We start from the raw sequence: 144,179 nt of genomic DNA, 5'->3' as shown, positions 1-144,179 counted from the left end.
ATTGAAATTGAAATGTCGGAAACAGCATCAAATTTTAGAATAAGTTGAGATTTGTTCGAATTTGGTCACCTTTGGCACGAATTATGGCCTTCAAATGGCCAGTGAAACCGTCTCACGCTGCCCGACTGTTACTCAGCGGTATTTTGGCCCATTCCCAGCGAAGCGCTTGCTTGACACTTTGGTATTTTTTAGTGCCAACCTTGCTTTCCAAAATACTCCAGACACAATAGTGCAACGGATTGGTATCCAGAGATTTTGGTGGCCATTGTACGCTGGGAATGAAGCGAGGAATCTCATTTTGTAACCATTCTTGGGTGGTGCGTGCTGAATGCGATGGTGCGAGTCCTGTTGGAATGTTCAAGGTCTGCGGCCAAAATGTTTGTGTGCCCAAGGCCCTAATACACCCTCCAGAATATTTTCGCGATAATATTCGGCATTTATTCTGATGCCATGGTCGATTAATACAAGCGGAGAGCGACCATCGGCTGTTATGGCGGCCCACACCATCACCATGGCCGGCGCTTGAGTTCTGCTGGCCAACCGAAGGCGCACATTTTAAGCTGATCTCTTTGGCAAGTAAACACGATCTTTTTTTTTGTTTACAAACTTCTGGACAACGAATGTTTTCTCATCGGAGAATCCCAAATTCGGCAGTTCACCACTTTCGGCCAAGCGAAGCAACTCTTTAGCTCTTTTGAGTCTATTTTCTTTCCGATGCGGTATAAGTTCTTGCACTTTTTGGAAATTCAATGGCTTTATTCCGAGCTCATTTTTCAATATTTGCCGAATGGAATATTGCCATATGTTCAGCTCACGAGCCATTTTTCGACCACTACGACGCGAGTTTCGATCAAGTCGTTTCTTCACTTTTCGAACCATTTCTGCTGATGTTGCTGTTTTCTTCCATCCACTTCCTTGACGTCGGGCTACGCTACCAGTATCACGGTAACGAGCGATGGTGCGAGACACAAAATTTTTTCATCTCACCCTGTATATCTAACATCCGGATCTGTCAATACTCTCTATCTCTCTCTCTATCCTACTTAGCCATTCCCAAATACTCATTACTAAATATTAGGCCTCTCATACGGAGACAGGAAGCGAAAATACCTTTTGCTTCTCTTTTCTTACCCATTCCACTTGACAAGATGAAACTGAAAAGACATAGGCAGCATGTTGTATAACAACAATTTCATTTCGAATGCTTCTCAAGTTATTCTTGATCAGTAATCATTTTGAAAGCTCCTCTCATGTCCAAACATAAAACCAAAACACCACGCTTCACATTCTGATTTCAAATATTTTTTTTTTTTTAATTTCCCACAGATAATCATTGTTGCCTAGTGAGACCCAATTATTTTTCTACAAAAGAAATTTACAACCCGTCTCCAAAAACTCAAATTATCTCAAAAATATTCACTTAATCTGAGGTAAACACTTCAATCCCTTGGAACGAATACCAGCCAGGCCAGGCCATAACAACAAGAAACCAATTTCTCCAATGTCAATCCCTAAGACGTTATCGCACCGCCTCAGTTATAATTCTCTCGTTTCCTATAAAAATAACAAAAGGTATGAAATATAGCCCTCCATACCTACACATCATAAATTTAATTGGCAGCCGCACATACACAGCTACTTACATGTGTTTTGTAGGTATATAAGTCTTATCACGAAGTAGTGCCAATTAATGTCAAAAACTGATATGGAAAGACCACTAAAAATTTATAACGCCCATGATTAATATGAACAAGTTCCATTTGAAGTGTCATACCATATCTTGCTCCCTCTCTGAGTGGCTGATGGGTCTGTCACGAGACAGAGTTAAGGTAGATTGCCAGCCAGATTATACCATCTGAGGAGTCATTCACACTTAGTTGCAAATTAAACATGGTAATATTTTCTATGTCTATCAACAGGACTATAGTTCCAAAGTACCATCCGCCATGAAATGTGGCACCTGAAGGCAGAAACCTAAGCATCCAGGCTGCATTTATTTGGTAAATTTTCAATTTCAATTACATAATTTGAATCAGTTTACCAAAACAACTTCGGTAGATAGTCTTAATTTTATATTTCTCATTGTTATGTCAATAATTGTTCTCTCCCACTCACTCGCATTTATAATTACCGTCCCCTTTGTTGTTTATATGCATTCGTTTGATGTGAATGTGCTTTTGTTAAAATACTGTAGAACATCTTGGCTTTGGGATTCCCGAATCTTTCATTTATAGGTTAGGAGTTATAAATACGAGTGAGTAGAAGTCCAGCTAGTTGAGTTCAGTATTAAATTGTGACTTGTGAATATTCATTAGTAAGAATTACTCTACCTCTTTATTAATCAACTTTTACAAGTCACTATTTAATACTCAACTCGAAGAGCTGGGCTTCTACTCACTCGTATTTATAGTTCCACACCTATAAATGGACATTTCAAGAATATGAATTTTTTCAAGGGAAATAATAAACGTGGATTTTTTAAAAATTATTTTTCAAGGCAAATAATAAACGTGGATTTTTTAAAAAATTATTTTTCAACGAAAATAATAAACGTGGATTTTTTAAAAATTACTTTTCAAGGCAAATAATAAACGTGGATTTTTAAAAATTATTTTTCAATCCAAATAATAAACTTGGATTTTTAAGAATTATTTTTCAATCCAAATAATAAACGTGGATTTTTTTAAAATTACTTTTCAAGACAAATAATAAACGTGGATTTTTTAAAAATTATTTTTCAAGGCAAATAATAAACGTGGATTTTTTAAAAATTATTTTTCAAGGCAAATAATAAACGTGGATTTTTTAAAAATTATTTTTCAAGGCAAATAATAAACGTAGATTTTTTAAAAATTATTTTTCAAGGCAAATAATAAACGTGGATTTTTTAAAAATTATTTTTCAAGGCAAATAATAAACGTGGATTTTTTAAAAATTATTTTTCAAGGCAAATAATAAACGTGGATTTTTTAAAAATTATTTTTCAAGGCAAATAATAAACGTGGATTTTTTAAAAATTATTTTTCAAGGCAAATAATAAACGTGGATTTTTTAAAAATTATTTTTCAAGGCAAATAATAAACGTGGATTTTTTAAAAATTATTTTTCAAGGCAAATAATAAACGTGGATGTTTTAAAAATTATTTTTCAAGGCAAATAATAAACGTGGATGTTTTAAAAATTATTTTTCAAGGCAAATAATAAACGTGGATTTTTTAAAAATTATTTTTCAAGGCAAATAATAAACGTGGATTTTTTAAAAATTATTTTTGAAGGCAAATAATATACGTGGATTTTTTAAAAATTATTTTTCTAGGCAAATAATAAACGTGGATTTTTTAAAAATTATTTTTCTAGGCAAATAATAAACGTGGATTTTTTAAAAATTATTCTTCAAGCCAAATTATACGTGGATTTTTTTAAAAATTATTTTTCAAGGTAAATAATATACGTGGATTTTTTAAAAATTATTCTTCAAGGCAATTTATACGTGGATTTTTTTAGAAATTATTTTTCAAGGCAAATTATACGTGGATTTTTTTTAAAAATTATTTTTCAAGGCAAATTATACGTGGATTTTTTTAAAAATTATTCTTCAAGGCAAATTATACGTGGATTTTTTTAGAAATTATTTTTCAAGGCAAATTATACGTGGATTTTTCTAAAAATTATTTTTCAAGGCAAATTATACGTGGATTTTTTTTTAAATTATTTTTCAAGGCAAATTATACGTGGATTTTTTTAAAAATTATTTTTTAAGGCAAATTATACGTGGATTTTTTTAAAAAATATTTTTCAAGGAATGTAATAAACGTGAATTTTTTAAAAAGTTTTTTTAACATGATTTTTTAAAAAAATTGTTTTTCCAAACATTGTAAACATCATAATCTTTCTCCACTGCAAGTGTTTTAATTACTCTATTCAAACAAAAAATAGAGTTATTTAAACACTTGGACTTCACACCAAAAAGAATTGGCAAAACAAGCGGGTTTATTTTTATCGATTTTTTTACAAATGCGATAAAATGTTTAACCAAAACAACATCAATATAATGTTTTATTTTTCATACGCAAAGATAAAAATATTGAGATATATATCAGGTGTTATGCATTTGTTTGTTCAAAAAAAGTAATAAAAAGTCCCTGATAGCCTCACGAATTCCAGATATAACACGTGATCGCATTTTCAAAATATGATACGGTTCGAAAACTATCCTCTAAAATAAAAAGGGTTTTTTTTTGAAAGCTCTCTCTCCCTCTCTCTCTCTTTTGCTTTCAAACTTTGCTCAGACATTAATATTATTGCTATAATGTTTGGAATTAAAAAGGGGATATATCGGAACACATTACTTCCTGATTTTCGTTATTTATTAAGTGTTTTTTTTTTTGTCTCCATCAAATTTAGTAAAAATCGATTCAGAATTGGATATGCCTCCGATATATTAGTTCCCTCGGAAACCAAACTTTAACTATTCTAAAGCCAAATGTTGTTTCTACGGGACCTCTACTATATATGCATTTATGGTGTAGGGCGTCATATAGTCGGCCCCGCCCCACTTATGATTTTTCCTTACCGATTTATTATAATTTTTCTTTTCAGTTTTTTGTAAAGACGATTTGGACAACTTATAATGGAGCAATACACAACTGAACAATGTACCCAAATCGTTGAAATTTCCTATTCAAATCAACGGTTCCTTGTTGTTGAGTCAGCGTGCTCACCGTCGTCAATTTAATGTGCGGATCAACATTAAACCTCGTCTGATTACAACTTTTAGACAGCAAGGTTCAGTAAGGAACCTTCCTGTTTCTGGCAAACTACGAACTGTGTTTGACCATATTTTTTAATGGAATTTTCTGAAAATCTACACAAGGAGTTCTTCGAGACTACTTTACTCTCTGAAAAACAATTGTCTATATAGGTCCACGATATCGTATATCCTCCTCGAATTTTTTGAAATTTTTCTAAATTCTTCTGAATGGTGGAGAGTGTAAAATGTTCAGCCCGGCCGAACTTAGCTGTTTTTTTACTTGTTAATAACTAATCTAAGAGAGCGATGTTAGTTTACCAGGAATGTTGCATATTATAAGTGGTACCACAAAGAAACCATCGAGTGATGATGAGACATGGGGAAAGAAAGATGAGAAGTTGCTTGCGACAATAATTCTGAACGATTTGATCAGATTTGATACATCAAGACATGCAAGATTTCGGCAGACTTTGCGAGATGTACGTAGACCCAAAGCCAAGTAAGGAAAGTGACCTTATTCAAAAAGTTATTGGCCATGAGTATGGGTGAAGATGATGCCCATGCTCACCAGGAATGCGGCGATATTGTAAGCGGTTCCAAAAAGAAATCTTCGAGTGAAGATGAGACATGGGGTAAAGAAAGATGAGAAGGTGCTTGCGACAATAATTGTGAATGTTAATGCAAACAAGACATGCAAGACTTCGCAGGAGCGTGAAACACTTTGCGAGATGTATCTAGACGCAAAGACCCAGTAATGAAAGTCACCCTATTCGGTGAAAAGTCCAGCATTCCTGGTGAGCTGGCACAATATAAGAGGTTCCACAAAGAAACTCTTGAATGGCGATTAAGTCTAGATAAGGCGCTTGCGACAATAATTCTGAGGGTTATGGTAATTTCATACATCAAGAATTCGGAAGTGGTGTTGAACACTTTGCGAGATGTACACAGACCCAAAGACCCAGTTGGGAAAGCCACCATATTTAAACATTTAATGGACATGCGTATGGGTAAAGATGATTCAATAAAATACAATTTTTCAAGTTCGCGTCGCCAGTCGATGAGTTAGCTTAAACGGTATCAGTAACATTGCCGAAGACCCTATATATTTAAAATACACGAATTCCAAGGAACATTAATTTAAGAATTTCAAAAAAAAAAAAAAAAAAATGGAAGAGGGGAAAAATATGCTCTGTTCCAGAACCTATAAGAATCTATCAGTTTTGCAATTTTTTTTCGATTTCATGAAGCAAAAATCTGTTATCGTGTAAAAAGTTGTACATTCCTGCAGTTCTGGAACAAAGCAATAAGCTACTGGATTTTTCCTGTCCTGCACAGTGTTCTAGAAGTAGCATTGCCATGAATTTTGATTTAATATTCGCCTAACACTGAATTGCTAAAGCCAAACAAATAATGATTTAGACGATCATTTTTTTTGACTAGTAATTGTTGAATTTTTTGTGATTTAAATGTCAATGAACAATGAATGACCATATAAAGACGATTACTTTTTGACAGAGGAAATATAAATTCTAATGGAGGACAGTTTTTGATGACTTGTTGTTCTATAAAACGTAGTTTAGTTTGTTTTCCAGGTGTTTGGCAGAACAACTTAAACTTAATTAAAAATTCCCAACACACAATTTAGAATAAATCACAGTTTATAATAAAAAATAGTCATAACTAACTATTAAGGTTATCGCCATAGAAAAAAAAAAATATATTTTTCTGGAAGTTTTAAAGTGACTTGCTAAAAAAAAAACAAAAAATACTAACTACACACTTCGCCTAATCTATACATCCAGGTGACATATTTTCAGTTTTCATTTCAAATTTACGTAGCCCCCTTGATTGTGTCACAAAATATCCAGATAATGTCCAAGTGGATAATACTTTTTTTTGAAAGAAATCCAAATGAGTTTTGGTTATCTCTCCCTCTCTCTCTCTCTAGAAATACAAGACCCAAAATGGTATAGAAAATTTTCCCCGTTTGAGCCGTAATCAATCATTAATTTTTTGAAGTTATCAATGAAATGACATTTAATGAACATTATGCCTGACAAAATTGTGTTAACTTGCATTTTAATAACAATTAACAAATTGTTAACAGAGGGATAAGATTATCATAGGAATTTTATAACAACAACCGCGTGTCGACAAAAATTGCTGGGTCGAACACGACATTTGGTGATAACACAAATTAGGAAATCTACACGAAATGTCATGGAAAATTGAAATTAAATTGGAGTTTCATGAGGGGAACGGGCAACGATACTTGGTGAAAAATATTGAAAACAACAGCTCGAAAATTTAAAAAGTTGATGTTTTGTGCTCTGAATGAAGGAAAAGGACTCCAAGCTAGCTACGAAAATGACATGAAAAATTGAAGCGAAATCCGAGTTCCATGAGAGAAATTCAATATTTGGTGAATAAAAAATATTGAAAAAAAAAAACTCGAAAATTTAAACAAGTAAAAAGGCGGTAAGTTCGGCCAGGCCGAACTTTCAGTACCCTCCATCATTTGGAACGAATTAGAAAATTTTCAAAAAAAAATTAATTAATTAAAAATTCAGTGAAAAACTTTAAAATACCTAATATCGGAAGGTGCCGATATATGGGGAGATATACGATATTGTTGACCTATATATTGGGATACCGTTATATGGGGGCTATATGATATCGTGGGTCTATATAGATAATTATCTTTTAAGGAATAGAGTACTCACAAGGAACTCCTTGTGTGGATTTTCAGATAATTACATTGCAAAAAGTTGCTAAAATCAAAAAAATCCCGAATATCGAGGCGGTACCGTTATTGGGGGATATACGATATTGTGGACCCATATAGACAATTCTCTTTCAGGGGGTAAAGTACTCACAATGAACACCTTGTGTGGAATTTCATACAATTCTATTGAAAAATGGAAAAATGGAAATGACCTGCCTGCAGACAAAAGAGAGATCTGGGCAAAAATTATGTCCATTAAGATAGATTCGAATCTATCTAGCAAATACTCAAACCACTCAGCAATTAACAGAGTACTGTTAAAATTAACAGAGTGCTGTTAAAGTTAACAGAGTTAAAAAAAAAATGTTTTTTTAGCCAAAAATATAATTTTAATTGAAAACAAATATATTTAAGTAAAAATTATAAAACTTTATGAACTTTGTTATTATTTTCAACACAAAAATGCAACATTAAGTTATACGATAAAGGCCGAGAGAGTTATTTCTGTTGGCTAGGTTATATGCTCATTGATCCTTTAAGGATAATTCTGCCGGGACAACATGGGTATCGTTGGAAAGCTTATCGAGAGTACTCTCCATAGAAATAATAAAAAGATTCAAAAATATTCCCCGATGCCGCCGAATCCACCCATTTCTGAAATTATCCTGGGGTAAGGATAATTATTCCGGCCATTACTCCTACAAGGATAAAATCTGCCGGGACAACATGGGTATCGTTGGAAAGCTTATCGACAGTGCTCTCCATAGCAATAATAAAAATATTCAAAAATATTGCCCGATGCCGCCGAATCCACCCATTTCTGAAATTATCCTGGGGTAAGGATAATTATTCCGGCCATTACTCCTACAAGGATAAATTCTGCCGGGACAACATGGGTATCGTTGGAAAGCTTATCGAGAGTACTCTTCATAGAAATAATAAAAAGTTTCAAAAATATTGCCCGATGCCGACGAATCCACCCATTTCTGAAATTATCCTGGGGTAAGGATAATTATTCCGGCCATTTCTCCTACAAGGATAAATTCTGCCGGGACAACATGGGTACCATTGGAAGGCTTATCGAGAGTGCTCTCTATAGCAATAAAAAAAATATGAATAAATGCCAGAAAGTTATACTGTTGATTATCTAAAAAAGAGAAATTGACATCTACTTTAAAGCTGATAAATGCTCATGTCCGGCATATGTTTCATTTAATGACATTTGTGCTGTAAATGAATAACTGCATTATATTTTTATGCGTTAATACAAACATTTGTATGTAACTCATACACACAAATGACTCGATGGAATGTATGCACCGTTACTTTTCATGACGATTTTGTTTTGAGTCTCACATTCAATAACAAAAATGATCTTCTGTATGTTAACATATTGTTTGATTCAGATTTTATATTTAGATATTAGCATCGCAGTGGTGTGATGGCCGAGTTGGTTAAGGGCAACTGCTCGCATTTGTTAGGTTGGGAGTTCAAATCCGGAGGGCATCGTAGATCTTTATTTATTTATTTTTTTTTTTTTTTGAATGAAATATTTTTTAAGTAACAACAGTGGAATAAAAAAAATTATTCATTAAATAATTTATTAAATAATAGAAATAATAAAAACATTCAAAAATAGTGACCGATGCCGCCGAATCCACCCATTTCCGAAATTATCTTGAGGTAAGGATAATTATTCCGGCCATTACTCCTATAAGGATAGCTTATCGAGAGAACTCACCATTGGCTTTACCAAAAGAGATAGGAAGTTTCGTCCGATTTCAAGGTATACGATTATTTAATGAAAATCCATTTAAATACATAATTTAATTATACAGAATGCCGAAAACATTTTGTCTGGGAAATGGAGGTAAGTGGAAAGTGAATCAAATACTATAATACAACAAAAAAAAATATATATATATAAATTTGTTTGAAAAAAAAAAACTGCCCGACTAGGAATCGAAACTGAGTCCCCCGTGCCACAACCATCAAATGGGCCTGAAGGTTCCCGCCTACCGGTCAAGCTACAGCACAACGTGTGATTGGACTGAGGAATTCGTTATAAATGTGCTGTCTAGATTTTAGCAATAGTTTTACTTGTCGCTCTGCAGAAAAGAAAAAATAATTTAACTACGTTGTTGTATACTAAATGGATTGGTTTATTATAACGTATGCAGTATGCATGAAAGGGCAACAACTACATGAAAGGGCAACAATCTGTGTATGCCAACCAAATAACCTAGTTCATTTAGGTACAAAAACAATGCTATTACGGCTATGTTACATTTATACTCCCATTTCTATATCAGCAAAGTAGAAGAAAATAATTTAAGGGAGTACCAAATATTTAAAATAAAATATAAATAAATGCCAGAAAGTTATACTGTTGATTATCTAAAAAAGAGAAATTGACATCTACTTTAAAGCTGATAAATGCTCATGTCCGGCATATGTTTCATTTAATGACATTTGCGCTGTAAATGCATAACTGCATTATATTTTTATGCGTTAATACAAACATTTGTATGTAACTCATACACACAAATGACTCGATGGAATGTATGCACCGTTACTTTTCATGACGATTTTGTTTTGAGTCTCACATTCAATAACAAAAATGATCTTCTGTATGTTAACATATTGTTTGATTCAGATTTTATATTTAGATATTAGCATCGCAGTGGTGTGATGGCCGAGTTGGTTAAGGGCTACTGTTAGCACTTGTTGGGTTGGGAGTTCAATTCCGGATACCAGCGTAATTTTTTATTTTTTTGAATCAAATATTTTTTAAGTAATAAAAGTGGAATAAAAAATGTTTTCATTAAATAATTTATTAATTAGAAATATAAATTAGAATACGGATAATATCGTGAATGTGTTACAAAGTATACATTTTGTTAAGCATTAAATACAATTGGCCTAGCAATGTGTACCTATAATATTACTTTTCAAATTATATATTTTTAATTTTAAAATTTTTTCTAAGAAATAAAAAAAAATATTATTTTCACAATTTATATAGATTTTTACATTTTGATAAATAATATTCTCACAACCACGTTATAAATTTTCAATAAAAAAATACCGTGACCCGTATTTGAGCCCGCGGCACATGGTACTTTAAATACGAGCTCTTAATTTAACAGAATTTGAATATTACGCAAAACTTTACAAACCTACACACACTTTTGGTCAATCAGGAGGTCAAAAAAATTTTAGGAAGCGGAAGAAGTAAATATTTCATAACTCGATGGCAATCCTATAAAATGAACACATCAGTCAACCAAAAGCTATGATTGTCATTCATTTATAGGACTGCCACCATTAGAATTTTTGCTAGATTTCCGTTGCCGCACATTCTGGGCAAAGTGGCTACGAATTTTGCAAATGGTACATCAAAAATTGTAAGGAGAAACTTAAAAATTGTTCGAATTATGGAGTAAACGAGCATTACCCTTTCCGAAAGTTGCAAAAACTTTAAAGTGGAAGGTTTTAACGTGTACACAAATCTGTAATAATAACAAAGCCAAAATATCTGAAACTGAGCAAAATTAGTGTTTGCTTATTTTGGAAGTATATTTTATATTAATACATGTATGCAATTGATATACAACGTAGGTGCGTCAACCATCTTTTAAATTTAGTTAATGGTTTTTACATGGCCATTGGAAAAGATATCAGAACTAGATAATTGGCAACACTGTTGAACATTCACTCTCTATCTCTCTTTGTATACAACGTGAATTCTAATAATTCATTATATAAAGAGGTGAATAAAGACAATTTCAACATTTTCTGCATGATGTTCATCCTAAAAGATATTCTGCAACATTACATTCGTTGATGAAAGCTTGTTGCATGAAAAAATATTTCGAATGAAGCATTCAGTGAGTAAAGTTGTTAACAAGTGTCAAAGAACAATGGATAAAAAAAGATTCACAAAGAACCAATTTTTCCGCTTTTTTGGAAAAATTTATTATTTAAAGAAAAAAGAAGAAAATAACATTTCAATTGATGATTACCTATTATGGAAAAATAATGATTTATACGACGATTTTTTTGAAAAGGCCAATAAATTGAATTTAATTAAGACGGCGCGTAATTTTAGCAAGAGTAATGATCACAAAAAGAAATTATACGAATTGTTTAAATATACCGTAAGTTAAAACATTTAAAGTTTATATAATTGTAAAATAAATGAACGTATGGAGGGTGACACGTATATAATTTACTAGCTGAACCCGGTGCGCTTCGCTACCCCTTTTGATTTTATATGCATTCAAAATTTTATTTACGAATATATGTTGGATAAAGAAAAACAAATTTAAAAATTAAAAAAAATATTGCACTAATTTAATGCGTTAATAAACAAAATCATTACAAAAGCAGTAACATGACATGAATACACGAAGGGTTTGTCCTTTGGATTTATTTATTTCATAGCAAATACCAAGCGTGCAGGAAACTGCAATTTTTTTAAGTAGAGTGGCATTTCTATTGCAAGTAGTGAATTCGAGATAGCAACATACTTCGCCGTAATAAGCGTATTTCAAATAAATTGTTGTGTTGTTTTTTAGTGTTAGCCTAAGGCGTTGTGGGTCAATGGTTCTTATTAAAATCATATCCCAATCTGATTCGATTTAAATATAATTTAAAAAAAAAATTACTTTTACACCAAACTCCGCTACACCTTTCATATTTAATTGAAATTGGTGCGTCAAATATGTGAAATCGGCCGAGAATATATATATGGGAGCTATATCCAAATCTTAACTAATTTCCAATTAATTTATCACATTTATTATTATAACAAAATTCCGCCACACATTCTGAATTTCATTGGAATCGGTCATATATATCGTGTTTGGTGCATAATATGTATGAAATCGGCCGAAATATATATGTTAGCTATATCCAAACCTCAACTGATTTCAATATAATTTGGCAATTTTTGCTGGTGCCAGATTTTGTCTCTCTCGCTTTGGGTGCATCAAATATATGAAATCGGCTGAGTATATATATGGAGCTATAATCACATCTGAGCGTATTTGAATATAATTTGTCAAATGTGCATCAAATATGTGAAATCGGCGGATAATATATATGGGAGCTATATCCAAATCTGAACCGATTTTAATATAATTTGACTAATTTATTTTCTAATCAAAATCCCGTTACATATTCCAAAATTCTTGGAAATCGAACATACATATCGTGTATGGTGCATAAAATACTTGAAATCGGTCGAAAATATATATGAGAGCTATATCCAAATCTGAACAGATTTTAATATAATTTGACAAATGTATATTTGTTTTAATTTCCGCTACACATTTCAAATTTCATTGAAATTTGAGATACATAGCGTGTTTGGTGCATCAAATACATGAAATCGGTCGAAAATATATATGGGAGCTATATCCAAATCTGAACCGATTTCAATATAATTTGAAAAATTCATTTTTGCTCCCAAATCCGTTACTTTTTTTAAATTTCATTAAATTTGGACATACATATCTTGTTTGGTCCACCAATCACATATGGGAGCTATATCCAAATCTGAACCGATTTCAATATAATTTGACAAATTTATTTTCGGATCAAATCCCGTCACATATTCCAAATTTCATTGGAATCGAACATTCATATTGTGTTTGACGCATCAAATGAACGAAATCGGTCGAAAATATATATGGGAGCTATATCCAAATCTGAACCGATTACAATATAATTTAGCAAACTTATTTTTGTTCCAAATTCCGTTACACATTCCAAATTTGGAGACTGTATCTTTAACCGATCAATAGATATGTGCATATAAAATCTAAATTTTTGGGAGGTACCTCCGATTCTGATGCTATATCTCCAGTTCCAAGTGGAAATTCAAAAATTTATATAGCCTATGTTACTTTCAGGCGATGTTGCAGTATATATGGAAATTTTCAGAAAAATCTATTCAGCAGTTTTCGAGTCCATAAATTACAAACAAACAAACAAACAAACAAACAAACAAACGTACAAACATTTTCCTCTTTTATAGATATAGATATAGTATATGATGTCTTATTTTAATTAGAACTTTGAAATTCGTAACAGCAGTCTGTATTTAGGCTTTTTGTGTTGCAATGTATGCAACTAATTACCTACATTGAAAATGTACTTAGAATGGATGAGGTGGTGCGAATTCGATCAAATTTTATGATAGGCAACTGTACTCAAGGAAAGACAAATAACAATATTATAATATGTGTATCTGAGAAATAGTGTTGATCGTAAATACAGGAATTTTTTGTTTGGCAAATTTATTTGAAAATCAATCCATTCCGGACATTCATTTCGTAGTATTTATGTTTTGTATGTAAATTTATTTTTGTACTTTCCACCATACTTAGGTTGTCACTCCTCGAAATGCCCATGTTAGACCCAACAAAGTATATATATTCCTGATCAGCGTAAAATTCTAAGTCGATTTAGCGATGTCCGTCTGTCTGTTATAATCACGCTTTCTTTCGAACGAAGGTAGAATAATAAATTTTTTTTATAATGTGTATTTTGCTAGTGGGCAGGTTCAGGTAGTAAATGGACCATATCGATCCACATTTTTGGTATAGCATCTATTCAACGGTATCTCCCGATAATCGGTATTTTGATGATTTTAGCGACATTATTCACATTATTTTAATATTGACATTATTTTTAGTCTCGTATTTGATGTGTAATACAGCCACATTTGCCAAAATTGTCTGTGCTGTACCCACATAATATTATATTAGCGACATCATTCAATTTTTTTAATTAATTTTCGTATTTGAAGTTCGGACAATGCAGGTCCACCTCTTTGTTTAGCACTATATAACGGCTTCCAAATGGTGGAGGATAATAAAAGTTCGGCCGGGCCAGTAGTCCTCACTTTTAGAGTTTTTCCTTCTTCAATCTATCACCATTCTGATTGAAAGTTTTGAATCGTAGCAACGTTAATTTATTCAGATTTGAAATTTTAGTTTAGTTTTCTGAATAATAAAAACATTTTGAATCACTTTTTAATAAATTTGTAAAAAATGCAATTGTATTAAAATATAATTTTTTGTCAGTAGTAGGAACCACTTTCACATTGTCGACATGACATGTTTCAATAGTTGGCATAACATTTTTTGTATGCAAAAAAATAATATATTTAATACAAAAGATTAATTTTTACTTAATTTAATAAATAAATTTATGACCTTTTTTAAAGATATCAAAACTATGTCGGGCTATAACATAATTTCTCCTCAATTAGGTGGTAGAATGCAATCAGCAACCATTCTCGCCAAACCAATTTAACAATTTCAATTCGGTTAACTAGCACACAGTATTTCGAAATAACATCAAAGACCAAGATACGCAAATCTACGTTAAAAACAATGTTAGTAACAAGCTAAGTCATTTTGCTGTTAGCTACTGCATAGAATGATATTCCGTTGTTTTCCCTAAAAAAAGATGCACCACCACTGTCTTAAAAGTGGTGGTGTCTAAAAAGTGGTGGCATCAGCATCTTTAATGTAGATTCCTTGTGGTACACACACATACATAGGTACGATGCAAAAACTATCTGTTTCTATCAATTCACGGTGCCGTTAAAACAAACCAAACTTTTTCTATATTTGTTTTGTTAGCCATTGTTTAACAATGGACATCACTCTCCTATTATCCCACTCTCTCATTCGTGGTAAAATGTGCGTTTGTTGAGAGCAACAACAATGTTGAGTCAATATGAAGCAGTGTTGCCACCAAGGAAGCTGCAAATTACACACGGAGGGAGATAATATTACACATTTGGGGGAAAATTACACACATATCAACATTTTTTAATAAAAGTATTTTTTTAACAAAAATTACTATTTAGCAAAAAAAAAAAAAAAACGAACGTAAATTTTATTGTGCGTGTTTCCGAATTTTGTTTTACAATGTTTAAAGTGCTAAATATTCGATTACTTAAGTCCCCTATTGACTTATTACCCTCATATTACTCTCAATTACAGATATTAGTGTTTTTCAAAACGAAACTGGCAGATTTGCAATGTTTGCTGATCGCTAACAATGTCATGAATTCATCCCGGCGAAGAGAATTATCACTTAGCTTTTTGAAATGACGATTTTGGTGAAAAGCAAGCTTTTTAGGTGTCGACATTTTTGCAGTAAATGAGAGGATGAGGGATTATAAAAATACTAGCTAGCCCGGTCCGCGTTGCCGGCCCCTACTTTTAGTCTTTAATGCATATTTTTTAAAGCATTATAGAACCAGGATTTGAATTATGAAAGCGGCACAATTTTTGTTATAAGTAAAATAACTCCATAGTAATTTCTAAATAGAAATAAACTTTCATGGCAAAAATTATAATTGATAATCACCTACCGTCGGTTTTAGATATTTTGAATAGCCTGATCTTATTTTTCAGCCTTAGGCTATAATTGAGTGCTAAAAACCTATATGATATAGAACTTCTATAATAGCTCTATATGAAAACTCAGCTCAATTTTTTGTATTGTAAAGAGCTTACCAACATTTTCCATTCAAATTAACTGTAATTTGGACTTTGTATTTTCAATGTTAACAATACCGTGCTGGGCGGAATGAATTTAAAATAGTCAAAGATAATTGCTCTTTTACACCCAAAAAAAATTAATATTCGTGATTTTTCCATGTTTCTGCCACAATTTGATATTTCGGCGTTTATGGCATGTAGACTTTCATCCCACATATACGTTCCCAACCAACATTCTCTTGGGAGTTTCAAATTCAGTAGTATACCAAATTTTCTTTTCTGACCAAACATTGGTTAGGAAAGTGTATTTGTGGGAACTATACGGCAATTATTTGCCGATGTGGACAATTATCTGTAAGATGATTCTCTACCACAGAGTAGCCTAAATACAATTTTTTTATCCAAATCAATTGATGAATGTGGTCAAGACCAAGATGGACTTTACTCCGAAAATTGAAAATATTATGAGAAGAGGTTATTTCCACCATTAGAATCAAAGATGCCAAATAAAGGCCTAAAAAAAAAAAAAAAAAAATGTCGAAGACCCCGAACATAGCTTAAATTATATGAAGGTTATACTAAAACGTGATCATTTTTTGCGAGGATGGTTTCTCCTCAAATTACTGACTTTTGCTAAAATGATTATGAGTAAAATATGGTTAAAATATAAACTATACTTGAAATAGGGTTGTCCTCTTACCCTGGGGTCATATATCATAACCTTGAGTTCTCATTGGTCGGATTATTGTGATATGAAAGATGTAGGTCCACGTAGGTCACTCATTTCATTTTAGATATTATTCATTCAGATTTCAAGGCAATAAAAAATGTTCACTTCAATATAGTATGTCAAATTGAAAAAAAAAAAAAATCACAACACATTTTTTTTATTCATATTTTTATTGGATACCATTCCAAAATTGTATGAATTGTCAAGCTTTTCTTTAGTTATAAGCGTAGTACCTTGCATAACTTTATTTTATATTGTGAAAATAATTCTTTATTTTGTTTACAAAACATCGATTGAATTTAATATGATAATCCAATTTGAAAAAATTCGTACATTATATAAAATTGACAAAAAAAAAAAAAAAAAAAAAAAAAAACAAATTAAAAAAAGAAAATATCTTCAACTTGTTCAAAGATTTTTTGCAGGAAAAGTTTAAAGGTCCTTACGAAGTTTGTGAATAGGATGTAAAATTATTTTAAAATTCGATTCCATTGATTTTTTTTTCGATTTTTTTTTCCCGATTTGAAAATTTTTGCAATGAGATCTCTTTTTTCATGATTTTTGGTGTGACCGCGTTAAATTATTTCGATAACATATATTCCATTTTGCCACCACATAATTCAATGTAACCCTGCTTCAACTAAATAAATTTGTATTAATATTAGAATTCAAAAAACAAAAAAAAAAAAAAAATAATAAATAAATAAAATAAAAAACATTACAAATGTACATTCGACAAAAATAAGTTAAAATAAAAACATTCAAATTAAAACATTACGATTGTACATTTCAAAAGTCAAAATGAAAATGTTAATATATCACATTTTAAGCGATTTTTTTTTGAATATTATCTTTTTCGGAAAAGAGACAATTCTGAATTTGTAGGAATCTTTAAAATCAGATCAGCGGTTCTTGAGTTATAAGCGTAGTAACTAACACAACTTTCTTAATATATATATAGATTGGGATGTGTGAAATTTGAAGACAATCGGACTCTTACAAGAGTTGTATTATTCAAAATTTTGACCGTTTGTGGGGGAGGTACATGATGGAGTGGACCGATATTGTCCATTTTCGCACCTGACCTAGTATTAATGAAAATATTAGGATGTGCAAAGCTTGAGAAAAATCGGATTATCCTTTCTCTTTCTGTGCAGTAAATAATTTTCTTTGAAAATATTGACATTTTGTGCGGTAGGTACCAGAAGGAATGGACCGATATTGTCCATCTCCGAACTCGATCTAAGTTAGACCAAGTTTCGGATACTCCCTTCGAGAGTTATCTTGGGCACTAGTCAGACAGACAGACGGACGGACATCGCTAGATCGACCTCAAATGTCCTGAAACGGATTTGGTTCAAAGAGACATATGGTCTACAACCGTTATTACGATGAGGCGCGTTTTGACCGTATCAAACGATATATACTTTCTGTAGCCATATACCCATGTTGTCCCGGCAGAATTTATCCTTGTAGGAGTAATGGCCGGAATAATTATCCTTACTCCAGGATAATTTCAGAAATAGGTGGATTCGGCGGCATCGGGTAATATTTTTGAAACTTTTTATTATTTCTATGGAGAGTACTCTCGATAAGCTTTCCAACGATACCCATGTTGTCCCGGCAGAATTTATCCTTGTAGGAGTAATGGCCGGAATAATTATCCTTACCCCAGGATAATTTCAGAAATGGGTGGATTAGGCGGCATCGGGCAATATTTTTGAAACTTTTTATTATTTCTATGAAGAGTACTCTCGATAAGCTTTCCAACGATACCCATGTTGTCCCGGCAGAATTTATCCTTGTAGGAGTAATGGCCGGAATAATTATCCTTACCCCAGGATAATTTCAGAAATGGGTGGATTCGGCGGCATCGGGCAATATTTTTGAATATTTTTATTATTGCTATGGAAAGCACTGTCGATAAGCTTTCCAACGATACCCATGTTGTCCCGGCAGAATTTATCCTTGTAGGAGTAATGGCCGGAATAATTATCCTTACCCCAGGATAATTTCAGAAATAGGTGGATTCGGCGGCATCGGGTAATATTTTTGAATCTTTTTATTATTTCTATGGAGAGTACTCTCGATAAGCTTTCCAACGATACCCATGTTGTCCCGGCAGAATTTATCCTTGTAGGAGTAATGGCCGGAATAATTATCCTTACCCCAGGATAATTTCAGAAATGGGTGGATTAGGCGGCATCGGGCAATATTTTTGAAACTTTTTATTATTTCTATGAAGAGTACTCTCGATAAGCTTTCCAACGATACCCATGTTGTCCCGGCAGAATTTATCCTTGTAGGAGTAATGGCCGGAATAATTATCCTTACCCCAGGATAATTTCAGAAATGGGTGGATTCGTCGGCATCGGGCAATATTTTTGAATCTTTTTATTATTGCTATGGAGAGCGCTGTCGATAAGCTTTCCAACGATACCCATGTTGTCCCGGCAGAATTTATCCTTGTAGGAGTAATGGCCGGAATAATTATCCTTACCCCAGGATAATTTCAGAAATGGGTGGATTCGGAGGCATCGGGCAATATTTTTGAATCTTTTTATTATTGCTATGGAGAGCACTGTCGATAAGCTTTCCAACGATACCCATGTTGTCCCGGCAGAATTTATCCTTGTAGGAGTAATGGCCGGAATAATTATCCTTACCCCAGGATAATTTCAGAAATGGGTGGATTCGTCGGCATCGGGTAATATTTTTGAATCTTTTTATTATTGCTATGGAGAGCACTGTCGATAAGCTTTCCAACGATACCCATGTTGTCCCGGCAGAATTTATCCTTGTAGGATTAATGGCCGGAAAAATTATCCTTACTCCAGGATAATTTCAGAAATAGGTGGATTCGGCGGCATCGGGTAATATTTTTGAAACTTTTTATTATTTCTATGGAGAGTACTCTCGATAAGCTTTCCAACGATACCCATGTTGTCCCGGCAGAATTTATCCTTGTAGGAGTAATGGCCGGAATAATTATCCTTACCCCAGGATAATTTCAGAAATGGGTGGATTAGGCGGCATCGGGCAATATTTTTGAAACTTTTTATTATTTCTATGAAGAGTACTCTCGATAAGCTTTCCAACGATACCCATGTTGTCCCGGCAGAATTTATCCTTGTAGGAGTAATGGCCGGAATAATTATCCTTACCCCAGGATAATTTCAGAAATGGGTGGATTCGGCGGCATCGGGCAATATTTTTGAATATTTTTATTATTGCTATGGAGAGCACTGTCGATAAGCTTTCCAACGATACCCATGTTGTCCCGGCAGATTTTATCCTTGTAGGAGTAATGGCCGGAATAATTATCCTTACCCCAGGATAATTTCAGAAATGGGTGGATTCGGCGGCATCGGGCAATATTTTTGAAACTTTTTATTATTTCTATGGAGAGTACTCTCGATAAGCTTTCCAACGATACCCATGTTGTCCCGGCAGAATTTATCCTTGTAGGAGTAATGGCCGGAATAATTATCCTTACCCCAGGATAATTTCAGAAATGGGTGGATTCGGCGGCATCGGGGAATATTTTTGAATCTTTTTATTATTTCTATGGAGAGTACTCTCGATAAGCTTTTCAGCGGTATCCATGTTGTCCCGGCAGAATTATCCTTAAAGGATCAATGAGCATATAACCTAGCCAACAGAAATAACTCTCTCGGCCTTTATCGTATAACTTAATGTTGCATTTTTGTGTTGAAAATAATAACAAAGTTCATAAAGTTTTATAATTTTTACTTAAATATATTTGTTTTCAATTAAAATTATATTTTTGGCTAAAAAAACATTTTTTTTTTTAACTCTGTTAACTTTAACAGCTATTGTGTGTCAACAACAAAAAGGTCAAGGAATTGGAACAGAAACGATGAGTGAATATGGGTTCTTCAAATTATAGTATTGAGAGGTTGGATTAGACCAACAACAACTCATGGAGTTTCTCAATGAGAGCGGCATTAGTTCACTAGGAATGCTGGGATATTTTAAGTGGTACTACAAAGAAACCTTCCAGTAATGATGGGGCATGGCTAAAGAAAGATGAGAAGGCGCTTGCGACAATAATTCAAGAGATAAGATTATCATAGAAATCTTATAAGAACTTTCCTGCCGAAAAAAAGGTCGAACACGACATGAGGTAATAGCAGAAATTAGGAAATCTGCGCAGAATGTCATGAAAAAATAAAATAAAATCGGAGTTCCATGGGCGAAATCGGCAATGATATTTGGCGAATAAAAAATTTTGAAAAGACGAGGCCCTGCACCGACAATTTTCTGTCATAGGCTGTAGTACCCATTACGAATTGTAAATACCAAATTTGATACATTTCCGGTGAACAATGTCGCTAAAATCATCAAAATACCGAATATCGGAAGGTACCGTTATATGGGGGCTATACCAAAACATGGATCTACATGACCCTTTTTCAATACCAAAAGTTCTACAGACATAATACACATTTTAGTAAAATTTGATTTGAAATTTGTGATTTCCACAGACGGACGGACATCGCTAAGTCGACATAGAATTTTATACTGATCAAGAATATATGTATTTACTTTGTGGGGTCTAAAATATATATTTCGAGGTGTTACAAACGGAATGACAAACTTAATATACCCTCCATACTATGGTGGAGGGGTATAAAAATATTTATTGGAACAATATATATGTACCGGACGGAGATTCACAAAACGGTAAAATTCGGTTGAATATGAAAACAAATCTATTCAATTTGGGCTGATATTACATATATGGTGAGCAATAAGCGTAAAATCGGATAAAGATGTGTATTGAAGCTATATAAAAATCAGAACCGACCTCAGTAAAATTTGGCAGATGTATTTTCGAGCTGTATCTGATGCCCGGTATCAACTATCATTGTTGTGGAGTGTATATTAGGTATGTGAGGGACATAAAACCCCAAATCGGATGAAACACATTAATGGGAGCTATAGCTATATCTGAATCGATTTTCTCCAAATTTAATGTACTTCTTTCTAGACTGAATTCGGTCGGAACTTTTAAAATACAGTCCATGTGGGCTGATATTAGCCATTTAGTGCACAATTAACCCGATATCGGTTGACGATATATATGGAAGCTTTATCTAAATTTGAACCGATTCTCACCAATTTCAATAGGGTTTGCCTTTGGCCCAAACAAATCTTGTTTGGCATAATAAATGCGACTTTCAGTTTGTTCACAAAAATACATGGACAGAAGGGAGGGCGGACAGACGGACTGACATACATAAATCGACTCAAAAAGGGATTCTACGAAGATCTTCAAAAGTAACTATGTGTCTATCTTGCTTCCTTCCACATGTTACGAATAAATTCACAAAGACATAATACCCTTACCACTATGTGTTGTAGGGTATAAAAATCAGAAGAAAACCTAGCGCAGTTTCCGAATTTCAATCTTTAGTCTAGTCGAATACATTGAATTTAACGAATTAAAGGTAAACATTCACTTCAAAATCTCATCATTTTTTTCCAAATATTTGCTTTGACATTGATTGAAAAATGTTCATACAATAAAAAATATAGCATGCTATAATTTTGAATTCCCATAAGATTTTTCCAGAATTTTCATTACAGTAAAAAAAAATACTCACTTCTAACCATTAATAATTAGGCGATTAAAACAATAAAAATTAAAATGTCTTTCCCTTTTTTTAAAAAGGTTGTCCACAAAAAGAAGTTTTTGATTTGATTATCTCCAGAAATCAATAAACAATGTCACTCATTTATATTTTATGGTCAAAACATAGAATAAGAAGATTTAGTGCAGTTTTTGAATTATTTTGCAATTCAGTCGAATATATTGTATTTCACGAATTGGAGGTCAACATTTAGTTCAGAACTTCTCTTTTTTTGAAAGATTTCTTAATATTTTTCCTGATGTTCACAAAAATATTACATGCAACAAAAAATATAGCATGCTATAATTTTTTTCCTATATGAATTTTCCAGAATTTTCTTTCCAATCTAGAAACACCCCAACCAAACTAGCATCAATTAGGAACGAAAAGGAGATTAACACCAAAAAGACTAAAACGTCTTTCCCTTTCTTTCAAAAGTGGTCCTCAAAAGATGCCGTCGATTCCATTATCTAAAGAATTCAATAAAAAATACTAATTTCATGTGTTTGTGTGAGTATGTCCGTAAAGAATTGGTCTAGCATTTGTGTGTGTGTGAGGTAGTGATTCTGATGAGAACCAATCACACGCCATTGATTTAGCCAAAAAATCTTGTTGTTTTTTTTTGACTTTCAATAAATTTACATTTTACCTGTTGCTGTTATTTTTTATGAAGACAGGTTGGGAAATTCTTAGTGACAACAACAACACATACATTAAACTATTTGAGCGTGGGAAAGTGAAGAGGTCAAGAAATAGAAAACTATGAGTCATGAAAAATATTGAAGACATTTTATGGGAAAGTAAAACATTTTATCTTGAAAAGAAATTTTAGTCCTTAAAGGTACTGATCCTTGCCTAGAATTCCTAAAATTACTACGATGTTTATATATACTACGAAAATAATCTTAAAAGTTCTAAGTTCTTGGAAAAAAATCTTTAAAAATCCACGTATATTACTCAGACGACGCTTGGAAAATATTCTTGAAACAAATTTAAAAGTATCAGCTTGTTTTGACGACAAATAATAAACTATATGTTGACTTTCCTTATGATAATTCAATATGTTGATCCTTGATAGAGGAGATACCGAAGGCGTAGATCAATATAATCCACTTCGCATTGACATAACTCTGAAAAAATATTACGAACTGGCAGGTTTGAGCTACATCGACTACTATCTTCACTTTATATGGGATGGGATTTTTTTTGGAAAATTTTCAACTTGATGGGGGAAGTACTAGAAAGAATTAACCGACATATTCCATATTTACATTGGATGTATGGTTGATAGAAATATAGGGATCCACAAAGTTTGAAGCAAATCGATGATTTACTTTGAATGTAAAGAGAAGCTTAAAAATGGTTAACGCTTTGTGGGAGGGGTATCAGAGGAAGTTGGCCAATACCTCCCATATTCACGCCAGATCTTGTGTTGGTAGAAAAATTGGGATGTGTCAAGTTTGGCAAAATTGGATGTTCATTTTGGATTTTACGAAGGTTATGGTTATTCAAAATGTTGATCCCTTGTAAGGGAGGTATCAGAAGGAGTGGTTTAGACCTAGTTGGTAGAAATATTGGGATATACGGAATTTAAAGGCAATCGGATTTTGCCCCTATTATTAGGGTTATGATTATTTGAAATTTTGACCCTTTTTGAGGGAGATACTAAAGTGGTGAACCGATATTGTCCATTTTCGCATTTGACGTAGCACTAATACAAATATTGGGATTTGCAACGTTCGAATAAAATCGAATGTTCTTTTTATGAGTTACATTATTTTCTTTAACACTTTTGACGTTTTGTGAGGGAGATACCAGAAGGAGTGGACAGATATTTCCCATTTCCGAACTCAATCCAAGTTTGAAGTTATCGTGCGAACCAGCCAGACTGATAGACGGACGGACACTCCTAGGTCGACTTCAAATGTCCTGAAATTGATTTCGTCCAAAGACACCAGGTGTCTAAAATCATCAAATCACAGCAATTTTTGGCTGTATCAAATGATATGCACCCCCTGCAGCTCTATGACGGGTATAAAAATCACTCAAGTTCTTGAAAAAAAATATATTTTAAAAATTTACATTTATTGGATTTCTGGTCCTCTGAGGTGCAGTGATGAAATATTCTAAAAAATCCAATTAAGTCCTTGAAGATTATTCTTTAAAAATCCACGTCTCTTAGGCTGAGACTGCTTTAAAAAATATTCTTCTACAAATCCATGTGTATGGCTCTATTGGTCCTTGACGTTAATGGCTCAGATAGGCATTGAAATTTTTCTTCAAAAAATCCACGTTTGGTATTCTCTAGGTCCTTTAAAATTATTCTTAAAAATCCACGTCTGTTATTCTTTAGGTCCTTTAAAAATATTTTTCAAAATTCCACGTTTGGTATTATTCAGGTCCTTTAAAAATATTCTTTAAAATTCCACGTTTGGTATTATTCAGGACCTTTAAAAATATTTATTTAAAAATCCACTTTTGGTACTCTGATGGTCTTTGAGTAATATTCTTTAAAAAATCTACTCTCTATTGGTCCCTGAAAAATATTATTTAAAAAATCCTCTTAGTAAGCTGTTGATCCTTGAAAAATATACTTTAAAAAATCCACGTTTGGTCCTCTGATGGTCTTTAAAAAAGATTCTTTAAAAAATCGGTTTGGTCCTCGGCTGGTCCTTGAAAAATATTCTTAAAAAAATCCACGTTTGGTCCTATGATGGTCCTTGAAAAAGATTCTTTAAAAAATCCGTTTGGTCCTATGATTGTCCTCGAAAAGAATTTTTTAAAAAATCCGTTTGGTCCTCTGATGGTCCTTGAAAAATATTCTTTAAAAAATCCTGTTAGTAAGCTGTTGGTCCTTGAAAAATATTCTTTTAAAAATCCTCGTTTATTGAGCTGATTGTCCTTGAAAAATATTAGTTAAAAACTCTGTTTGGTCCTCTGATGGTCCTTGAAAAAGATTCTTTAAAAAATCCATTTGGTCCTCTGATGGTCCTTGAGGAATATTCCTTAAAAATCCACTTTTGGTACTCTGGTCCTTGAGGAATATTCTTTAAAAATCCACTTTTGGTACTCTGATGGTCCTTGAGAAATATTCTTTAAAAAATCCACTCTCTATTGGTCATTGAAAAATATTCTTTAAAAAATCCACGTTTATTGAGCTGTTGGTCCTTGAAAAATGTTCTTTAAAAAATCCTCGTTTATTGAGCTGATGGTCCTTGAAAAATATTCTTTTAAAAAATCCTCGTTTATTGAGCTGATGGTCCTTGAAAAATGTTTTTTTTTTTAGAATCGAAGTACCAAAGGTACTAAACTGTTCCATTTGCTTTATGTGTGTTGCCGTCATTTGCTATTACTATTTTTTTCCTCCTCAGGAGTTAGGATTTTTATTTGGAACCACTGTTCCAAATATATTTTCTTTTATATCTCCTGGATTAAGATATGATAATTTTTTATTAAATAGCACGTGAATGTCATAGTTGACACTTTCAATAAGAGTGTGTGTTATAATATTATAATGTAGCAGATTAACGTCATGCCCTAGGTAAATATTTTGAATATCAACAAATAATTCACAAAAAAAATCAACACCAAAAAAAAAAAATATATATCAATCAAACGCGGGGGCGTATAGAAGCGTTAAAAATGTAAATATATCACCGATACAAGGTACACACACATAAATCTAAATGGGGGGATGGGCTAGGCAGGCTCTATAATTTCGGTTACTGGTAGAACAGAGTTGTTAATTTCTAAAGTCCATATTTATTTAATTTATTATGCCCGAGGTAATGAACCATTTCGTGAATCAAATAAATGTTTATTGTCAACGAATCGTTTTTCGTTCTGTTTACCCTGCCGCAGTATTTGGACACCAATTCAACGATTTACGGCACATGTTTGTGGCGTTAAAAGGCATGATGCCGCTAAAATAAGATTTATAATGGCAAATAAACCGTGTTGAGGGTGGAGATTTGTTATCCAGCTAATATTTGCTTTTATTTTTAGAATATATGAATATATTATCCCCTAACCATAAAAACATCATGTGAATATGATGGCTTTATATCACAAATTTTCAAATTATATAGTATTCAATATTCATAAAACAAAACTATTTTTAGGTAGATATTGGAGTAAGAATGTGATAAAAGAACCATCAATGCCGTAGGTGTGGCGTTTTTTCAGGGATATTTAGACCAAAATTTGGCGACCTTCAAATGAGTTTTTAAAGAACATTTATTCGAGGACCAGCAGATTTTTTTAAGAATATATTTCCGGACCTATAACTTTTTTAAAGAATAGCTTTTAAGGACCCGAATTTTTTAATTTAATTTTATTTATTTTTTAAAGTATATTCTTTCAAGGACCCGAATTTCCATAAACGTGGATTTTTTAAAGAATATTCTTTCAAGGACCCGAATTTCCATAAACGTGGATTTTTTAAAGAATATTCTTTCAAGGACCCGAATTTCCATAAACGTGGATTTTTTAAAGAATATTTTTTTAAGGACCCGAATTTCCATAAACGTGGATTTTTTAAAGAATATTCTTTCAAGGACCCGAATTTCCATAAACGTGGATTTTTTAAAAAATATTTTTACAAGGACCCGAATTTCCATAAACGTGTATTTTTTAAAGAATATTCTTTCAAGGGCCCGAATTTCCATAAACGTGGATTTTCCATAAACGTGGACCAATAGAACCATCAAACGTGGATTTTTTAAAGAATATTCTTTCAAGGACCCGAATTTCCATAAACGTGGATTTTCCATAAACGTGGACCAATTGAACCATCAAACGTGGATTTTTTAAAGAATATTTTTTCAAGGACCCGAATTTCCATAAACGTGGATTTTTTAAAGAATATTTTTTCAAGGACCCGAATTTCCATAAACGTGGATTTTTTAAAGAATATTCTTTCAAGGACCCGAATTTCCATAAACGTGGATTTTTTAAAAAATATTTTTTCAACGACCCGAATTTCCATAAACGTGTATTTTTTAAAGAATATTCTTTCAAGGGCCCGAATTTCCATAAACGTGGATTTTCCATAAACGTGGACCAATAGAACCATCAAACGCGGATTTTTTAAAGAATATTCTTTCAAGGACCCGAATTTCCATAAACGTGGATTTTCCATAAACGTGGACCAATAGAACCATCAAACGTGGATTTTTTAAAGAATATTCTTTCAAGGACCCGAATTTCCATAAACGTGGATTTTCCATAAACGTGGACCAATAGAACCATCAAACGTGGATTTTTTAAAGAATATTCTTTCAAGGACCCGAATTTCCATAAACGTGGATTTTCCATAAACGTGGACCAATAGAACCATCAAACGTGGATTTTTTAAAGAATATTCTTTCAAGGACCCGAATTTCCATAAACGTGGATTTTTTAAAGAATATTTTTTCAAGGACCCGAATTTCCATAAACGTGGATTTTTTAAAGAATATTTTTTTAAGGACCCGAATTTCCATAAACGTGGATTTTTTAAAGAATATTCTTTCAAGGACCCGAATTTCCATAAACGTGGATTTTTTAAAAAATATTTTTACAAGGACCCGAATTTCCATAAACGTGGATTTTTTAAAGAATATTCTTTCAAGGACCCGAATTTCCATAAACGTGGATTTTTTAAAAAATATTTTTACAAGGACCCGAATTTCCATAAACGTGGATTTTTTAAAAAATATTTTTACAAGGACCCGAATTTCCATAAACGTGGATTTTCCATAAACGTGGACCAATAGAACCATCAAACGTGGATTTTTTAAAGAATATTCTTTCAAGGACCCGAATTTCCATAAACGTGGATTTTCCATAAACGTGGACCAATAGAACCATCAAACGTGGATTTTTTAAAGAATATTCTTTCAAGGACCCGAATTTCCATAAACGTGGATTTTCCATAAACGTGGACCAATTGAACCATCAAACGTGGATTTTTTAAAGAATATTTTTTCAAGGACCCGAATTTCCATAAACGTGGATTTTTTAAAGAATATTCTTTCAAGGACCCGAATTTCCATAAACGTGGATTTTTTAAAAAATATTTTTTCAACGACCCGAATTTCCATAAACGTGTATTTTTTAAAGAATATTCTTTCAAGGGCCCGAATTTCCATAAACGTGGATTTTCCATAAACGTGGACCAATAGAACCATCAAACGTGGATTTTTTAAAGAAAATATTTTGTCAAAGAACAAATAGAGCCATCAAACGTGGATTTTTTAAAGAAAATATTTTTTCAAGGACCAATAGAGCCATCAAACTTGGATGTTTTAAAGAAAATATTTTTTCAAGGACCAATAGAGCCATCAAACGTGGATTTTTTAAAGAGTAGTTTTCAAGGACCAATAGACCAATGAACGTGGATTTTTTAAAGAATATTTTTCAAGGACCAATAGAGCCATCAAACGTGGATTTTTAAAGAATATTTTTCAAGGACCAATAGAGCCATCAAACGTGGATTTTTTAAAGAATATTTTTCAAGGACCAACAGACCAATAAACGTTAATTTTTTAAAGAATATTTTTCAAGGACCAACAGACTTATAAACGTGGATTTTTTAAAGAATATTTTTCAATAAACATTGATTTTTTTAATAATATTTTTTAAGGATCATCAGAGCTATATTACGTGGATTTTGGATTTCCCAAGCAAACCAATAAATGAGAATTGTTTAAAAGTATTTTTCAATTTTTTCCTCTTCTCATGACTTTCTCTCACAACTATTGCAATGTGTTTCATCACGATCACATTGTGTTGTTTTGCGGAAATATCGCACATGACATGTGTCGGCCCCACCGCTATGATGAGGTTAATGAACTATATTTGCAATATTGATTGATATGTATGATTTGTTGGTCGCATTTGCAATGCTTCTCAGTTACACTACTGATCAGAATATTAATCTGGCGTTAAGTAATTTCAATGAACCGATTGCAATTTTGCTACGTTTTTGTTCAATAATCGAACTACACACATTTTTATGTCGTTTATAGAATGTGTGTGACGTATATATCTAAAGTACATACTCGATACAGGGCAAGCAAAAAAAAAAAAAAAATAAAAAATAACTGGTGGTATAAAAAAATATAACATTTTATTATCAGTCAGTCATGACTGACATACATACATACAGAAGGCACTTACATATAAACTTTATTTTACATGCCTATTAGTAGTAAATTATATATTCAATATATCTTGCTGTTGTTGCTGCAGCTGATCGTGGTGTTTGCTTTTTTGTTGTTGTTGTTGTTGTTAATGCCACTGACTTATAATTAATTTTTCCACTTGAATAAATTTGTTGCATGATTAAATGTTAAATAGTTCATAAGAACACAATATGCCAATGCAAGACAATAATGCACATTCTAAAATAGAATAAAATCAAGTTACAAAGTGCATGTTTGAGGACAAGAAAGAAAAATAGAAAAAAAAAAATAAATAATAAAATAATGTATTGGACAATAATTTTTAAAAAATACACATTCATTATTTGGCTGGAAAAATAGTTTTTAAAAAATCCATATTTATTATTTGGCTTGAAAAATAATTTTTAAAAAATCCACATTCATTATTTGGCTTGTAAAATAATTTTTAAAAAATCCACATTTATTATTTGGCTTGAAAAATAATTTTTAAAAAATCCACATTTATTATTTGGCTTGAAAAATAATTTAAAAAAATCCACATTTATTATTTGGCTTGAAAAATAATTTTTAAAAAATCCACATTCATTATTTGGCTGTAAAAATAGTTTTAAGAAAATCCATATTCATTATTTGGCTTGAAAAATAATTTTTAAAAAATCCACATTCATTATTTGGCTGTAAAAATAGTTTTTAAAAAATCCATATTCATTATTTGGCTTGAAAAATAATTTTTAAAAAATCCACATTTATTATTTGGCTTGAAAAATAATTTTTAAAAAATCCACATTCATTATTTGGCTGTAAAAATAGTTTTAAAAAAATCCATATTCATTATTTGGCTTGAAAAATAATTTAAAAAAATCCACATTTATTATTTGGCTTGAAAAATAATTTTTAAAAAATCCACATTCATTATTTGGCTGTAAAAATAGTTTTAAGAAAATCCATATTCATTATTTGGCTTGAAAAATAATTTTTAAAAAATCCACATTCATTATTTGGCTGTAAAAATAGTTTTTAAAAAATCCATATTCATTATTTGGCTTGAAAAATAATTTTTAAAAAATCCACATTTATTATTTGGCTTGAAAAATAATTTTTAAAAAATCCACATTCATTATTTGGCTTGAAAAATATTTTTTAAAAAATCCATATTCATTATTTGGCTTGAAAAATATTTTTTAAAAAATCCACGTTTATTATTTGGCTTGAAAAATAATTTTTAAAAAATCCACGTTTATTATTTTCGTTGAAAAATAATTTTTAAAAAATCCACGTTTATTATTTTTTTTGAAAAATAATTTTTAAAAAATCCACGTTTATTATTTTTTTTGAAAAATAATTTTTAAAAAATCCACGTTTATTATTTGGCTTGAAAAATAATTTTTAAAAAATCCACGTTTATTATTTTTGTTGAAAAATAATTTTTAAAAAATCCACGTTTATTATTTGGCTTTAAAAAATTTTTTTAAAAAAATCCACGTTTATTATTTGGCTTGAAAAATAATTTTTCAATTCAATATATTTTTAAAAAGTCCACGTTTATTTTTTTTTCGTTGAAAAATAATTTTTAAAAAATCCACGTTTATTTTTTTTTCGTTGAAAAATAATTTTTAAAAAATCCACGTTTATTTTTTTTTCGTTGAAAAATAATTTTTAAAAAATCCACGTTTATTTTTTTTTCGTTGAAAAATAATTTTTAAAAAATCCACGTTTATTTTTTTTTCGTTGAAAAATAATTTTTAAAAAATCCACGTTTATTTTTTTTTCGTTGAAAAATAATTTTTAAAAAATCCACGTTTATTTTTTTTTTCGTTGAAAAATAATTTTTAAAAAATCCACGTTTATTTTTTTTTCGTTGAAAAATAATTTTTAAAAAATCCACGTTTATTTTTTTTCGTTGAAAAATAATTTTTAAAAAATCCACGTTTATTTTTTTTTCGTTGAAAAATAATTTTTAAAAAATCCACGTTTATTTTTTTTTCGTTGAAAAATAATTTTTAAAAAATCCACGTTTATTTTTTTTTCGTTGAAAAATAATTTTTAAAAAATCCACGTTTATTTTTGTTTCGTTGAAAAATAATTTTTAAAAAATCCACGTTTATTTTTTTTTCGTTGAAAAATAATTTTTAAAAAATCCTCGTTTATTTTTTTTTTTCGTTGAAAAATAATTTTTAAAAAATCCACGTTTATTTTTTTTTCGTTGAAAAATAATTTTTGAAAAATCCACGTTTCTTAGTTTCCCTGAAAAATAATTTTTAAAAAATCCACGTTTCTTAGTTTCCCTGAAAAATAATTTTTAAAAAATCCACGTTTATTATTATTTGCGTTGAAAAATAATTTTTAAAAAATCCACGTTTATTATTATTTGCGTTGAAAAATAATTTTTAAAAAATCCACGTTTATTATTATTTGCGTTGAAAAATAATTTTTAAAAAATCCACGTTTATTATTATTTGCGTTGAAAAATAATTTTTAAAAAATCCACGTTTATTATTATTTGCGTTGAAAAATAATTTTTAAAAAATCCACGTTTATTATTATTTGCGTTGAAAAATAATTTTTAAAAAATCCACGTTTATTATTATTTGCGTTGAAAAATAATTTTTAAAAAATCCACGTTTATTATTATTTGCGTTGAAAAATAATTTTTAAAAAATCCACGTTTATTATTATTTGCGTTGAAAAATAATTTTTAAAAAATCCACGTTTATTATTATTTGCGTTGAAAAATAATTTTTAAAAAATCCACGTTTATTATTATTTGCGTTGAAAAATAATTTTTAAAAAATCCACGTTTATTATTATTTGCGTTGAAAAATAATTTTTAAAAAATCCACGTTTATTATTATTTGCGTTGAAAAATAATTTTTAAAAAATCCACGTTTATTATTATTTGCGTTGAAAAATAATTTTTAAAAAATCCACGTTTATTATTATTTGCGTTGAAAAATAATTTTTAAAAAATCCACGTTTATTATTATTTGCGTTGAAAAATATTTTTTAAAAAAACCACGTTTATTATTATTTGCGTTGAAAAATAATTTTTAAAAAATCCACGTTTATTATTATTTGCGTTGAAAAATAATTTTTAAAAAATCCACGTTTATTATTATTTGCGTTGAAAAATAATTTTTAAAAAATCCACGTTTATTATTATTTGCGTTGAAAAATAATTTTTAAAAAATCCACATTTATTATTATTTGCGTTGAAAAATAATTTTTAAAAAATCCACGTTTATTATTATTTGCGTTGAAAAATAATTTTTAAAAAATCCACGTTTATTATTATTTGCGTTGAAAAATAATTTTTAAAAAATCCACGTTTATTATTATTTGCGTTGAAAAATAATTTTTAAAAAATTCACGTTTATTATTTTCGTTGAAAAATATTTTTTAAAAAATCCACGTTTATTATTTGCTTTGAAAATGGGGCCTTCCAATCAAGTTTCTTAGAAATTTCACATGTGTGTGTTAAGTATCTATTCAACTATTATTAACCCATATAGATATCAGATACTTGAAATATCTAAAGCGAACCGAACGTCATACCAACTTCCGAGGGTTGCACAAAATACTTTATATTTAAGATGGAACCAACATTTTAAAGTTTTCCCATTTAAAATTCAGTAATCTCGAAGGTCCTCTTCGATGAAAGCAATCTGAAATATATTGCAAACGATTTGAGCCACTGTCCATATACATCGGTCCGTCCATGTATTTGTCCGGTGACAACATCTTTTCGATTACGCCGAGTGTTTATGTTTTTATTGGATGTGACACAAAATGTCAGCAACATGACAGAAAGGAAAGTGAGAAAAGTTGCATATGGTTGTGTGGTTTGTTTTTGTGCTTTTTTTGTTGGATTTCATCAAGAAGAGAACGATCCTCGAGAAAGTATTTGTTGTTGTTGTAGTTTATTACGTATTCATGTCAAAAACGGGGGATTTTTTCCGCAGTCATTAGACTTGACAGTTATGGTAAATTACGTTTCGGACGGAATATTTGTTTTGCGAAATATTTTGACAATGATTTTTTGTTTTGTTTCGGGATGGCCATTATTGATTGTTTGAATTGCGGGGATTTATTTGAGATGAAAAAGCAAATTTAAACAAAATATTAAATATTCATACATATATATGTGAACTTTAAATAATAATGCGAAATTAAAAGAGATGAAACCGAAAAGACAGGATATGCTAAAAGGATGTATTCATGGTTAGAGACTTTCCAAAAGTCCTGTATGCATAGAATTTTCTTTGAAAAATAATTTTTTAAATTTCATGTTAATGGCTCTGAGGGTACTTCAAAAATAATTTTCAAAAAATCCTCGTTTATGGCTCTGAGGATATTTGAAATGTAATTTTTAAAAAACCATCGTTTACGGCTCTGAGGATCCTTGAAAAATAATTTTTAAAAAATCCACGTTTATGGCTCTGAGTTCCCTTAAAAAATAATTTGTAAAAATTTACGTTTATGGCTCTGACGGTCTTTGAAACATAATTTTCAAAAAATCTACGTTTATGGTCCTAAAGGTCCATGAAAAATAATTTTTAAAAAATCCACGTTTATGAATCTGAAGGTCCTTGAAAAATAATTTTTAAAAAAATTCACGTCTATGGCTCTGAGGGTCTTTGAAAAATAAATTTTTAAAAAATCCACGTCTATGGCTCTGAGACCTTGAAAAATAATTGTTAAAAAATCCGCGTTTATGGCTCTGAGTTTCCTTAAAAAATAATTTTTAAAAAATCCATGCCTTTGGTCCTGAAAGTCCTTAAAAAATATTTTTTTAAAATCCACTTTTATGGCTCTGAAGGTCCTGAAAAATTATTGTTAAAAAATCCACATTTATGGCTCTGAGGTTCCTTTAAAAAATAATTGTTAAAAAATCCACGTTTATGGCTCCTGAAAGTCCTAAAAAATAATTTTTTAAAAATCCACTTTTATGGCTCTGAAGGTCCTGAAAAATTATTGTTAAACAAGTAAGCTAAGGCTTTAGTCGTGCGGGGCCGGCCATTTGATACCCTACAACACTACAATATGTTAGTAACATCCAAATCTATTTTGGAAAAAAAATCTGTTTTTGGTTCATTTGAATCCCTAAATATTTTGCGATCATCTCAAATGCAAAAAAATTCAATAGGCCCCTCTGTATCTCAAATTTAGACTCATCTATATGATTTGCTTGTATACGATATGCTGCTATATTCGTCAACGAAATCAGCATAAAAAACCAGAAGTTCGCCTTTTGTGTATTTCGGATATCGTCTGTAAGTAATGTTAGTATTTTTTTCACACGAAAGTACTGGTCCATTCTACCCGCGCACCTGAACTCTAACTTCATGTGATAATGGCTGCAAAATCAGGAAAATGTTTAGTTGTTGGCCAATTTCAACCCCTAAATATATTGCGGACATCTTTGAAAACAATAGGCCTAGCCCTTCTGAGCCTAACCCTACCATTGTGAAAATTTTCGTGAGGATCGGACGATAATTGCAATCTGTATATAGTAACCCCAACCTGTGTTGTAAGGTGAAAAAATATTATGTTTTGTAATATTTATATTTTCAATATAATAAGTCAAATTGAAAAAATCGCATGCGATAAAAAATATGAAAAAATAAAAAAATGTCACAAAATACTACAAAATCTATATTAACATCATCATTGATACCTTTTTATGCGATTTTCTTAGATTTTATTCCTTTATGTCAAGAGGGCATTCTGAATTGACAAAATTTGTCAAAATCGGTCCAGCCATTCTCGAGATATAAGCATTCTAACTAACATCCCCTTCCTTTGTATATACACATTGTATATATTTCGCTATATATATCCGATATATTTACTATCGGCATCTACGTAACGGTCAGAATTGACCTGTTCGTCTATTTGTGATTTCGCCGGGTTTAATGAAAAAATGGACTTTTATTTAACACAAATGTTGTGGCCTATTTCACCCACTAAATATTATCCGATGACCATCAAAATTGGAAGGCTTCTGCCCAGCCCTAAGCTCTAGCCCCATGCTAATTGATTGGTCTATAATTGCGACCTGTAGAGCAACTGCAAAATCAGGAATTTTTTCAGTTTTTGGTCCATTTCAACCCCTAAATATTATGCGATTGTCCCCAAAAGAAATAGGGTTCTATTCTGACCCTAGCCCCAACTCCATTCTAAATTTCGTGAAAATTGCGACCTGTAGCGTGATTACAAATTAACATGGACAGACGCACAGACGGACGGACGGACATACATAGCTAGATCGACTCAGCTCGGCGAGCTAGGAAGATCCATATATACTTTCCTATGTGGGAATCCAATATTTCGTGGTGTTACATAATTTGTGTCCCAATCAAACTTATAATACCCCCAACACATAGTGTTGTAGGGTATAAAAATCCACATTTATGGCTCTGAGGTTCCTTTAAAAAATAATTGTAAGTTTTTAAAAGTCCCTTGGACCTCCTTGGGGATATAGGAAGTTCTAGAAGACATTCGAGAGGTCTTGATCGTCTAGAAGACCTTAGAGAGGTCTTCTGCTTCTCAAATATCTCCGAGAGGTCTTCAGCATCTAGAAGACCTCCGAGTGGTCTCCTGGGTCTAAAGATCTGGGAGTGGTCCTTTGAGTCTAGAAGGTCTTCAAGAGGTCTTTTGAATCTAAAAGATCTTCTATTGGTCATCTGCGTCTAAAGATCACCAAGTGGTCTTCTGCGTCTAGAAGACTTTCGAGAGGATTTCAACATCTGGAAGACCTCCGAGATATCTTCACCTTCACCTTCTACATCTTGGAGGTATTTTAGAGGCCTTCAGCGTCTAAAATACCTTCAAGATGTCTTCAGCATCTAGAAGAGATTATCTCTATCCTCTAGACTTCCTAGAGATCTCCAAGTGTTTTTTTTGTCTAAAAGACCTCAGAGATGTCTTCAGCGTCTGGAGGATCTCCAAGAGGTCATCTCCGTATGAAAGAGGTCCTCACAGTCTAAATGAACTCCCCGAGATCTTCACTTTCTGGAAGACGTCTTAGATATCTTCATCGTTTAGAAGACCTTCAGCGTCTAAAATGCCTCCGAGAGGTCTTTAGCGTCTTAAAGACCTCGAAGAGGTCTCCCTGTCATCATGTTACCCTAGAGAACGTCTCCGTCTAGAAGACTTCCAAGACGTCATTTTCGTCTATAAGATTACCTACCTATAGGCAGGTCGGTCCAGAACACCTCCTAAAAATCATCTGCCTTTAGAAGAACTTTTAGAGGGTATCTCTCTTTGGAAGACCTCCTAGAGGCCATTTCCGCCTATAATACCTCCGAAAGGTCGTCTCCGTCTAGAAGTCACCTCCCTCAAGAAGAGTTGCTAGATCTAGTCTCCGTCTAAAAGACCCTCTGAAAGTCATTTCGCTCTAGTAGACCAACAAAAAGTCAACTCTGTCTAGTACATCGCCTAGAGGTCGCCTAAGTATGGAAAACCTTTTGGGTCTTCTAGAGAGAGTGCCCCTTAGATTCCTGGTAAACGTCTTCTGTGTCTGAATACCTTTATAAGGAATCCATAAAAACATTCCGGTCCATCTACTTGTAATGGGTATACTTCCCCCACTCGATATTTGTGTTTGAGCGTTTCGCAGTTATCCGACAACAATGTAAATAAAAGTAGAAGTTGAATGGAAAATTATTATGATGTATGGTTTGAAGCAGTTTTATCTGGTTAGCACAGTGTTGGAAATTTAATAAAACAAAATCAATGTCTTGGAACAAATAAATCGAAAACGACAGCAGTGGCAGAGATATTTCACCGCCAGAGAGTGGTGCCTATTTACGCAAAATATTATTTGTTTTAATATCGTTTCGGATGACTCTTTCAGGACACCGTCATCATCATCGGCAGGGAGTTTCTGTCAATGACATAAAAAATTTCCATTGGCCAATCATTGTTCCCTTGCCCGACTCTCTAACATCACCACCTATCGTCTTTATCTCCAACAACAATGGAAAATTATTGAGGCAGTTGCTGCAGACTTGTTGGTGCTTCTGGGTATGCGCAATTTATCCATCCATAGGAATTCCATAATGTTTTAGATGGTAGCTGGCTGGCTGTCTGTCCGGTGGTCTGTCCCCCAAGCATTGTTGCAATTGTCAATGTTTCAATTGAATTTGATTTAGGAAACTTGTTTTGATCGAAGGACACACGTTCGTTCGATGGTAACCAGCTATGTTGATTTGAAGTCCATGCTAGAGTTGCAACTTCCAAGATTTCAATGGTTTTTTGCAGCACCGCTTGCTTGCTTAGGCAAATTTGCAAAAAAAACTGAAATCCATTAGAAATGTCTTGTTCTGCCGTGGCCAGTTAAGTTATCACGACCTCTAGATGTGATGAAAATATATTTGCAGATAAAAAAACGAGGTGGCGTTTTTTATTGCTATCAGCTTATGCCGCTCTGATAAGGTGAAAACTTTGCAATCTAGTCTAGCTGCTCGTACTAACCTAGACCCGGTTTCGATTTCAACACTTCAACAGGTTTTTATGGTAACACTTGATCGGGCAAAAAAAATTTTCCATACCTTGAAATGGCCTAGCTCCAATAGACGGGGTTGATGGTTTTTTGCATGTCGGTAGTGGGTTAAGTTCAATATCGCCGTGGAGATTAACGGTGTGAATGTCATAGCAGAGGAGTCGGGGAGGGTGATGTGAATGGAAATTATTGATAATTTGATTGGGATAATCTAGTGAAAATCAGACTTGGATAGGATTATATTTTAATATGAAGGGTCTAAGGGGAAAAGTGGGTTGTGGGTGTAGTTCTCAACTTATAGACAATTTTCTAAGAAATAATCTAAGATTTTAGCTCTTTGACTAAAAATAAAAAAATAAAAAAAACACACCAAGATTCGATTTGAATTCACGAAGTCATTAACTGCTTCACTCGGAGACCTTTGAGGCATTGTGTACTTTTTAGGAAGAAATAAACATTTTTGGGGATATGGAGATATAGAAGCCAGAAGGAGAAGATAGGATTTATAGAGAGAACTGTAGTTATCAGGGTGGTCTACCTAGCTAGGGAATGCCTTTGTCAAACTTTGTATGTCTGAGAAGAAACTTAGAGTTTATGTGCTAACGTTTTATTCCGATTTTTTCCGAATATCGTCCGTATCTCTGTGAAATTTCGATAGAAATTTTGTTTGGCACATGTGACCGAATTCAACTTAGAAGCAAGTACTTATAATTTGTTGAAAATCGCCTTAGATATAGCTATAACTCCAAAATATATATGTTTCATCCAAGTTGGTGCTGTAGTCCCTCATATTTCCAATATGCACTCCAAAGCAATTATTTAATGGTACCAGAAATTTTATGAAGCTCAGAAATACCTCTGCCAAATGTTATCGAAATCGTTTCAGATTTGGATATAGCTCCGATATATCTTTATAACATTTCACGTTTATTGTGCACCAAACGGTTAATATCAGTCAAATCGAGTGGTTTTCAGCACGTACGATCAAATTTAGAATAGAAGCAAGTACTTTTAATTTTTTTGAAAATCGGTTCAGATTTGACTATAGCTTCCATATGTAAGTTTCATTCGATTTGGTTCTTAAGCGCCTCACTTTCGTAATACGCACTCTAAAACAATGAATTTTGACACGATATATATTGAGCTAAAGCTCCTTGACGAGTGGCTTAGAAATGACAGGAGTCTGAAGTTGGTTGCAGTTTTTCCATTTCACCCTGTAACTCAATATTAGTCCTCTCTGATTCCAAATTATAACTGCTCTAAAGCCATTATACACATTCAAAAAAGGTACATAGTTGGTATGATCGACTTTATACCACTTTATTTGTTGCGGGTAGCTCTACTAAAAATACATAGCGGTGCAGTGTATGATATGCTCGTCCCCGCCCAACTTTTGTCATTTCTTTACTGGTTCTCAATGTATCCTAGGCGTGCTGCGACGTAATTATTATATTTAAACCAATTTTCATGTCAAGTACCCTGTCTAAGCTCTTCATTAGAAAGAAGGAGAGGCTAATCGGTCTGGTGTCTTTGGGTAATGTCTGACTAGGTTTCGTGAAGACTTTGGGAATGTAGGTCACCGTTACCTCTTTCCACAGTATCACAACATAAGACAAGCCTTAAAAATCTCCTGCAATGAAGCCAACACCGACTTAGATGTATTTTACAACATTGCTGTTATAATGCCATCAGGACATGGAGACTAGAAGAATTGAAAGGTGTTGATCGCCCAGGTTACAGCGCTTTACTACAATATTAAAACAATTCACGATTATAGCAATTAGATTCCTTTTTATACCCTCCACCTTGGAAAGGAGGGTATATTAACTTTGTCATTCCGTTTGTAACATCCCTAAATATTCGTTTTAGACCCCATAAAGTATATATATTCATAATCAGCATAAAATTCTAAGTCGATTTAACGATGTCCGTCTGTCTGTCTGTCTGTCCGTCTGTCTGTTGAAATCACGATACAGCCCACATTATTTGACGTAGAGCTCCAAAATTTAGCAGAGCTATTTGCATTGTGTCTAGGATGGTTGGTATTGAAAATGAGATATATCGGTCCACGTTCTGGTATAGTCCCCATATAACGGTACCTCCCGATATTCGGTATTTTGATGATTTATGCCACATTTTTTCACGGATTTGTCTTAAAATTGGTATTTGTAGGTCATAGCGGGTCCCTGAGCGTGTGGCAAAACATTGCATGTATAGGTCCACGTTGTGGTATAGCCCCCATATAAAGGTACCTCCCGATATTTAGTATTTTAGTTTTTTTACCACATTTTTTCACGGATTTGTCTGAAAATCGGTATTTGTTGGTCATAATGGGTTCCAGCTCCGGTGGCGAAACATTGTAATTATAGGTCCACGTTTTGGTATAGCCCCCATATAACGGTACCTCCCCATAATCGGCATTTTAATGGTTTTTGCCACATTTCTTCTAATGTTTTTTTTACCCTAAGGGTAACATTTTTTACTTAATGTTTTTTTACTTGTTATCTTTTATCCCCGATTCCTTATAGTTCGGATACAATCAATAATTTTGTCAACAATTCTCAATCTATGTACATCAAGTATTTATAAATTTATATTCCCGAACCGGTTAACTTCTAAGAGAAATTACAATAAAATTCGACATAAATTCTATACTCAAATTTATTGTTTTAAAATTTTTGATTGCCTTTTGAATACTTTTAATTAAAAAATAATAATTATATGTCCCTCCCATAATTGTTCGATATATCTAGGATATTGACCGCATTTTTTTTCTCTCCAGTTATCTTATCAAATATCGGTCATGCAAAAATAGCTGTGTGTGCTCATACTTTGAGCAGCAATACAAGCTCGATGGCGGAATATAAAATGCAATGCCGAAGCGATAACAATCCTAAAAAAAGAAACAATCGAAAAAAAATAAATGTAATGAAAATTATTTATAAAATCGAAAGAATAATTTCTCCTAATTTGAGAGTTTTCCAACACAAATGAAAACTTATATGTTTAGTAATATATTTCCTAATCAAATCTATTTTCCGATTGTAATCCACACCTTTGATCGGAGATTGTAAAGTGTGTGATATCGATTAATAAATACCTTCCCAAAACCATTTTTGATAACAGCGAGAACATAAACTTTCACACTCAAAACTTTTATCGGCTCTCGTGTGCTGCTCGTGCCAGGGCCCAGTGCATTTGTCATCTTACGTCTGCCCGCTCTGTATATAACAGTTATCGTCCTTCAATGCGATGCCAAAGGTCATCGATTGCAATAGTTATCGTTCTTTTTTGTTTTTGCCAAATTGCCTTCGCTGGATAAAAGATAAGGCAGTTAAGGTGCAAAAAACGGTTTATTTCTTTATGGGTTCGAATAAAAAAAAGCGAATCAATTAAGAAATAACGCTGCAAGTCTGCTACACAACACCGATATGTGAGATAAGATTAAAAAAGGGGGAAAACGGAGAGAAATAAACCCTTAGCCATAAAGATGAAATAATTGTGCGTGTAATCAGTCTCTTTTGTTTTTGTACAAAAGTTTGTAAACTTGTTGTTGTTTTCTTTTTAATCTTAATTGAGTAATAAGTGTAAAACTTTATCATATCTTTGACAGATTATTAACTAGTAAAAGTAGATAGGCGAAGGCACACCCATTTCAATAAAACATTTAACTACAAACTTACATACATATGTACATATTTCATTGCAATACCAATACAAAGATATATTTTTAAATGGGAAAACCAATAAAATAAAACAATTAGTGATCGCAAATCCTAATTTTAGCTCTGCTGGTCCGTGAAAGAAATATGAAAAAAATCCATGTTTTTGACTCTTCTGGTACTTGACAAAATATTCTTTAGAATTTCCCAAACTTTAACTCGACCAATCCTTGCAAAAAACATTTTGTAGAAATCACCAACATAAGCTCTGATGATCCTTGAATCATCCAAGCTTTACCTTTGCTGTTGCTCAAAGAAATCCAACATTTTGGTTGTGCTGGTGCACAGATTTTGGCTTTGTTGGTCGCTGAAAAAAATACTTTGAAAATCCACGATTTTAACTTTATTGGTCCTTAAAAACTGTCGTTAAAAAATTATCGATTTAAGCTTTGACCGTCTTTGAAAAAAAAAAAAAATAATTTTAAAAATCAATCTCGTGTCTAATAAAAAATAAAAACTTAAAAAAAAACAAAATTTTAGTTCTGCGGTCCCTTTGAAATTCGTAAATAGTCCATAAATTAGCTCTGCACAATTCAAGTCTTGCTGGTCCTTCAGAAAAAAAATATTCATGAAATTCAAGATTTAGGTCTGCTGGTCATTGAAAAAATTCGAAAAAAAATCACGGATTGAGCTCAACTAGCGCATTACAAAAATGGATAAAAAATCATAATGTTTGCCTCTCTGGCTTTGATGTCCATTGGAAAAAAATCTTGAAAAAATCAAGGTTTGTAGCTCTGATGGTCATTAAAAAAAATTAAAAATCCACGTTTTTGGTTCTGATGATCCTTTGAAGAAATATTTAAAGAATCGAAAATTATAATTCTGATGGTTCCTTGAAAAGAAAAAATATGTAAAAAATTCAAGTTTATACTTCTGATGGTCCTTTGAAAAAATATTTTTTAAAAAATCAAAGTTTATGGTTCTGATGGTGCTTCGAAAAAAATATTTAAAAAATCCACGTTTATAGTTCTAATGGTGCTTTGAAAAAAAAATATTTAAAAAATCCACGTTTTTGGTTCTGATGATCCTTTGAAGAAATATTTAAAGAATCGAAAATTATAATTCTGATGATTCCTTGAAAAGAAAAAATATGTAAAAAATTCACGTTTATACTTCTGATGGTCCTTTGAAAAAATATTTTTTAAAAAATCCAAGTTTATGGTTCTGATGGTGCTTCGAAAAAAATATTTAAAAAATTCACGTTTATGGTTCTAATGGTGCTTTGAAAAAATATTTAAAAAATCCACGTTTATGGAAAATGTGGTCGGTGAAAATATTATTTAAAAAAATACACATTTATGGTTCTGATGTTCCTTTCAAAAAATATTATTTATGTCTCACCTGTACTTTTAAAAATATTCTTTAATAGGAATTAAAAATTAAAAATTTATAATAAAAAGTAAAAACTTAAAAAAAAAATTAGTTCTGCCGGTCCTTTTAAAATTCGTAAATAGTCCATGAATAAGCTCTGCACAATTCAAGTCTTGCTGGTCCTTCAGAAAAAAAATATTCTTGAAATTCAAGATTTAGGTCTGCTGGTCATTAAAAAAAAACGAAAAAATTAACAAATTGAGCTCATCTAGCGATTTACATAAATGGATAAAAAAATCCTAATGTTTGCCCCTCTGGCTTTGATGGCCATTGGAAAAAAATCTTGAAAAAATCAAGGTTTGTAGCTCTGTTGGTCATTGAAAAATCCTCCTAAAAATATCGATTTTAGCTCAACAAACTAGTATAAAAATTCATTCAGTTCTTCAAAAAAATCGTTAGAAGAATAAAAATTTAGGCCTGCTGGCCCTTGAAAAAAATATATACAAAAATGCATCCCATTTGGACTGATATTACATATATGGTGCACAATAACCGTGAAATCAGATATATATATGAAAGCTATATCCAAATCTGACCCGATCTAAAAAAAGGATATTTATGAACTGTATGAGATATCTGATAGCAAATAGCATTGTTGTGTAGTGCGTATAACGAATATCACTTTAATAATACCAAATATCACTCTTGTTGAGACTTAAACACCAAATCGAAGGAAACATATGTATGAGTGCCATATCGGACAACAAATTTTACATACTTGCTTCTAGGCTCAATTTTGCCGCGTGTGCCGAATTCCATCCTATTTGGAAGAATATTACACATATGTCGCACTAAAATATTGAAATCGAATAAAGATATATATGGGAGTTATATCTAAATTTGAACCGATTTTCACCAATTTCAATAGGGTTCGTCCTTGGGCCAAACAAATGTTTTGTGGAAAATTTCCTCTCAATCGGATAATAAATGCGACCTGGGTCGGACGGAAGATCTAGGATTAAAGACCAAAACAGATTTTTATTCGGAAGACCCTTACGAAGTCTGCGATAAATGGTTGACTCAAACTGGCCTTCAAAACATAGACTTCTTAACACATTCCGAATTATAGCTGCTGTTCTTTAAAAAGTCCCTCTTATGGACTTTATGTTCTTCTTGAGGATAATGATCTGAGCATTTGGTCCTTGCAAAAATATTTTCTAAAAATCTGGCATTATTTTCCACGGGCTTTCGAGCGAAAAAATTAAAAATCCTAGATCTCAGTTTCATTAGACCCTAAAAAACCATTCTTCAATAAAAAACAGTTTTGGCATTGTAGGTCTTAGAAAAAATACTCTTTAAAAATTAACATTTATGGATCTACTGGTCCTTGAAAAAGTATTAATTAAAAATGCATGATTACAGCACGGGTGGGTCCTTAGAAAATGCCTTTAAAACCCCTGTTCTGACCTAGCTTTTTTAAAGAACCCACAAGTTTGGCTCTATAGGTCTAGGAAATAATATTCTTCAAAAATCCAGGTTTATGACTCTGATTCTTATTCTTAAAAATTGGAGAAAATTGGAGGTAATTGAAAAATATTCTTCAAAAATTCCAAAAAAAATATATATTTTTTAGAAAAAGCCTTTGGGAAATGACGATTGTGACTCTGTTGGGTCTCCAAGTTATAGTTCTTAAAACGACAATATTAAGGCACAACTGGTTCCTAGGATTAACGATAGCGATTAACAAGCCACGGTTGTTGTGCTGATCCTTCTTCAAAAATTAAAAATAAAGCCCACGAGAATAGCTGTTTTGATCCTTTAAAAATGTTCAGGATGGTGATTTGCATCTTTCAACAGTCACGATAATAGCTCTGTTACACAAAAATAATTATTAACAAGTAAAACACAAATAAGTTCGACCGGGCCGAACTTTGAGTACCCTCCACCATTTGAAACGAATTTCGAAATATTCAAATAAATAACATTCGCTAAAAATTCTCTTCAAATCTTAAAAATACCGAATATAGCCGTTATACATATTGGGGTCTATACGAAGACGTGGACCAGCATAGGCAACTTTTGTCATAAGCCATTACAATATCCAATTACGAAGCTTGAAATGAAAATCCAGCGAATAATTTGTTAAAATCATCAAAAAAAACCGGATATAGGGAGGTACCGTTACATCGGGGTTATACGAAGACCTGGGCCTCCATAAAAAATTTTCTGTCACAGGCTGTAGTATCTATCAGGGGGGTATTAAAACAATTTCAATGAATATTGTACCTAATATCGTCAAAAAGCAGAATATAGGGAAATACTGATATATGGGGCCTATACGAAGACCTGGACCTGGATAGACAGTTTTCTGTCATAAACTGTAGTTCCCACTATGAACTCTAAATACGAAATTTGAAATGTCGCTAAAATCATAAAAATACCGAATATTGAGAGGTACCGTAATATGGAGGCTATACGAAGACGTGGGCCTGCATGTACAATTTTTTGTCGTAGGCTGTAGTATCCATTACGAATTCTAAATACGAAATTTTAAATAACTCCGAGGAAAAATGTCTCTAAAATCGTCAAAATATCGAATATCGGGTGTACCGCTATATGTGGGCGGACCTATATAGACATTTATCTTCCAGGTGATAAAGGGCTTAGAAAGAACTTCTAATATCGGGGGATTCGAACTTGACTGCATGCATACAAAAGAAACCACAATTATGGTTCTGCTGGTCCTTTGAAAAAATATTTAAAAAATTCACGTTCATTGTTCTGATGGTCCTTTGAAATAATATTTAAAAAATCCACTTTCATGATTCTGAAGGTCCTTTGAGAAAATATTAAAAAGTAAACGTTTATGGTTCTGCTGGTCCCTTGCAAAAAAATATTTTTAAAAAATTACAATTTTGTTTTTATTGGGGTTTTGAAAAAAAAAAATTAAACCACAGGTCATTAAAATATTCTATAAAATATTCACTTTTTTGTCTCACTTGTGCTTGAAGAAATATTCCTTATTCAGAAGTAAAAATTCCACTTTTTTTGTTTTTTTTTAAATAATAATAATAAATAATCATTACATATGCAATATTATTTCCCTCTAAATTACCAATATCTCCGATAAGCCGTTGATCATTTTTTTCTTTTTTTTTTTTTGTTTTTTATTCATTTTGAAATGTAAAAAATGTTAATTGTTGTACAATAACAGTATATGACAAAAACAAACTACTGTAATTACACTTAGATCATAGTCGGATCCAAATGCCATAATAATGACACAGCACAAACATACATACGAACTTTGTACAACGTTGAGGAGGAAATGTTTTCAAATAAATTTGAAAAAAAAAAAATCAAATTTAAAACTACTGGGTATCAGAAATAAAAAAAAATCATTCATACATAGATATCGGATTTTAGATAATATACAATTTGTTTTCAAGCTCTCCCATTACCCCTCCATTGAGCATTAAAACAAACAGAAGAACAAAAAACATAAAAACAATAACAAAATCTCAAATTTGTAAGTTCAATGTAATTGTTGTTGCCGCCGTTAAAAATGAAAATTTGTTTCAAAACTTTTTTTTTTTTTTGAAATGCACCAAACAGTATCACGCGGAAAGTTAAACGCATCGAAACAATGCAGCGGCGGAATAGCTAAACAGTTCTACTTACCAGCTTATCCGATGATGACGTTGGTGTTGAGACATCGGTCGATCCGAAATTGTGAGATCTGTAATAAAGTGTCGTTGTTTAAATAGCCGTTTAAAACAAAAGTAAAGAGATGTGAGAAAATAAGTGATCAAAACAAAAAGATGAAATAAACGAAAAAATGTATGCAAAAGCACGGAAAGGCATATGATGTTGATATACCACAACAATAATTATTTTTATTTACATTATTTTTATAAATTGTATTGAAAAACTTGCTCATACACTTTATAAATAAGAAATTATTAAATAGTAAATACGTTCGAAGAGGCTTTTCTTGTTGAGTGAAAACAGAATTATTGTAAGGCGATATTCATCACCAGACCACATGCCAAATAACCCAACAAACCAAAATGTCAGAGTACTAATAAAAGAGTAAAGGAGTGCGGATTTTTTTAAAAAAATATTTTTCAAGGGCCGTAACAACTATAACCCAAGATTTTTTAAAGATTTTGTTTCCAAGGACTAGCAGAACTTTAAGTGTGGATTTTTTTTTTGAGAAATTTTCAAGGATTCTCATAGTCATAACCCAGAATTTTTCAAAGAATATATTTTTAGGAACCATAAACGTGGGGTTTTAAAGATTATTTTTTCAAGGACCATCAGGGCCATAAACGTGGATTTTTTAAATATTTTTTGAAAGGACCATGAGAACTGTAAACGTGGATTTTTAGCGAATATTTTTTCAAGGACCTTCAGGGCCATAAACTTGGATTTTTTAAGGCATATTTTTCAGGGACCATCGGCGACATAAACGTGAATATTTTAAAGAATATTTTTCAAGGACCTTCAGGGCCATAAAGTTGGATTTTTTTTTTTCAAATAACCATCAGAACCATAAACGTGGAATTTTTAATATTTTTTTCAAAGAACCATCAGGGCCATAAAAGTGGATTTTTTAAAGAATATTTTTCAAGTACCTTCAGTGCCATAAACATGGATTTTTTAAGGGATATTATTCAAGGACCAGCAGGGCCATAAAGCTGGATTTTTTAAGGAATATTTTTTCAAGGATAATCAGGGCCGTAAACGTGGTTTTTTTAAAGAATAATTTTTCTAGGAAAACCAGAACCATAAACGTGGATTTTTTAAAGAATAATTTTTCTAGGACCACCAGAACCATAAACGAGGATTTTTTAAAGAATAATTTTTCTAGGACCACCAGAACCATAAACGTGGATTTTTTAAAGAATAATTTTTCTAGGACCACCAGAACCATAAACGTGGATTTTTTAAAGAATAATTTTTCTAGGACCACCAGAACCATAAACGTGGATTTTTTAAAGAATAATTTTTCTAGGACCACCAGAACCATAAACGTGGATTTTTTAAAGAATAATTTTTCTAGGACCACCAGAACCATAAACGTGGATTTTTTAAAGAATAATTTTTCTAGGACCACCAGAGCCATAAACGTGGATTTTTTAAAGAATAATTTTTCTAGGACCACCAGAACCATAAACGAGGATTTTTTAAAGAATAATTTTTCTAGGACCACCAGAACCATAAACGTGGATTTTTTAAAGAATAATTTTTCTAGGACCACCAGAACCATAAACGTGGATTTTTTAAAGAATATTTATTTCAAAGACCTTCAGAACCATAAACGTGGATTTTTTAAAGAATAATTTTTCTAGGACCACCAGAACCATAAACGTGGATTTTTTAAAGAATATTTATTTCAAAGACCTTCAGAACCATAAACGTGGATTTTTTAAAGAATAATTTTTCTAGGACCACCAGAACCATAAACGTGGATTTTTTAAAAAATAATTTTTCTAGGACCACCAGAACCATAAACGAGGATTTTTTAAAGAATAATTTTTCTAGGACCACCAGAACCATAAACGTGGATTTTTTAAAGAATAATTTTTCTAGGACCACCAGAACCATAAACTTGGATTTTTTAAAAAATAATTTTTCTAGGACCACCAGAACCATAAACGTGGATTTTTTAAAGAATAATTTTTCTAGGACCACCAGAACCATAAACGTGGATTTTTTAAAGAATAATTTTTCTAGGACCACCAGAACCATAAACGTGGATTTTTTAAAGAATAATTTTTCTAGGACCACCAGAACCATAAACGTGGATTTTTTAAAGAATAATTTTTCTAGGACCACCAGAACCATAAACGTGGATTTTTTAAAGAATAATTTTTCTAGGACCACCAGAACCATAAACGTGGATTTTTTAAAGAATAATTTTTCTAGGACCACCAGAACCATAAACGTGGATTTTTTAAATATTTTTTCAAGAAACCATCAGAACCATAAACGTGGATTTTTTAAATATTTTTTCAAGAAACCATCAGAACCATAAACGTGGATTTTTTAAATATTTTTTCAAGAAACCATCAGAACCATAAACGTGGATTTTTTAAATATTTTTTCAAGAAACCATCAGAACCATAAACGTGGATTTTTTAAATATTTTTTCAAGAAACCATCAGAACCATAAACGTGGATTTTTTAAATATTTTTTCAAGAAACCATCAGAACCATAAACGTGGATTTTTTAAATATTTTTTCAAGAAACCATCAGAACCATAAACGTGGATTTTTTAAATATTTTTTTAAGAAACCATCAGAACCATAAACGTGGATTTTTTAAATATTTTTTCAAGAAACCATCAGAACCATAAACGTGGATTTTTTAAATATTTTTTCAAGAAACCATCAGAACCATAAACGTGGATTTTTTAAATATTTTTTCAAGAAACCATCAGAACCATAAACGTGGATTTTTTAAATATTTTTTCAAGAAACCATCAGAACCATAAACGTGGATTTTTTAAATATTTTTTCAAGAAACCATCAGAACCATAAACGTGGATTTTTTAAATATTTTTTCAAGAAACCATCAGAACCATAAACGTGGATTTTTTAAATATTTTTTCAAGAAACCATCAGAACCATAAACGAGGATTTTTTAATGAATAATTTTTCTAGGACCACCAGAACCATAAACGTGGATTTTTTAAAGAATAATTTTTCTAGGACCACCAGAACCATAAACGAGGATTTTTTAAAGAATAACTTTTCTAGGACCACCAGAACCATAAACGAGGATTTTTTAAAGAATAATTTTCCTTGGATCATTAGATCCTAAACTGAATTTTTTGGAGATGTTAGAGTCATAAACGTCGATTTTTTAAAGAATGGTTTTTCAAGGAACATCAGAGCCTAAAACTGGGATTTTTTAGAGATCTGAGAGCCATAAAGGATGCTAGAGGGTGGATTAAAAAAAATAAGAGATCCAAAGCCATAAACGTGGATATTCTAAAAGGATCATCAGAGCTTAAAATTGAGATTTTTTAAAGAATAATTTTCAAGGAACATCAGTGCCTAAAACTGGAGCTTATTAGAGATCCTAGAGTAATAAACGTAAATTTTTTAAAGAATAATTTTTCAAGGATTATATAAGCCCTAAACTGGATTGTTAAAGAATATGTTTCAAGGACCATCAGAACCATAAACTTGGATCTGTTAAAAACTGTTTTCTTCAAAGGACCATCAGAGCCATAAACGTGTTTTTTTAAAGAAATATTTTCCCCAGGACCATCAGAACCATAAACGTGGATTTTTTAAATATTTTTTTCAAAGGACCATCAGAACCATAAACGTGGATTTTTTTTTATATTTTTTTCAAAGGACCATCACAACCATAAACTTGGTTTTTTTAAAGAATAATTTTCAAGGACATTAAGAGGCTTTAACTTGGATTTTTTAAAGAACAATTTTCAAGGACCATCAGTACTATAAAAGTGGATTTTTTAAAGAATAATTCCTCCTGACCAGTGGACGTTAATTTTTACAGAATATTTTTACAAGGACCTCCTGAACAATGAACGAAGATTCGGTAAATAACATTTTTTCAAGGACCTCCTGAGCAATGAATACCTCCTGAGTAAAGAATATTTTTACATGGACCTCGTGAGCAAGGGTCATCTGAACCTTAAATGTGAATCTTTTAAAGAATATTTTTATGGCCTATCTAAGCCATAAATGTAATTTTTTAAGAACAAAATTTTCATAGACAATAATAACTATTAATTTTGATTTTTTACGAAAATTTTCAAGGATTCTTAGAGTTACATGGACTTTTAAAACATATTTCGAAGACCATCAGAATTGGAAGCATAGTTTTTTTTAAAGTATATTTTCCTATTTTATCGGAGCCGTAAACGTTTTCCAAATTTTCAGAACTTTCGTAAATTTTTTAAAAATATGTCTTCAGCAGAACCATATATGTAAGATTTTTAAGGAATATTTTTATTAACTGAAGTTTTAAGTAAAAATTGGGGTTTTCTATCGAAAAATATTTCCATTGTTTTTAAAAACATTACAGTTTCCCCGCCACCTGCTAGAAAACGGGGAAAATAATTATAACAATTAAGTAACATAATGGTGTTTTAACTACGTTGTTGTCATTTGGATTAGCATCGATTATCGCAACAGAATTTTACTCGTATTTTATCTTTTCCATGAAAACCACCACCAGCAATAAACAAGTCATAAATTATATAGGGATTACGTGGTTTATGGTAGGGTACTTCAGTCTGTGTGTGTGCCAAACCAATAATATATAATAGAAAATAATTTAAAGAGGCAAATAAGCTCTTAATAAATATTTGTAAAAAAAAGTATCAGAACAGTTTTTAACACTGTACAACACTAAAAATCTGCAAAATTGGCTAATTCGACAAAATGAGGAATTGTTCTAATATAAGGGCTATTTTTTCTGAAAACAAAGTCTTTATAAGAATTACTACAAATTTGTTTATATATATATTTTTTTGATTTTATGATAGTTGGTTCCTTTTTAGCTACAAAAAAGCTAAGGCAATATATCATTTTAAAAATAACCCGGTTTCAAGTATGCTGAACGAAAATTGAAAATTAACAAGATCCATATCGATAGCACCTTAAAATGTTGCACAGTGTAATTTATTTTTTTGTGAAAGACCCTCATGTGTTTTGTTATCGTTGCTGACCTCTTAGAATAGAAATGCAGTTAAGACGCTTTTTTTACATCTGAAACGATTTGGTTAGCCACCAAAATATTTCACAGATAGCGAAAAAAATGGGAAAGGTACTTAAAACATTTCCAAATTCTTAATTTGAAACCATACCCATCACGAACTCCAAATACCACATTTCAAATAGTTTCGGTGAAAAGTTTTATACAAATCATAAACAAACCGAATATTTGGGACTATACCAAAACTTAGACCTATACAGACAGTTCTCCGTCTGCAAGGACACAAACATCCAATTTACAGCAAATATGGTTTAATATATTGACTAAAACAACCTAAACACCTTAAATTTACCAAATCATTACCACATTATTACGTTCGGACTCGTAGAGTTATTTCCAGAGACGAACGGACAGAAATGGCTAAATCGACATAAAATTGAACGCCGATAAAGAAGGGTGAGATGAAAAAACTGCAACCAAATTCAGACTACTGTCATTTCTAAGCCACTCGTCCGACAGCTTTTAAAATTATTCCAGTGATAGCTCATTATATTGTTTACAAGCGCACAAAAGCATTTTGGTCAGACTTTTCCAGAAAAAAAGTTATTCGTGATAGAATTCAAGCGTGATAGTGTGATTTCTTTATATTTGGCTGGAAAACCACAAGTGGCTACCGTTAGAGCAATCCAGCATTTAAATGTGAATAAATCTTTTGTGTCTCGTAGCATCGCTTGTTACCGTGATACTGCTTGCGTATCCCGAAGTCAAGGAGCGGACCGAAGCAACATCAGTCGAAATGGTTCGAAAAGTAAAGAAGCGACTTGATCGAAACCCGCTTCGCAGTGGCCGAAAAATGGCTTGTGAGCTGAACATATCGCAATACTCTATTCGGCAAATATTAAAAAATGAGCTCAGGGTAAAGCCATTGAAATTCCAAAAAAGTGCAAGAACTTAAACCGCAACAGAAAAAAAATAGATTCAAAAGAGCTTAGGAGTTGCTTCGCTTGGCCAAAAGTGGTGAACTGCCGAATTTGGTTTTCTCCGATGAGAAAACATTCGTTGTCCAGCAGTTTGTAAACAAACAAAATGATCGTGTTTACTTCCCAAAGAGGTCAGCTGAAAATGTGCACCTTCGATTGGCCACCAGAACTAAAGCGCCGGTCATGGTGATGGTGTGGGCCGCCATAACAGACAATGGTCGTTCTCCACTCGTATAAATCGACCGTGGCATCAGAATAAATTCCGAATATTATCTACAGAATATAATATTCCGGAGGGTGTATTAAAGCCTTGGACATACAATCATTTTGGCCGCAGACCTTGGACATTCCAACAGGACTCAGCACCATCGCACTCAGCATCCGTCATCCAAGAATGGTTACAAAATGAGGTTCCTCGCTTTATTGCAAGCGCACAATGGCCATCAAAATCTCCGGATACCAATCCGTTGGACTATTGTTTTTTAAAGCTAAAAATAAACGTGATTTTTTTTTTTTTAAATCCAAGCTAAATAATAAACGTGGATTTTTTAAAAATTATTTTTCGTGGCCAAATAATAAATGTGAATTTCTTAAAAATTATTTTTCTATGACAATAATTTTTTTAAAAATTATTTTTCAAGGGAAACAATAATCGTAATTTTTTTAAAAATTATTTTTAAACAAAAATAATAAACGTGGATTTTTTTAAATTATTTTTCAATGAAAATAATAAACGTAGATTATTTAAAAATTATTTTTCAACAAAAATAATAAACGTGGATTTTTTAAAAATTATTTTTCAATCAAAATAATAAACGTGGATTTTTTTAAATTATTTTTCAACAAAAATAATAAGCGTGGAATTTTTAAGAATTATTTTCCAACTAAAATAATAAATGTGGATTTTTCAAAAATTATTATCCATCTAAAATAATAAACGTGGATTTTTTAAAAATTATTTTTCAACGAAAATAATAAACGTGGATTTTTTTAAATTATTTTCCAACTAAAATAATAAACGCGGATCTTTTTAAATTATTTTCCAACTAAAATAATAAACGTGGATTTTTAAAAAAATATTTTTCAATCAAAATAATAAACGTGGATTTTTTAAAAATTATTTTTCAACAAACATAATAATAATGGATTTTTAAAAATTATTTTTCAACAAACATAATAATAATGGATTTTTTAAAAAATATTTTTCTACGAAAATAATAAACGTGGATTTTTTAAAAATTATTTTTCAATCAAAATAATAAACTTAGATTTTTTAAAAATTATTTTTCAACGAAAATAATAAACGTGGATTTTTTAAAAATTATTTTTCAACGAAAATAATAAACGTGGATTTTTTAAAAATAAATTTTTTTTGCCCAAATAATAAATAAATTTGATGCTATTTCCGATATTTTTTTGAAATGAAGTACGTAAATTAAATTTTACTCAAATGTATATTAGGTCTGCAGGACCTTTGGTATTGAAAATGGGTCATGTAGGTTCACGTTTTGGCGTAGACCCCATATAATGGTACTTCCCTATTGTTGGTATTTTGGTGATTTCAGAGACATTATTTACCAGAAATGTTTCAAATTTGGTATTTGAAGTTCGTAATGGATACTACAGCCTATAACAGATAATTTTCTGTGCAGTTCTATGTCTTCGTATAGCCCCCATATATACATTATTCACCGAATTTTTTTTAAGTTTAGCATTTGAATATTGTAATGGCTTATGACAAAAGTTGCCTATGCAAGTCCAAGTCGTCGTATAGACCCTAATATAATGGCTACATTCGGTATTTTAAAGATTTTAACAGAATTTTTAACGAATTTTATTATTATTTTTTTTTTAATTGCCAAATTCTTTCCAAATGGTGGAGGGTATTCAAAGTTCGGCCCGGACAAACTTACAGCTTTTTTACTTGTCCTTTAAACCTGTTCTCTAAAAATGTTTCCTTATCCATTCTACTACTTTTCCTTATCCAAAGTTCTGATTATAAATAAATTCTGTTTTAAATTCCAAACCATATCGAAAGTGGAAAACTAATTCTCTTTCAGTTTTTAGTCAATTTGTCTACAATTAGTAATATCAGTATTCAAAATTAGAAAAAAAACTAAGGTATGTTTTAGGTAATTTATGCCGATAACACTTGTCCCCCAAGACCATTAAGAACAGCCCGAGACCGTCGGCCATAAAAAACCACAACAACAACACCCTCAACACCCATAATCTTTTGTGTAACCCAAAAGGAATTTATCGGTATTTAAAAAATAAGAATGAATAAAAAAATATCGGCTAAAACAATAAAACTAATGGCCAACAAAATGTTACCTTTGGTTTTCTGGTCTCATTGATGGGAGTTGAAATTTTCTGTAATGATGTGTGTGTGTGTGTGAGGGAGAGAGTGAGAAAAAGGGAAAAATGTGAGGGTGATGTGAGTGATGTTAGCCGCCTTGTTAACCTTAACAGTAGATTTTAAAATCGAATCGAAAAGAAAAAAGAACAATTTTTATAATAGCCTGGGTGGATATGAATGAAGTTTTGTTAGTGTGTGTGTATATATGTGTGTGATGGATAACATTTAACCACTACATGGCCATAGTGTTTTATTTTACTTTACCACTTTTGGCTGAACCTGGCCATAACTACTCAAAAAAAAAAAAAAACAAACACACACACACAAAAACGACAGAGTAACAAAACCAACAACAACAACAAATAAACTCTGCTCAATATAAACTGTCATAAACCCAGCCAACCGACGACGACAACAACAACGGCGGCTGGCTAACCAAAAGCAAAGCAACCCAGCCAACTCAGACCAAGCGACCAACCAACCAACAAAACGAGTACCAACAATAAATACGGCGGGCCTTATCTCCATATATAAACTAAAGTCGCTTAAAAATTGATTCTCATTTGAAATTTAACGTTCGTAAGGCGCGAACGTGTTTTTTCGAAATCCACAGATCGTTGCGATCTAACGTTTAGCCAGTCGAGTTTCCAAAGAAAAAAAAATATCGGGAGAGAATTAGAAAAAACAAACTGTGTGAAAAATTCGTGTAATGTGTTCTCAAATATTTTCCGAGTGAAAAGAAATCAAAAGAAAATATAACGGGAAAAATTCACACGCCAAAGGACTTGAAACGAAAAATCACAAGAGAAAAAATATCGCATGCGATAAAAAAAAGTTGTGTTAAAACAGTGAGAGTGCCTTCTCGACCGTCTATAATTTTCGATTTTTGTTTTTCAAATCGCGCAAAAAATACAGGTACAAGGCGGAAGTGTTGTGAAAAAAGTCGTTCTTATTATCAGGAAATTGATTTTCCTGTCACCACAGAACCCCTCTTAAATTTTCTTAAGTGCAAATTTTATTGGAAATTAATTCAATCGGCAGCAGGCAATCCGTTTAAGCAGCTCCATCAAAATGACACAACAACCTGCTTGGGGCGTAAGCTTCTCAAAATGTAAGTGTAACAATAAGAATTTACAAAAAATAAATAAATAAATAAAATGAAAAAAAGTGAAAAACAAATTAACGACTTAATTGAGAGGGAAAAAAGAAAAAAAAAAACTGGGAGATGAGGTGAAAAAAGTAAACATCTGTCAGAATTTGAGGTAATTACTCAATTTGAGACACACAAAATGAATATAAAACAAGTTGAAAAAAAAAAATATCAGTCGATTTTGCCGACACATGTATAGCCGTAGCCAATATGTGTGAAATTTTAAGAAAATCGGATACTTATTTAGAATTTTGTGATAATTTTGGTTATTTCGAATTGGAGCTCCTTTGTGGGGGAGGTATAAGAAGAAGTAGTCAAATTTATCCCATTTTCACACCAGATTGTATGTTAATAGAAATATCAGGATGTGTTAAATTTTTACAGAATCGCACGCTCATTTCGAGATTCGTGAGCGTTTTGGTTTTTAAAAAATTTGACCCCCTTAATTGGGGGAGGGTATAGAAGAAGTTGTTCAATAAAATGTAGAATGTGTGAAATTTGAAGAGGATTTTACTTATTCGCATTTTATGAAAGTTGTAATTATTCAAAATTTTGATCCCTTTGTGGGGGAGGTACCAGAAGGAGCAGCAGATCTTGTGTTAATGGAAATATTGCGATGTGTGAAATTTTAAGATAATCGGATAGTTATTTCGAGTTTTGTGAGTTTTGCGGTTTGGTTGTTTAAAATGTTAACACTTTTGTGGGAGAGGTTCTAGAATTAGTGTTCTAATTTAACTCACCTCCACATCAGATCTTGTGTTAATAGAAATATTAGGATGTATAAAATTTTTAGATAATCGGAGGCTTAAAATAATAATAAAATAATCTGCCTTTTATGAGCGTTTTGGTTTTTAAAAATGTTGACCCCTTAATGGGGGAGGTACAAGATTTAACGCAACTTCACCACAGATCTTGTACTAGTAGAAATATTAGGATCTATGGAATTTCAAGAGAATTAGAGGCATATTTCGCTCTCTATGAGAGTTATAATTATTCAAAAATTTGGACCCCTTTGTGAGGGAGGTTCCAAAAGGAGTGGTCCGATCTAACCCATCTTCACAACAGATGTTGTGATTTGAGGAGAATCGGGTACATAGTTAGTATTTTATGAGCGTTTTGGTTATTCAAAATTGTAACCCCTTTGTGGGAGAGGTACCAGAAGGAGTGGTCCAATTTAACCCATATTCACATCAGATCTTGTGTAAATAAACATATTTGAATGTGTAAAATTTGAGAAGAATCGGACACATATTTCTCATTTTATAAGAGTTATAATTATTCAAAATGTTTACCCCCTGGTGAGGTGGGAGGTACCAGAAGAAGTGGTCCAATTTAACTCATCTTCACACCAGATCTTGTGTTAATAAAAATATAGAAATTTGTGAAATTTGAAGTCAATCCAACTCATATTAGAACATTTTATAGGAGTTATAATTATTCAATATTTTGACACCTTTGTAGCTGAGGTATATGATGGAGTGAGCCGAAATTGCCCGTTTTCCCACCTCACCTAGCGCTAATAAAAATTTTAGGATTTGCCTAGTTTGTACGAAATTGGATGACTCCTACTTGATCTATAGGCAAATTATTTTCTATGAAAATGTTAACCTTTTGTAGGGGAGGTACCATAAGGAGTGGACCGATATTGCCCATCTCCTAACTCGATCTATGTTTGATAATAATATTACGATGTACCAAGTTTGGATCAAATCGAAGAATTACCGTGAGCACCAGCCCGCAAGACAGACGGACGGACACCGCTAGATCGACTCCAAATATCCTTAAACTGATTTGGTCCATAGACACCGTATCAAGCGATATACTCTCTCTGTAGCCATATGACTGAGTGATTAACAAAATTCCGTTTGCTATTGCCGAAGATTCAATCGGTAGATTGCTTGAATCTGTAGTATTAAACCTTCCCTTGGCTTAAATTCATATTTCTCTCTTCACCTTTGAAATATTTGGCGATCCCTACCAATATTTTGATTTCATCCTGGCAAAGAGAATGGTCATTTGCATATTTATTAATTTTTTTAAATGTCGCCTATTTTCAAGTAATTGAGAATTATATTCACTTTCTACAATTTTCAAAAAAAAAAAAATGAAGATTTTTCAATTTTATAAAAATATTAAAAAACTTATTTCAAAGAGATCAAAATTCACAACTTCATTTTAAAAAACCTATAAATTTACGATTATGGCCTTGATATACCTCCAAGAAACATGTATTTGGTCATTTGGATATTTATTTTTTTTGATATCAAGATGTTGAATTACCGCTTATTTTGAAGTGATTGAGAATTATATTCACTTTCTACAATTTTCAAACAAAAGAAAAAAATTTAAGATTTTTCAATTTTATACAGATATTAAAAAAACAAATATTTCAAAGAGATCAAATTTCACAACTTGATTTTAAACAACCTATAAATTTCCGATTATGGCCTTGATATACCTCCAAGATACATATATATTTTTTTTTTAAAAAAGTACCGATTTTATCTCATATAGTCCCTCCAAAGGAATTTTCTATTGTAACCAAGTAAAAAAGCTGTAAATTCGGCTGGGCCGATCTTTGAATACTCTCCACCAATTGGAACGAATTTGGCAATTATCAAAAAAAAAAAAAAAAACAAGTTAAAAATTATGTAAATATCTTAAAAATGCCGAATGTGGCCTTTATATTAGGGCCTATACAACGACGTGGACCTGTATAGGTAACTTTTGTCATAAGTCATTACCATATTCAAATGCGAAACTAGAAAAATAAATTCGGTGAATAATGATACCGAATATAGGAAGGTACCATAATATGGGGGCTATACGAAGGCGTGGATCTGCACGGATAATTTTCTGTCATAGGCTGTAGTATCAATTACGAACTTCAAATAACAAATTTGAAACATTCCTGGTGAATAATGTCGCTTAAATCACCAAAGTACTGAAAATAGGGAGGTACCATTATATGGGGGCAATACCAACATGCGGACCTACATTGGCCATTTTCAATACCAAAAGTCCTGCAGACCTAATATAGATTTGAGTAACATTTTATCAACATTCCTTAATTCGTTCGGAAGCTAGAGTGATTTCCGCAGACGGATGGACGGACGGACATCGCTAAATCGACATAGAATTTTATGCTGATCAAGAATATATATACTTCGTGTGGGTTTAAATGTATATTTTGAAGTGTTACAAACGGAATGACAAATTTAATGTAGCGTCCATACTATGGTGGAGGGTATAAAAAAAATATTTTTTTTAACTTGTTCCCCTGTGTTGCGAAACAGATTCATTACAGACGCCGAAAAGGCTGTCACCAATCATTTTAACCAAAACAATTTGTTAAACGCGAATAAAAGCCACAAAACCAAACTGTATTAATGTGTTAATTTTATTTGCGGTTTACCTGAGAAAAAAACCTGGAATATTTATAAAAAATACACTTTTTTCCGTATCAAACAAAAGCATCTCCAATTTGAAATGCCATAAGCAACAAAAAACCAAATGTTATTTTCAGAAAATACTGTTTTTTTTAGCCATAGTGACACACATTAAAGAGATTCACTTCGAGTAAATGTTTTTAAACTTCATTCACCTATATACTGACACACACATGTGAGGTGTATATCGAATGCGTCACAGTGCAATTGCGGTTTTAATTCCGGCTTATTGGTTTTTCTGTCGCACACACACGTTAAGCGCCCTCTCTCATTAGAACGACAGATACTAAATTATTTCCTGGTTTTGGAAATATCGTAGAAAACCATTTGGGAATTAATTTTTATATATATTGTGATTAACAAATTAACACACTTGGAAGGCAACTAAAAATATTTGTTAGTATCACAAATAACTGGAAAATATTTTTCGTAAGATAAAAATGTCACAGCAAACTATTTTCTGGGAAGGTATTGATTTGATATTGATGTAAAAATTGTAAACCGTTTAATGCAATAAGGCATTTTATTTGAAATTCATTCTCAACAGAACAAAACTCCATTTTATGACTCAATGCCATCTACATTTCATTTTTAATAATGTTATTTAGGAGCGATTTTCCATAAGATGCATTATTCAGTAGTAAAAAAATTTCTGAAAAGATGTACACTTCACAAAACGAAGCTGGCTTGAGGGATAGGGTAGAGTATTTTAAATTCACGATGTTACAAAACTTCGTAATTATCTCTTAACTCCATCTATGTTTCACATTAAATATTGAAGGAGGTTTTTTTTCGAATTGCAAATGGGTTTTAAATGACTGTATAGGGAAGCATAACCTTCGCCGCTATTTGTTATTATTATTAAAAATTGATTACATTTTGAAATACTTGAATTCTCAGGCTTTTGTGCCTCATCTAGCGCCATCTTTATTTCCGATTAGGACTCGTTATTTATAAAGTATTATTTAACATCATAGTATGATTTATTATACAATTATTAAACAACAGATCGCCTTTAAATGGTTGTTATTGGAAATACGACTTTTCGAGCAACTCTATTTATTACGATTATCTGTAATAATTTGAAATTTATAATTTGAAATCTTTTTCTCCCCCAGCGACATCTATATTTCACATGTAATATTTTCAATATTAACTATATATGGGGTCTAAATGTGATTGAAATATGACTTGGCATAAGATATACCAAAAGTTGGTTAGCAGATGTTTTGAAAAGAATGTCCATCGAATTCTGAATCGACAATTTTTAATCATGAAAGCTAGTCTTTATGTGTTTTGCCTGACGCCACCTATATTTTATATTCAATATAAATATAAAGCATTTGGGATGTTGGATGAGGCACACCAAAAGAATGTTAACCTTCAAATGAACACAAATAAATGTCAAACGAAAACTGAACTTCTCCGTTACTCTTAGTGTTTTAAAATATAATTATATTATTAATTTCAAACCTTAAAAGGATGCGCTTATCGCCATTTATATCTCACAATTTATAATATTTTTACAAGACTTATTGTACCTACAATTTCTGAGATTCCTCATTGATCTAAGTGCCATCTACATTTCACATTTAATACTAGTCTTACATTTCTTTCTGAAAATTTCTGGGATGAGGTAAACAACGATTGTGTTAGCGGATGACTCTAAATTAATATCCAACGAAATCTGAATTTCCACTTTACTTTTGATTCTTGAAAGCTGTAAACATTATTATGGCTCGCCATCTATAGTTCACATTCAATAATGTCCTTATACAAGTTTTATCCTATGCTGTCATCCTATGGGTCTTAAAAAGTAATTGAATGTTTGGTGTGGGATGAATACCCAACAAAATCTGAACATTTCCAGTACTCAGTTCTTTAAAACATAATTATATTATGAATTTCAAACGCAGAACAACTGGGCTAACTATGTCATATCTAGCGCCATCTATATTTTAGATTCAAAATAAAATAACATGAGCTATTTACATACAGACTAGACAATGAATTCCCAAGAATAAACGGAACTCTCATTCTAATCATTTTTCTTGAAATATATTTATGTATATTACCTTCAGAAACTTTGTCTGTTATGTTTGACCGAGTGGCATCAAAATTGTTCTTGAAAAACATTATTGTCTGGAAATAGTTATAGAAAAATGGGTAGGATTGTGTTCTTTAATAAAAAAGTCCATAATAATCCAAATCATTTCTCTTTCTTCTAAGAATATCAACTATTTTGTCACTTTCAAAATCTTGAAAACTGATCTTATTATGGCATACCTAGCGCCACCTATATTTTATAACGAATAAAACTTTTAGAAGAATTTTTGTACATACATACCCTTAACTAATTCCTGAACTTGACTGCTAATCATGTTTCTTAAAATATATTTATATTGACACTGAAAAACCCTCAAAATCTCAACCTACCATTTTCACCTAGTGACATCTATATTTCATATTCAATATTATTCATATTAAAGTTATTGGTAGTAAGGTATGTGATCAAACAGATGGCTCTTTAACAAGTATTCTTAGGAATTCCGACGACTTTCTCTTTCTTCAAATATAATATTTTTAATAATAATTATAATCATTTCGAAAATTTTAAACATTCGAATTTCTCGGCCTAGGAGAAAGGTGTTTAATCAAAAATGATTTATAATAATTGTTCTACATTCTTTGTAATAATTTATTGTATAGATTCAATTAGTACTAAATTATTAATGACTTATAACGGGTTAATGAAATTGTTTTAAACTGGTTCATAAAATTACGTATTTAATTTAATCATTCCTTTTTGTCGTCGTATTCGACTTCTTAACATGACATAAAGAACAAGTGAAAACCTGATTTATTTGCTGTATTAATTAATACGGAATAGGTAGAGATATTGTATTCTGTGACAAGCCTCCAACATTGTGGGATAATATAAAATGTGTTTAAAAATACATTTTTGAAGATTAAAATTTGGGATATTGAAAATAAAGTGAAATAATTCTTTTTTGGATACTTTTTTAAGATGTTTTGGCTTTTCATGACCTCATAGATGAGAACTTTGATTCTAAATCTATCTTGGGATATATTGTTTAAAATAAAAAAGGGAAATAATTTTATTTTGAAATTTTGTCAGGAATAAGTTTTTGCCTTTTTAGGAAATTGATGCCACTGACAATCCTCATTTAAAAATCTTAAAGACTAGGAAAGGATTTTCCATTTCGGATCCTTGGGTTATTCCAATCAAGTACCAAGAAAGTGTACTCTTCTGCACTAAAATGCACTTTTATAGCTCTAATGATACTTTATCTGCAAGATTTTTGTTTTGTGTTGTAACATTTCCATAGAAAAAGAAGCTACAAATTTAAAAAAAAAATCAGTCATGGAAAAGTGATATCATGATATCGTTACTAGAAGGCATGGCATTTTGAATGACTGTCATCTAGTTTTGAAATTTTTACAAGTTTTTCGTTTGCGTAATTTCTTGAAAAAAATATTTTCTCAAAAAATGTCACGTTGCGCACTTGTGATATAAAACAGATTTTTTGGTTTTGTAAAATTGGAAAGCATCTTACCGATATTCAGAAAGGATATACGATTCAGGGCTAGATGGCGTTCACCATTACAGAAATTTGTTATACTGAAAAGTGCAAATAATAATAATGTTGTATATAAAATTTTCTGACAAGATCTCGGCGTAATTTTTTACTCCACAGACGTTTCCCACAAATAAATGATCACTTCAAACTCTTTAATACTGCTACATCTGATGTCGCAGTGTATTAAGAAAAAGTTTCGTTTATTGTAATTTCAAATATAGGTGGCGTTTTTTTACACTATTCACCTAGATTAAGGAATGCCAATATCATTTCAAAGAACGATATACGTTTAAAAATATGTCCGTCGGTTTATCTCGCTGTTCACACAAGTCTTTACGGTAGCCCTGATCTGGTCAAACGTTGAATTCTTCTCATGGCATAATATTTACATAACCTTGGGTGATGTGTATAATTTGTTGAGAACTGGATGCTTACTTCGGATTTTATGATCGTTTTGGTTCTTCAAAATTTTAACTCTTTGTGGGGGAGGTACCAGCAGGAATGGTCCGATCTCTACCATCTTCATAAGAAATCTTGTGTTGATGGAAATATTGAGATGTATCAAGCCTGAGTGGAATCGGAGGTTATTTTTGCGTTTTATGAGCGTCATGCATACTCAAAATTTTTACTCTTTGCAGGAGAGGTACCAGAAGGAGTGGATCAATATATTCCATTTTCACACCACATGTTGGGTTAATAAAAATATTGTGATGTCTGTAACTTCTGTAACTTCTGTAACTAACTGTAACTTTGAAGAGAACCGGATGCTTATATCGGATTTTATGATCGTTTTGGTTCTTCAAAATTGTAACCCTTTGTAGGGGAGGTACCAGTAGGAATAGTCCGATCGCTACCATCTTTTTAACATATCTTGCATTGATGGAAATTTTGAGATGTACCAAGGCTAAATGGAATCGGATGTTAATTTTGTGTTTCATGAGCTTCATGAATTTTTAAAATTTTGACCCTTTGCAGGATAAAAATATATTGTTAATAAAAATATTGTGATATGTGTAAATTGAACAGAACCTGGTCCTTATTTCGGATTTTATGCTCGTTTTGGTTTTTCAAAATGTTGACCCTTTGTGGTGGACGTACCAGAAGGAATGGTCCGATCTCTACCATCTTCATAACAAATCTTGTGTTGATGGAAATATTGAGATGTGCCAAGTCTGAATAGAATCGGATTTTAATTTCGTGTTTTATGAGCTTCATGAATATTCAAAATTTTGACCCGTTGTGTGGGAGGTACCAGCAGGAGTGAACCGATATATTTTATCTTCACGCCAGACCTTGGCTTAATAAAAATTTGTGATGTCTGTAATTTCAAGGCGATCGTACTATTACATCACATTTTATAAGAGTTATAATTATTCAAAATTTTGACCCTTTGTGGGGAGGTACTTAATGGAGTGGACCGATATTGTCCATTTTCGCACCTGATCTAGCACTGATGCAAATATTATATATGCAAAGTTCGAGCAAAATCGGATTATCCTTTCACTTTCTGTGCAGTAAAATATTTTCTTTGAAAATATTGACATTTTGTGTGGGAGGTACCCTAGAAGGAGTGGACCGATATTGCCCATCTCCGAACTCGATCTAAGTTTGGCAATAATATGATGATGAACAAGTTTGGATCAAATCGGATACTACGTTCGAGAATTATCGTGCACACAAGCCAAATAGACAGACGCATGGACATCGCTAGATCGATTCAAAATGTCCTGAAACGGATTTGGTCCAAAAAGACCTAGGGTCTAAAACCATTATTTCGATGAGCCACGTTTTGGTCGTATCAAATGATATATACCCTTTGTAGCCGTATAGCAGAGGGTATAAAAAAGTTTAGTTATTTTATTTTCCCGCCATAAAAAGCATAGTTTCCTTTCTCGTTCAAAATCAGACCTGGATTCCCAAAAAAATAATAATAATAATAAAAATTTAAATAAAAATTATAAAAAATATAGATTATTTTAAAATTTATTTTAAATATAAAATATAGATTATTTTTCAAAATTTTGAAAATATACTTACATCCCTTCAAATACAGGTGATCACCAACCTTAGGGCACCCAACATCTCAGGCGATATTTTTATCGCGTAATTAATTTGAGATACCTCCTGCCGTCATCTGTCAATGACTGTCACAAAATCTACTAACATTTTATTGTGGCTAAGCTAATAAAAGGCGGTAAAACAACAACACCAACAAAAAATCACATACATTTGCTAAATGACTGATGATTATCTGTCAAATGAGACATTTTATTACGTGGCAGACGTAACAGCAACAAAAACTTCAATTCACATATATGTATGAACGTTAAAATGTTTAGCTCATAATGCCAAGCTTTGGACATTTAATAGTTCGAATTGGCAACAACAAAAGCGTCCATTAACCAAAAAATACATTTACTATTCATGAATGGCCAATATTCGATTTTTTTTTAATTCTTGAATAAAATTATTCGCAGCACGTCGCAAAAATGTATCGGAAGTTGATTTAAAAATTTATGTGACAGTTTGGTCAAGAATTTTTTTTTGGATGGTGGGTTGGCCGGTCGGTTTGTCGTTGAAGAATGGCAGTTGGTTAACCTTTTGTTCAGAAGCGATTCAACGACCACACACACGTTTGATTCTTTTCGATTTAGTTTTTGCGCATGCGTGACAGACCTATTTTGGCTTGGAATTCACACACATTGTCAATTTGTCAATGACGTCTTTTTTGTTTAAAAAAGTTTCATTAATAATCTTATTTTATTGAATTATTATGATTTTTTTTAAATTTGCATTTTCTAATTATAGTTTATTTTATTGTTTCGTTATTGAGTTCTTTTTATACCCTACAACACTATGTGTTGGGGGTATTATAAGTTTGATTGGGCCAAAAATTAGGTAACACCACGAAATATTGGTTTCCCATATAGGAAAGTATATATGGATCATCCTAGCTCGCCGAGCTGAGTCGATCTAGCTATGTAGGTCCGTCCGTCCGTCTGTCCGTCTGTCCATGTTAATTTGTAATCACTCTACAGGTCGCAATTATGGCCCGTTCTTCACGAAATTTGGAATGGAGGTCGGGGTTGGGCCAGAATAGAACCCTATTTCTTTTTGAGATGATCGCCAAATGTTTAGGGGTTGAAATGGACCAAATACTGAAAAAATGTCGGATTTTGCAGTAGCTATACAGGTCGCAATTATAGACCAATCTACGCGGAATTTCGCATGTAGCTAGAGTTTAGGACAGGGAAGAAGCCTACCAATTTGGGTGGTCATCGGATAATATTTAGCGGGTAAAATAGACAATATATTTTGTGTTAAAAAAATTCAAAATTTTTCATTAAACCGCGAATATTTTAAATCCCAAAGCCATGACAAGGTTACTTCTGACCTTTACATTGATGTTAACATCCAACAAATCGGATATATAGCAAAATATGTGCGATACATATGTCTATCAAAGAAGATATGCTTGGAAAATCTCTTATATGTCGAGAACGGCTGAACTGATTTCGACAGTTCACATTAATTCAGAATGGCCTCTTGGCTGGAAAGAAAAAACGTCTAAAAAAATCGCATAAAAATATCTCTCTAAAGATGAAAATATTGATTTTGTAAAATTTTCTCATATTTTTTCAATTTTGTCATATTTTTGGCATATTTTCATTTTGAATTAAACATTTGGTAATATTTCTACAGCTAAGAAAACTAAGTAGTTATGACATCAGAATATCATATACAGATCGCATTTATGGCCCGATCCTTACGAAATTTTGCATGGGGATAAGATGAGGGTCAGAATAGAAGCCTACTCTTTTTGGAGATGATCGCCATATATTTAGGGGTTGAAATGGACCAAAAAAACTGCAAAATTGTCGGCAGGTCGTAATTATCGCCCGATCATCACGCACATTTGAATGGGGGTTACCGGACATTGCAAAAGCCAAGCAGTTTTGGATGGCCATCCAAAAATATTCAATGTGTGAAATAGTTTGCCAACTTTTGTAGACGAAATACGAAAATGTCGATTCCAGTGACTTTTTGGAGAATTCACAAATACAGGAAAGACACACTTCTGACTATTTCGTTAACGCTGATTTCGTTGAAGAACATAGTCAAATGTCTGTATCTCATATAGATGCGTTTCAGTCAAAAACCAATAATAAATGTTAATCTTTTGCCACTTCTAGGAGATTATAGGTCTTTGAGAAATATTGGTTCCAGATCTAGGAAGACCATTTACGTGCAACATCTACCAATAAATTGGAAATGAGCAAATTAGTTTAAGTTGCTACTATTCGAAAATTAGAGAACGAAACCTGATGGTTTTCTTTTATAATTTGTCACAATATCTTGTGGAATTCTTTCGAGTATCTCGCCTATATAAACTGTATCGTTTATTATAGTGTTGTAGGGTATTCAACGGTCGGCCCCGCTCGACTGTAGCCTTTGCTTACTTGTTTGTTTTGTTTTTGGGGATTCTCTAAAAAAATGAATAACTTATCCATGAAAATATTGACAAGCCTTTGAACTCGATTCAATATTTTTTTTTTTCGAAATATTTTTATTTATTCTACATTAATTAAGGTTGCAGGTTGGATGCAATTTAAAATGTCAAAATATTGGTTTACGCCAAATAAAAAAAAATTATTGACCTCAAGCTTGTAGGAAATTTTGCTGAACAGAACTTCTTCCATATATTTGTTCAGTTGTGGGAAAAAAAAAATTACTTCAAATACTTCCAATTTTTTGAGTTACCGACAAAAATCGGTAAATTGAAAACGCTTATAATTTCGGTAATTAACGAATTTTTTTGGAAAGTTAGCGACGAAATCAAGGTAGTCGCTGAGACCTACCGACTTTAACTTATCATACCCTCAGCCATATGGCTACAGAGGGTATATATCATTTAATACGACCAAAACGAGCCTTATCGAAATAATGGTTTTATAACCTAGGTCTCTTTGGACCAAAATCCGTTTCAGGACATTTGGATTCGATCTAGCGATGTCCGTCCGTCCGCGTGTCTGCCTGCTGGCTGGTGCGCACGACAACTCTCGAAGGGAGTAACCGATTTGATCCATGCTTGGTACATCGTAATAATATTGTCAAACTTAGATCGAGTTGGGAGATAGGCAATATCGGTCCACTCCTACTGGTACCTCCCCCACAAAATGCCAACATTTTCCAAGAAAATAATTTAGTGCCCAGAAAGAGAAAAGATACCCGATTATCCTCCAACTTTGCAAATCCTAATATTTTCATGAATCCTAAGTTATGTGAAAAAATGGAAAATATCGGTCAACTCCATCAAGTACCGCCCCCACAGAGGGTTAAAATTTAGAATAATTATGACTCTAATAAAATGTGATGTAAGTGTCCGGTTGTCTTCAAATTACACACATCACAATATTTTTATTAACCCAAGGTCTGGTGTGAAGATGGAACACATCGGTCCACTCTTTCTGGTACCTCCCCCACAAATATCCATAAAGCTCATTAAACGCGAAATTAACATCCGATTCCATTCAGAATTGGCACATCTCAATATTTTCATCAACGCAAGATTTCTTATAAAGATGGTAGAGATCGGACCATTCCTTCTGGTACCTCCCACACAAAAGGTCAAAATTTCGGATAACCAAAACGATCATAAAATACGAAATAAGCATCCGGTGCTCTTCAAATTTCGCACATCTTATTATTTCCACTGACACAAGTTCTGCTGTGAAGATGGGATATATCGGCGCACTCCTTCTAGTACTTCCCCCACAAAGAGTCAAAAGTTCTGAACATCCATGAAGCCGATAAAACGCGAAATTAACATCCGATTCCATTCAGATTTGGCACATCTGAATATTTCCATCAACCCAAGATCTGTTACAAAGATGGTAGAGATCGGACCATTTCTTCTGGGAACTCCCACACAAAGGGTCAAGATTTCGAATAACCAAAACGATCATTACATTCGAAATTAGCATCCGGTTCTCTCCATATTTCGCAAATACCATTATTTCTTCTAACGCAATATCTGATGAGAAGATGGGATATATCGGCGCACTCCTCCTTGTACCTTCCCCACATAGAGTCAAAAGTTCTGAACATCCCTGAAGCTGATAAAATGCGAAATTAAGATCCAATTCCATTTAGACTTGGCACATCTCAATATTACCATAAACACAAGATCTGTTATAAACATGGTAGAGGTCGGACCATTTCTTCTGATACCTCCCACACAAAAGTCAAAATTTCGAATAACCAAAACGATCATATAATTTGCAAAAAAATATCAGTTCTCTTCAAATTTCGTACATCCCATTATTTCTACTAACACAAAATCAGCTGTGGAGATGGTATACATCGGCGCACTCCTTCTAGTACCTCCCCCGCATGAGGTTCGGGATTTAAAAAACAAAATGGTCAAAGAAAGAGTAAGAAGCATCCAACTCGTTTCAAATTCCACACACCTAAACATTTTGGTAACACAAGATCTGTTGTGTAGATGATATGTATCTGCGAACCCCTTCTGGACCCCATCCACAAAGTGTCGCAATTTTTAATACTTTTATAACTAAAAAAATATAAAATTTATAATTTCGCATAAAATTGGATTAGAGTGTTCGATTTTCCGCTAATTTTCCCCATACCAATATTTTATGGATGAAGTTTGAAAATTAAATACTTCGGCTGAGGGTATACATCTGTCGGCAAAACCGACTGACAATTTTTTAAGTTAAAATTTTAGTTTCAAAGTTACCGATTTTTGTCGGTAACTCAAAAAATTAGTTAGAGAATCCCACTACTGGTCTCATAAAACTGAGACGGAATTCCGTGCCTCTGTTAACTCACGTACTGCGGATTTTACATATCTATCTTCACAATTGCAATGAGACAATAGAATTGTATTTTTTCTGGAGTGATTGGAAAACAAAAAAACTACACCAGCAAATATTTTTGAAGGTCAATACCAAAAAAAACAAGCCCCAAAAACAAAAAATCTCACAACAGGTGTCTCAGTACCCAGCATTAGAAGGCCTGGCAGTCCCCCCCCAAAAAAAACGAAAATCGCAAGATAAAAAGAGATATGCTTTACGTGATTTTTATTTGATGAGACATAGAAGTTGTGTGTGGTGGGTTTTCGGCACTTTTACAAGTTCAACCGTTTGCCGTGGTTTCGGTGTGTCATTTTTATGTTAATAGTGATGGTAAAACCGTGTTATCTGTCAATAAATCTATTTTTATCGGAAATCAACACCTTCTTTATGATATATGGCCAATACGTGTGGATGGGCGTGCGTGTGTCTAAGATACAGTGGATTCTGGATAATTGAAATCCACATCTTAATCTTAAGTTCCACTAAAGCTTTTCAGACTTGAGAAATGAAATTTGCAGAGGCTAGAATTTTAATCAATCAATTTTCATTCCTATGGTAACTACAGTATGATCCCGATATATGCAAAATATCAATGAATCAAAAGTATTTTTAATTATACCCTCAGTCATATGGCTAGAGAGGGTAAATATCAATTGATACGGACAAAACGTGCCTCATCGAAATAATGGTTGAAGACCCTAGGTCACTTTGAACCAAATCCATTATAGGACATTTGGAGTCGATCTAGCGATGTCCGTCTGTCTGGTCAATATTTTCAAAGAAAATAATTAATGCTCTGAAGATGGAATATATCGGTCCACTCCTTCTGGTACCTCCCCCACAAAGGTTCAAAATTTTGAATATCTACGAAACTTATAAAACGCGAAATTAACATTCGTTTACATCCGAGACTTGGCAGATTTCAATATTTCTATCACCGACAGACCTGTTATAAAAATGGTAGAGATCGAACTATTCCTTCCACAAAGCAAAAAAGTTTTGAATGACCAAAACGTTCATAAAATCCGAAATAAGCATCTGGTACTCCTCATATTTCACACGGCTGTTATACGAAGACGTGGACCTGCATAGGCAACTTTTGTCATAAGCCAATACATAATTCAAATACGAACTTAAAAAAAATCCGGTGAATAATGTGGCTAAATCATCAACATACAGAATATATGGAGGTACCGTTACACCCAGACTATACGAAGACCTCGACATGAATAGCTAATATTCTGTCACAGGCTGTAGTACCTATTCGGAACTTCAAATACGAAATTTCAAACAATTTCGGTAAATATTGTACCTAAAATCGTCAAAATACCTAATATAGGGAGGTACTGATTTATGGGGCCTATACGAAGACCTGGACCTGCATAGACAATTTTCTGTCATACAGGGCGAGATAAAAAAACTACAACAAAGTCAAACGCCATTAGTTCTAAATTTTTTTAATTTTATTGAATGTAAGCAAAAAATGTCGGAAATACCATCAAATTTTAGAATAAGTTTAGATTTGTTCGAATTGGTCACCTTTGGCACGAATTATGACCTTCAAATGGCCAATGATAGCGTCACACGCTGCCCGAATGTTGCTCTGCGGTATTTTGGCCCATTCCCGGCGAAGCACTTGTTTAAGGTGATCGACCATTTGGTATTTTTTAGTGCCAACCTTGTTTTCCAAAATACTCCAGACACAATAGTACAAAGGATTGGTATCCGGAGATTTTGAGTGCTGAGTCCTGTTGGAATGTCCAAGGTCTGCTGCCAAAATGTTTGCGTGCCCAAGGCTTTAATACACCCTCCAGAATGTTTTCGCGATAATATTCGTCATCCTGATGCCACGGTCGATAAATATCAGCAGAGAGCGTCCATTGGCTATTATGGCGGCCCACACCATCACCATGGCCGGCGCTTGAGTTCTTGTGGCCAAACGAAGGTGTACATTTTCAGCTGATCATTTATATAATATTCGGCATTTATTCTGATGCCACGGTCGATAAATACGAGCAGAGAGCGACCATCGGCTGTTATGGCGGCCCACACCGTCACCATGGCCGGCGCTTGAGTTCTGGTGGCCAACCGAAGGTGCACATTTTCAGCTGACCTCTTTGGCAAGCAAACACGATCATTTTGTTTGTTTACAAACTGCCGGACAACGAATGTTTTCTCATCGGAGAAAACCAAATTCGGCAGTTCACCACTTTCGGCCAAGCGAAGCAACTCTTTAGATCTTTTGAGTCTATTTTCTTTCTGTTGCGGTGTAAGTTCTTGGCTTTACCCCGAGCTCGTTTTTCAATATTTGCTAAATGGAATATTGCGATATGTTCAGCTCACGAGCCATTTTTCGGCCACTGCGACGCGGGTTTCGATCAGGTCGCTTCTTTACTTTTCGAACCATTTCTGATGATGTTGCTGTTTTCTTTCGTACACTTCCTTGACATCGGGTTACGCTACCAGTATCACGGTAACGAGCGATGATACGAGACACAAAAGATTTATTCCCATGTAAATGCTGGAGTGCTCTAGCGATAGCCACTTCTGGTCTTCCAGCCAAATATAAAGAAATCACCCTATCACGCTTGAATTCCATCACGTATAATTTTTTTTCTGGAAAATTCTCACCAAATTGCTTTTGTACACTTGTTAACAATATAATGAGCTATCACTGAAATAATTTTAACAGCTGTCGGACGAGTGGCTTAGAAATGACAGCAGTCTGCAATTGGTTGCAGTTTTTTCATCTCACCCTGAACAGCCTTCATTGGTTAGACATCTATCTACCTCTATCGAGAGCCATCTGTAGCACGTTTTCAGTAATCTATTTTGTGCCATTACGTTATGGGTGCTTTGACATTGCTCTGTTACTCTAAGCAAGGCCACCAGAGCTACACACATTTTTGTTGTTGCTTGTATTTATTTATTTTTTTTTTTTTTTTGTGCAATAAATACTTTTACTACGTTAAGGTTGAATGCAATTTTAGCAGAATTTATAATTTAAAATTCTGTTTTGTGCTTCAAATTCGTTTGTTTGTTTTGTTTTTTTTTTTTTTTCTAATCAAGTGATTGGAAGTTACGAACGGACCACCACCAACGTTCATTTGGGAGCAATTAAATATAAATTATTCGGTAATCAAGAGTCAAAAGAATTAATGGAAAATGAGCTGAACTACAAACGGACAATGGTGTGATTTGTAAATTGGATTAAATAGAATTGTTTGTGGTTTACATTTGAATATCAAAGTTCTCTTTTTTTCTGGGGATAATTGGAAGGCCTGATAGGTCACTTTTCCCTGAGGTTTTTAAAAAAGTTATAATAAATTTTTTTTTGTAGAAATATGCCCACCATATAAGTGCCATATATTTTTTTAAAATTTTTTTCTAATCAAAATCTATAATTTTTTTAACAGCCATTAGTAACAAAATATTGCCTAAGTCATCCGACAATAAATCCCCCGAATGCCTTTTATTGATCTTTATCGGAGGAAAACAAATAAGCCAATAAAAATTTGACTCGAACTTGATTTATCATCCCCCCATAACTATTTTGAAAAAAAACAAAATAACTTGATTTATTATAGAATAAAAATATACCATAATTAGATAGAGTACCACCACTCAAGTGTCAAAATTAAAAAATATTATTTATTACTGTCCCAGGCATAATAAATTAAATTGAGAAAATTATTTCTTAAAATAAAAAATATTTACGATTGTCTAAAGGCGTTATAAATAAAATTACAAATATTTTGCTGTATTTCTTCGAGGAATGCAGTATTGACAGGCTATTGGCAATCATCGATCAAATTTTTAATGCGTTAATAAATTTTACTTTTTATTTTCAAGTAGGGATTTTCGAAATAACAAATGGTTAAGAGGTATTTGCTTATGAACAATAATTTAAAATAACTCTACAATCGCATGTTATTATATAAATAAAGAAGATTTTATATGCGCTTACGAGAAAAGATCGAACCTCAATAAAATAAAATCCGTCCCAAAATCTGAGCACATTGGCTGGAGACTTGCTAACTTCCCAGGAAAAATTTAATTGTCCATCGGAAAAATTTAATTGTCCATACATAATAATCGCAGTATTATGGTAATTACATAATATATTACTGAGGCGCCATCTACTAGTGACGCTAAATATTGCTGAAACTTTTGCAATACCGAGGGCGTTGTAGATAATAATTTTCTGATTAAAATTCCTTTTAAAAGAAAAAAAGGAGTAAGGTTTAGCATTACAACTAAACTAATATTGATGCGAGAAACCAGACCGCATCTATTGAAATCTTCTATTTCATCAGAAAAAACTTCATTATAAAGATAATATATTAGTCAGACTAAGCGCCATCTACTTGTGAGTTAGTACACAACAAATTAATTCTGTAGCCAGGGGGGCTTTTATTTACAAAATCATGTTCTACAAAATATCTTGCATATAACCACACCAGACAATGATAACAATAATTTAAAGTAATCCTACAATCGCATGTTATTATAATAATAAATTTATATAGATGGGATAAGTCAAAAAGAAAATTGTATATGCGCTTAGGAAAAATATTCGAAAAGAGACTTCATATAACTCCAATAACATAAAATCCTGCCCAAAATCTCAAAACTTTGGCTAAAGGCTTCCTAACTTCCCAGGAAAAAAAATAATTTTAGGTTTATGGAAATCAAGATAATTGAAGCACCATCTATGAGTGAAAGGCTCGCAGAATATTTGCAGAAACTATTGAAATACAGAGGGAGTTGTAGATAACAATTTTCTGATTGAAATTCCTTTCAAAATAAAAAAACAGGAGGAAGGTTTAGCATTCCAACTAAACTAATATTGATGTGAGAAACCATCAATGATCATATATTAAAATATTCTACTTTATCAGAAAATAATTTAGAAAACACATTATTATTAAGATAATATATTAGTTAGACTAAGCGCCATCTACTTGTCATCAAGTAAACAACAAAAAAATCTGGTAGCCAGGAGGCCTTTTAAGAATGTCATGTTCTGCAAAATATTTGCAGAGAACCACATCAGACGAAGATGGCGTAACTCAGATCTGACAGGAGTATGGAAATAATAATATATATATTACAGGACCGCCATCTACTAGTGAATGTGACGTTAAATATTTGCAGAAACTATTGAAATACAGAGGGAGTTGTAGATTACAATTTTCTGATTGAAATTCCTTTTAAAAGAGAAAACAATAAAGAAGACTTAGCATGCGGACTAAGCTAAAATTTATTTGAGTTCGCATTTATAAAAATAGTAAATATACTATACGTCAGGAAAGAACTTAAAAAAAAGGATTTATAATTATAATATACTATTTAGTCAGAGCGCCATCTACTTGTGAGCAAGTAGGGAATAAAAAAATTCTGCAGCCAGGAGGTTTTTTCTTTACAAAATCATATTATATAAAATATTTTGCAGAGGATCACATCACACGATGATGCCGTAACTCAAATCTGAAAATAGTATGGAAATAATAATATATATTTTAGGAGCGCCATCTGCTAGTGAATGTGACGCAAAATATTTGCAGAAACCGTGGAAACACAGGGGACGTTGTAGATAATTTTTTTCCGTTTAACATTCCTTTCAAAACAAAAACACAGGGGACAATTTGGTATGCCAATTTTGGAAGCGCCATCTACTAGTGAATGTGAAGCGAAATATTTGCAGATACCGTGGAAACACAGGAGGCGTTGCAGATAATTTTTTCCGTTTAATATTCCTTTCAAAACAAAAGCAATGAGGACAATTTGACATGTCAATTTTGAAAGCGCCATCTACAAGTGAATGTGACGCAAAATATTTGCAGAAGCCTTGGAAACACAAGAGGCTTTGTAGATATTTTTTTTCCGATTAACATTCCTTTCAAAACAAAAACAAGGAGGACAATTTGGCATGCCAATAAATCCTTATCAGGAAAACGTATATTGCTGTCAGAAGACTTTGTATATTAAAATCTTCTGCCAGAGGCATTTTCATATTTTTTCAAGAAACAACTTAGAAAAAGTCTTTTTTTTATAAATATAATGTAGAAGTAAGTAAAAGAAGCCTTGGAAACACAAGAGGCTTTGTAGATAATTTTTTTCCGTTTAACATTCCTTTCAAAACAAAAACAAGGAGGACAATTTGGCATGCCAATAAATCCTTATCAAGAAAACGTATATTGCTGTCAGAAGACTTTGTATATTAAAATCTTCTGCAAAAGTCATTTTCATATTTCTTCAGGAAACAACTTAGAAAAAGTCTTTTTTTATAAAGATAATATAGTAAAAGCGCCATCTACTAGAGATGATAGGAAAACATATTCTAGCATAATTTTTCCAGAAGATTTCTTAAACAAACATAAAAGAATATAAGACTTTAACTTCGTCTCAGTCGGAACCCTTTACTCCACAATATACCCCAGTCTGTTGTAAATCCACAAATCGTACCGTTGTTGTTCGACTATAGATCGTTCAAAATCAACATAAGATTACCGTATCTCTACGGACTACTTTAACAGTACGTTTACATATAAATGGGTTAACCCACTGGATTTGGATTAAAATTGTCATATCCATTACTTATACATCAAATAAATCCTCTTGAAGTAGGTTAACCCTGCAAAAAGTTCTAACGTAAACATAGGATAAGAAAAGAATTAATTTTTCCACTTCCAAAAAAAAAAAAGCTCTGGCGTCCCAAATTCTCAATATTGATTATCCAAACACCATCTACCTGTCAAGTACGTTTGGAGGAGTTTTAAAATTACAATATCCTTTTCTTCGACAGGAGACTTCGTAAAGAATATCGTAATAATTTTCATTTAAACTTTATGAACAAAACCTATTTTTCCACTTTTATTTCCAAGAAAGCAAAGTTCTGACATTTGAAGTTTTCAATGAGGATTATCAAAACGCCATCTATTTGAGAAATACGGATGAAGGGGTTTACAAATGACAATATTCTTATCTTTGAAAGGAGTCTTCCTAATCTGACCTGACATGTCTAGTTTTCAATACTTTTTAACATAACCTCATCTACTTGTGGAATTCGGATAGAGGGGGTTTTCAAACGACAATATGTATATGTTCGACAAGACATTTCGTAAAGAAAATATTCCGCTCAAACTTCAAGAAGAGAATTTTTTTTCTATTTCCAAGAAAATAATATTCTGGTAATTAAAGATGTCGATATAGATTTTCAAAACTCCATCTACTTATGAAATGGAGGATTTTCCAATAACGCCATCTATTTGTGAAAATATGCTCGAAAAAAGGTGCGGATGGCATTGTTAGTAATAAGTAGTTCCCAGAACCGGCTAGAAAAACAATACTTTTTAATAATATAAAAAATGGATGCTTGATTAATTCTAATTTTCCCCAACTATTCTTTATTCAGAAAAGAATTGTAAATCCAAACGCCATATATTTTAGAAAATAGCACAACAAAACCAAGTTATGATTTAAATGTTTGTAAATGTTTTAATTCCGTTTTGTAGAATTAAAAAATTGTATTTTTAAAGGCATCCTATTACAGGTCCATACCAACAACAATGTGGCGTAGTTATGCCATCTATATGTGAAATTCAGACACACTAAATCATTGAAAATAATATGGAAGTTAGCAAATTTTTTGGTCTGTTTCAGAAAAGATAGATGAAGATACATGAAATCATCCACCCAAAAGATATTCAGCAGGTTCTTAAGATAAAAAATGACATTTAATAAAAATCAGCAATAGATGTCGTCAGTATTTAAGTGACTAGTTAAAAACGCTTACTTTTCTCAGTGAAACTTTAAAGCTTTTTGGAACATAAGACCCCGATTTTTTTGTCTTAAGCAATAAATAAATTGTTTTTTAGATATCTTTCTCGTATTTTGTTTATGGTTGTATGGAATATCAATAGATTCGGATATTAGGCTACATTTTCACCAATAGATGTCGTTAGGGCAACGAATTCATAGTTATATTTCAATAAATTATATCTCTTAATGTTTTCCACGTGTTCCCACCGATTCTCAGGACTTTTAAGTTTATAAAACCTTAATTAATTATCCAACTTAGCAACTGCGTTGCAATATTCATTTTTTAAACAAATTAACACTTTTTTCGTCAATATTTTATTGATTAGAGACACTTGATTTTTTTGCATTTTTTTTTAAATACACACCTTCACTGCAGTCTACTTTTGCCAATTACTTTAAATCATCTGCCGCACCAATTATTGTCGTCTCATTGAACCAGATCATTGAGTGACTGGCCAAAAAAAAAAAAGAAAACAATAAAAATTTGACATGATTCATTGCAGATAATTAAATTCAATTCAATTTCTATTTTATATTCGTCACACACTCCAGCAGATTTTTTTTTGTGATTTTATTATTATTATTATTTGCAAATAAAATACTAACATTGACTTTGTCAAATGACGCTGTACATTTGTAGGCTTTTGTGTGAAAAAGAAATAATTGAATTGCTTTTGGCGTTAACAAATGAGGCTTTGCTAATTGAATATTGGTCAAATCTTCTTAACGTAGCCAATATATAATATACATACCTAGTGTTATAATCGGTTAAGTTGCAGACAGCGTGAAAAAAATTAAAAAATATTAATAAAATGTCAAGTGTAGATTACGAAGTGATTTTTTATTTGAAAGAATTTTTAATGCCGGGAATTCCCCGATGAGAATAATTGAGAGACAAACAAATTGAATATCTTGCACTGATGAGAGAAGATCTTTGAAGATTTCTTCGAGCTGCAGAAGAATTTCATTAATAGATACTCTCAAAGAATATATTTTCAGTAAAAGTACTAATAGCAGAATGCTAGAATTTTCTCAATAGATATAATTGCATGCCTTTTATTGTTGATAGAAGCTTTTTCAAGTCCTTTATTGTCAATAAAAACATGTCAAGCCTTATAATGTCAAAACAAGACATTCAAGCCTTATAGAGTCAACAGAAGTTTTTTGAATCATCTGTTGCCATAGAAGTCTTATTAGGTATTTTTTGTCAAAACAAGTCTTCGTAAGAATTTTAATCTCAATAAAAGACTTTTCAAGCCATCCATTATCATAAGAAGTCTGTTCAGGTCATCGTTGTCATTTTCAAGTCATCCAGGTGTGTTTCCAAATTTTCTATTTTAATTAAAATATTTTGTGAGCTTCAAGCTTTGCATTATCAATAGTTAATAGAAGGCTACGAGGATTTTCGTCAAACGATGTAATTTCAAGCCTTTTATTTTCGATAGAAGCTTTTTCAAGTCTTTTATGGTCAAAACAAGACTTTCAAGCCTATTAATGACAAAACAAGACTTTCAAGCCTTTTAATCTCAAAACAAAACTATCAATCCTCCATTGTCAATAGAAGTCTCATTGAACATTTTAATGCCACTATAAGTATTTGTAAGCCTTTTAATGTCAATAAAAGTCTTTTCAGGCCATCCATTGTCAATGGAAGTATGTCCAAGCTATTATTGCCATTTTCAAGCCATCCAGATGTAATTCCGGATTTTCTTTTTATAATTAAAATATATTATGAGCTGTTTATATGAGCTTTGCGTTATTTCGAAAGCATGATTTACAGTAGTTAGTTTTTTTTAAGTCTTTTATTGTCTATAGGAGTCTTTTTCAAGCCTTCCGCCGTCAAGTCATATACTGTCTATACACGCCGTTATTTTAAAGGTTTCATCTTTATTTATTTATAATCTAAAGCTTTTTTACTGATAAACAAAGGCTTCTCAAACATTCTAATGATAATGGGAAACATTTTGTGACATTAGATGCTTCTTGAAGTATTCTATGGTTAAAATAAATTACTTCAAGCCATCTAATGTCAATAAAGGTCATTCAAGCCTAATAGCTTTAAGACATATATTGTCTTTAAAACCCTTCTATTTCCAATAGAGATATTTTCATTGAGAATAGGAAAGACAATCAAAAGATTTTTAAGCCTTCTGTTGGCAACAGAAGACAGCATTTGACAATACATGGTTTTTCAAGTCTCTTATGGTCATACCATGTTTTTATTTGACTTTTCAAGCAATTTATTTACAGCGTTAGACATGTTTTGACAATGTTTGATTTTTTCAGAAGGTTTTAGACATTGTCAGTTGGGCATGGGTATGACTTGAATGGCAAAGGAAACATTTTTTACGTCATGTAATTGACAATAGAAGTCTTTTTATGTCTTCTGCTGACAAATTAAAAAATTAAGAGATAAATTGAAAATGTTCTTTAATTTACAGATGACTTAAAATGTATTGATTGACTTGAAAAGGCTTGTATTGCTAATAAATAACTTTAAAATTCTTCTACTGTAAATATAACACAAGACAACACTTTTCAAGGCATCTAAAATACAACATTTCAAGCCCTCAGTTGACAGAAAATGACATTTCAAGCCGTTTATTATTTGTGAATGTCATTTAAGCTTTCTAATGACAGTAGAAGTCGCTAGAAGCCTTCAACTAACAATATATTTTCTTTCAGGCCTTTTCAAGACCAATAATGTCCTTTCAAGCCTTCTATTGTCCATTGTCATTAACCAAGGAGTGTTAAAAGTATCTAAATTTCTTATCAAGCCCTCTACCCACAGTGACTTTTACAATTTTCTAGGAGCAATTTTCTAGAAGTCCTCTAAAGTTTTCAATGACCCATGACATAAAAGTATCATAGCATTGAATGTCTTGAATGTCACAGCAAGACTTTTTCATGTCATTTGATTGAGGTCTTTTCAAGCCTAGTAATGACACTAAATGTCCTATGAACCTTCCAGAGGTAGTATATATTACTTCTTTTGAAAGTAAATGCAATTCTAAGCCTGCTATTGGGAAATAATTTTTATTCAAGCCTTTTCAAGACATTTGATGTCCTGCCTCCTACCCACAATGGAAGACATCTTCTGACTTCTTTCGCTTTTCTAGCACAGGCTTAAAGTTTTCAATGACCAATGACATAAAAGTATCATAGCATTGAATGGCTTGAATGACACAGTAAGACTTGTTCATGTCATTTGATTCACAATGGAAGTTTTTACAAGTCTGGTAATGACACTAAATGCCCTATAAAATCTTCCAGAGGTTGTATATATCATTTCAAGCTTTCTATTGAAAGTATATGCAATTCTAAGCTTTCTACTGGGAAATAATTTTTTTCAAGCCTTTTCAAGTCATTTGATATCCTGCCTCCTACCCACACTAGAAGACATCTTCTAACTTTTATGATTTTCAAGCATCATATATAGAAGGTTTTAAAAGTTTTCAATGACCCATGACATTAAATTGTCAAAGCATTGAATGGCTTGAATGACACAGTAAGACTTGTTCATGTTATTTGATTGACAATGGAAGTTTTTTCAAGCCAAATAATGACACTTAATGTCCTATGAACTCTTACATAGACAGAACATTTAATTTTTAGCTTTCTATTGGAAGTATATGAAATACCAACCTCTCTAATGAAAAATAAGGTTTATTCAAGGCTTTCCTAGACATATGATGACAATTGCCATTATAACTATTTTCATGCTTTTCTTCACCATTAAAACTGTAAAATTCTTCAATTACCTAAGTTCAGTAGTGATAAAGGAAAAATAATTTTATGTTCTCAAAATTTATGATTTTTTGACACATTTACTTCTCATTTTGTAATATCTTTTCATAAGCGATTGCCAAGTGAAACAAATACCATAAATCCAACTCAGAAAATAATCATAAATGAATAAAAAATGAAATTAATTGTTGTAATTAAAATAGAACATGATATGCATTTATGACATGCCAAGTAATGCTTGATAAGAGAGCAAGAAAACAAAAAATAAAAATAATATAAAAGACTTAACACAAAGTTAAAAAAAAACAAAAACTCAAATAGTTCAGAATGCGTTGGAAATAAACATGAACTGAACTCCAGACCTTATCACCATCAACATCATCATAACAATCCCAGTCTAGCTAAAGAGTTTTATTGTAGGGCAGTAATGTTATGACATAAATTGTCAAAGGAAAAATACACACAAAACTAACTATAAAAATTCAAAAATTACGATAATGAAACAAATAACTTGTAGCGATTTTCAGGGAATAAACCGGCACGTGACACTTTCGTCATTTATGTTTTCATTTCAAGTGCGAAAAAGGCAATCTTAAAGTTGACAACAAGCAATTAATTGCTCCAAAGTGGGGGATTAATTTATCACCAAACAAATATTCATCGACTGACTACACAACATGTGGCCAATTCAAAATTCTAATCTAATTTGATTAAATGTTAATTGCGGCAATTTTGATGAGACTTTGAGATAATTTTCGCTATTGAAAATCAACTTTCAATTACTGTTTTTCACATTGCTTTGTTGCACAATACGAAAAAAAATATGAAATTAATAATAATTACAAAGTTTTGTGAAGCAATAGAACAGAAGCACGACATGCTGTTTGCAAAGCGTGCTGTGAAACACCTGTTTTGACAGCAGGGAAAAAATATTTATTTGATTACAATAATTGAAAATTTTAATGACTTTCAAGGTCTTTTATGGTGAGTAGAAGGTTTTCAAGGGCTTAAATAAGTTTAAAACTCATTAAAAGGCAATGTCAGCAAGGAAGAACTGATTTTACGGGAAGAAACCCCAAAAAATTCCTTTTAAGGTCTCCTAATATCCGCAGAAGGCCCTTGAGAACTCCATAAGGCCAAAATAAGGTATGTAAATTGTCTATGATAAGTAAAAGACTTGAAGAGTTTCTCAAGGTACATTGGTGGCTTGAAGGACTTGATGTTTTCCAAGTCAACATCCTTTATTTTCGACAAATTCAATGGAAATCTTTGCTAATTCTTGAGCAATTTGCAAGACTTCTTTCAACTGAAAACAAAATAATTTTCAAATCATCTATTCATTATCAAAAAATTCTATTCTCAATAAATGCTATTTTTAGTAAAAGAAATTCCAAGTAATTTATTGTCGATAGAAGCTTTTCAAGCTATTTACTGTCAAAATAAGATTATCAAGCCTTTTGTTGTCAATATAAGACTTTCAAAACTTCTATTGTCAACACACAAGATCACTTGAAATGTTGGCATTTTAAGAATTGAAAAATCTTCTATTAGCAATAGAAGACTTAAAAAATATTTTATTGTAAATTGCTGAATTAGAAAGTCATGTATTGTTAATAGGTGTCATTAAATGCCGATAGGTGACATGAAATGTCAGTAATGACATGAAAAGCTTCCAATTGACAATATATGACTTTGAAATCTTGCATTGCGAATAAATGATTTCAAAAGGCTTGAATTGTCATTGCATGAATTGAATGACATAGTTTTGTAAATAGTAACATCAAGAGGCAATATGAGACTTGAAAATTCTTCCTCTGCCAATTAGAGTTCTTGTGTGCACGTCTTCTCAAGTCTTGTATTGTATGTGACATTAATTGTGTTGTCAATTTATGATTTGAAAAGAAAATAATAGAGAATATATGACTCGAAAAGTCAAGTACGGACAATATATGACTTGCAAATGCAAGTATTGTTAATATTTGACTGACTCCGAGTGACATGTTTTGTATTGACAATATATGAATTGAGAAGACCTGTATTGTCAGTACATGACTTAAATGTCTTATAGTATCTACAACCTACATATAATATGAAACTTGGTATGTTCAAATATACGATTTAGAATGTCTGGTAATGTTATTGAATGATTTGAAAAGCCAATATATTGCTTGAAAATGATTTGTGAATGACTTGAAAAAGGCTTTGATGACATGAAAAGATTAAGATTACTTGAAAAGCATCTTAAAAAGATTTCATAAGTCTTCAATGATCAGAAGGATGACATGAAAGATCTATTGTTTTTTAAATAAATTGGAAGAATTTATATGTCAATAAAACGATTTGTAGATGACTCAATAGGCCTTAGCAAAAAAGCATTCATATGACTTAAAAAATCATTAGTAGATGACTTGAAATGACTAAGATGACTTGAAAAAGACTTGGATGATTTGAAAATACTTAGAGTATTTTAAATACAAAAGTATTTTAGAAACATTTAAAGACCTCAATAACATGTAAATTGACATGAACGAATTTCTTTTGTCAGTTAGATGACTTGAAAGCATTCATTTGTCAATAAAGATGATTTGTAGATAGTTCGAAAAAGACTTATATGAATTAAAAAGATTTAGATGACTTGAAGAGATATAGATTTCTTGAAAAGTTTTTATAAGAAGTATTTTAAAAGTCCTCTACGATCAGTAAGTGGACATGAAAAAAATTAATATTGCCAGTTAGATGGCATGAAAACATTCATTTATTAAAAATGTAGATGTAGATGACTTGAAAAGGACTTAGATGACCTGAGAAGTCTTTTAGAAAGATTCGATAAGTACTGAATGATCAGTAAGAAGACATGAAAGATTTTATATTGTCTCTTAGATGACATGAAAGCATTCATATGTCAATAATACAATTTATAAATGATTTAAAAATTACTTCGATGACTTGGAAAAAGGCTTATATGGTTTGGAAAAGGCTTATATGACATGAAAAGATTTACATTACTTGAAAAGTTTTTAATAAAGATTTGAAATATGCTCAAGGATCAGTAAGATGACATAAAATATTTTTTCTGGTATTGTATATAAATGACTTGAAATATGTTCCTTTGTCTTGTGTAGCCAATGATTTGGCAAGTCTTCTATTGTCGAAAAGATAACTAGTAAGGGGACGAGATGACTTAAAAATCATTTAAATGACATGAAAGGCTTACCAGTGTCAATTAGATGACTTGAAAATCTTGTATTGAAGGCTTGAAATGTCTTGTATGTTAGATGTCATTTATTGAATGACATGAATTGAAAAGTATTCTCTTGTCAATTCGTGTATCCCAAAAATGTATTTAAATATTTGATTTTTGATAAACTAAGTTCATTTATTAAGAAAATACGAAATTGAAATTGGTGATACTTACAAAGCTATACAAAAATTATTTTAAAATACTGGTTTTGTATAGATCTTGAATTTCTTTTGGGATTTTCAAAGGTCTTTGAGACCAATATCTAAATTTTGATAACTTCTCTACCTTATGACGAATATTGCGTAAAAGTTTTAACAATGGATATATTTGTTGTTCAATAAACTCGGCAATGGTGAACTGCTAGGAGAAAACATTAAAAAGACATTGTATGACATTGAATAGAACCAACCTACATCATCATAAATATCATGCAAATATTTATGTGTCATATTGGCTTGATGTTCCAATCCGCGAGTGTATGCCTGAATTCGCTCAATTTCCTCCTGCATTCTTGAGGATAAAGTGAAATTATGTTCCGTGTGATAAAATGACAAATAGGCATCTTCAAACTGTAAACGTTCCAAATAACGCTGGACTTTTTGTATAAAATCGTTCAGATTTAAAAGAAACCCATACGACAAGTGTCCCAAGTATGGACAATTCAAAAATACTGGGTGATATTCTGATAACTCTCCTGGAATTATGGGTAAAAGATCTTGCAACTTTTCACATTTCATAACTTGAAATAATTTTCTTTGGTCGGATGGATATCCATTGGAGGTGAGCAATGCCAAATTGATATAAAGACTTGGTATTGCAGCCGGTAACAGTTCACATAGTGCTGCAAAATGACTATATCTTTGCCAACCAGTTATGGCCAATCCTTGAAAACCTCTTTGGAATCCCTTGGCTTGATTTTGTAGTACAACTAACCAACCACGATTGTTATCGTGATGTCTCTGCATGGGAGGTATAATACGTCTGGGCAAAGGCGAGGCACCTTTGAATGCCGAGGCACCCCAAACTGTGGGGAATACAGCACGATATTTATCCCACATTTCTTCCTTGGGTATGTCAGCTATGCGCGCGGAATATGACCAAACCATTGGCTCAACTAGATCCCCCAAGTGATAAGATTTCAATGTGTGTTCTGGTATATTCGGTAACATATCATCCCAAATTATCACTTTCATAGAAGGCCATTTGCTCTCAATGAAATTGGCTATATTTTTTACGTGTTTTAGAAAAATTTGGTGGGGGTTTCCTTTTTTCCGACATAATTTACACTGCCCAATTTGAAATACTTCATCACAACCAATATGTATGTGAGTGAATTGGTGTGCATTGGGCGCCACTGCCTCCCTATGGAATTCAATTATTTGTGTTAAAATTGAGGTTAGAAATGGCATAGTTTCCCTGTGTTTGGGACATATGGCCTGGGGACTATTGAAATTTTCTCGCATATGAGCGAACTCTTTCAGTTTCAATGCATATTCCATGTGTCCAAATGTTTGGGTTAGGGGTATTATTTGCAAGTTCAAACTGGCACAGGCTTTCAAGAAACTCTACAAGAAAGAAGAGAATTTTGAGGGAACATGTTGGAAGGAATAAAAAAGTCTTGAATTGTTATTCAGATGACATGGCTTGAAAAGACTTATGTGATTTGAAAGGGCTTAGATGACTTGGATAGTATTATAGAAATATTTGAAAGGTGCTCAATTACCAGTATGATGGCATAAAAGATGTTCTATTGTCAGTAAGGTGACTTTAAAGCATTAATATGTCAAAAAAATGAATTGAAAAAGTCTTAGATGACTTGAAAAAGTCTTAGATGATTCGAAAAGACTTAGTTGATTTGAAAAAACTTAGATGACTTAGATAGTTATTTAAGAGAGTTTAAAAAGACCTCAATGATATTTTAGACGACATGAAAGATCTTCTATTGTCAGTTAGATGACTAGAAAGTAGTCAAATGTCAAAAAATAATGATAGGAAGATGACTTGAAAAGAGTTAGATTATTTGAAATGGCTTAGAAGACTTGAAAAGACTTACATGAATTGAAACCGTATTTTAAAAAGATTTGAAAAGTTCGTATTTTAAAAAGATTGAAAAAGTGTGATGACATAAAAGGGGTTGTTTCTCAGTTACATTACTTGAAAGCATTCGTACGTCGAAAACAATACTTGGCAGATAACTTGAAAATACTTAGATGGCTTGATAAGACTTAGATGACTTAAAAAGACAAAAATGACTTGCTAAGTTTTTTTTTTTTTTTTTTTGAAATATCTTTAAGGAAAAATCTTGGTTTTGTTAGTTAGGTGACTTGAAAGCATTTATATATTCTAAGAATTATTGGTAAATGCCTTGATAATACCAAGATGTCTTAAAAAGCATAGATGACTTGAATAGGCTTAGATGACTTGAAAAGTCTAGATGACATGATAGTTTATATCATAAACATTTTTGGTAGATGACTTAAAAATACTTAGAGAACTTGAAAAAATTAATCCTAGAAAACGTATGGTTTCATATATTGTCATTTATATGGCTTGAAAACTCTTTTAATGAAAACAAAAGACTTGAAAATTATTTTTGTTACTTGTGCTGTAAATAACATAGTTTTTAATGATTTTAGATGAGTTGAGAAAGGCTAAGATGATTTGAAATAGTCTTGGGTGATTTGAAATAGTCTTAGATGACTTGGAAAGGTCTTAGATAGATTAAAAGTCAGCTGGTTTTAAACGGTTTGTAGTTATAATTCTATGGTAATTACTTGTCATGATGTGTCTTAGAATGAACTTACATGACCTACAAAGGCACACATTGCCAAGTAGAGGAGGCCATCTGTTGTCAACGGATGACTTAACAAGTCATTTTATTGTCGACAAGTGATCTGAAAAGTATTTTTGTTATAGACACTAATATTTTTTTAATAGCAATGGGTGACTTTTATTATAAATTATTTGTAAAGTTTTAAATGTTTTGAAAAATCTTAGATGATTTGTAAGAGCCTGAGATTACATAAAATTGTTTTGGATGACTTGGATTAGACTTGGATAGCTTGAAAAGGTCTTAGATGACTTGTAAAGTCTTCTTTATCTTATTAGCTGACTTTGAACGGTTTGTAGTAGTAATTAATTGAGGGAAAATTGTTTCTACTGCTTTGGGAAGACTTCATTGCCAACTAAATGACTTGAAAAGACTTCAATCGCCGCAAAAAGTCTTCTGTAGCCAACAATAGCAAATAAGTGTAATTTTATTGTCAACAGATGACTTGAAGGGCATTTTTCTTTCATGATTTGAAAAATCTTCCCTATCTTATTAGTTGACTTTTAACAGTTTGTAGTGTTAATTAATTAAGAAAAAATGTTTTTACTGGTTACAGAAATCTTCATTGTCAACTAAATGACTTGAAAATACACTATTTGCCATTAGATGATCGCAAAAAGTCTTAGATGATTTGAAAAGTCTTCTCTTGTCTATCAGCTAATATTGAGCTGTTTTTAGTGATAAGTTAATAAGTCAAAAATGTTTCTACTTGTGGGAAAAACCTTCATTGCCAACTAAATAACTTGAAAATGCAAAAATGTTTTCTGTCGTCAATAAGAGCCAATAAATGTCTAATTATAAATCATATTCGCAAAAGAACTCTACAAAGATATTTTAATTAATTTATTTATTTGCGAAAATTGTAATTGATCCGAAAGGTCTTAAATAATTTGTTAAAGTCTAAGATGAGTTGAAAAGGTCTTGGATGATTCGGAAAAGACTTAGATGACCTAAAAAATCTTCTCTTGCTTATCAGCGGTTTTTTAGTGATTATTAAATAACTCATAAATGTAGGAGAAGTCTTTATTGCTAACTAAATAACTTGAAAATGCTTTGTCACACACAGTCTTCTGTTGTCAATAATAGCCAATAAATGTCTGATCAAAAATCATATTCGCAACTGAAGTCTTACAAAGAACTTTTAATTCATTAATTTTTTGCAAAATTTTAAATAGTCCGAAGAGTCTTAAATGATTTTTTAAGTCTAAGATTGCATGAAAATGTCTTGGTTGACTTGGAAATGACTTAGATGACCTGAAAAATCTTCTTCTGCTTATCAGCGGTTTTTAATGATTATTAAATAACTCAAAAATGTAAGAGAAGTCTTTATTGCCAACTAAACAACTTAAAAGGGCATATTCGCAACTAAAGTCTTACAAAGAACTATTAATTCACTAAAGTCTAATGGTATGTTTACGTTAGAGCCTTTTTCCGGGTTAACCTTCTTTATGAAGATTTATTTGAGGTATATGGAATGGAATTGACAATTTAAACCTACTGGGTTTTCTAAATCCTTTACAGCGTAAACGTACTATAAGATAATTTTAAAATGTTTTGTATGACTTGAAAAGGACTTAAATGGCTTGAAAAGGTCTTAAATGCCCTGAAAAGTCTTCTCTTGTTTACCAGCGGAACTTGAACGGTTTTTATTGATAATTAAAGACTTCAAAAAAGGTAAAAGGAGTCTTCATTGCCAACTAAATAACTTGAAAACGCTTTATCATAGAAAAAATGGTCAATACCAAAGACTTAATTAAAAATTTAATTATTTGCAAAATTTTAAATGATCCGAGGAGTCTGAAATGATTTGTATATGACTAAGATGACTTGAAAACGTTTTGGATGTCTAAGATGACTTGAAAATGTTTTGGATGACTTGAAAAGAATTTAGATGGCTTGAAAAGTTCTTGAATAGCCTGAAAAGTCTTATCTTGCTTATTTGCTAGATAAAAAATCTTCTGCCATCAATTATAGCTAATAAAACTGAAAAAAGTCTTATGCCATCAATGATAGTCAATAAAAATCCCCCCTACCAAAGCTCAACTATTCTAATTTGTTATAGAAAATCAATTTACCTTTAATTCCTCTCGCCCATAAGCATTTCGAGCTGACAGGACTTTCAAATTGCCCTCAAACGGAAACATATCTTCATATTCAATGAGGAGGCCAGTGGCGCCCAATTGAGAAATATCATTGATTACATTTTTCAAAAAGGCAAGCTAAAAGTAGATGTCTTTGAAATGAAAAATTTCGAAATGGGGAGAATTGTGATACCTTTGGAGGGGCTCCTTTTAGATCCAAATGAACCAAACGTTGTTTGGGAATATGCAAGTTTTTCTCCTGGTCACTTTTATTTCGCCAATATTGATACCGTGCATGTAGCAGAAAATAAAGAACGAAAGTCAGAATTATTGAAAAAATCAATAAAACACTACGATGACGATTTCTAAAAATCATTTTTTTATTTATTTTTTCTTTCAAGATTTTTTTTTTTTTTCAAATTTTGATAGAACTTCGTGTCATTGTCGTATCAAAATAAATTCACAGGGAGGAACTTCTCGTGTTCATTTTGTTCGGTAATTGAATTAACAAATTATCACAAATGAAACGTTAATGTAATTGATTTATAAAACGCTAAATGTAACTAAATTGTTACAAAATTGCACCGACTGTAAAGCCAACGGAAATGACAGATTAAGTAAGCCAAAGATAACGTCATCGGTAATTTAAATATGGCCCTACAATTTGCAATAATTTTTAATATTTAAAAAAATCCCCCATTTATCGAGAGAGTTGCAACCGGTTACAAGATATGAAAGTGACCACATAAAGAGTTCGCAACTACATTCCCTTATTGACCATACTTTTTTTATTGGAATTGCCAATTTCTTTTAGCAGTTTTTGCCAACAGGTGTTAAATATTTTACAAATTAGCTACCACTCCTTTTTGACCAAATTTGACGTCACATAACTTAACAACTTTATCGTTTAGCGATCTAAACATCTTGGTGTAAATTAGTTTTATTAACATTGGAATATTTTTATTGCCAGTAACTTTGTTTTAATTATTTGTTTATTTTGTCTTTTTGCAGATTTCGTCATACCTCAACGTGTGATATTGGCCATTATGGGCTTTTTGGCCATCCTCAATGCCTATACGATGCGTATCAGTTTATCGATAGCCATCACAGAATTGGTTGTCAAGAAGAACTACACAGATGAGGGAGAAGCGGCCGTGTGTCCGGCTGATGATTTGGATTCCGATTCATCGGTAAGTGTTATCGAAAAACTTGAAATTAAGCTGAAAAAATTTGTAATCGGACAACTTTTCAATAGAAAAACATGTTTCTTCAAAAAAAACTTGTTATCGAAAAAGTTTTCCATAGAAAAACTTGTTATCGGATAAGTTGTCTATGGATAAACTGGTTATCGGACAAGCTTTCTATAGAAAAACTTGTTATCGGACAAGCTTTCTATAGAAAAACTTGCTATCGGACAAGTTTTCTATAGAAAAACTTGTTATCGGACAAGTTTTCTATAGAAAAACTTGTTATCGGACAAGTTTTCTATAGAAAAACTTGTTATCGGACAAGTTTTCTATAGAAAAACTTGTTATCGGACAAGTTTTCTATAGAAAAACTTGTTATCGGACAAGTTTTCTATAGAAAAACTTGTTATCGGACAAGTTTTCTATAGAAAAACTTGTTATCGGACAAGTTTTCTATAGAAAAACTTGTTATCGGACAAGTTTTCTATAGAAAAACTTGTTATCGGACAAGTTTTCTATAGAAAAACTTGTTATCGGACAAGTTTTTTATGGAAAAACTTGTTATCGGACAAGTTTTCTATAGAAAAACTTATTATCGGACAACTTTTCTATAGAAAAACTTGTTATGAAACAAGTTTTCTATAGGAAATTTTGTTATCGGACAAGTTATCTATAGAAAAACTTGTTATTGGACAAGTTTTCTGTAGAAAAACTTGTTATCGAACAAGTTTTCTATAGAAAAACTTGTTATCGGACAAGTTTTCTATAGAAAAACTTGTTATCGGACAAGTTTTCTATAGAAAAACTTGTTATCGGACAAGTTTTCAATAGAAAAACTTGTTATCGGACAAGTTTTCTATAGAAATACTCGTTATCGAACAAGTTTTCTCAAAAATACTTGTTATCGAACAAGTTTCCTACAAAAATATAACAATTAACATGTTTTCTATAAAAATGCATGTTATCGAATAAGTTTTCTATAGAAAAACCTGTTATAGAACAAGTTTTCGATAGAAATACTTGTTGTCGAACAAGGTTTCCATAGAAAAACTTGTTATCGAACAAGTTTTTGAAAGAAAAACTTGTTATCGAACAAGTTTTCGAAAGAAAAACTTGTCATCGAACAAGTATTTAGTAAATCTTGTTATCGAATAATAATTCTGACTAATATCCAAACCTTTTTGTCTTCCTTTCCAGAGCGGTGGTGACTATGAATGGTCTGAAGAGTTACAAGGTTTAATTCTCTCATCATTCTACATTGGCTACATTGTGACACACGTTCCCGGTGGTCTATTGGCCGAGAAATTTGGCGGTAAATGGACCTTGGGTTTGGGTATTTTATCGACGGCTTTCTTCACATTGATCACTCCCATTGCCATTACCGAAGGTGGTTCGACGGCTTTGATTATTGTTCGCATCTTGATGGGCTTGGGTGAGGGTACAACATTCCCTGCTTTGAGTGTGTTGCTATCGCAATGGGTACCCCTCAAGGAACGTGGAAAATTAGGCGCCTTGGTCTTGGGTGGTGGTCAAGTTGGTACCATTTTGGCCAATTCTTTGTCTGGTGTGCTGTTAGATGCCTACGATTGGCCAGTGGTGTTCTATTTGTTTGGCGGTCTCGGTGTTGTGTGGTTCATTATTTTTGTAAGTACTATGGAGGGGATTAATTTTGAATTGAAATTAAATTTTATGTAATTTTTTAGACTCTTTTGTGCTACAGCGATCCCGGTTCCCATCCCTTCATTAAGCCTACCGAACGTGAATATTTGGAAAGGGAAATGGGTTCAGTGACCCGCAACGATAATTTGCCACCCACACCATGGAAGGCCATTCTGACCAATTTGCCCATGATTGCATTGGTTTGCGCTCAAATCGGTCACGATTGGGGCTTCTATATCATGGTCACTGATTTACCCAAATATATGGCTGATGTTATGCAATTCTCCATCAAGGCCAACGGTTTGTACTCTTCCCTGCCGTACATCATGATGTGGATCTTCTCCATTTCATCTGGTTTCGTTGGCGATTGGTTGATGACAAGAAATATTTTGAGCATCACAAATACTCGTAAATTGATGACTGCTATCGGTGAGTAAAATGGATATTTTTGCGATTTATCGATAATAAAATCAGGAGGATAAAACGATGGACCTTTTTAATGGAAAAAGTTGTTATCGCAAAACTTTTGTGCACATAATACTGTCATCGATCACACTTTCCATAAAAAAAATTATCGAACGCACCTTCTATAGAAAATGTTGTTATCGGACATCTTTTCTATAGAAAATGTTATTATCGAACAACTTTTCTATGGAAAATATTGTTATCGGACAACTTTTCTCTAGAAAATGTTGTTATCGGACAACTTTTCTATAGAAAATATTGTTATCGGATAACTTTTTTATAGAAAATGTTTTTATCGGACAACTTTTCTCTAGAAAATATTATTATCGGACAACTTTTCTGTAGAAAATGTTGTTATCGGACAACTTTTCTATAGAAAATGTTGTTATCGGACAACTTTTCTATAGAAAATGTTGTTATCGGACAACTTTTCTATAGAAAATGTTGTTATCGGACAACTTTTCTATAGAAAATGTTGTTATCGGACAACTTTTCTATAGAAAATGTTGTTATCGGACAACTTTTCTATAGAAAATTTGGTTATCGGAAATTTGTTCTATAGAAAACATAGTTATCGAAAAACTTTTTTATTGAAAACATTGTTATCGAAGAACTTTATTAATGAAAACATTGTTATCGAACAACTTTTCTATCTAAAAAATTGTTATCGAACAACTTTTCTATCGAAAATGTTGTTATCGAAAAAAATAATTTTTTTTTTGTTGAAAATGGTGTTATCGACCACCATACTTGTAAAAATTGTTGTTACTGATCATCTTTTCGATCGAATTGTCTTTGAAAAAACCTGCTATTGAAAAACTCGTTATCAAACTTGTTGTAGAACAAGTTTTCTTTAGAAGTACTTGTATTCGAACAAATATTTGTTATCGAACAAGTTGTTTTTTTAGAAATCGAAAACGTTGTTATCGAAAAAAAATGTCCTTACATAAATTTTTGTATCGGATCATTTTTTTGTTGAAAATAGTGTTATCGAGCACCATATTTGTGGAAATTGTTGTTATCGATTAACTTTTCGATCGAATTTTTGAAAAATATTTTTTTAACTTTTATGCAGACAATGTTCTTTTCGAACATATTTTCCCTACAAATAATTGTTATTTATCGATTTTTTGTTATATAAAATCTTGTTATCGATCTAAATTTTTGTAGAAAATATTGCATTCCAAGAGATTTTCTGTTTAAAAGGATGTTATCGATAAACCTCAATATAAAATATGTTATTTTCGACGCCCAAAATATTAATCCATTTTTTTACTTTTATTTTACAGCTGCCTTTGGTCCTGCAATTTTCATGGTTGCCGCTTCCTATGCTGGCTGTGATCGTGTTGCTGTTGTTGTGCTGTTCACCATTTGTATGGGTCTCATGGGTGCTTTCTATGCTGGCATGAAACTTAGCCCCCTCGATATGAGTCCCAATTATTCGGGTACATTGATGGCCATTACAAATGGTATTGGTGCCATTACAGGCGTTATTACACCCTACTTGGTGGGCGTTATGACACCAAATGTAAGTCAAATTTGGGAAAATTGAAAAATTTCCAGGAAATTATTAATCCATTTTTGTTTTCTAGGCCACTTTGTTGGAATGGCGTTTGGTGTTCTGGGTTGCCTTTGCCGTCTTGTGTGTAACTGCTGTTATCTACTGCATTTGGGCCTCGGGTGAGGTTCAGCCTTTTAATGATCCACCAGCCGTCAAGGATTACGAATCCGAGGAACGTGGCAAAAAGCCCGAGAAGAAGTAAAGACTGTTATTGTAAAGAAAATTCCTCCATGGAATATTTAACAAAAAAAGCGAAAAAGTGACAACAACAAATGTTAAAAAAAGAAACATTCAGGAAATACCCTTCCACACAATGCGCCACCCCCCTACCCCTATACCAAATGTGTATTTAAACGAAATGATTTCGTTCTTTCTTTTCTGAAGACTTCCCGATAACGCATAACAAACAGTATTTTTAACTGTTTTGATTTCATTTCATACAACAAATTTAGTTTAGATAAACGAACCTAACCTTAAATTAATTCTAACCTAAAAAATGAAACAGGAAACGAAGTGCCTTTCGTTGTAACTTTTGTGAATTGAAATGTTATTGCTGTAATTAAATTAATTGTTGTCTATGTATGTAGATTAGTATTTAAATGTATTATTTTTTTATTAATTTTAAGCTTTAGTTGTAGTTGCGATACAAATACAAAAATGTATTGAAATAGTTTTTAGAGAAGCAAAAAAAAAAACAGAAACAAAAACAAAAAGAAAAAAATGAAAGCCGTGTCCCAAATTTATATAGGAATTGTATGTGATATTTTTGTAGCACAGTTTGTTTGTTTGTAATATTTTTATAGGATGAATTTTTTTAAATTGTGCCAATTAACAAATTTTATTGTTAAATTGTTGATGGGCTCAAACAAAATTCAAAGCAATGATCAAAAAAATACAAAAGCATTTTTTGTATGTGTAGGTATTATAGAGACCACATAGTTCTGACTCTCTTGCATCCTTTCCTATTTCATTTTAAAGTTCACATAAATATATGGCAGGAGGATAGAGAGAAGATAATCAAATTCTCTTTGAATTTAAAAGTTCTTAGACTTTTATTTAAAAATTGTTTATTTTATGGAAAAAATTCGGTTTATCTTCAAACCCCCTGCCTTCATATCTCCTTTTCCCTTTTTCCCACTTTTTAAACTTTTCCTACTTCTCTATAACTTCCATAGTTTCAAGTTCTCCTTTCCTTTTTCCTTGAGATTCATTTACGAATTTACTACAAATACATAACAATAATTTTTTAGTCATTTTATTGTAGTATTTAGTTGCAATTTACATTTGATTTAAGAAAATAATTTAATTTAATTTAATCATTAAACAAAAATAAAGAGAGCAGAATTATCCAGATATGCAAATTAAACTGAAAAACACACATTAACTGATTATTTTATATGAATTTTGGTTCCTCCCAAACGTTTGTTTTTTTTTTTTTTAAATATTCTCTATGTAAATTACTTAAATAATATTAAGTCAATATATTTTGTAAAATATTACCTATGAAAATAAAAAGTCATTTTTCCAAAAAAAAAAAATTATTCAAATTTATTTATTTTTTTTTTTCAATAAGACAATTAAAGGAAAGATATTCGATAACAAACTTCATGTATAGGAAACTTGTTAAAAATTAGTTTTTCTGTAGCAAAACTTGTTCGATAACAAGTTTTTCTATACAAAACCTGTTCCATAACAAGTTTTTCTATAGAAAACTTTTTCGATAACAAGTTTTTCTATAGAAAACCTGATCTATAACAAGATTTTTTTATAGAAACGTGTTCGATTACAAGTTTTTCTAAAGAAAACTTATCCGATAACAAATTTTTCTATAGAAAACTTGTTCGATAACAAGTTTTTCTATAGAAAACATGATCGATAACAAGTTTTTCTATAGAAAACATGATCGATAACAAGTTTTTCTATAGAAAACCTGTTCGATAACAAGTTTTTCTATAGAAAACCTGTTCGATAACAAGTTTTTCTATAGAAAACCTGTTCGATAACAAGTTTTTCTATAGAAAACCTGTTCGATAACAAGTTTTTCTATAGAAAACCTGTTCGATAACAAGTTTTTCTATAGAAAACCTGTTCGATAACAAGGTTTTCTATAGAAAAGATGTTTGGTAACAAGGTTCTCTATAAAAAACTTGTTCGATTACAACGTTTCCTATAAAAAAAAGTTGTTCGATAACAAGGTTTTCTATAGAAAAGTTGTTCGATAACAATGTTATCTATAAAAAAACATGTTCGATAACAAGCTTTTTTTTAAAAAACCCTCTTCGATAACAAGTTTTGCTACAGAAAACCAGTTCGATAACAAGTTTTTCTATGGAAAAGATGTTCGATAACAAGGTTCTCTATAGAAAATTTGTTCGATTACAAAGCTTTCTCTAAAAAAGTTGTTCGATAAAAAGGTTTTCTATAGAAAAGTTACAAAGTTATCTATAGATAACAAGTTTTTCTATAGAAAACCTGTTCGATAACAAGTTTTTCTATAGAAAACCTGTTCGATAACAAGTTTTTCTATAGAAAACCTGTTCGATAACAAGTTTTTCTATAGAAAACCTGTTCGATAACAAGTTTTTTTTAAAGAAAACTTGTTCGATAACAAGGTTTTCTATAGAAAAGATGTTTGGTAACAAGGTTCTCTATAAAAAACTTGTTCGATTACAACGTTTCCTATAAAAAAAGTTGTTCGATAACAAGGTTTTCTATAGAAAAGTTGTTCGATAACAATGTTATCTATAAAAAAACATGTTCGATAACAAGCTTTTTTTAAAAAACCCTCTTCGATAACAAGTTTTGCTACAGAAAACCAGTTCGATAACAAGTTTTTCTATGGAAAAGATGTTCGATAACAAGGTTCTCTATAGAAAATGTGTTCGATTACAAGGCTTTCTCTAAAAAAGTTGTTCGATAAAAAGGTTTTCTATAGAAAAGTTCTTCGATAACAAAGTTATCTATAGAAAACGTATTCGATAACAAGCTTTTCTGTAAAAACCCTCTTCGATAACAAGTTTTGCTATAGAAAACCAGTTCGACAACAAGTTTTTCTATAGAAAAGATTTTTTTTTCTATGGAATACCTGTCCGATAACATGGTTTTCTATAGGAAACGTGTCCGATAACAAAGTTTTCTAAACAAAACTTTTTCGATAACAAGTTTATTCATAGAAAATCTGTTCAATGACAAGATTTTCTATAGAAAACTTGTTCGATAACAAATATTTCAACGAAAAACTGGGTCGATAACTAGTATTTCTAGAGAAAGTTTCTTTCGATAACAGTCTTTTCTATGGAAAACTTGTTCAACAACTTGTTTTTCAGGAATAAAGTTTTTCTTTAGAATTTTTTTTTTTTTGATAAATAGATTTTCTAGGGAAAACTTGTTTGATAACAATACTTTCTGAAATATATCCGATAGCAGCATTTTTCGATAAATAATTTTATAGTAAATAATTTTACGATAACAAATTTTCGTACTTATCCACAACATCTTGTCTGTAGATGAATTGTTCGAAATTGTTTATCTTGTGATTTTTTTTTTGATAGCCCCTAACACATAACAGAAATAGCTCAAGAAAATTATTTCGATAACAATTCTTTCAAGGGAAAACTTTTCTGGAAATCTCTATTTTTTAGAAATTTTAATAACAATAACAGATTTATGCCCACAAAAATTGTCCAATAATCATGTTTCCCCCAGAGAAATTTTCCCCTACAAATTTTTCAATTAAAAAAATGGTTCATCGATAAAAAAAATATTTTTCAAAACAAAATTTTTCGATAGTAATTGTTTACAGACACGGTTGAAGCTGTTCCAGAACTGCAAGAATGTAAAATTTTTGCTAAAATAACCGATTTTCCCTTTAAGATATAAAAAAATAAAAAAATACAAAACTAGTCGATTCTAGAAGGTACTGGAACAGAGCAATTGTTTCTAGTTCCAGCCTTGGAACTTTGACGTATTGTCATAACCAATAACAAACATTCATATTTCATATTTATTTTTCAAATTTAAAAAAATTCAATTTAATCCGCAATGTTACAACGTGTTGTATTGGCCGTCATGGCCTTTCTGGCCATCGTGAATGCCTATACAATGCGCATAAGTTTATCCATTGTCATAACCGAATTGGTGGTCAAGCGAAATCATACCAAGGAAGATATTGGGACAGCGGTTTGTGAGGCTCAGGATGATGGCTTGGATCCGGATACTTCAGTATGCAAGGAAGACACCGAATAATTAAATACAACATTAATGCCCATTTTCTATTTTTAGCCCGGTGGCGAATATGAATGGTCTGAGGAGTTACAAGGCTTTATATTATCCTCATTTTATATTGGCTACATTATAACCCACGTACCAGGTGGTATATTGGCCGATAAATTTGGTGGTAAATGGACCTTAAGTTTGGGTATCCTATCAACGGCAGTATTTACGGTGCTGACTCCCTGGGCCATTGAGTGGGGTGGTTCGACGGCCCTGATTGTGTTGCGGATTTTAATGGGTCTGGGAGAGGGTACCACATTTCCTGCACTTAGTGTTCTGCTATCACGCTGGGTGCCAATTGGCGAGCGGGGAAAATTGGGGGCCTTGGTATTGGGCGGTGGACAAATCGGTACCATTTTGGCAAATTCAATATCGGGATTTTTGTTACACCACTTCAAATGGCCAGTGGTTTTCTATCTCTTTGGGGGATTAAGTGTCGTGTGGTTTTTGATATTTGTAAGTGCACGTGGGGACCTTTCAATCATAATTTTGAATCGAAATTTTGAAAAATTTTTTCCAGACTTTCATATGCTATAGCACTCCATCTGCCCATCCCTTTATTTCGGAGAGGGAGCGTGAATATTTAGAACAGGAAATAAATTCTAGTGGTCCCAATGAAAATTTGGCACCCACCCCCTGGAAGGCCATCTTCACCAGCATGCCCATGATTGCCTTGATATGTGCCCAAATCGGCCATGATTGGGGTTTCTATATTATGGTCAGCGATCTGCCCAAATACATGGCCGATGTAATGCAATTTTCGATCAAGGCCAATGGTGTGTACTCCTCTCTGCCCTATGTTAGTATGTGGACTATATCGATTTCTTCGGGATTTGTGGGTGACTGGCTGATGGTGAGAAGTATTTTGAACATCACAAATACCAGGAAATTAATGACGGCTATTGGTAAGGGTTTGGAAATAAATAACACTCCAGAGGCTGGATTTTTGTTCTAAGACAATCTGAGATGAAAAACATTCTTGATCTGGTTCAGAACCTGCAAAAATGTTACTACGATAACCGATTTTTCCTTTATGGTATCGAAAAAAATTGCAAAACTTGTAGATACTCACAGGTTCTGAAGGAGAGTTTTTACTTATAATTTAAAAAAAAAATTAAAGTCATATTTTCTAGAGCAAAAATTGAGCCAGTGTACTTCTTTACAAAACTTTCTTCCCTTTATTCTGCAGCCGCCTTTGGCCCAGCCATATTTATGGTTGCTGCCTCCTATGCCGGCTGCAATCGCCTGGCCGTGGTCGTACTGTTTACCATCTGCATGGGTCTCATGGGTACCTATTATGCCGGCATGAAGTTGGGCCCCCTAGATATGAGTCCCAATTATGCTGGTACTTTGATGGCCATAACCAATGGCATTGGCGCCATAACGGGAGTGGTTGCCCCATATTTGGTGGGCGTCATGACACCCAATGTAAGCTGTGGGTAAATTTATTAGAGTTTCTTTTAAAAGATGTCTTGCAGGCAACCCTTCTCGAATGGCGTGTCGTTTTCTGGCTGGCGTTTATTGTCCTCTGTGGCACTGCTGTAATTTACTGTATTTGGGCTTCGGGTGAGGTACAATATTACAATGATCCTGAGACTTTGAGACAATATGAGGAGGAGCGAAGGGCGAAGAGGAAGTGAAGAAACCCAAAATTTTCTTTTCTCTTTTAAATTTAAAACTTTTTGTAAAAACTCAATCTATTTTGTTTTTTTATGTTTATAAAATATTAAGAAATCCTTTTTTAAAATTCCAAAAAAAAAGTAAAAAAAAATTGAAGCCCTATTGCGAAAATCTACGATTAATCCACAGGACATATTTTAAAAATGCAAAATTACATCCCCAAAGGCATTTAAAAAATCTCTAATTACAGCCATTAAAAAATAGTTCAGAAACCTACGAATATACCTTGACAAAAACAAGTTAAACAAGTAAAAAAGCAGCTAAGTTCGGCCGGGTCGAACTTATAATGCCTTCCACCATTTTGAAGCAACTTGAAAAACTTCCAAAGAAAATCCGTGGAAAAATACCACTAAAAGGAAAACTGATATACGGTAGCTGCACGAAGACTTAGTTCCGCATAAGTAATTTTTTTCATGGGTTGTAGTACATATTACGATCTTCAAATATGAAATATGCCGCTAATATCATCAAAATATTGAATATAGGGAGGTATCGTTATATGTGGGGTATACGAAGACGTGGACCTCCACAGACAATTTTCCGCCGTAGCTTGCAGTACCTATTGCGAACTTCAAATAAAATATTTAAAACAATTCCGACGAATAATGTCGCTAAAATTATAAAAAAAATTAATATCGGGAGGTATCGTTATATGGGGGCCATACGAAGACTTCGGCCTGTGCATGGGCCTGAGTATGTATTTTTTTTTGTCATAGGCTGTAGTGTCCGTTAAGGTCTTCAAATACGAAATTTGAAACAATTCCGGTAAATAATGACGCAAAAATTATCAAATATGAAAACGTGGTCCGACATGGCCCATTTACGAACTTACTGACAAAATAAACATGTGTGCAATCTCAATTCGTTCAATGGCGTGATTACAACAGACAGACGAATATCGACTTAAAATCGACTTAGAATTTTACGTTGATCAAGAATATATATACCTGGTATTTCAAGGAGTTACAAACGGAATTACGAAGTTTATATGTCCTCCATAGTATGGTAGAGGGCATGGTACAATGAAGAGAAGGTAGGTCAACTTTGAAAAAATTTCAAGTATAGAGGTCTACCTGTTTGGCTTGTAATGTCAGAATTAGTATCAAAACAATAAAAAATCAAACAACTTGTTGCATTTATTTTGAATAAATAATTGAAAAACGCGATAACTGAATGAAAGGTCAACACTTCTTTTCAAAATCATGTACTATATGTCTCTAAAGGATTATTTCGCTACAAAACTCTAGATTTTGTCGATGCATGCGTTGAAATGAACATTTTGAAAACACCAGAATTTGAATGTTTTCTGAACAATTTTTTTGTTATTAAAAAGAAAACACATACATAAACAAAAAAATATGACGTATTAGGCCAAGAAAATAAAAAAATTGAAATCATATGGTAGTTCTGCCCTACCTTGATATCATTGTACCATGGTAGAGGGTATAAAAGTATTAACCATTTTTGCCGACAGATGTATACCTCGTCCGTTGGCTGACTTGTTTCACATGTTATTAGAAACTTAAGTATTGAAAATTGTGACCCAAAGCGAGGGAGGTACCGGAAGCCATGGACCGATATCTACCAGCTTCACAGCAGATCTTGTGTTAGTAGAAATAATGGAAAGCGTGCAGTTTAGAAAGGTTTGGATCCTTGTTTCACAATGTATTCAACATTTCGAAATTAATCAAAATTTCATACTCCTTTGTGGAGGAGGTAGTAGAAGGGAGTAATCCAATATATACCATTTTCACACCTGATCTTGTATTGGTAGAAATATTGGGAAGTGCCCAACTTGATAGAAGGCGGATCCTCATTTCGCTTTTTATGAGCTGCTTGGTTATCTAAATTGTTTACCCGTTGTGGGGAATGCACCAGAAGGAGTGGTCCGTTTTATCCGTTATTCATACCAAATCTTGTGTTGATAGAAATATAGGGTTGTGTAAAATTGGAAGACAATCGAACACTTATTTCACATTTAATAGTACTTAAAGTTATTCAAAATGTTGACCCTTTGTGGAGGAGATATTTAAAGAATGGGCCGATATTGTCAATTTTTATATCCTCCACCTTGGAAAGGAGGATATATTAACTTTGTCATTCTGTTTGTAACATGCCTAAATATTCGTCGTAGACCTTATAAAATGTATGTATTCATAATCAGCATAAAAATCTAAGTCGATGCAACCATGTCCGCCTGCCTGCTGTCTGTTGAAATCACGATACAGCCCACATTATTTCACGGATTTATCAGTAAATTGGTATTTGTAGGTCATAAAGGGTTCTAGCTCCTGTGGTGAAACATTGCTATGGTATGGTCCCATATAACGGTACCTCCCGATATTCGGTATTTTGATTATTTTTGCCAAATTTTTTACGGATTTGCCTAAAAAATTGGTATTTGTATGTAATAATGGGATCTAGCTCCGGTGGCGAAACATTGCATATAGCATTGCATTGCGTATAGGTCCACGTTTTGGCATAGACCCCACACAACGGTACCTCCCAATATTCGGTATTTTTATGATTTTTGCCACATTTTTTTTTCGCGGTTTTGTCTAAAAATTGGTATTTGTGGGTCCTAATGGGTTCTAGGTCCTTTGGCGAAACATTGTATGTATAGGTCCACATTTTTGGATAGCCCCATTTAGTGGTATTTCCCGATATTTGGTATTTTGATGATTTTTGGCATATTTCCCCATGAATATGTCTAAAAGTTGGTATTTGTGGGTCATAATTTCCTGCAACGAATTTGGTTCAAAGAGCCCTAGAGTCTAAAATCGACATTTCGATGAATCACGTTTTGGCCGTATCAAATCATAAATACCCTCTGCAGTCACATGGCTGAGGGTACAACAAATCCACGATTACAAACCAAAAAGATTTTAGGAATCCTCGAAAATAACCCCTGCCAAAAAGTCCACAATTAGAGCCCTGATAGGCCTTTCAAAAATATTTAATTATCCACAATTAAATCTTTATTAGACCTTGAAAAATATTTAAAAATCCACGATTATAGTCCTTGAATTTTGAACAAAGTTTACAAAGTTAACTTTCATCGGAAAGTTTACAAATTTTTGTAAGCGCTTAAAAGTATGCAGTAGAAACGCTAAATAATAATGTAAAAAAAATCACTTTGCATATGATTTTAACAATGGCGTGTAAACTGGTCCTAAATATTATTTACGAAATACTTTTACCTCAGAACACGAATGAAATTTTGAAATGAAAATCAAAAAGAAATATTTACAGCAAACTTTCTACGTGCCGATCGAGACTTTTCGATAAACCTTCTTCAAATGTACGTAGAAATATGAAATAATAAAAATAAAACATTGTCAAAAAAATTAAAAAAAAATAAATTCCAAAATCAAAATGATCTCCAGTTAGAGAATGTTTCTCTTTCACGCAAAATGGACCAAAATTCCCACTATCTGGAACTGCTACAAACACGTAAGTTAAAAATTTATAAAATTTGGCAGAACCACCCAAATTAGTTACATTTTCTTATATATTCCTACATCACCTTCCTGCAGAAATTCTATTACCTCAAAATTTAACCATTGGATCAATCATTTTCCTTATCATTATCAATGCCCTCTCAATGAGTTTCGATACAATACAAGAGCTCCCCAAAAATTCAATCATATGGAGAATACAAAAATTTCAGCCTCAACAAGAAATATTCAATAGACTTAAGGTCTATCTAAATTTGGAGGCACCAGAAAGATTTTCATGTGGTGAATATAGAAATAGAAGAAGTCTACATTTGATGCCATCAAAAAATTTTAAGGGACAAGAATTATTATTGTCCAATGCAGTGGAAAATGAACGACAAGTCCACATTTTAATAATGCTCTCGTTTTACATGGGCTATGCCATGAGTCATCTGCCGGGTGTATTGTTTTCGGAGTACTTTAATGGTATTTGGATTTTATGCAAATTTCAGGCGTTCTCATTTCTTGTGGCAATAATACCATGGGCGCAAGTGAGCTTCAATGGTTGGAGAAGTATAATTTTAATACGCTCCATTATGGGTTTTAGTCAAGGTACAATTTTGCGAATTTTGGGAAATATGAGTCAAAATCGATTGCCAGCGGAAGGAAATGTACTGAATCAGTTTGTGATGCGCAATAACCATGTTATCATACTTTTGATAAATATCCAAGGATCGCTGCTGAAATTCTTCTTCAAATGGATTTATTTCTACTACTCAATGGTTTTTTGTGCCCTGCTGTGGATACTATGCTTGGTGAGACACGATTCTTTAACGCATTCTCTATAAAACACGTAAAAAGCAGTAAGTTCGGCTGGGCTGAACTTTAAATACCCTTCACCAAATGGAATGAGTTTGAATTTTGACAATTCGGTTAAAATCTGAAGAATGCAGACTATAGGGAGTAACCGTTATATTGAGGTCCATGCGAGAAGGAAGGTACCGATATAGGGGGGCTATGTGAAGACGTGGACCTGCATAAAGAATTTTCTATCATAGGCTGAAGTACACATAAGGAACTTCAAATTGTAAACAATTCCGCTGAATAATGTAGCAAAAATCATCAAAATACAGAATTTATGCGAAGACGTGGACCTGCATAGACATTTTTTTGTCACAGACTGAAGTACACATCAGGAACTCAACTACGAAATTTAAAAAAAATCCGGTGAATATTATCGCTAAAATCATCAAAATTCCGAAAATAGGGAGGGCCTATACGAAGACAATTTTATGTCACAGGCATAGACAATTTTATGTCACAGGCTGAAGTACCCATTCCACATTCCGGTAAATAATGTAGCCAAAATCATCAAAATACCGAATGTAGGGAGGTACCGATATAGGGGACCTATACAAGGACATGGACCTGCATAGACAATTTTCTGTCACAGGCTAAAATGCCCATTACGAAGTGCAAATACGAAATTTGAAACAATACCGGTGAATAATGTCAAAATAGCGAATATAGGGACATGAAGTTATATAGGAACTATACCGAAACGTGGACCTATGTAGCCCATTTTCAATAAAAAGTCCTGCAGACCAAACACGGGGACATCGCTAAATCGATATAGAATTTTATGCTGATAAAGAAAGTATATTCTTTGGTGGCGGATTGATATCCGGAGATTTTGGTGCCCATTGTGAGTTGGAAATGAAGCGAGGAACCTCATTTTGTAATCATTCTTGGGTGGCGCGTGCTGAGTGTGATGGTCCTGTTGGAATGTCCAAGGTCTGCGGACAAAATGTTTGCGGGCCCAAGGCTTTAATACGCCCTCCACAATATTTTCGCGATAATATTCGGCATATATTCTAATGCCACGGTCGATTAATACGAGCGACCTTCGGCTGTTATGGCGGCCCACACCATCACCATGGCCTGCGCTTGAGTTCTGGTGGCCAACCGAAGGTGCACATTTTCAGCTGACCTCTTTTACAAATAAACACGATCATTTTGTTTGCTTACAAACTGTTGGACAACGAATGTTTTCTCATCGGAGAAAATCAAATTCGGCAGTTCATCACTTTCCGCCAAACGATGCAACTCTTTAGCTCTTTTGAGTCTATTTTCTTTCTGTTGCGGTGTAGATTCTTGCACTTTTTCGAATTTCAATGGCTTTACCCCGAACTCATTTTTCAATAGTTGGCGAATGGAATATTGCGATATGTTGAGCTCACGAGCCTTTTTTCGACCCTACGACGCCGGATTCGATCAAGTCGCTTCTTTACTTTTCGAACCATTTCTGCTGAAGTTGCTGTTTTCTTCCGTCCACTTCCACTTCCTTGACGTCGGGCTACACTATCAGTATCACGGTAACGAGCGGTGGTACGAGACACAAAATATTTATTTGCATTTAAATGTTGGAGTGCTCTAACGATAGCCACTTGTGGTTTTCCAGCCAAATATAAAGAAATCACTCTATCACCCTTGAATTCCATGACGAATAACTTTATTTCCGGAAAATTCTCACCAAAATGATTTCGTACGCTTGTAAACAATATAACGAGCTGTCACTGGAATAATTTTAACAGCTGTTGGACAAGTGGCTTTGAAATGACAGCAGTCTGCAGTTGGTTGCAGGTTTTTCATCTCACCCTGTAAACCCCCCAAACTATGGTGGAGGGTATAAAATTCTACGCTACATCCCTTAAAAAAATTTTAAAAATTTATTATTATTAACTTATAGCTCATCGCTTGCCATTACAACGAAACATCGTCCCCTTCCAGCAATCATCAAGAGAACAACACTCCCCCAGCAAATCCGTCCAGGCAAACAATTGTACCCCACTCCTCCTCAACACATTCGATGTTGTCCCCAATTCGAAGTGAAGATATTGAGAATTTCCTACGGCCCTCCTGGTGGAATTTAACCCTGAATACAATGCAATATCATTGGACGAAGACTCTATTAATTGCGGAGCTCAATCATCTAATTTTGGATTTAAGAGGACCACATATTTTTAGTATAATCAGCATAACGCTAAAAATTATGATACCTTTTCTACTTTGCTGGCTATTATCGCTGGTGGTGCAACAATTATTTCAATCATTAACAAATCAGGGAACTTTGCACCCAAGGCAATCCGCCAAATTGAAATTAGTTTTGGGTAGGCACAAATTTTCATCTCTGTCTTTTATGAACACTTATTAATCATTATTTTTTCCCATGTTTTAGCTACCTATTTTCCTCTAATTTTCTCGGATTTTGCATCGTGCCTTATGTCCTGCAATGATGGGAATTCTTGGGAAATGATATTCAATTGTGCCATCTCGGTGATGACCAACATGCATTCAAACATCAATTTGAACTCCTTGAAAATGCAGCTGAACACATCGCCCAGTCTAAGTAGTTTTGGAACATTGGTCCATGAACTGGGCTCGATAACGAATATTATTACAGTTTATTTTGAAAATCTACTGGGTGAGGAGGTCAATTTTGAAATGATCACATGATATCTATTTAAATCTGTTTGTGACACATGAAGTTCCAATAACATAGAAATTGGAAATTATATTCAGTTTTAAGACAAACTTGAAAATTTTCTGCAATAAATAAAAATTTGGAATTGTGGGCTACCAAACTACAAAAGAATAATATTTTACAAAATCACATTAGATAGTCTCTCGAAAAATACTAATAAATCAGCAATTATGGCTCCTTTAGTCTTTGGAAAAATTTTATTAAAAACCCACAATTATAGCTCCGAACATATTGCTAAAATTTCTTAAAAATCCACTTGGAAAATTATTATAATACCGATATTCCTTGGAAAATTGTCTTGAAAAATATTCGCGGTTATAGCGCAAAAATATACTTTGAATATCCCCTATTATGCCTTTGATAGTAATTTGAAAATTATTCATTAAAAATTCACGATTTTAGCTCTAACAAATAAAAAAGCAGCTAACTTTGTCCGGATCGAATTTTTAATACTCTCCAACATTTTGAAGAAAATTGAAAATTTTCAAAAAAAAAAAATCAACTGAAAACTGCCTCTCTAATGATAGCCGTTATATGGGGACTATAGAAAGACGTGTTCTAAAAATCATCATCATCAAAATACCGAATATCGGGAAGTATCGTTATATAGGAGCTATACGAAAACGTGGTCCTGCTTACGCGATTTTTGTCATAGTCTGTAGATGAAAAAACTGCAAACAACTTCAGACAGCTGTCATTTCTAAGCTACTCGTCCGATAGCTGATAAAATTATTCCAGCGATAGCTCATTATATTGTTTACAGGCATACAAACGGATTTTGGTGAGAATTTTCCAGAAAAAAAGTTATTCGTGATAGAATTCAAGCGTGATAGTGTGATTTCTTTATATTTGGCTGGAAAACCACAAATGCCTATCGTTAGAGCACTCCAGCATTTAAATGAGAATAAATCTTTTGTGTCTCGTACCATCGCCATAGACAAATGAAAATATCTTAATTTGTCTATGCCATCGCTCGTTACCGTGATACTGGTAGCGTAGCCTGACGTCAAGGAAGTGGACAAAAGAAAATGGCAACATCAGCAGAAATTATTCGAATAGTAAAGAAGCGAATTGATCGAAACCCGCGTGGCAGTGGCCGAAAAATGGGTCGTGAGCTGAACATATCGCAATATTCCATTCGGCAAATATTGAAAATCAAGCTCGGGGTAAAGCCATTGAAATTCCAAAAAGTGCAAGAACTTAGACCGCAACAGAAAGAAAATAGACTCAAAAGAGCTAAAGAGTTGCTTCGCTTTGCCGAAAGTGGTGAACTGCCGAATTTGGTTTTCTCCGATGAGAAAACATTCGTTGTCCGGCTGTTTGTAGCATCGCCACCCATGAATGGTTACAAAATGAGGATCCTTGCTTCATTTCCAGCGCACAATGGCCACCAAAACCTCTATTTTGAAAATCAATGTTGGCACTAAAAAAATACCAAAGTGTCGATCACCTCAAACAAGCGCTTCGCCGGGAATGGGCCGAAATACCACAAAGCAACATTCGGGCAGCGTGTGACGGTTTCATTGGCCAGTTGAAGGCTATAATTCGTGCCAAAGGTGACCAATTCAAACAAATCTAAACTGATACTATTTCCGATATTTTTTGTTTTCATTCAATAAAATTTAAAAAAAAAATTGTAAAAATTACGGAGTTTGACTTTGTTGCAGTAATTAAAAAATACTCTTTGAAAACCCCCGATTTTAGTTCCAATTAACCTCATTATTCCCATTTTGCAAGTTTTGTATAGAGGCGACATCTTTACTTTAAATCCAACAATTAAAATAAACTTACCATTGTTATTGAAATTCACCATGTCATGGGAAATACACCACTTAGTATAGACACATCCCAAAGCAAGGCATTTGAAAATAAATCCGACTTTTTTAAATATTTTCAACACATTGAATATTTATTCAACACTGAAGGAAACAGCAAACATAAACTTGACGACAAAATAATTTTATCGAAACAACGAAATTCGTTAAACATTTGTAAGCAATAGAACGGAAACGGACACAATTGTACAAATTCTCATACGACAGCTGCAAAATGGGATCGTTGCTGATTGAATTTTGATCGTTGCTGATTTGAATTTTAAATAAGAAAACTGATTTGTATTTTCGCATATTTTAATATTCCAAATATTTTTCCAACATATGCAACCCTCGATTTTTAATTTTTTTTTCTGAGGCTTAATCGTGAATTTTTATATATCTTATCGTGGATATTTTAATATATTTTCAATATATATTTTTTTTTAATTACAATTTTTAAGGTATTTTTTCAAGTACTATTATCGCGGATTTTTCAAATAACAACGGTGAGATCGATAATTTTAATATTTTTTCAAGTACTATAATCGAAGAATTTTTCCATTTTTTAAGGGATATGAAGGTTATAATTGTGGATTTTAATGTTTTTCCAAGAACTAGAATCATAGATTTTTTTAAAGTTTTTCAAAAACTAGTATCGAGGGTTTATATTTGTTCAAGGACTATAATCTCCTACTTTTTTAAGACCGATCAGAGCTACGAACGTAATTTTTTCAATTTTGTAAGGCCCATAAATATATTTTCAAGGGCTATCAGACTACTGTCGTGGATTTTTGAAATATTTTTAAATATTTTAAGGCAATAATCGTGTATTTTTTAATAGTTTTGTTTTCAAATGCTGTAATAGTGGATTTTTAGAATATTTTTTCAGAACTATCTCTGATTTTTGTAATATATACACTCAAGGCCTCTCAGGTCTACAATCGGGGGTTTTGAAAATATTGTTTCAAAGGCTTTAATTGAAGATTTTTAATATGAAATTTTTAAAATATTTTTGCGAAAGCAATTATCTGAGATTTTTAAATATTTTTTCAAGGGCGATCCGGGCTATAATGTGGATTTTTAAAATATACTTAAAGGGTGCAAATTTTTAGGGCTATTAAAACAATAATCGTGTTATTTTTTAATATTTTAAAGTCCTCTGATAGTGGATTTTTAAAAATAATTGAAAATACCTCTCATCGTGAATTGGTTAAGCGGCTCATCAGGCATATTTGGTGTGGATGATGGCTTACAAGGGCCGTTCTCTGGGAAGTAGTATATATTTCGAACTTATTGCAAATTAGCATATGCGAATTATACACTAGAAACTCTCCAGGTTCGACTCAAGTTCTATTGGCAGATCTTTTTCACAGCAAAGTTTTGTTTTTGTAGTGATGGATTTTTTGTCCACAACAACTACATTGCTTCCAATGCATACACTTGTTTTAGTGCTGCTTTAGGAAGACGGGTTAATGGCTCTGAACGTAGAGACGGCAACTTCTAGTTGGCTGCACACCGAGGTCCGCGGTTCAAATCCCACAAACCAACGGCGAAACGCGTCGCATAGTGGTGAGTGTGTGATAGTGTCTATCTGGCTTTCCTTTTCACTGCAAATTCCTGATCATTAAGCTCGTCTCGAAAGAGAAAACAAACACATAATCGTGGACTTTTTAAATCATTTTTCAAGGGCTATTTAAACTATAAAATTTTGGAAGACTTCTACTTGTGGATTTTTAAAAATATTTTATAAGATTTATAATCGTGGATTTTTAAACATATTTTTAAAGACTTCTAATTGTGGATTTTTAAAATAATTTTTCAAGGCCTATTAAAATTATAATCCTGGATTTTTTTAAATCATTTCTTACGGCTATTTAAACTATAATATTTTGGAAGTCGATTTTTAAAAATAAAAATAATTTTCAAGGGTTATCCGGACTATAATCGTTGATTTTTAAAATTATAAACGTGGATTTTTAAAATATGTTTTCAAAGGCTATTAAAACTATAATTTGGGATTTGTAAAATATGTTTTCAAGGGCTATTAAAACTATAATCGTGGATTTTTAAAATATGTTTTCAAGGGCTATTAAAACTATAATCGTGGATTTTTAAAATAATATTTTAAGGGCTATTAAGAACTATAATAATGGATTTTTAAAAATAATTGTAAAAATTTTCAGGGGCTGTTAAAAGCATAATCGTAAATTAAAAAAAAAAACTTTTCAAGGGCTATTAAAATTATGATCGTGGATTTTTAAAAATAATTTTAAAAATTTTCAGGGGCTGTTAAAAGCATAATCGTGAATTTAAAAAAAAAAAACTTTCAAGGGCTATTAAAATTATAATCGTGGGTTTTTAAAATATACTCTCGAGCATTATACTTTCAAGCTTGTTATGAATATTTTTTGAAAGATCATCATTAATATGAACCAATAAAATATTTAATAACAGTCTGTAATCAAAGATACTTGAAATATTTTGCATTCTATTTTTAAAAACATTTTCAAGGACTGTTCGATATATAATCAAGGATATTTAATATATATTTCAAGGTCGTCTGATATGAACAAAAATTACGAATTTTTCAAAATTTTTCTGATTTTGAGGAATTTTTTTTTAAACAATAATTGCGAATTTTTCAAAATTTTTTCAAGCTATATAATATGTATATATATATTTTTTAATTTTTAAAGGTTTTTAAAACTAAGAATTTAGAACTTTTAATATTTTTCAATGGAAGTGGAGTGGAGTTTTAAAATATATTTCCATGGGCTATCAAAACGATAATCTTGATTTTTTTAATGTTGTCGTAATTTCATTAAATTATTTCTTCAAGAGCCATTTGTGTTATGATCATGGATAGTAAAAATATTTCGTATATATCTAAAAACATGGATTTTTAAAATATTTTTTCAAAAGATATAGTACTAAATTTGTTAAATAATTTGGCAAACAAAATTCAGAACTGTAATCGTCTAATTTAATAATATATTTTTAAGTACTATCAGAAATTTGATTGTTGAATTAAATTAAATTCATAGAGGTCCTTACCTTTTTACTAAGAAATATATTTCAAGTCAAAAAAAAAACTATTATCAACTATTAAAAAACATTTGGTTATGTCAGTATCCACGTAGTAACAAACCTTCCGTTTCCTAAGTCACTCTCAGATTTCAATTGTAGCAAAAATTTAGCTGCAACATGATCTCTTTTTTCTTCTCTTAAATTTATTTGTTGAAAAATATCTCCTTTTAATTAGCTCTTTCAATATAACACAGAGAACACGATTTGTTTTATTTGAGAAGAGAAAAGTTTTTTTGCAAATTCTCATATGAGACAAAGAAGAGATACATATATCAGTTGAGAATATGAAAAGCAAATAAGCTTACCTAAGCGGAGGGGTAACAGCAGTAATTCAGCAAACCGTTTTTATTTGCAATACAACACAAAATGAAGACACTAACACACGCGAAAAAGGCCATTGGAAGAAAAACATAACGGTCTAACTATTCCTTCTTCTTTAACAAAATATGCCGAACATTAATTCACCACTACAAGAATTAAACACGACAACGTACAGAACATCAAGTGGACTTTTTAAGCGAAATGACCAAACTTCTACAATTGACGTATAATACCGAACACACATTTGGTGATTTCTTTATTCTTAAGCAATATACACTTTCATTATTCACAATTAACCGAAATTTTATGCAGCCTTCAACGAAGCAACGAAGACGAGGAAACGAACAATTCACCTATTTTGTTTCAGAAGCCCTCAATTTTTTCGGCTCCAACCAATTTTTACCACACCTCGATAACGAATCTACACGAATTTATTTCTAATTTAGAAGGAATCAATTACAATTTTCTTCAATTTATCGTTGCACTTTCTATGTATTTTTTCTAATTCACACAAAACTACCAACCACGAGAATGATGCGTGAATGGACCGAACGGTAAAGCTGTGACGATTAAACTGATTTTAAGAGACAAATAGATTCGACAATAAGTCAAATTCGCATGATGAATGAGAATGTGTGTGAGAGAAGAGGAAATAAGCTCAATAAAATAAGGAATGGGAAACGGAATACAATGGTAGGGTTGCCGCATATATTTTTTTTATCCCCATAAATAGAACAATTAAAGCCATAATCGTGGATTTTTGCCGGCTTTAACTATAACCGACTTTACATAGTTTGGAGGGTATATAAGGTTCGTCATTCTGTTTGTAACTCATGAAAATAATAATTTTAGACCTAACAAAGTATATATATATATTCTTGATCAGAGTAAAATTCTAAGACGATATAGCCATGTCCGTCCGTCCCCCTGAATTTAAATAGGAAGCTAAAATTTTGCAGAGATTAATCTAGTCAGGTCAAGTTCGAAGATGGGTTATGTCGGTCCACTATATCGTATAGCCCCCATATAACGGAACCCCTTGATATTCGGAATTTTGATGATTTTAGCCACATTTTTTCAATTGAATTGCCTGAAATTATACACAAGGAGTACTTTGTTGACACTTTACCGCCTGTAAGAGAATTGTCTATATAGGTCCACGATTTCGTATATCTCCCACACAACGCAATAAAAATTAGGATTTATATTATATATTTAACTAAGAACTATATAACAATAAACTTGGACTATTTTTATTTTACGTTCTAGGGTTGCTAACTTAAAATTATCTCTAGTGTTTAAGAACCATAATCATGACATTTTAAAGAATATTTCTCGTGGAACCAATTGAGTCATAATCGTCTATTTTTTATGAATATTTCTTCAGAGCTATAATCGTAGATTTTCAAAGCATATTTTTTGAAGGATTGTCAACGCTATTCTGGTAATTGAAATATAGATTTTTTAGAAATATTATAAAAATTTATATTCTTTCTATTTGATAGGCTAAAGTGTTATAATTGTGATTTTTTTATATTTCCGAAGCTACTCTCAGAGATAAATTAGACTCAATTAATATTTTGAATAATATATCAGGGCTACAAACGAGCATTTTATAAATAGTTTTCCAAACTCTACAAGAACTTCAGTTGTGGATTTTTAAAATATCACAATCAGAAAATTAATCGAGGGGTTTTTAAATATATTTCAAAGGCTTTTAGGGCAACTTTGAGGTTTTTTGAAATACTCAAAACAATTTGAAATTATTTCAAATTTAGAGACCGAAGAAATCCGAATTTTGGTTTAAAACAATCTTATCCTTCTATCTTGGATTCAATTTTGGTGAGAAACCGCAATATTCCATTCAAGTTTTGTAGGTTTTCCCTAATATAATCATTTTGTGAAAAAAGTACATGGACCAGCATAGACAATTTTCTGTCACAGGCTGTAGCATCTATTACGAACTTCAAATACGACATCTCAAACAATTTTCGTGAGTATTGTACCTAAAATCGTCAAAATACCGAATATAGGGAGGTACTGATATATGGGACTTATTCGAAAACCTAGACCTTACTCATTTTTTTCTGTAGTTCGCATTACGACCTCTAAATACGTAATTTGAATGTACTCTGGTGAATAATGACACTAAAATCATCAAAATACCGAATATTGGGATGTACCGTCATATGGGGGCTATATGAACACGTAGACCTGCACAGACCATTTTCTGTCACAAGCTGTAGTATCCATTACGAAATTCAAATACAAAATTTGAAACAATTCCGGCGAATAATGACGCTAAAATCATCAAAATACCGAATATTGGGAGGTGCCGTTATATGGGGGTGGACCTGCACAGACAATTTTCTGTCTTAGGCGGTAGTATCCATTTTCAACATTAAATACGAAATTTGAAACACTTGCGGTAAATAATGTCGCAAAAATCATAAAAATGCCGAATATCTGGAAGTACCCTTATAAGGGGGCTATATGAAAACGTGGACCTACATGGCCCATTTGCGAACTTAACCTGCCTACTGGAAAAATAAACACGTGTGCAAAATTTTACCCTTCTATCTAAATTCGTTTGAAAGATAGCGTGATTACAACAGAAAGACACACGGACATCGCTAAATCGACTTAGAATTTTACGCTGATCAATAAAATATATATACTTTGCTGGATCTGACAGTATTTCGAGGAGTTACAAACGGAATGAAAAAGTTAATATACCGTCCATAGTATGGTGGAGGATATAAAAATTATTATCGTGGGTGAGGATTTTAACATTACTCAAGAGCTAAAGGATGCATAATGATGATTTGTTTCAAATTATTTTCAAGCACTATCAAATGCATAGACAAGGATTTTTGAAGATAATATCTAAAGGTTATAATTGGGAACTTTTTAAAAAATTGTAAAAGAAAATTAAAACCGAATTTCCGTATTTTTGAAACAGGATCTATTATAGCTTTAATGATAAATTTGTAAAATACTATGTCGAACACCACCAGTGCTATACATCGTATATTTTAGAATATTTTTTCAAGCACTATCGGAGGCATAATACTGGACTTTTGAAGTACATATTTAAAATAAGGGTGTCAATATATAAGTTTCTCTACAAATTTAACTAACACTTTATTCCAACTTGGTAAGAGCGTTGAAATATCTGGCAAACCCAAGTTTTGTTCTTAATTAATTTGGTAGAAAAATTAAGAGGCAACTCTAGAATACAAAATGCTTTCCGTTTCCCATAGCGCTCGCAAGTATAATTTTATATAATTCATCTCTTTTTTTCTCCTCTTAAATTGATCTCTATTTCCTTTATTAGCTCTTTCAAATTAACATAAAGAGTAGGTGTGTTTTATTTGAGAAGATAAGAGTATTTCTTTTAATACACATATGAGACAGAGAAGAGATAAATCTTCCATGAATAGGAAAAGAAAATAAGCTTATCTTATTGGTAGGGGGAAACATCAAACACATTTCAGCAAAGCATTTGTATTTGCAACACAGCAACTCAAGACACTAACACACGCGAAAAAGGCCATTGGAAGAAATATGTAACGGACTATCTTACTTCTTATTTAACAATAAATGCATAATATATTTTACCACGACAAGAAATAAAAAAAATTGGCGTAAACTACCGAAAAAAATTGAACGCGATTTTGCTTTTTCTTTCTTATACTTAAAACAATTTACACTCCCGAAATTCCCTATTCATAGAAGTTTCATTCACTGTTCAACGAAACAACTACGACGACGAGGAAACCACAAATTCAACTTTTTTACCGGACGACGAAAGCGCGCCTTTTTTGTTGGCTTCACCAAAAACACACGAACGATAACAAAATTAAACGCATTTATTTCTAATAAGAACACATCGAAAACAAGAAGGGAGCAATTATTTTCAGAGCAAGACATGATGTGAGCTTTTTAACTAAGATTTTTCTTTAATTTAACACTGCACTTTTTGCTTTTTTTTCATTTCACACAAAACTACCGACGACAATGCGCAAACGAACTGAATGGTGAGGCTGCGACGAAGAAACTAAATTGAAGAGACGAGAATTAGCAAAAATTAGCCAAGAGCGCAGGTTGTTCAAGAATTTGTGTATGAGAGAGAATGAACTCAGTGAAAAGGAATAGGAAGCGGAACACAAAGTTGGTGTGTAGGGTTACCGCACTTTGTTTTTCACTTAAAAAATGGGATTTTAAGATTCTAGGCCTGCAAATGTAAGCCTTTAACATGGATTTCAAGGAATATTTGTTGCATTTCTTAAATGGATGTAGAAACCATTTTTATACTTTAAGAATGCCATGATATAAAAATTGTCAATAAATCAGGAATTTAAAATTTGTTTGAAAAAACACGAATCAAAAAAATTTAAAAGTTTTCTATTCAAGAAATTTTAACATAAACGATTGCAAATTTTAGAAATCCATGATTCAAAAACTAATATTTAAAAAATCCATAAATAAATATTAGAAATCCACAATTACGCAGAATTTTTAAAAATGCACGATTTAAAAAAATATGTTTTATAAACCACAATAGCACAAAAAGTTTTAAAAAATCTACAATTACACAAACATATTAAAAATAAGTAAGCAAAGACTATAGTCGTGCGGGGTTGACCATGTGATACGCTACAACACCACAATATGAGGAAAGCCCCCTTATATTCAAATCCATTTTGGAAAATTTCGCTTTTGATGTCATAGAGCATTGCCCAAATATTCAACATATCTTTTTGATCGGGGACATTTGCCCAATATGTACGCACTCCCTCAAATTGTATTCAATTTTACAGCTAAATATAATCCAATGGTCATCCTAGACTTCTTCCCTGTCCTTAACTCTCTCCTCCTGCAAAATTCCGTGTCGTTTGGTTTTCAATTGTGACCTGTAGAGCTACTGTAAAATCAGGAAAATTTTATTTTTTTTATCCAGTTGAATCCCTCAATGAACATCTTCCAAAGCAATAGGCTTTAATTCTGCTCCTAACTCTACCCCCATTTAGTGAGGATCGGTCGATAATTACGACCCGTATATAATACCCTCAACAAATAGTGTTGCGGGGTGTAGAAAAACTTTACAAAATATAAAATTCAAAATTGTAAGTCAAATTAAAAAATGGCAAGCGATATATACTCCCATACAACAAAAAAAAATTATTAACTTTTTATTGGCATATTTTTACGCGATTTTCTTAGAGTTTATCCTAATCCAAATATCCAAATTGATGAGAATTGTGAAAATTGGTCGAGCGGCTTTTGACTAATATGCGGAATAACTAAGATCTAATTCTTTTACTTTACTAATTCTTTTATATATTGACATATTTTGCTATATATCCGATATATTGGTTATCAGCATCACTGTAATGGTCAAAATTAACCTGTATAAGTTCGATACGTTCCACCACAACTTTCCAATGCTCGATCAATCACGGATGCTGATTGGCGCACAGGCATCTCCTCTACAACTCCCCTGGCGGAGACCGTAGTGAGCGGATCGTCGCTGGGCATTGGTTGTTGTCGGTAGGCTCACCTTGCTCTCATTGGAAGTAGTTGTAGTTGTAAATGTAGACAGACATGGGACCCTCAGCGGTCACTCAGAACCATTGCGTTCACTTGACTTTTAGAAACGGAAGCGAAACCCAACACGGCCACTGTCACCAACACCACATTTGAAAAGAGGTAATTTTGTTGTTTGAAAAGAAAGAGTCACAATAAAGCATAAATTATATTTAGAAAAATACTAATTTATCTTTGTTTTATTTCTCGTAATTTTCTTTCTTTTTACCCGGCTACACACGCGCGAATCACCCGCACCCTCACCAAACCTCTCACCTACACAAAACATACCTCATTCTCACATCATAATAACTCTGGGGAGTTTTGTTGTTGCTACCGCTGTCGAAGCCTTTCCCCCCACTCCCCTGAGTTAAACATAACCTTTTAATGTATTTGAGATTTCGCAGGGTTTAAAAATATCAGCCGTTTAGTGGAATTTTTCATGTTTTTTGACATAAAATTTATGGTTTATTTTTACGAAGATAAGGAGGTACAGAAGTATGGAGATATACCAAGAAATGACCCAACATTGGATATTTTTGTAAAGAGCATCCAAAATGACAAATTGCAATTGGATTGTTAAAAAAATGCTCCCAAAATATTTAAATTGCCGAAAATCGTTTTTTTATATTGTTGTTTGTTTGTAGAAATAAAATAGCATTAAAATCGTGAGTTTATATGAATTTTTAGATAAGCATACCTTTTAAATATATTTGTAAAGCTAGTGATGGCAACCAGACTTTTTTTGAATCGAATATCTCTAAAATATTTTTCCATAGGTTATTCAAAAGATAGATAACTCAAAACAATTTAAAAAAATTATAATTTATAAATTTAATAGCTCTTGTTATAATTTTAGGGGCGTTTCTCTAAAGCGCACTACAGCATTTCTGGTGTTTGAAGTAAAAATATTTTAAGAAATCTAAGAATAACACTGATGCTCTGAATGTATTTAAAAATAGTTGTTCTATCCATAAAAGTATGCTCAATTGCTCCAAATACATCCATAATGCTTTTTTAACAATTAACAAATATTCCTTATAGTTGGTATTTGTCAAGTCTTAAATGTTAAAATGCTGTTATTCTAATAAAAAAAACAAAGTGCGGCAACTCTAGATACCAATTTTATATTCCGCTTCCTATTCCTTTTCACTGAGTTCATTCTCTCTCATACGCAAATTCTTGAACAAGCTGCGCTCTTGGTTAATTTTTGCTAATTCTCGTCTCTTTAAATTAGTTTCTTCGTCGCAGTCTCACCATTCAGTTCGTTCGCGCATTGTCGTCGGTAGTGTTTTGTGAAATGGAAAAAGGAAAAAAGTGCAGTGTTAATTAAAGAAAAATCATAATTTAAAAGCTCAGCATATGTTTTGTCCTAAAATTAATTGGTTCCTTCTGTGTTTTCATTGTGTTCTTATTGTTATTAGAAATAAAATCGTATAATTTTGTTATCGTCAATAAATGTTAAATGCTCGTCGGTTTTTTGTAGAAGCCAACTAAAAAGGCGCGCTTTCGTCGTCCGGTAACATAGGTGAATTGTTCATTTCCTCGTCGTCGTAGTTGTTTCGTTGAATGGTGAATAAAACTTCGGTGAATAGGGAAAGTTGGGAGTGTAAATTGTTATAGCAGAAATTCGCGTTCGAATTGTTTTTTCAGTAGCTTACGCCAATTGTTGAAGTTTTACCATTTCGTTAAAATATTCCACTTGATGATCTGTTCATTGTCATCTTTATTTCTTGTCGTGTTAAAAAAATGGTATGCATTTATTGCTAAATAAGAAATAAGATAGTCCGTTATAGTTTTCTTCCAATGGCCTTTAACGTGTGTGTTAGTGTCTGCATTTTGTGTTGTGTATCAAATAATAACGGTTTGCTGAATTGTGTTTGGTTTCCCCCCCCCCCCCCCCTAAGGTAAGCTTATTTTCTTTTTCATGTTCATAGCAGATTCTCTTCTTTGTCTAATATGAGAAACAAAAGACAAAACTCTTCTCTTCTCAAATAAAACATATCTTCTCTCTATATCAAATGGAAAGAGATAATAAAGGAAATATAATTCTCTTGAAACAACTTAATTAAAGAGGAGAAATAAAGAGATAAGATCAGACAGAATTTTATTTGAGAGCGCCATAGGAACGGAAGGCATTTTGTATTGCAGGGTTGCCCCTAGTTTTATAATTTTTCCACCAAATTAATTAATAACAAATCTTTGTTCTGCGCAGAAATGTTTATACAATCTTAGAAAAATTTTGAAAAAAGTGTCTCAAATCCCACTTTTTTTTGTATTATTATATATTGACATTACTTATTTTTAATACTTGAAACATTCACTATTATGCCTCTGATAGTGCTGGAAAAATATGATAAAATATACAATTATAAGTCTGTTGGTTCTCGCCATAGTATTTAACAAATTGATCATTATATTTTACAATTGATCATATTTTAGAAATTCATAATTACAAAAAAAAACATTACCCCAAAGATTAAAAAAAAAACAAAAACAAAGATTAAAAAAAGATTAAAAAAAATTTTACCAATCTGGTTATTTTTAGTTTTGTGACCTTACATTTACTCCTTCTAAAAATATTTAATATAGCCCAGTCGAACTTAACATCCTTTTTTACAATGTTCAATTTTTGGGAGAATTCTAAGCTATTAAGATACAATAAATAATTAAATAAAAATATAAAAATGCTGTTAAAGTCATCAGAGGAAATGTTAGGTGTTTTTTCAAGGATGCAATAGAATAAGTGTTAGTTTTTGTGTTTTTTTAGATAAATCATTTATTCTATATATTTTAAATAACCTTCCAAAGTGTAATTTTAATTTTTTTCAAGCGCTTCTGAAATATAATAGAGGATTCTAAACACTTTTTCAAAAGATTGTTAATTCTTTTTGTTAAAATTCTAACCTATAATCGTGGATTCAAATATTTTTTTTCAAGACTTATGTTTCTAATTTTTTAAATATTTGTTTTTAAAGCCTTTAATGTTAGCATTTTAGTACGTTTATATATATGAGGGTTAACCCACTGGATTTGGATTTAAATTGTCATATCCATTACTTTTACTTCAAATAAATCCTCTCAAAGAAGGTTAACCCTACAAAAAGTTCTAACGTAAACATGGCATTAGAGTGTTTTTAATATTCTTGAATGGTTTTAAGGGCTTGTAGATTTTCTAAATATTTTGAATCGCGATTTTTTAATATATTTGTAATTTTTGTGAATCATGGATTTTTAATAAGTTTGAGTTACGCCTTTTTTAATTTTTTTTATTATTATTTTTTGGATTTTTTAAATATTTTTGAATGCTATATTCCCTAAATTTCTTATGAGCATTTTTTTAAATACTTTGTTTTTTAATTTTTATTTTTTAAAGTAATTTTGAAATTTTATTTGGAATTTTGTGGAATATTTCTTTCAATGGTAGATTTATCTTTTTTTACTTGTAGGAGTTAACATTTTTAACTGAATCGTTAATTTAAATGAACGGTAGATTTATTTTTTTTAATTTGTCAAAGTTAACATTTTTAAAAGAATCGCTTAAAAATTTTCGAAAAACCCCTAAAGCAATAATGATGAAGACTTATTTTTTTTTTGTTTCTTTAAAAATTTTTGTAAGGGTTATTTCAAAGATACACGAGTAAAAAAAATCTTTAAAAATCATAGATTACAGATCTAATCCTTTTTATACTTAAAGTATGTAAAATTATTTGTTTATAATCTTAAAAAAAAAATTCTCTAAAATATAATGTAATAGTTCCGATATAAAGAAAAAATGTTTGAGAAATCCAAGAATTACACCGTTGCTCTGAGAGGTCTTATAAATACATTATAATTGCTCATACATTCACCGAAAATTCCATCAATTGCTTAATAGGCATTAATAAATAAATCAACAAACAATCCTTGCAATCTTCGTCTATAATTTACGCCAGGCCTTAAATGTTTAAATGTTATTATTTAAATGAAAAACAAACTTCGGCAACCCTAGATTCCAATTTTGTATTCCGCTTCCTATTCCTTTTCACTGAGTTCATTCTCTCTCATACACACATTCTTGAACAACCTGCGCTCTTGGCTAATTTTTGCTAACTTGTGTCTCTTCAAATTAGTTTATTCATCGCAGTCTCACCATTCAGTTCGTTCGCGCATTGTCGTCGGTAGTTTTGTGTGAAATGGAAATAAAGCAAAAAGTGCCGTGTTAAATGAAAGAAAAATCTTATTTCAAAAGCTCAGCATATGTTTAGTCCTAAAGTTATTAGCTTCCTTCTGTCTGTTCAATGTGTTAGAATTAGAAATAAATGTGTGAAATGTTGTTATCGTCAATGAATGTTCAATGCTCATCGTTTTTTTGTGGAAGGCAACGAAAAAGGCGCGCTTTGGTCGTCTGGTAAGATAGGTGAATTGTTCGTTTCCTCGTCGTCGTAGTTGTTTCGTTGAATGGTGAATAAAAATTCGGTGAATAGGGAAACTCGGGAGTGTAAATTGTTTCAGTAGAAGAAAGAAACACAAAATTCGGGTTCGAATTATTTTTCGGTAATTTAAGCCAATTGTTGAAGTTTTGTAATGTTGGCATTTATTGCTAAATAAGAAAGAAGATAGTCGGTTATAGTTTTTTTCCAATGGCCTTTTACGTGTGTGTTAGTGTCTGTATTTTGTGTTGTGTATCAAATAATAACGGTTTGCTGAATTGTGTTTGGTGTTGTCCCCCACCCAATAGGGTAAGCTTATTTTCTTTTTCATATTCATAGCAGATTCTCTTCTTTGTCTCATATGAGAAATAAAAGACAAAACTCTTCTCTCCTCAAATGAAACATATCTTCTCTCTATATCAAATTGAAAGAGCTAATAAAGGAAATATAGATCTCTTGCAAAAACTTAATTAAAGAGGAGAAATAAAGAGATGAGATCAGACAGAATTGTATTTGAGAATGCCATAGGAAACGGAAGGCATTTTGTATTGCAGGGTTGCCCCTAATTTTATAATTTTTCCACCAAATTAATTAAAAACAAAAAAGGGACATGAAAATTTTCAAGAAAATTTCGAAAACTACCACTTAATTGAAAACCGTTATATGGGAACTATACAGTAAATAATGTCGCTTAATTATTAAAATATCGAATATCGGGAGGTACCGTCATATGGGGGATATATGAAAACTTGAGCCTACATACGAAATAATAAATGCGAAATGTGTTACAATTCCGGTGAATAATGTAACAAAAATCATGAAAATACCGAGTATCGGGAGGTACCGTCATATAGAGGCTATAAGAAGACATAGACCTGCATACACAAATTTTTGTCATATGCTGTAGTACCCATTACGAACTTCAAATATGAAATTTGAAATAATTCCGATAAATAATGTAGCTAAAATCATGAAAATATCGAATATTGGGAGGTACCGTTATATGGGGGCTTTACGAAAACGTGGACCAACATGGCCCATTTACGAACTAAACCTGGCAAACTATAAATGTATGCAAAATGTTGTCCTTCTATCTCAATTCGTTCAAAAGATAGCGTGATTACAGCAGACAGACGGACATAGCTAGATCGTCTTAGAATTTTACGCCGATCCAGAATATATATGTATATAGAATGGTGGAGGGTATAAAAATGATTTTAATTGGTCGGAGTTAACATTTTTGAATTAATAGTTTATTTAAATGAATGGTTGATTAATTTTTATTTAATTTTTCTTAAATGAATCGCTGAAATATTTTTGAAAAGCCCTTAAGGCAATAATTTTTCCCTCTTTAAAATTGTTTGAAGGGGCTATTTAAAAGATATACAAGTAAATGTAATCTTACAAATCGCAGATTACAGATTTAATAGTTTTTTATGCTCACAATATGTAAAATTATTAGTTTAATAATTTAAAAAACAAATTCTCTAAAATGAGAAATACAAGAACAAATCGGTTGCACTAAAAGGTCCTATAAATACATTAAAAGTCGCCCGGACATCCACCAAAATTTCGATCAATTATATAATTATAATATATTTATAATTTATAGGCATTCATAATAGAATAATCAACAAATATTCCTAACAATCTACGTCTATAACTTACACCAGGCCTTTACAGTTTAATTGTTTTTATTTAAATTAAAAACAAACTTCGGCAACCCTAGATTCCAATTTTATATTCCGCTTCCTATTCCTTTTCACTGAGTTCATTCTCTCTCATACATACATTCTTAAACAACCTGCGCTCACGGCTAGTTTTTGCTAATTGTTGTCTCTTCAAATTAGTTTCTTCGTCGCAGTCTCACCATTCAGTTCGTTCGCGCATTGTCGTCGATAGTTTTGTGTAAAATAAAAAAAGCAAAAAGTGCAGTGTTAAATGAAAGAAAATCTAGTTAAAAGGCTCAGCATATGTTTTAGTCTAAAATTAATTGTTTCCTTCTTAAGTTCGATGTGTTCTAATTAGAAATAAATTCGTGTAATTTTGTTGACGTCAATGAATTGTCTTTTTTCGTGTGCTTTTGGTGAAGCCAACAAAAAAGGCGCGCTTTCATCGTCCGGTAACATAGGTAAATTGTTCGTTTCCTCATCGTCGTAGTTTTTTCGTTGAATGGTGAATAAAACTTCGGTGAATAGGGAAAGTCGGGAGTGTAAATTGTTTAAGTAGAAGAAAGAAACACAAAATTCGCGTTCGAAATATTTTTTCGGTAGTTAACGCCAATTGTTGAACTTTTGTCATTTCGTTAAAATAGTCCACTTGATGTTCGGTTCATTGTCGTGTTGAAAAAATGTTTTGCATTTATTGCTAAAGAAGAAGGAAGACAGTCCGTTATAGTTTTCTTCCATTGGCCCTTTACGCGTGTGTTAGTGTATGCATTTTGTGTTGTGTATCAAATTATAACGGTTTGCTGAATTGTGTTTGGTGTTTCCCCTTCCCAATAAGGTAAGCTTATTGTCTTTTCGTATTCAGATTTATCTCTTCTTTGTCTCAGAAAGGAATTAAAAAAACTCTTGTCTTCTCACATAAAGCAAAACTTCTCTCTATGTTAAATTGAAAGAGCTAACAAAGGAAACTGAGATCTTTTACAACAACTTAATTTAAGAGTAGAAAAAAAAAGAGATGAGTCAGATAGAATTGTATTTGAGAGCGCCATAGAAAACGGAAGACATTTTTTATTGCAGGGTTGCCTCTAAAATGTATTGTTTTTCAACGAAATTAATTAAAAACAGAACTCTACTCTGCGTAGATACTTTAACACAACCTTGGCAAGTTTGATAAAAGTGGGATTTGAATAAATATGTTATTATATATTGACATACCTAATTTGTAATACTTGCAAAGTCCTCTATTATGCCTCTGATAGTGCTTGGAAAATATTATAAAATATACAATTATATAAAAATATTTTAAAAAAGTTCGATAGTTTTTGAAAGTTATTCAATAAAAATCACCATTTTGTTTCCGTTAGCCTTAAGAAATAATAAAAAAATGCAAAAGTCTGCATATTAAAAAAGAACCTACGATTAAAGTTTTGAAAATTTTTAAAAATTCACAATTGACGTTCTTATAGGGCTTGAAAAACTATTTATTAAATCCACAAATGTAGCTCTGATATTTCACCCCAATTATATAAAAAATCCACCATTATAACTTTTTGTTGCATATTAAATATAATTTTATTATAGATTTGATTTGTTTTAATAGCTCTTGAAAAATTATTTAAAAAATCCACAATTATTGATTAAAAAGCTCTTGAAAAATTATTTAAAAAATTCACGGTTATTGGTTAAAAAGCCCTTGAAAAATCATTTTGAAATAAAAATCCACGGTTATTGGTTAAAAAGCCCTAAAAAAATTATATTTAAAAATCCACGATTTTTGGTTTAAATCCCCTTGAAAAATTATTTTAAAAATCCACGATTATTGAAAAAATCCCTTGAAAAATTACTTTAAAAAAATCCACGATTATTAGTTAAAAAGCGTTGAAAAATTATTTAAAAAATCCACGTAAATAATTTGATTAGCCCTTGAAAAATTAATTTAAAAATACAATATTATATTTTTAATATCCCTTGAAAATTTATTTTATAAATTGCACTATTACAGCATTTGCCCCGATTGGCATGGAAAAAAAATATTTTGAAAAACCACGACTGTAATCTAATAGCCCTTGAAAATATATTTATGGTTTAAGGTTTAAAAATTCTCGTTCGTAGCCCTGGTAGGTCATGAACATATATTTTAAAAATACGAGATTTCGCCTCTTGATTCGAGTTCTTGAAAAAATATTAAAATCCACGATTACAGACTTGATATCCATTAGAAAAATTGAAAAATCTCCGATTATAGTACTTGAAAAAAAAAAAATAGCCCTGATATCCCTTAAAAAGATATTTTAAAAATCCTTGATTAAGACCATAAAAAATATTAAAAATCCATGATAAACAAATATAACACGATTATAACCTCAAAAAGAAATTAAAAAAAACCCACGGATACATATGTTGGAAAAATATTAAGAATATTAAATTATGTAAAAATTAAAAAGAATATTCTTATTAAAAATATTTCAATCAGCTACAATCCCATTTTCCTGCTGTCGTATGATTTTGCATTATTATGTCCGTTTCCGTTCCATTGCTTACAAAGATTCAACGAGTTTCGTTGTTTCGATAAAATTATTTTGTCGTCGGGTCTTTGTTTCCTTTAGTGTTGGTTATATATTCAATATGCTGCAAATGTTGAAAAACTTTTCGTTTTTTTCAAATGGCTTGCTTTGGAATTTACTTTACTAAGTGGTGTATTTTCCTCGAAGTGGTGAATTTAAATAAGTTTGATTTCATTATTGTATTTCAAGTATAGATGTCGCCTTTGTACAAAACTCACTAAATGGGAATATTGACTAATATTATCAGAGTTAAACCATAAACTTTTAACAAATATTTTTAAATGAATTTGAGATATATTGATATTTTGAGAATATATTTTGAATGGTTATAAGAGCTATAATCGTTAATATTTTCATGACAATTTTCCGAGGAATATCGTGCGTTTTTAATAATAATTTCCAAGAGTTATTTAGGCTATAATTGTGGATTTTTAAGAATATTTTGCAACTGCGTTTAGAGCTATAATTGTGGGGTTATATGAAAAATTCCCAATGACTATAAGAGTTATAATTGCTGATTTATAAGTATTTTTCCATCTAAATTTTGTATTTATTGCGGGAATTTATCAAGCTTTTCTTAAAACTGAATATAATTTCCAATTTCCATGATATAGAAACTTCATGAGTCACAAATAAATTTAATACGATTTCATGAGATCATTTCAAAATTGTCCTCACCACCCAGTAGATAGAACATACTAAATATGAACCAAAAAACATTGCTGTATAGTGCATGATATGACTTCGATAAGCACTATATTAAAAAAATATTTATTGGAGCAATAGATATACCGGTCGGAGTTTCAACAAAAAGAAAAATTTGGTTAAATATGATAAATCTATCCAATTTGGGTGGATATTATATATACGGTGAACAATAACCGTAAAATCGGAGTATTTTACGGGTGTGAGGAAGTAAAATACAAAATCGGATGAAACATACTTATGGGACCTATAGCCGATTTTCACCAAAATTTGATACACTTTCATCCATGAGGAATTTGTTCGTATCCATTCAATTCGGGCCATTTGGTGGACAATAGACTTGAAATGGAGTGAAGCTATATACGGGGGCTATATCCAAATCTGAGCCGATCTCTATAAAATTTGGCAAATTTATTTCTGAGCTATATTTGATATATTTTTCCAAATATCGTTGTTGCGGAATGTATGTAACGGCTGTGGGGAGAAATTTAACAAATCCCATACATAGGAGAGCTATAGCTAACTCGATCGTATGTGCCAAAATTTAGGTCATTTGAACTGATATTGGCCATTAACCCGAAATCGGTGTAAGATATATATGGGAGCTATATCCAAATCTGAATTGATCTCTATAAAATTTTACAGAGGTATTTTCGAGCAGCATCTGATGTCCATCATTCTTGTGGAGTGCATTTCACGCATGTGAGCGACTTAAAATACCAAATCGGATAAAACATATACATGGGAGCTATAGCTATATCTGAACCGATTTCCTCCAAATTTGATGTACTTGCTTCTAGACTAAATTCGGTCGTATGTGCCAAAATTTAGGTCATTTGAACTGATATTGGCCATATGGTGCACAATTAAGCCGAAATCGGTTGAAGATATATATGGGAGCTATATCTAAATTTGAACCGATCTCGATAAAATTTGACAGAGGTATTTTCGAGCAGTGTCTGATATCTGGTACCAAAGATCATTGCTGTGAAGTGCATATTACGTATATGAGGAACTTTAACACCAAATCGTATAAAACATATTTGTACTTGTTTCTAGACTGAATTCGGTGAGATGTGCCAAATTGTTGGTTATTTGGACTTATATTAGCCATTTGTTGCACAATTAACCCGAAATCGGTTGAAGATATATATGGGAGCTATATCTAAGTTTGAACCGATTATCACCAATTTCAATAGGATTCGTCCTAGGGCCAAAGAAATATTTTTTTTGAAAAATTTAATCTCAATCGGATATATCGACTCAGAATGTGGCTCTATGAAGATCCTCAAAAGTAACTATGGGTCAATCTCGCTTCCTTCTCCATGTTACAAAGAAAGCCACAAAGACATAATACCCTGACCACTATGTTGTATAGGGTATAAATACTCCCTCTAGAGTATAGATATATCACAATGCTTGGCCATAAAAGTCGTCAGATCCATCCCATCTCGTTTTCAACAAACTTTCTTAGAACAGATCGACTATAAAATACAATGAAATTCGGCCTACATACAGTACCCCATTTATTTATCTTCTATCTGTATAATTCCTCTAAAAACCAAGTTTTTCCGTTAAAAAAAAACTCCTTTCAGGACCAGTCCATAACAGATTTTTAATGGAGAAAGGAGAAAAATAACAAATATCCTTAAAGTTTAATAATTTATTTTTTATTAAGTTGAAATAATTATTCATGGTTATTGGTTATTTGGTCTAATCTTAGTTTGTTTTAACAGTAATTTTATTTTAACTGTAATTATTATAGTATAATATAGTTTTCTATGTGAAAGAAAACCAATCAAAAAATAAGAAAAACAACAAAGGATTTCCGATAAACTCTGACGATAATCAAAAAATTAACGTATAGAAATATATGTGAACAATGTCTTCAAAAATCAGTGCATTTGTGATAAGGTCGGGGGCAATTTACTGCCCAAAAAAAAAAAAAAAAAAAAATAATAAAACAATTTATGACTCAACAACTAATTAATTTAAAAACTATACAAAAATACTATGGTACAAAATTATTGCAACAATAAAAGTATTAAATTAAAAATACTTTAATTGTCGATTGTGAATGGACAATCCATACAAGTCCATTTTTTTCTGAAAGCAAAAGTAAACAGATTATTTCCTCTATAGATTTGGCGGGAACTTTTAAAACATAACTAAACTCTATAAATGTGGTTTAATGCATTTTGGTCTAAACAAGAAAAGGGGCTAGACATTTGAATTCCCTAAAAAAAAACAGGGAACTCCTCAAATGTCCAAATAATGACATGTTTTCCCATGACGATTCGAAAGTAGACTCGAAAGAACCACACCCATGTTTTGTATATTTTCCAAATTTAAATTTTTGTTCAAAAATCCTGAAGTACTTGGAGTCTTTTCCTTTGAGTTCAATTTCGAATCGCCAAACAGAAACAGGCCCTAAATTATTTCTCGCATGAAATTAAAATATTTGTATGGCTGTGTCCTTTCGGAATATTTTAAGTTAATGCCTTAGTCATTTTTGTTTTTAGAAAATCATAGAATAATTTAAAGAAGAAGGAGGAGAAACTTAAACTTAATTTCCTGCCATTTGTGCCGATTGACCCATTATGCTCGCCTCCGCCAGGGCGGATATTGAGGACATGGGTATGCCCAGTTTACGTGTAACATTTATTTGAGCCACTGCAGCGTTTCTCAGGGCACACAAATGGCACATTTCCGCCTGACTCTTAGCCAATTTAATTGCTTTTTCGAACAGCTCAACAGCCCTATCCAAGTTGGCACGTTGCACCTCGACGGTGCCCAATGTCTCATAGGCCAAACCACATTTATCATCAATTGCAATTGCCTTCTCCATCAATTCAATGGCCAGGGCAATGTCGCCCTTCCATTGCAGGCTCATAATACCGCGATGTACCAGCAACGAAGCATTATCGGGAGCCAATTTCATGGCCTTCTCATAGAATTGTTCCGCCTGGGGGAATTGTTGTTGATCACTCAACACCTGAGCCATCAAACTATAACATTCCACACAGTCGGGATATTTTTCGACGGCATTCTTGAACTCATTCATAACCATCATTAAACGCATTTGATCCTGTGACATAAGAGCAACACGATATTCGGCATAACATTTTTGCACATAGGCCATGGCATTACTGGGTGCCAACTTCACGGCCTTTTCAAAATCATCTAAAGCTTCAGATAGCTGATCCAATAAAATAAAGATTTGCGCCCGTTGATGATAGATATCGGCACATTCAGGTTGCAGTTTCTGGGCTTTGGCGAAATCTTCAATACCGGCATCTTTGTTTTCTTGTTGAATATAAAGCGAGGCACGTCTTATCAAGGCATATGTACGTAACTTCTTATCGGCGTCATCTGCAAAAAAGAAAAATATGCATTTTGTTTACAGAATTCGTTTCAGAGGACATCAGTTGATAAGATTTTGAAAAATAGACATTGGCTAATTTTAGGAATGAGAATATATGGCGGCAGAGATTATTTGGATGAGCTCAAAGGTCATCTATGGCCAAAGAAATTTCGGAAAATAGATGAGCTTGGAACTCACCTATGCATTCATCTATCTATCACTCATCTATTGTCAAATAGTTGATCAATAGGTGAGCTCAAAGCTCTTAGGTGAGCTCAAAGCTCATAGGTGAGCTCAAAGTACATAGGTGAGTTCAAAGCTCATAGGTGAGCTCAAAGCTCATAGGTGAGCTCAAAGCTCATAGGTGAGCTCAAAGCTCATAGGTGAGCTCAAAGCTCATAGATGAGATCAAAGCTCATAGGTGAGCTCAAAGCTCATAAGTGAGCTCAAAGCTCTTATGTGAGTTCAAAGCTCATAGAAGAGGTCAAAGCTCATAGGTGAGCTCAAAGCTCATCTATTGCCAAATAGGTGAGCTCAAAGCTCATCTATTGCCAAATAGGTGAGCTCAAAGCTCATCTATTGCCAAATAGGTGAGCTCAAAGCTCATCTATTGCCAAATAGGTGAGTTCAAAGCTCATCTATTGCCAAATAGGTGAGTTCAAAGCTCATCTATTGCCAAATAGGTGAGCTCAAAGCTCATCTATTGCCAAATAGGTGAACTCAAAGCTCATCTATTGCCAAATAGGTGAGCTCAAAGCTCATCTATTGCCAAATAGGTGAGCTCAAAGCTCATCTATTGCCAAATAGGTGAGCTCAAAGCTCATCTATTGCCAAATAGGTGAGCTCAAAGCTCATCTATTGCCAAATAGGTGAGCTCAAAGCTCATCTATTGCCAAATAGGCGAGCTCAAAGCTCATTTATTGCCAAATAGGTGAACTCAAAGCTCATCTATTGCCAAATAGGTGAGCTCAAAGCTCATCTATTGCCAAATAGGTGAGCTCAAAGCTCATCTATTGCCAAATAGGTGAGCTCAAAGCTCATCTATTGCCAAATAGGTGAGCTCATAGCTCATCTATTGCCAAATAGGTGAGCTCAAAGCTCATCTATTGCCAAATAGGTGAGCTCAAAGCTCATACAGCTCATCTATAATAAACTATTTTAGCCCACAGCTGTTCTGTTGTAAAATATCTGAGCTCCGAACTCATTTATCGTGCAGTAGTTGAGCCCCTTCTTCAAATTTCTGGTTTCAAAATTCAACCACTCACCATTATTGATCACAGCATCCAAATCCTGTTGAGCCTCCACAAAAGAGCCCGAAATCAAATGGAAAGTACCACGTAACAGCAAAGCTTCCGTCTTATATTGTGATTCCGATTCAGATGATTCCAGTTCTTCGGTACAGGCCGCAACAATATCTTCATACTTTTCACTGTCCAAGGCCTGCTTGGCACGACCGAAACCATGCGACTTATCCAATGTCTCGGGCAGAGTCATTGTCATAATTGGATCCGAGACAAAGGAACGCATATAGGTGTTAATAAAGCTCTTCGACGGTAGTACAGGTTTCTTATCCTTAATTGCCTTTTCGGCATCTTCACGTCCCGTCTGTTTCAAAATGCGATCGGCATATAAAATTGTATTGTTATTTTGGAACATTTCCAAAATGCACGTGGCTGTGACATCATCCAAACATTCAGAGATTTCATTGGTGGCCTCATAAGCCTTGGCACGACGGAAATATGCCTTGGCATAACGTGGATTGTATTCCAGCGATTTGGTACAATCCTCCTTTACCTTTGGCCATTTGCGTAACATTTCATAGCTGGCGGCACGATTTTGATAGAAAATTGCCAAATCGGTTTTATTATCTTTGGGACATTTGTCAATGGCTTTGTCGTAAAAGCTAATGGCTTCATCGAATTTACCATTACGATAACAAGCATTGCCCTCGTTCTTGAACATGGTGGCCTCCTTGAGGGGAGACAATTTTTCATTCTCCAATTCCACAGTCTTCTTTTTCTTTTCCAATTCCTTGTCTTCGGTGGTGCCATCAATGGACAGGGATTGTTTGTTCGCATCCAAAGCCTTTTGTTTCTTTTTGCCACTCTCATCGGAACTGCTGGAGGGAGCATTTACCTTGCGATAAACATAAATACCCGCACCAATGGCCAATGGAGTACCTATCAGCAGGGCCAATTGCCATTTGGTTAGCTTTACATTGCCAAACTTCAAGGATGTGGACATGGTGTTGTGTGTGTGGTTGTTGTTGCTGTTTTGTGGCTGGGAAGTCACTCCTACTGTTCTGAAAATGCAAAAAAATTAACACTTTGATTCAACATTGATTTATCACACATTTTTTGCAATGCAGCTGCTTTTCACACCGCCACCGCCAGTTGTCATTCAGTTTTCAGTCTTTTTTATTACCCACTAACCTTTACTCACTATTCTGTTCTTTTTTCGTTGTTTATTGCTCTCCTAGTGTGTTGAGAGCACGAATTTATTGCAAATTTATTAAAACAAATAAAAACCTAATTGATTTGCATACAATTTTGTCGATTCGAAACACTATTTAATTCACAAAATTTATTTAATTTATGTAATTTTACTCGTAAACCCAAAAGAACAAAAACCAACCCGCCGTCGAAAAAATCTTCTAATTGGAAAAAAGTGGGCATGTGAATAAGGGGTGTGTAGGTCGACTTTCGTCCCATCGATTTTTTTTCGCAACGAAAAGTTTAATGGCATGTTTACATCACAAATGATGAGATAACAGAATGGACAAATTTTTTAACTGCAATATAAAGGAAACCATTGGTACATGAATACTACTACAATTACTTCTTGACGAAAAAATCAACTATCGAGTCCAAAAAAAAAAAAAGGAAACCATGGTAGAAGAACATAGGTAGAAGCGTCGACACAGCTGCTGGGACAATGAACGGTCAAACCAACTTTGGAATTGAAAATGTTGAATGAAAAATTATTTAAATTTGTGAAAATTTTTGAAAAACGCGAATTTTAATAGCCCCCGACTGACGTATTATAATGAAACATATAAAAATCTACTTATATTTGCAAAAAACATTTAATTTTTTTGACATATCAATGCTCCCAAGCGTTGATGCATCTACCTGTATTCTTCTGCCATCGATGGAAGGTAGGGCCATGATAAGATATGGTTTTAATCTAAAGATTTTGTAGCGAAATAAACCTTTAGAGATATATAGAACATGATTTTGATTGATTGATTTCGCCATTTTCAATCATTTATTAAAAATCTATGCAACAAGTTATTTGGTTTTTTGGTTGTTTTGATAGTAGTTCCGACATTACAAGCCAAACAAGTAGACCTCTATACTTGCATTTTTTTAAAGTTAGCCTATCTTGTCTTCATTGTACCATGCTTGAAGGGTTGCCATATACCAAATCTTTCTAAAAGCTCATACTCATAGCTCAAAGCTCATATATGTTTACAATTTTTTCCGAAATTATTTATTTGACAACATCCCATTGTCTAAATTTGTAGTTATAAACATGGCACAATAAAGAGATAGAACAGCTTCGTAAAACTACATAAATACAGCCCTGAGGCTATGCCCGCTTCGTGTCAGATTCATTCAAAATTATTGTGTCCATAATTTTTACAATTTTTTAAATGTTATTAAATGAAAGCAAAATGTCGGAGGTAGCATAAAATTTTAGAATAAGTTTAGATTTGTTCGAATTGGTCATCTTTGGCATGAATTATGGCCTTCAAACGGCCAATGAAACCGTCACACGCTGCCCGAATGTTGCTCTGCGGTATTTTGGCCCATTTCCGGTGAAGCGCTTGCTTGAGGTGATCGATACTTTGGTATTTTTTAGTGCCAACCTTGCTTTTCAAAATATTCCAGACACAATACTTCAAGGGAGTGGTATCCGGAGATTTTGGTGGCCATTGTGCGCTGGAAATGAAGCGAGGAGCCATTCTTGGGTGGCGCGTGCTAAGTGCGATGGTGCTGAGTTCTGTTGGAATGTCCAAGGTATGCGGCCAAAATGGTTGCGTGCCCAAGGCCTTAATACACCTTCCAGAATATTTTCGCGATAAAATTCGACATTTAATCTGATGCCACGGTCGATTAATACGAGCGGAGAGCGACCATCGGCTGTTATGTCGGCTCACACCATTACCATGGCCGGCACTTTAGTTCTGGTGGCCAACAGAAGGTGCACAGTTTCAGCTGGCCTCTTTGACAAGTAAACACGATCAGTTTGTTTGTTTACAAATTGCTGGACAATGAATGTTTTCTCATCGGAGAAAGCCGAAGCAACTCTTTAGCTCTTTTGAGTCTGTTTTCTTTCTGTTGCGGTGTAAGTTCTTGCACTTTTCGGAATTTCAATGGCTTTACCCCGAGCTCATTTTTCAATATTTGCCGAATGGAATATTGCGATATGTTCAGCTCACGAGCCATTTTTCGGCCACTGCGACGCGGGTTTCGATCAAGTCGCTTCTTTTCTTTTAGAACCATTTCTGCTGATGTTGCTGGTTTCTTCCGTCCACTTCCTTGACGTCGGGCTACGCTACCAGTATCACGGTAACGAGCGATGGTACGAGACGCGAAAGATTTATTCACATTTAAATGCTGGAGTGCTCTAACGATAGCCACTTATGGTTTTCCAGTCAAATATAAAGAAATCACACTATCACGCTTGAATTCCAACACGAAGAACTTGTCGACGACAGTCTGAATTTGGTTGCAATTTTTTCATCTCACCCTGTATGTACTTGACAGACACTAGAGACCAGTCGTGAAATGTATAGCATTTTCTGTAGGAGGAGTACTTGTACGCCACCTGCATGATCCAAACTAATCAACCTTTCACTTCCATGGTAAAACTAGTTATCGTCTTTAATGTTCGCTCTGCACTACGGAGTGCTATGATGAATGCGATTTTTCAAACCATTATTTTTAAATTTTGTTACTGTAAACGGAAAATAAAATTTAATTTTAGATAAAAAAAAACTACGATAAAAAGTAAACAAACGATGAAAGAGAAGGATTCTAATGAACTTTATTCAAATGGAAAAAAAGGAAATCTATTTTGAAACTAGTTCTTTAGGAGACAAGGAACGAGAAATATATTGTAATTTTCACGACTTTTATACCCTCTATAAAGAGAAGAATTTAATCTAAGTTATCTATTAGGATCATAAAATTCACAATAAATCGTTTTAATTTAAAACTAGTTCAACTTTTTTAATGACACACATCAGTGATTCACTTAAATCGAACTACGCATACCTACTTTCTGGCCGTTTTCCAAACACTTCCCAATTGCAAAATGTCAAAAACTGGCATATGGCACATGGTCGATAATACCGTTACCGCCCAGACAGAAATTCACTAGATTTTCTCCGTGACAGCAGCAAAAATTTCTGTTGAAATTGAAGTGCCGAATTAATCGCAAAAAATCTCAAGATTTTCAAAAACATCAATAAAAACAAATTAAGTGAATAAAAAATTAACAAAATCATGGCACCGAAAGCAGGAAACGTTGCCCGGAAACCGGTCGGTCAAGCCTTCAAAGATAAATCGAAACCCCAGGATGTCCGTCTATCGAATATTCAGGCTGCCAAAGGTTAGAAATTGTTGGAATTTAATGGAAAAAATAAAACAATAATGAGAAAGTGCCAATTAAAATGGATAATTTGAAAAGAAAATTAAGTGATTTGAAAAACATTTTGCAAAAATTTTCCATAGATGTGCTAGAATTTGTGAATTTATTAAACAGTTGTGCTGCCGCCTCCGAAAAAAATGCAATTTTAATTAACAAAGGCGTAGAGAACGGTTTTATCGACTGCCGGTTGTGACAAATCGTTTGAGTTGGTGTTGTGTTGTGGTTTATGGCTGAGAGGGGTACGCTCTCGGCAAGGAGTCTCCTCTCGAATTTTCGACATGTGCCCCGATAGAAAAATGACTCATGTGATTTGAATTTTTTGGTGAAAATTATGAATTTTTGACATAAAAAGAATTGTTTGGGCAATTTTTATATCAAAAGTGTTAATTTTTGATCTTCAAGAGAGTCTTGTCTGTCTCATCAGTCCGAATTGTTGACATTATGACGTCATTTTGGCTATGCATTGTTAATCAGAACAGCTGTGGCTAGATTTGCTCCAATCAGAACGAGAAGTTTAGCAAATTAAATTAAAGAGGTTATATTTACCAACTTCGGTCATCCATGATGTTTGTATTTTCAAGGGAAGCGGATGCTGTCATTGTGGCGTTCGAAATTGATTGTGGCTATTGAAGATGCAGTTGTAAAATAAAATTGCTTTTGAGGGGGTCATTCCTATTGATTATTGTCCAGATAGAGTTGACACCGCTCTATATTGTATCCCGGCCTATAGTCAAGTAGATTGGATCCCCAAGTTAAATTTTAAATTTCTTCTGTGTGCTGACATCGACATGAGGCAAGATGGATCTCAGCATCTTTGACCATCTGTCGGCGGAAAATATGAGTCAGCATTAGACGAAGTCTTAAGAACAATCAACTAACAATTCGGCTTGGTTTCAAAATTCGCAAATACCTGAATTATGGTTATTTCACTCGAAAACCATTGGCCCAATGTGTGGAAAAATAGAGGTTTAAGTCCCTCTAGGCCATTATTATGTAAAATTTACCTTTTCATTGTCCTTAGATTGGGGTTACAATGGTTTTTCTGGGGAATTTCCATACTTCCGGAGTCATGGGCCTCTGAAGTCCTGGTATATATTTTGATTGCTTGTAATACCAGCCAAAGCAATTGGATATCAATGAGTGCAGTGTACAGATACCGACACTGGCTAAGCGAGTAAATATACGGCCCTCGCCCGTGGATTTAGAACTTTCATCTATGGACAGATTCTGACATTTATTCCCAAATTGTTATGGTTTGTCTTACCAACACTGGTAATACGCCGAGAACTTCAAAGGACCGTAACTCTTAAGTGTGGATCTCCCCAAGAAAAAAATGTTACTGTAGTACTGAGGACCCCTTGGAGAACCAGTGGTGAAATTTTACGATCGAGCTGCGAGGGGACCTATATGCTCTCAATGTATTCATTTTGGATTCCTAAACAGAAGTTTGATTTGAGAAGGTGATGATGAAGGTACGAAGTGGGAAAAGAAGGGTTTGATGTAGGATAGAATAGGTGGTATCAGGAACGGGTCTCTCTTCTCAAGATGTGTGGCCCGATAGCCTTATATATATTTCAACCGATCTCTAGCAGTCAGTCTATTCGGGAGGAACTTTTTGAGACAGTCGATCGGCTGTTGTTGTGGTAATAAATTTCGTTTGACCTCTTTAATCGGATTCTTATCCAAGGTTTAAAAACTCGGTTATCTTCGCAGGCTATAACCAAAGATCCACTGGAGTGAGTGGGGTAGACCTGGCAGGGCAATTAGACAGGTGCAGCGTATTGTGGAAGACCAGGGCAATTAGACAGGTGCAGCGTATTGTGGATATGCGGGAAGACCTTTCGCACCTCTTTGTCAATTCGTGCCCTATACGAATTGAGACGACTAAAGCATCTTAAACGTCAAAACATGTCAATGAAGCAGACGTTCTTCAACTGTCATGGATGGTATCTGTGACTGCATCAGTATTCATTCCACTCAGACCCGCTTGATAGGCTTCTGGATCCATAAGCTCTATTTTATAGCATTGGACCTCCCTCTATAGATCAGGTATGTCTTTCCTGACACGTCTGGGTGGGGAAGTTTTATCCACCATATTATGGTTTGGATAACTCTCCTCACAATAACACCTTTACGTACGGGAAAGACTTTCGCCTCATCATGTAGATAATCCTCTCGTGTTTTCAGATCTATAGAGGTAAGGTTGGGGTACTGGGCTTGAGTACTTTAAGGCTGCTCTAACTATCCTTATAAACCCTTATTGCGAAAATTTTAGACGGAAAACGCTACACTTGTCAATAAGCTTGTGCCAGAGACATCACTTATCTTGGAACTGTCTGTACAGAGAGAAAGACCATCCATTTTAAAATCATAAATAACTAGAGATCCTGGATCTTGGCTTGATGAGTACCTTAAGGGCTCCTAGAGTGTCGACATACCTTGAAAACACTTGATCGGTAGATCAAGCGGCTGTCATGAGCCACTTTATTCCCTGCAATGTTGTCGTGTCCAAGTTAGTTGAGATGTTGTGGTACTTGATTTGAGTACTTTTAGGGCGACTATCGCTATACACCCTTATTGCGAGAATTTCAGATTGAAAACGCTACACATGTCTTCATTTCGTGAATTCATTCATCTTGGAACTATCTGAATAGAGAGGCTTGAGTATCTTAAGGGCTCCTAGACTGTCGAAACACATACACTTGCCAATTGGCTTGCATCCCCTGATTATCGGATTTAGAATGATTTAATAAAATTGTTTGAAATTTGGTATTTGAAGTTCCTAATGCGTAATATCTCTTCCTGAAGGAAATTATCTAAATTGTTTCAGGGTTTCATATAACACTATAATTATGTTTCCTCCCGATATTTGGTATCCCTAACCCAATTTTTTACGAATTATTTATTTAATTCTTTTTTTTTTTTTGAAAATTGGTATATAATGTATTGCTGAATATTGTTCTGTTCCATAATCTGCAAGAATCTACTAGTTTTGCAATTGTTTTCGATATCATAAAAGAAAAATCGGTTATCGTAGTAATGCTATTTTATTTTTAGTACCAAAAATCGAATATCGCTGATAGGGTTTGTCTCATTAAACAAAGTTAGACATCTGATGATGGTATGAAATTTAAGGACTTAAATACTAAAACTGTTAAATTCAGTGCCAAAACAATTTTTGCGTCCTAGTATGAATTTTCAAAAAACATATCTTATTTCGCATCATCAGCGACTTTCCTGAAAAAATGGCTTAACAAGTAAAAAGTATAGTTGAAAAGTATTTTTTATATGTTTTAGTGACCTTTTACGCACCAATCGGGACTTCCTTAAAATAATTTGAAGTTTCTACCGAAAACTATGATGTTATCTGTCCAGAATTACTTTTTTTAGTTTTGTTATTAAATTTTATTAATTTCTATTAAATTTTAAATATCTTTATATTTCTAAATAGAAAAACTTTCTTTTCTTTTACAGCTGTCTGCGATGCCATTCGTACCAGTTTGGGTCCCCGTGGCATGGACAAAATGATCCAAGCCTCGAACGGTGAAGTTTCCATTACCAACGATGGTGCCACCATTTTGAAGCAAATGAATGTCTTGCATCCAGCTGCCAAAATGTTGGTCGAACTTTCTCGCGCTCAAGATGTTGAAGCTGGTGACGGTACCACCTCGGTTGTTGTTATTGCTGGCGCTTTGTTGGAAGCTTGTGAAAAATTGTTGCACAAGGGTATCCATCCCACAGCCATCTCGGATTCGTTCCAACGTTGTGCCAATAAGGCCATTGAGATCATCAATGACATGTCGACACCAATTGCTTTGACCGATCGTGAAACGTTGATTAAGAGTGCTTCAACTTCACTGAATTCCAAGGTGGTGTCACAACAGAGTAGTCTGTTGGCACCCATTGCTGTTGATGCTGTTTTGCGTGTCACCGAGCCCGGCAAGGAGGGTGCTGTCGATTTGAAGAATATCAAAGTTATTCGCAGTTTGGGTGGTACCGTCGAGGACACAGAATTGGTTGAGGGTTTGGTATTTACCTCACGCTCGGCTGGTGTTAATGCTCCCAAGCGCATTGAAAAGGCCAAGATTGGTTTGATCCAATTCTGCATTTCGGCACCAAAAACTGATGTAGGTTTTAATTCTTTAGAATTGTTTTGGTTGGAAAGTCATTATTGGCAAACGTTTTTTTTTTATTACAGATGGACCACAGTGTCATTGTCTCGGATTATGCCGCCATGGATCGTGTCTTGAAAGAAGAGCGTGCCTACATTCTCAATATTGTCAAACAAATCAAGAAGGCTGGCTGCAATGTTTTGTTGGTCCAAAAATCCATTTTGCGGTAAGTTTTTAAATCAATTTTTTCAATTTTTTTTTTATTTTTTTTTTTGTTAAAAATTACTAAATGCCAAAACAAACCCCCCCTTCTACAAAACACAGTGATGCTGTCTCTGATTTGGCCCAACACTTCTTGGACAAAATCAAGTGTTTGGTCGTCAAGGATGTGGAACGTGAGGACATCGAATTCGTTTGTAAAACGTTGAATTGTCGTCCCATTGCCTCCCTGGATCATTTCGTTGCTGAAAATCTCGTCAACGCCGATTTGGTTGAAGAGGTTTCCAGTGGCACCAACAAGTTTGTTAAGATCACTGGCATCCAAAACCCTGGTCGCACTGTGTCCATTGTCTGCCGTGGTTCCAACAAATTGGTATTGGAAGAAGCTGCCCGTTCTCTGCACGATGCCTTGTGCGTTGTCCGTTGTTTGGTTAAGAAACGTGCCCAGATTGTGGGTGGTGGTGCCCCAGAAATTGAAATGGCTCTTCAATTGGCTGCCTATGCCCAGACCGTTGAGGGTGTTGATGCCTATTGTTTCCGTGCCTACGCCGAAGCCCTTGAAGTTATTCCCTCGACATTGGCCGAAAATGCTGGCCTCAACCCAATTGCCACTGTAACAGAATTGCGCAATCGTCATGCCCAGGCTGAAAAGAATGCCGGCATTAATGTGCGCAAGGGAGCCATCACCGATATCTTTGCTGAAAATGTTGTCCAACCGGCTTTGGTGAACATTTCTGCCATCTCCCTGGCCACCGAGACCATACGTTCGATTTTGAAAATCGACGATATTGTCAATACTATTTCTTAAGTTAATCTAACAAACCACAAATCAGCATTCTCATTATTCAAAAACATCATAAAATATATCATTTTTAAAACCCCGCCCCTCTTTTTTTGTTTTTTTTTCGTCGTTAACATCTTAATTTCTCTCGCCTACCCGCCTTCTTCTACTGCGTTTATTATTAATTTTTATTTTCTTTTCTTGTTTAATGTTTAACAAACACCAAGCCTCATTCATCTTCAATAAGTATTGCAAGGTTTAAGTTGATATGCTTTAAGATTTTTTTTTAACGAAAAAGGATTTAAAACATAAGCCGGGCATTTACTATTTAATAAAGAAAAGTATCATAAAATGAACAAAAAAATAAAATTTCCTACCAATTTCAAATAATCACCCCAAAAAAAATAAAATGTTTGAATTAAATTCACCTCAAAAATAAATGAAAGAAAAAAAAAACGAAATACATTTTCTTTTGTTTAAATATAGATTTAAGATATTTAGTAATGTCAGTTCCATAATTTAAAGGACTGTTTTCTCATGTCGATTCGAAGGAAAATAGGAACTCCATTCAAATATTTACAAATTTTTGTTGTTATTATTATTATTTTTTAAGTTTGGAAGACACATATAGAATGGAATTCGTTAGGGAAATAGATTCCTAGTAGTTTCGCTTTTCAATTAATTTCTAAAAAAAAACTCTCCCAAGACATAGTAATGTAATAAGTATTGACTAGTTCTTTGAGTTGCATTTTAATTTGTTCCTACAACTGGACTGCAAAGGTAAACCTCGCATATGGGACTGCCTCAATTCTTAAATATTCCAAATTCTACTCAATTTGTTATCGATTGACCCCCAAAAAGCTGGCTAATAGCTAACTCACAACTGATTCCTTTGGGAAATATTAATTAGAGATTTTAAACCTATGAGGACCCTAAAAATGTAAATTTATTGGAAAATGTTGGGAAATTTCTGACTTAGAATTTTATTCGGATTAATTTGATATAATTTGCCCTCCAACAAGATGGCTAATAGTCAAGTCACAACTGATTCATTTAGAAAATATCTAATATCGGTCGGTATTGGTATGTCAACTTGTATTGACACATTTCTTCTAAGAGATTTCAAACCTATTAGGACCCCAAAAATGCAAAGTTATTGGCAATTTCATTGGAAAATTTGGTCACATTTCCAAAATTGAGTGGCAATGTTTTTATTCTCAATGGACTTAGAATTTTACTCTGATCAGGAATTATATATTTAATATATATTCTCAACATGCATTATAGTATGGAGGGTACGTTTAGTTTGCCATTCCTTTTGTAGCTCATCGAAATAATAATTTAAAGTCCCACAATGTATATATATATATTCCTGATCAGCGTTTTCGTATAGTCCTTCCATAGAAATGTATGCGATATTCGGTATTTTGTAATTGTAGCCACTTTGGCTAAGGGAATTATTTGGTATTAAAAGTTCTTAGTGAATACCAAACTCTCAGACAGAAAATGGCCTATATGGGCCTAAGTTTTTGTATAGCTCCCAAAGAAAGGTAACTCCCGATGTTCGGTATTTTGATGTTTGTAGCCACGTCTTTCAATGGAATTGATTTTAAATTTTTGTGTTAAATCTTTTGTTTGTCCAAAAGTTTCTATATGAAGGAAGTGGTATGAGTAGGTCCACGTTTTCGTATAGTCCCATAGAAAGGTACCCCCCGATAATCTGTATTTTGATGATTGTGGCCAAATTTTCCTACGAAATTGTTTGCATTTTGGTACTTGGCCTTCCTAATGACCACTAGTTTCTAAATGGGTCCATGATTTTCTAAGGCTTTATATAACGGTACCTCCCGATATTCGGTATTGTGATGATTCTCGTGACATTTTTCCACGGAATTGTTTCAAATTTCGTACTTGGAGTTTGTAACAGTTCGAGCTTTTTCTAGTGTTGATATTGGTATTTTGACGATTTTCACCTAAATTGACAACGTAGCTTGATGTCAGGTAGTTAAGTTCTCCTTAACTCCATCCCTGTGAGTACAAAGTTTATACGGATTAACAAGCGTTTGCGTTGGCGCGAGAATTTCTTATCAAAATTGGCTTCAGATCCTTCGTTGTTGCTGAATTATCTGAACTCATAAAGCACGAAT

General features: G+C 32.6%; 4 protein-coding genes across 6 annotated transcripts; 3 read left to right on the top strand and 1 right to left on the bottom strand.

Moving 5' to 3' along the window:
* The first annotated feature begins 55,179 nt into the window (after positions 1 to 55,179).
* LOC105261617 (putative inorganic phosphate cotransporter) lies at positions 55,180 to 96,353 on the top strand. The gene is made up of 6 exons (XM_059125542.1): positions 55,180 to 56,243; positions 90,946 to 91,124; positions 92,319 to 92,765; positions 92,825 to 93,209; positions 94,535 to 94,773; positions 94,838 to 96,353. The coding sequence occupies exons 1-6, from the start codon at positions 56,204 to 56,206 to the stop codon at positions 95,006 to 95,008; spliced, it is 1,461 nt and encodes a 486-aa protein (XP_058981525.1). The 5' UTR covers positions 55,180 to 56,203; the 3' UTR covers positions 95,009 to 96,353.
* Positions 96,354 to 98,594: 2,241 nt separating this feature from the next.
* Positions 98,595 to 107,711, top strand: LOC101889974 (putative inorganic phosphate cotransporter). Its single transcript, XM_059125546.1, has 7 exons — positions 98,595 to 99,027; positions 99,088 to 99,534; positions 99,599 to 99,983; positions 100,268 to 100,506; positions 100,557 to 100,703; positions 106,945 to 107,365; positions 107,434 to 107,711. The coding sequence occupies exons 1-7, from the start codon at positions 98,848 to 98,850 to the stop codon at positions 107,709 to 107,711; spliced, it is 2,097 nt and encodes a 698-aa protein (XP_058981529.1). The 5' UTR covers positions 98,595 to 98,847.
* A 22,669-nt stretch (positions 107,712 to 130,380) lies between these two features.
* LOC101889350 (mitochondrial import receptor subunit TOM70) lies at positions 130,381 to 133,945 on the bottom strand. Of its 3 annotated transcripts, none has more exons than XM_005180169.4 (3): positions 133,695 to 133,945; positions 132,528 to 133,564; positions 130,381 to 131,270 (listed from the first exon to the last, which is right to left on the bottom strand). In XM_005180169.4, the coding sequence occupies exons 2-3, from the start codon at positions 133,504 to 133,506 to the stop codon at positions 130,465 to 130,467; spliced, it is 1,785 nt and encodes a 594-aa protein (XP_005180226.1). In that variant the 5' UTR covers positions 133,507 to 133,564; positions 133,695 to 133,945; the 3' UTR covers positions 130,381 to 130,464. The 3 variants fall into 3 exon arrangements, with proteins under 3 accessions (XP_005180226.1, XP_005180227.1, XP_058981524.1); XM_005180170.4 differs by having other exon boundaries at positions 132,528 to 133,559; XM_059125541.1 differs by having other exon boundaries at positions 133,705 to 133,945.
* Positions 133,946 to 136,775: 2,830 nt separating this feature from the next.
* CCT-delta (T-complex protein 1 subunit delta) lies at positions 136,776 to 142,059 on the top strand. Its single transcript, NM_001309023.1, is given in 4 exon segments — positions 136,776 to 136,881; positions 140,395 to 141,047; positions 141,119 to 141,258; positions 141,357 to 142,059. Coding segments are annotated over 4 exon segments (1,602 nt in total).
* The last annotated feature ends 2,120 nt before the right edge of the window (positions 142,060 to 144,179 follow it).

The sequence above is a fragment of the Musca domestica genome, unplaced genomic scaffold (assembly GCF_030504385.1).
Source record: "Musca domestica strain aabys unplaced genomic scaffold, Musca_domestica.polishedcontigs.V.1.1 34, whole genome shotgun sequence".
Lineage (NCBI taxonomy): Eukaryota > Metazoa > Arthropoda > Insecta > Diptera > Muscidae > Musca > Musca domestica.
This window is presented reverse-complemented; position numbering and strand designations above follow the sequence as displayed.

Excerpts from the sequence above, each read along its gene's own strand:
- LOC101889974 (XM_059125546.1), top strand. The coding sequence starts at position 98,848 with ATGTTACAACGTGTTGTATTGGCCGTCATGGCCTTTCTGGCCATCGTG. Across the intron at positions 99,028-99,087 it reads GCTTGGATCCGGATACTTCA|CCCGGTGGCGAATATGAATG; the intron begins GTATGCAAGGAA and ends TTCTATTTTTAG. Across the intron at positions 107,366-107,433 it reads CAAATTGAAATTAGTTTTGG|CTACCTATTTTCCTCTAATT; the intron begins GTAGGCACAAAT and ends CCCATGTTTTAG.
- LOC101889350 (XM_005180169.4), bottom strand. The coding sequence starts at position 133,506 with ATGTCCACATCCTTGAAGTTTGGCAATGTAAAGCTAACCAAATGGCAA. Across the intron at positions 131,271-132,527 it reads GGATGCTGTGATCAATAATG|ATGACGCCGATAAGAAGTTA; the intron begins GTGAGTGGTTGA and ends TCTTTTTTGCAG.
- LOC105261617 (XM_059125542.1), top strand. The coding sequence starts at position 56,204 with ATGACACAACAACCTGCTTGGGGCGTAAGCTTCTCAAAAT. Across the intron at positions 56,244-90,945 it reads GGGCGTAAGCTTCTCAAAAT|ATTTCGTCATACCTCAACGT; the intron begins GTAAGTGTAACA and ends GTCTTTTTGCAG. Across the intron at positions 91,125-92,318 it reads ATTTGGATTCCGATTCATCG|AGCGGTGGTGACTATGAATG; the intron begins GTAAGTGTTATC and ends CTTCCTTTCCAG.